The sequence below is a fragment of the Cupressus sempervirens genome, chromosome 3 (genome assembly GCF_028749045.1).
Source record: "Cupressus sempervirens isolate cs-2001-9-10 chromosome 3, ASM2874904v1, whole genome shotgun sequence".
Taxonomy (NCBI): Eukaryota; Viridiplantae; Streptophyta; class Pinopsida; order Cupressales; family Cupressaceae; genus Cupressus; species Cupressus sempervirens.
The window spans coordinates 678,006,626-678,150,804 of record NC_143120.1 but is presented as its reverse complement, the minus strand read 5'-3'; positions in this window follow the sequence as shown (position 1 = coordinate 678,150,804).

Below are 144,179 nucleotides of genomic sequence, written 5' to 3'. Positions count from 1 at the left end.
CAAGCCCAAGTTGAGGCAATAGTTTGTGTAGCATATGATCTACCTTTGCAAGCATTCGGTGGAAGATGATTTGTTGTAGTAGTTTGAAGTTTTAGTGTTTCTTGAATCAATTGAAGAATCAATTAGAGAATCATAAACAACTAGAATCTATTGAGGAGCTATACAATTGTGATTCCAAATATACAAAAATTTGAAGGAAAAAAGGATATCAACTACTAGGGAATTTATGATAGTCATATGATGGGAAGGAATAAACATTAACACAATAGCTACTACAAAGAGAGGAGGCATGAACAAAGTAGGCAACATATCAACATTAGAAGGCAAACATGAAATTAATTGTTCCTAGTTTTAAACCGAAGATTCAATGTGTCTAACATAGTAGAGATATATAAATGTGCAGCTTTGATAATGTAAAAGGAAGTTGTGGCAATACTAATTTGACAGTCATTATGAAATAGGTAAATTTAACTAGCTAGAATTGCTTTGTGGCTATAATTAATCTGAAAAATAAAAATATGGAAGTGTTCTAGTCTTTTTATATGCATAATGATAAAACCATAATAAAAATAAATAATTATGATTTTACATGACAAAATTGCAAAAGAGATGGTACCATAAACCATTCACAACAATGACAAAATGCATACTACAAATCATATTCAACTTTATGTTGAAGATCAATTGCATCAATAGACCATCATTTCTCCAGGAAATATCATGCAAGATACTCTTCATATCTAATGTTGACTCCAAAAAATAGAAGAAACCATTTTTTCATAGCACAATTTGTGGAAGTGTTGTAGACATATATCTAGAGGTTAGTCATTCACCCACTAATTTTTGAATCTATTCTCCCCAAGTGGCTACCCTTTCAATAAATATTTTATTATATTTGAGAAAAATATAAAGTGATAATGAAATCTAAACTTGTGAGAGCAATGATAAATTATTTTTGGCATGACACTATTTTAATGGTAACTCTAATTATTCCTATTTCCCTAAGTGGCTACCCTTTCAATAAATATTTTATTATATTTGAGAAAACTATAAAGAGACAATCAAATATAAACTTGTGAGAGCCATTTTCTACACATATCAATACACATAATTTGATGGAATGGGTTGAAATGAGTCATTTGGTACATTATGATCCCTTTTTACCAATTGGATGACATATTTTATGTACTTAAAGGTCCAAAGGAGTTACAAGGTACCCTATGACCCTTTTCAACCCATTCAAACATATGAGATATATCCATAGGGGTCCTAGGACCCCTAGGGACATATGTTGTCATCGAATGAGCTCGAAGGGGTCATAGGTTATCTTATGACCCCTTTCAACTCATTCAAACATATGCAATATGTCACGAGGGGTACTAGGACCCTTAGGGACATATATTTTTTGTCGAATGGGTTGAAATTGGGCATAGTTTACCCTATGACCCCTTTCAACTCATTCAAAGATATGTGATATGTTTGTAGGAGACCTAGGTCCCCTAGGGACTTATGTTTTCATAGAATGGGTTGCAAGGGGTCATAGGTTTCTCTATGACTCCTTTCAACCTATTTGAACATATGAGATATGTCCCTAGGGATCCTAGGATACCTAGGGACATATGTTATCATTTAATAGGTTGAAAGGGACCATAGGTTTCTCTATGACTCCTCTGGACCCATTTGAACATGTCAGATATGTCCTTAGGGTTCCTTGGGCCCCTATGGACATATATTGTCATTGAATGAGTTGACAAGGGTCATATGTTTCCCTATGACTCTTTTCAAGCCTTTTTAGAATGTGTGATATGTCATTAGGGGTCTTAGGACCCCTAGCCACATATGTTGTCATGAAATGTGTTGAAAGGGATCATAGGTTATTATTTGGCCCCTTTCAACCCATATGAACAAATGAAATATGTCCCAAGGGGTCGTAGGACTCCTAGGCACATATGTTGTCATGAAATGTTTCATAAGGGGTCATAGGTTATCTTATGATCCCTTTTAACCCATATGAACAAATGAAATATTCCCTAAAAATCCTAGGACCCCTAGGGACATATGTTGTCATCAAATGTATCAAAATGGGTCATAGGTTATCCTATGACACTTTGGGATAGATGTTATCATGAAATGTGTTGAAAGGGGTCATAGGTTATCCTATGATCCCTTTTGACCCTTATTAACAAATGAAATATGTTCCTAAGGGTCCTATGACCCCTAGGGACATATGTTGTTATAAAATGTGTTGAAAGAGGTCATAGATTATCCTATAACCCCTTTCGACACATATTAACAAATGAAATATGTGACATATGTTGTCATGAAATATGTCGAAAGGGGTCATAAGTTATCCTATGACCCCTTTCAACCCATATTAACAAATAAAATGTCCCTAGGGGTCTTAGGATCCCTAGGGACATATATCAAGTCATCAAATCTATCGAAAGGGGTCATAGGTTATCCTTTGACCCCTTTCGACCCATAGGGGACATTTGTTGTTATGAAATGTGTTGATAACCTATGACCCTTTTTGACACATATAAACAAATGAAATATGTCCCTAGGGGTCCTAGGATCCCTAACAACATATGTTGTCATAAAATGTGTTGAAAGGGGTCATAGGTTATCGTATGACCACTTTCAACCCATATGAACAAATAAAATATGTACTTAAGCATCCTAGGACCCCTAGGGACATATGTTTTTATCAAATGTGTCCAAAGGGGTGATAGGATATCCTATGACCCCTTTCAACCCATATGAACAAATGAAATATATCCCTAGGGGTCCTATGACTCCTAGGTACATATGTCATCATGAAATGTATCAAAAGGGATCATAGGTTATCTTATGATCCCATTCAAACCATATTAACAAATGAAATATGTCCCTAGGGGTCCTAGGACCCCTAGCACATATGATGTCATACAATGTGTCAAAAGGGGTTATAGGATATCCTATGACCCCTTTTGACCCATATTAACAAATAAAATATGTCCCTAGGGGTATTAGGATTCTTAGGGATATATGTTATCATTAAATGTGTTGAAAGGGGTCATAGGTTGTCTTATGATGTCTTTCAACCCATATAAACAAATAAAATATGTCCCTAGGGGTCTTAGGATCCTTCAAGACATATGTTTTTATCAATTTTTTGAAAGGGGTCATAAGTTATCCTATGACCCCTTTCAACTCATATGAACAAATGAAATATGTCCCTAGGGGCCCTAGGACATATGTTATCATGACATATGTTGGAAGGGGAAATAGGTTATCCTATGGCCCCTTTCGACCCATATGAACACATGAAATATGCCCCTAGGGATCCTAGGACCCCTAGGGACATATGTTGTCATGAAATGTAGCGAAAGGGGCCATATGTTATCCTATGACCCTTTTGAACTCATTCAAACATATGAGATATGTCACCAGGGGTACTAGGACCCCTAGGGACGTATTTTTTGTTGAAAAGTTGAAAAGGGTCATAGGGTTTCAACCATTGAAATATATGATATATGTATGTATGGGACCTAGGACCCCTACAGACATATGTTTTTATTAAATGGGTCGAAAGGAGTCATAGATTTTTGTATGACCCCCGTCAACCTATTCAAACATATGAGATATGTCCCTAGGGATCCTAGGATACCTAGGGACATATGTTGTCATTGAATAGGTTGAAAGGGATTATAGATTTCTCTATGACTCCTTTAAACCCATTTGAACATGTTAGATATGTCTCCAAGAGTCCTTGGACCATTATGGATATATATTATCATTGAATGGATTGAAAGGGGTTATATGTTTCCTTGTGACCCCTTTCAACCCTTTTGAGCTTATGCAATATGTCCTTAGGGGACCTAGGACCCCTAGACACATGCTGTCATGAAATGTGTCAAAAAGGATCATAGGTTATTATTTGACCCCTTTTGACCCATATGAACAGATGAAATATGTCCCTAGGGCTTGTAGTACCCTTAGGCACATATGTTGTCATGAAATGTTTTAAAAAGGCCATAGGTTCTCCTATGACCCCTTTTGACCCATATGAACAAATTTTCATATGTTCCTAGCATCCAAGGACCCCTAGGGACACATGTTATCATCAAATGTGTAAAAAGAGGCGATAAGTTATCCTAAGACCCCTAGGGACACATGTTGTCATGAAATGTGTTGAAAGGAACCTATGACCTCTTTAAATCCATATGAACAGATGAAATATGTTCTTAAGGGTCCTAGAGATATATGTTGTCATGAAATGTGTCGAAAGGGGTCATAGGTTATCCTACGACCCCTTTCAACTCATATTAACAAATGAAACATGTGACATATGTTGTCATGAAATATGTCGAAAGGGGCCATAGGTTATCCTATGACCCTTTTCAACCTATATTAACAAATGCAATATGTCCTTAAGGACATTAATTGTCATGAAATATGTTGAAATGGGTCATAGGTTATCCTTTGACCCCTTTCAACCCATATGAACAAATAAAATATGTCCCTAGGGGTCCTAGGACCCCTCGGGACATATGTTATCATGAAATGTGTTGAAAGGGGTCATAGGTTATCCTATGACCCCTTTCAACCCATATGAACAAATGAAAAAGTCCATAGGGGTCCTAAGAGCCCTAGGGACATATGTTGTCATGAAATGTGTCGAAAGGGGTCATAGGTTATCATTGACCCCTTTCAACCAATACGAACAAATGAAATATGTCTTTAGGGGTACCCCTAGGGACATATGTTGTCATCAAATGTGGCCAAAGGGGTGATATGATATCCAATGACCCCTTTTGACCCTTATGATCAAATGAAATATGTCCTTAGGGGTCCTAGGACCCCTAGGTACATATGTTGTCATGAAATGTCTCGAAAGGGATCATAGGTTATCCTATGACCCCTTTCTACCCATATTAACAAATGAAATATGTCCCTAGGAGTACTAGGACCTGTAGCACATATGTTGTTATGCAATATGTCGAAAGGACCTATGACCCCTTTCAACCCATATTAACAAATAAAATATGTCCCTAGGGGTCTTAGGATCCCTATGGACATATGTTATCATGAAATGTGTTGAAAGGGGTTTTAGATTATCCAAAGAACCTTTTTAACCCATATGAACAATTAAAATATGACCCTAGGATCCTTAGGGACATATGTTGTCATGTAATTTTTTGAAAGCGGTCATAGGTTATCCTATGACTACTTTTGACCCATATGAACAAATGGAATATGTCCCTAGGGGTCTTAGGACCCCTAGGGACATATGTTGTCATGAAATGTGTTGAAAGGGATTATAGGTTATCCTTTGACCCCTTTTGACCCATATGAAAAAATGAATTGTCCCTACAGTTCGTAAGACCCCTTGGGACATATGTTGTTATGAAATATGTCGAAAGGGGTCATAGTTATCCTATGACCCCTTTCAACCCATATGAACAAATGAAACATATCCTTAGGGATTCTAGGGCCCCTAGTGACATATGTTGTCACAAAAATTGTGGAAAAGGGTCCTAGGTTATCCTACGACCCCTTTCAACTCATATAAACACTTAAAACATGTCCCTAGGGGTCCTAAGGCCCTTAGGGACATATGTTGTCACGAAATGTGTCAAAAGGAGTCATAGATTATCTTATGATCCCTTTTGATCCATATGACGAAATGAATTACATCAATAGGGGTCTTAGGTCTCCTAGGGACATACGTTATCATGAAATGCCTGAAAGATTTGATTTAACCCCTTTCAACCCATATGAACAAATGAATTATGTCCTAGGGGTCCTAGGGCCCCTAATGACAGATGTTGTCATGAAATGTATCGAAAGGGGTCGTAGGTTATCCTATGACCCCTTTCAAATTATATGAATAAATGATATGTGTCTCTAGGGTTCTTGGGACCCCTAGGGACATATTTTGTCATGAAATACATTAACTTATGACCCCTTTCGACACATATGGACAAATGAATTATGTCCCTAGGGGTCCTAGCATCTTAGAGACATATATTATCATGAAATATGTCAAACCTATGACCCTTTTCAACCCATATGAACAAATGAAACATGTCTGTAGGGGTCCTAAGACCCCTAAGGACATATGTTGTCATGAATTTTGTCGAAAGTGGTCATAGGTTATTCTTCGACCACTTTTGACCCATATGAACAAATGAAATCTATTCCTAGGTGTCATAGGGGCCCCAGGGACATATATTGCAATGAAATGTGTCAAAAGGTGTCATAAGATATCCTATGAACCCTTAGAACCCATATGAACAAATGAAATATGTCCCTAGGGGTCCTAGGTCTCTTAGGGACATATGTTATCATGAAATATGTGAAAATGGGTCATAGGTTATCATATGACCCCTTTCAACCCATATGAATAAATGAAATATTTTCCTAGGAGTATGTTATCATGAAATATGTTGAAAGGAGTCATAGGTGACCCCTTTCAATCATTTCAACCATATGAGATATGTCTTTAGGGGTCATAGGATCCCTAGGGACATATATTGTCATCTAATGGGCTAAAAAGGGTCATAGGTTGCCCTATGACCCATTTTGTCACTTTTAAACACATGAACTATGTCACTATAGGTCCTAGGGACCCTAGGGAGATATGTTATCATTGAATGGATTAAAAAGGGTCATAGGTTTCCCTATGACCGCTTTCAACCCTATAGAACATGTGGGATATGTATCTATGGGTCTTAGGACCCCTAAGGACATATGTTGTCATTGAATGGGTCAAAAGGGTCATATGTTTCCATATGGACCCTTTCATTCATTTCTAGCATGTGAGATATGTTCCTAGGGATCCTATGACCACTAGGGACATATGTTGCCATCAAATGGGTCGAAAGTGGTCATAGGGTGCCCTATGACCCCTTTTGACCAATTCATTCACATTACATATGTCCTTGGGGTCCTAGGACTCCTAGGAACATATGTTTTCATGGAATGGGTTGAAAGGGGTCATTGGATAACCTATGACCCCTTGTGACCCATTTGAACAAATAAGATATGTTCCTATATAACTATTATAATATATACTATATAATTACTAAGTTTTAATTACTATAATATGTACTATATAATTTAATATATACTATAATACAATACACACACACACACACACACACACACACACACACACACTATAATTAAATATATTTTAACTAAATATACATACTATATAACAATTGTATATAGTATATTAAATTTATACTATACAATTACTATGCATATTAAAATATGTATTATATACAGTAATTATGCTGAAGGCCTACTATTTTAAGGAAAACAAGTTAGCATTGTTGACCAATGGTTCAAAGTCTACTAAATGCCTTGCAAGATGATTGAAATGATTTTGTACATTGATTACTTCTCTATTATTTTTGTCCCACAATGTATTATGGTGGGGTCATTCCAAATCAATTGAGTGACCATGTTTGTTAGCCTCTCTTTTTTAGTGATTAGTTCCTTTTATGATTTCAATGACGATTTTCATTCCTTTTTTCCTATCATTGTGTATGGCGGGATCATTTATGAACTGCTCTACATTTTTGTCACAAATATCTAGTGCAAGCAATAATTTCCCTACAAGAAGCTTCTTTATGGGGACATCTAAAATTGCAAAGCCTCATATTCCATGGTTTATTATGGGTAGATCTATTCCTTCTTTTCCATTGCTCATTGTGCCATTATCATGAGTTATTTTCATTCCTCTTTTCACACGATATGGGATGTTTTTGATAAGTCTTCATTTTTTTCCTATAGCTAGGAATGCTTTCTTAAATTATCCAAATTTTATGCTGCAGTCTTCCTTGCATTTTCATAAGTTTCATTCCTTTAATACAACATTTGAAAGTGCAACATTTATATTTGGTAATGTACTAGATGAATGTTGATTTTTTGTTTTTGGCCCCTTCATCGCTTTTTCTTTTGAGATGTTCATGAAGGTTTCTATTTTAGTGTCTCTTTGAAACTAATAATCTATATAACTATTTTATGAAGTTATGAGATTTTTGGAATTTTTTAGTTTAGTTGTTTTACCGCAATCAATTTTTTCAGTATAAAGTGGAAAATAGAAAGGCTTTCCACTAGAACACTCTAATTGTGGAATAGAAAGTGAAACCATGGTGTTGTCTCCTATTTCATGTCATCTAAATTTTCCTTACTTTTTATAACATTTAAGGGATAAAATTATGATATTTTCATGCCTCTATAGAATCTTACCCATTTACAATAGCCTTCATTGATTCTCTCCACAGAGGAGTTTGTGTTTCATTTTTCTATAGACCTCTATCCCTAGAAGTCCTAATTTTCAATGGACATAGGTAATTATCTGATTATTGTGCACTTGAAATCAAGAACACACAATCCTCTCATGGTGGTAAATAAAATTATCTAGAATGCTTTAAATCTTCTTCTTTTGGCTTGGTGTCCTAGATGATTGCACTAATTGGCAAGTATTTGATTCTAATTTGCAAATTGTTAATTTCCTACAAAATGAAGCAGAGTTCTCTGCTAGAAACCAGTCTAATATGAAAATTTAGTATGGGGATAAGATTGTGAATCCAAACTCCAAAAAGTTTCCTAAACATCTAATCACATTAAATGGCATATTCAACTTTGGTAATCAAGAAAGAAGCAAGGGCTCAAACTTGATTGCAAGGAGAGATGACCGCACACCTATCACCATTGTTAATGGAAAGACTCTTAACTTGGGAAAGGTATGTACTAATGTTGAACAAGAAGTTTTCATTAATTTATGTCAAGAATTTAGTGATGCTATTGCTTGGACATATGAAGACTTAAAGGGTTTTGACCCAAGTTTATCCCAACATACTATAGATTTAAATCATGATACAAAGCTTGTTCGACAAAAGTAAATGCTAGTTAACCCTAAGATTGAACCTTTAATGAGAAAAGAGATATCGAAGCTTATAGAGGCTAATATAATTTTCCATATTAAGCACTCCTCATGGGTAGCTAATCTTGTTCCTATGAGGAAGAAGAATGGAGATATTAGGTTATGTGTAGATTTTAGGGACCTTAATGAGGCTTCTCTTAAAGATCACTATCCTCTTCCTTCTATGGAATAAATTTTGTCCAAGGTTAGTGGTTTATAAATGTTTTCTTTCTTGGATGGTTATTCAGGCTATAATCAAGTGTTAATCCAAGAGTCAGACCAATATAAAACAACCTTCACTAGAAAATGGGGTACCTATGCCTATTGTAAAATGCCATTTGGAATAACCAATGTAGGTGCCACATTTCAAAAGGCAATAGAGATGGCCTTCAAGGGCGTGTTGGAGAATTTTGTACTAGTATGTCTTAATAATATAACTTTCCTTTCAAGACATGCTACAAATTAATTTGATCATTTGAGGTAGGAATTTATCAAGTGCAGAGAGTATGGTGTGTCTCTAAACACAAAGAAGTGTGTGTTTTCCACTGATCAAGGAAAGCTCCTAGGACACATTGTATCAAGAGATGGGCTAGTGATAGATCTAGAGAGAGTGGAAGCAATTCTTTCTCTCACACTCCCCAACCACAAGAAATGATTGAAGAGATTTCTTGGTAGGATAAACTTCATAAGAAGGTTCATTCCTGATCTTGCTTCCATGGTGAAACCTCTCACAACCATGTTGAAGAAGAATATGATGTTCACTTGGACCAAAGAAGGGAAGGCCAATTTTAAGGAGATCAAGAAATCAATTGCATTAGCTCCCACTCTTGTCAACCCCATTTATAATAGAGATTTGATCCTTTACTCTCTTGGAGGACAGTTAAGCATATCAGTTGTTCTAACATAGTTGAATGAAGATAATTTAGAGCAGTTGGTTTCTTTCTTTAGTGAAGTGCTTAAAGATTATGAAAGAAAATATAGCTATGTAGAGAAGAAAGTCCTTGCTATTATAAGGGCTCTCAAAAGGTTTAGACATCTTCTATCTCATAACAAGGTCCAACTCTTGGTCCCACATACAAGTGAGAAGGAGTTCCTGTTGAACAAGGATATCAATGAAAAGAGAGTTAGATGGATTACCAAAGTCATTGAATATGACATTGATATTAAAATCACTAAACTTGTGAGAGACAAGAGATTGTGTGAATAGATGGATTCATCTTTTGAGACACCTAAGGAAGTTGCCCTCTTAATACAAGGTGAGTAACTAGTAGAGAATGAAAATTAGAAAGATTGGTTACAGGACATGACTACCTTTTTGATAGAAGGAAGACATTCCCAAGGCCTAGACAAAGCCAAGAGAAGACAATTCAAGCTACAATCTATTCCTTATGTCTTGGTAGATGGAATATTGTTTAGAAAAGATTCTAATGGAGACCTATTGAGGTGTATCAAAACTAATTAGATCAACAGATTGTTGAAATAGTTTCATGATGGCCCGTTGGTGGTCATTTCTCAGCCAGGATCACAACAATGAAGATAACGAGGGCTGGTTATTATTGGTCAACCCTATTCAATGACTATCATAGGTGGGTGAGAAAATGTGAGAAATGTGCATTCTTCTTAGGAAAACAAAGATTGGCTGCCCTTCCTCTCCATTCTATTCAAGTTGACCAACCCTTTGCTCAATGAGGTTTATATTTTATTGTTCCAATAAATCTACCATCTAGTTTTGGTCACAAAAGGATCTTGGCAGCCACAGATTATTTCACAAGATGGCAGCCACAAATTATTTCACAAGATGGAAAAATGTAGTAGCTTTGAGAGATGCGACAAAAGATTTAGTGGTTGAATTCCTTAATATAATTGTGACTAGATTTGGTATTCCATCAACTATCATATCAGATAATGCCAACTCTTTTGTTGGAACTCATATATGCTCTTGTGCTCTAGAACATGAAATATATTTGAGCACTCCCTCAAATTATTATCCCCAAGGGAATGGCTTGGCTTAATCCTCCAACAAGAACCTCATTAGAATAATAAAAATAACAACTGAAGATAACCAAAGGTGTTGACATGCCAAGTTAAGGACTTCACTTTAGGATGAGAGAATTACACCCAAGAGAGTGGTTGGGAACTGAACTTTTATGCTGGTATATGGACAAGAAGCAAGAATTCCTACTTCAGTTGAATTCCTTTCTCTTGAACTAACTCACCAATTGGAGCTAGCTAAGAATGATGTTATGATAATCAGGCTGAAAGAACTGATTGAATTAGAAGAGAAGAGACAAAAAGCTATGCATATACTTGAGGCATGCCAACAACAATCCAAGAGAATTTTTGACAAAAAGGCTACAACCAAAGTTTTCAAATAAGGAGACCTTGTTCTCAAGTGGGATGTAGATAGAGCTAAACCTAGTAGGTAGTCCAAATTTGATGCTATGTGGAGTGGGCTATATGTTATCAACAGTTGTAAGGAAGCCAATGCTTTTTAGCTTTCCAGGTTTGATGGTGGTATTTTTCCAATTCTAGTTAATGGAATTCTCTTTAAACCTTGCTTCTAAAGAAGGTTAAGGTTTTCTATATCTAGTAGAGTAGTTTCATATTTTCAATAAGTGCACAGGCACATACCATCTCCAAGAGATGTCAAGTTTTTGAAGTTTTGTAGTTGCAGGAGAGGCAGAGTTTTGTGAAGATATAAATGGAATAAAAGGTTGATTTTTTGTGATTCTAGCCTAATGGATTGCTCAAGGCCATTAGTCCATGCTTAGCAAGAAAGCTCCCCTCTAAGTTGCTAGAAATGTTAACTATTTTTGCCCCCCTTCCTAAATTTTGAATATCCAGGGTGACAACCATGTCTATGTTCATTTGATTGGTTCATTAATTATCATGCAAGCTAATAGAGATACATCATACTTTGATTTTTCCTTTTATATCCCTAAAGCCTTATAAATTTTCCTGTAAGTATTTGAGTTGTGATGATGTGAAACCCCTTTCCACTCGATCGCTCCAGTCAAGGCTTAACTGTCAAAGGTGGCCACAAAGGTATGATGCGGTCAATATCACTATCATCATGGCTTTGCAATTCAAAAAGCTAATACTCAAGAACAAGTTGTGATGGAGTGATTAACTTGAATTGCATTATCACATGTAATTTTAACTCAATAAGTTTCAAGCTATGATCATGAGAAGTTAATTGCAGTAGTCAAGTTTTATGTGCTTTTGCATCATCGTAGGTGGTCAAGGATAACCTGAGGTTAGAGTGGAGATGCTGTGAAATACCTCATTCACTTGTTCATAGGCTTAGCATCTCAATTGGCAAAGTTACGAAAAGATCTTGTTCACATTGTCACAAGAGGTTTAGGGAAAATCATGGTTAAGGTTGTGAGGCAACAAAATGCCTTGTGCACACCATGATAGGGTTAACCTTTGGGTTAATGATTTGAATGGTGATAGTGTAATGATAGTCAATGTAATGGCTTCAATCATTCACAATGGTAAATGAAAATGATTAGTTGGTAGTTCTAATGATGTGATCATGGTTGGAAGGTTATTCTCAAAGCTTTGCAGGGTATGATCCACAGTTATGATAGATAGTTGTGAAGCTGTGATGGCACAAAATAGTTGGCTTAAGCAATTGTCATAGTATTGCATGATATTAAGGGACCTCGTGTCTAATAGTTTTGATGGAGTGAAAAAGGTAAGGTGAATGGATTCACATCATCATGCGAACAGAGGGTTACTAAGTCCAAATTGCGATGATGGTGCAAAAGGTTAATTTCACATTAAGCACAAGGTCACAATAGTTAAGGGGATAATGTGAAAACAAGCTATGAATCAATGATAAAGGCATAATATGAAGAGGTCACAATTTCATAGGGTCAAATGGTTAACAAAGAAAATGAGTTGCAAGGCTAGGAACTGTTATGAGCATAGGTCAATAATTTAAAGATGAATGCTGGCAAGGTGGAAAAATGTTTCAAGGGTATAGAGCCACGTGGCAGAAGAAATGATTGGCTTTAGTTGACTTGCTGATTTGGCTAATGTGGCTTGATATAAATGTAAAACATGTAGCAGTTGTAAAGATGAAGGAGAAATGATTTGTCATCTAAACCATTTTTTGGTGTCCTCAACATCGCTACACTCCATGCTTCTTAAATGCATATCATGATTGATCTAGCTTTGATTTGATCTCTTGTGGTTGAGTGTACTCTTTCCCTTTTTCTTCTATCATTTCTTGTGGGTAGTTGTACTTCATGATCAGATTTTCTTTAGATTCTCAATTATTGCTTTGACCTGGAATCCAATCTCATGATCAATAGAGCCAAATTTAAGGTTGTATCTAGGTTATGCCTATACCCTATAAAAGGGAAGTTTTGTTGCTCTTCAAAGATATCTCTTTTTTGGTCTTCTGCATATATTCTCTATAATTTTTCTTGGCTCCTATTTAATAGAAATCACTACTGTTACATCCATTCTCAGTTAGTTAGATTTGTGTCATCTAGCTAATACCTCATCTTTCTAAATGTATTCTAGCAATTTCAATATCATATAATTATGTTCTTTTGCAGTTAACTAATCTATTAAGTGAATCAGTTGTATTCCTTGTTTAGTTTTGTTATCTTCTTGACTTTTCTATGGTGTTAAGATTGAAGGAATATAGATAGTGGTATGTCTTTTGAAGTCTATTGGATTCTAGTGAAATTATTAGGAGGAATTAGATCAAAATACTATTTGGTGTATCACCCCTTCTAGATTAGAATAGGTAGTTTGATTTTCATGCATCTCATTCTCCCCTTTCCTCTCAAGAAGTAGTTAGATGCACCTTGATAGTAAGGAAGACGACCTTCTCCGAAGAATCAATCTCTGATTGCAAAGTCCCACACTTTGTAGATTATTTCCATGTTACACAAGGTTGTCTTTAGGTCAAGAATTTAGGCAAGGGTGCAAAATTTTGTGTCAACAGTTATACTGATTTTGATTGGGCTGGTTGCTCCATAAACTACAATAGTACAACAAGATGTTGTTTTAGTCTTGGTTCAAAAATGATATCATGGTTTAGTAGAAAATAGCCTACAGTTTCCTTGAGTTCCACCAAAGTTGAATATATGACAGCCTCCATGGGAGCTCATGAAGAAGTATGGATGAGAAAGCTATTATTTAGATTGTTTGGAAAGCAACTAGATCCCACAATGATTCATTGTGATAACTAGAGATGCATCAAACTTTCTACTAATCTAGCCTTCCATAATCACTCAAAGCATATCAAAACTCCATACCATTATATCATAGATATGGTTGAAAGAAATGTGATCAAGCTGATTTATATCAGCACTAATGATCAAAACGTTGACATCTTCACCAAGCCTCTTGCAAGAATGAAAATAGATTACTTCAGAGGTAAACTTGGTATGATAAGTTTGTAAATACATTTTCAATTTATATATTCATGAATAATTGAAAAGTAGATTGTTTACAAACTTGTAAAATCAAAGATGACAATCTTTCACATGTTTAAGATCACTATTGTAAGGTGATGATCTTATCAATAGTTGATCTATGCTCTAACACAAAAAGTGTTGAAGTTAAGTGTTATCATTGTTCTTCAGGCCAAATTTTTTTGAACACATTAATAACCATCATGGTTCTTCGGTCCAGATTTTGTTGAACACCATAAAAATTATTGTTATGGTTATTCGGGCTGAATTTTGCCAGACACCAAAATTGATTAACCAAGGATGATGATAGATTGTGTTTGTATCTTTTGTTATGCATCTTTTGATTTCATGCATCATGATGATGGATCATTGAGTGTGATCCAAAATGTTGATGTTAAAAATATACACAAAATCTAATCCATAAGCTATTGATTTTATACTAACTTAATTTATGCTAATGTTTGCTTGTCAATTGTATTTATTTAATTAGTGTGGATAATTTTATTTAGTACATTTTTTTACATTCCATAAATTCATTCACTCAACATACATATCTCTAGAGTTTTACTTTTAAAGACTTATAAATTCAAGATATGTATATTTTGATTATTTTATCATATTTTTCATATTTTCTCATATTTTGATTCCCCTCGATAAGTAGGATATGCTTTCTAGAACAAGTCCAATTGTGATATTGCTATCAAGATTCAACTATGTAGTTTTTGAGTCCAACACATTGACCCATGTTTCATGATTAGTAGTTCATATGAACTCATTTATCATGAGAATGAATGTGACACTCAACACTCATTGGAGCTAGGTGATTCCCCTTTCTCATTTCTAATCCATATCTTAATTCTATAGCATATTTTGTGATTTATTTTATGGCCTTGTTTTTTCCCATTTGACCCAATCTTACATTCACCTTTGGATTTTTATTTTCAAATTCAATCTCTTGTTGATTTTATAAATTTTAAATATAAGAGTGATTTATATTGTTTCATATTTGTATCTCTCATGATCATAGTGCTCTATTTATTACACAATCTCATAATAGTTCCAATCTTCATTTATGAGTAAGTGATTAAATCAACTCTAACATGACTATTCAATCTAATAAAAATAAAGTATTTCTAAAGATAATATCAAAAATTTGAGGGTAATATTAACTAAGGATATTTTGATAATGATGTTCATATTTGACATGTAAGAATTGGTATTTACTTGGAAACTACTTATGGGTGCATATACCTGAGCAACCAATCTCCATAATAATTAGGGTATGTGCAGGATCATGGTGGGCCAAAAAGTGACAATACGAAAAAAAAAAAAGTCTACAAATGTCCAAAAGCACTTTAGAAATCGTGTTGAATTTTCCCCCCAATCCTAATACCAAAGCAAAAAAATCATTACCTAAGAAAATCAAATACCCGATCCTTCACCATCCATACTAGGGAATCTCATGGGAATTGGACGGTTTGGATTCAAACTTAGTGAGAGGTTGAGATTCTCTCCTCCTTAATCCATGTGATTAAAATTCTATTGGTCAACTTTATGTTGTTTTGGTTGTTATAGAATGAGACAAATAAACAAATTTATCTTTTTATTCTCTTTATAGTTATAGGTTGTTGCATATAATTAATGTAATGAGTTTATAACATATACTATATAGGATAGTATTATGTTATATTAAATATTGTATGGGATATAGGATATTATATACTAGCGGCACCTAAGGGTGCAATAAGTACACTGAATAATATTGTTATTGAATTGAAACATCTTTAATTAATAATAAATAAGTGATAGATATTGAATTATAATTGTAATTATTCTATTAGTTTTGTAAAACTAAAATTAATGTAAACTTGTGGGATGATATAGCATTCAATTATCTATTTTTAATTTTGATGAAATTGCTAATCAAGGATTATAAACTGAAAACAAAGGCATTTGAAAGATGTAAATGATAGTCTTGAACATTTATTTATTTTGAGCATCTTCCACTATAATTGAAATAAATCAATTGTATAGATGTAAGATTTGAGGCACATTTGATTGTAAGTTAAATCTATTGGAATAAAATATTTAACTGTAGAGAAAAGTAAAATAAAACTTCCATATGTTTAAAACACATTAGCACATTCAAATAGGTAATTCATCATTTATACTATCATTGTTAATTTAAAAAAAAAAAAGAATTAAACATGTTCTTTACATGCATTGATAAGTGTTCCATACAAGTACAATGAGACACCTTCATCGTGTATATGAAGGTGTTAATTAAGGCCTCAAACACAAGTATTATCTGTGGCAACAAAAGTAAAATTTTTCTTAAATATGAAGACCACAATTAAGGGGTAAGAGGTGTGTTAGTACACAATATGGTCACAGTTTTAAAACTTTTAGTTTCAGGTGTGAAGCCACTTTGAAGTGCTTCGGACTGAGGTTCAAAGTGGTTCAAAATGGTTCAGTGGTTTAGATGATCCATCCTGCAGGTTCAATACAAGCAAAATTAAGACTCATGGATCAAAGTGTAGAATGGTCAACTTAGAAAAGTTCACAATTCATGATTAGTTTTTGCCAATTTAGTAGTTGCAAAGGTTTAGTGAGTTTGATGTCTCAAAGGTTCAATAGTTCAAACTTCAAGTATAGAGTTTTTGAACCACTTCAAACTAAAGTTCGAAGCAGTTCAAAGTGGTTCAAAATAGTTCAATGTGCTCATGCAGGTTCAATGATCTATTCTAAGAGGTTCACATGTATGATTCAGTGGCTTGGTTTTGGTGGTTCAAGTGATTCATCTTAAGAAATGCAGAGTAGAGGTTTAGAAGCCATAATTTGGGGATGCACTTCAATCAAAGAATAAAATACCATCATGGTGAATCTTCAAAGTTCGTTAATTCAGAAGTTCAATGTTCAAACTCAAAGATCTAACTCAAAGAAATTAGAGCTTTTCAAGGTTGGTTAAATTTAGATCAAATATGTCCATATATGTAGACCCAAAGGTTTGAAACTCAAAGATATACAAGGCTGATTTTGTGATCATTATAGTTCAAGCAAAGATAGTGGTCTCCCTATAATGCGGGCTTGATATAAGTGAAGATATAGGCAGTGTTCAATGAATGAAGTGCAAATTTGAGCACTTGAGTAGCATCCTGAATGATCATACCTCTTGACTATCGATACTTTGAATAGGTGCCACCTTGAATGTAGTGCATTCTTATTATCATAAGCAAGGATGGTCAATCTAATGCAGTGGGTGACATGGCTAATAATACTGGTTCTCCAATGCAAGTTACATCTCCATGGGGTTGCTGTAAAAATTGGGGAGACAATTTGAAATGCTCTTTCCTCATAAAACCCAATCATATCATTTTTCACCATGAGGTTTGGACAAGCCCAAAACACCATGCAAGAATACAACCTACAAACATGAATTCTTTGATAAAAAATAAACAGTCATGTTTCAGAGGTCATATCTCACAATTCAACAATTGGATTGGGCTCAATTTTGGATATGTGTTTGCAATCTTAGTTTTCTAGCTTCTGACTAGAGTGATATCCAAAATGTATTTGGAATCATGAGATGTGCATCACTATTTGCACCTCTATCGGCTTAGCAATAAAAATTACAGAATGTAGATCGCAAAATTGGGTCTCAGTGCAGGGGGCATAACTTCCAATTGCATAGTTGGAATTGGTTCAATTTTGGACATGTCTTTAAGAGGCAAGATATGCATGATCTAAATGGAGTGATCTTTAAAATTATTCCTAGTTAATGAGTTATAGCCGGCTGAGTAGAGTGCTGTCACAACTGTCAACGACAATTACAAAATCATGACAGAACCTCATCACCAACAAATGTCACCTATGAGCATGAGTATACCATAGGGGCCAAGAATTTGCAAAGATATAAGACTATTTTTATAATGATATAAAAACCTAAAGAAAGGGGAAAACAATTTTTTTTTCAAGATTCAATTAGGAAAACTAAAAAGCCACGAGAAAAGGGGAGATGATAAATATATGACAAAGCAAAAATAGAGTAGGGAGGATATTCTTCCTTTTCCAAAAGGAGATTTTACGCTACTTTAGGGAGAGGATTCTAATTTTCCAAGGGGGAGATTTTCCAATTTTCTGAGAGAAGAAAGCAGACTTTGTAGCTATAGCAAAATAAAGCTTTGTTTGCTAGATTTTGTGCTAGTGATTAAAGGGGAATTTGATTTTGAAATTCAATGTAGGGGAGATGGTTTCAACTTTATAATGCAATGTGTAATAGGATCTATGTAGTCTTTTAAATCTTAAAGAAGGGAGGTTTGAAAGATATCTGCAAATTAGAACTTTGAGTCTATGTAGTTTTCTTTCCATTGATGGTTATGTTCTTGTAACTTTCAGTTTTCTTTAAGTGCATCAGATGTGCTATTTTCTGAACACATTTTGATATCAAGATCTTCTTGAAGCTTTGATTCTTCTTTTCTCAGGAGAATGGAAATTATTCCTTTGGCCTTTCTCTTTTGTAATGCAATATACAACAAATGAGCTCTATGTAATTTGCTATATTATGTTTTCTTTCTTTCTAGTCATTAAGTTTATGCATCTATGCTGTATTTACAGATAGATGCTTGATATCCTTTTGTACTTTCTAGTTAAAAGAATTCACATTTCATTCATTGAATATCTCATATGAGGAGCTATACCTGATAAAATTTAGAGGAAGGTTATCAATTCCATAATAGCCTATCCAACTATTGGTGTTGATTTGTCCTTTCACTTGGGCATTTAGGGTCAGATTTACACGCATTTTCTCAAAGGACAATCCATTCACTAATAGATTTTTGGCGACTCTACTGGGGAGGAAACAAAGATCATTTCCTAACATTATTTTCCTCGATTTTATGGTTATCTCTACATGCAAGAGATTGGCGACTCTGCGTTACAAACCTATTGAATCTTTGATTTTGGAGTTTCAACCTATATTATGGCAGCAGTTGCAAATCAGCCATGGGGGGCTCAGACCAGATTGTTTGCCCTAGCCTGTTATTTAGCATTACCAAAAAGATCATGGGAATACCTTCCCAAGTTTCATGGAGACAAAATGCAAGATCTAACTGACCACATCAAAGCAGTTACTGTTGCATGTGGGATTCTTGGTGTGTAGGAAGAAGATGTATTCATCAAGAAATTTGTTCAAAGTTTCATGGGAAAAGCTGCGGAATGGTTTTAGAATTTACAATATGGATGTATCACAACTTGGGATTGTCTTAAGGGGAGATTCCTTGAGAGATTTCAACCCACAGTTGATTCCTATCAATTGTTGGTAAATCTTATTCAAATTTAGATGAGAGAATATGAATCTATAAGGGAGTTTATTGATAGATTTAACCAGAATGTTAGTAAAATTCCTCTAGTCCACAAACCTATTGAAAGTAATTAGGTATGCTTCTTTATTGCTGCTATGGATGCTGAAGTCAAGTTTTGGTTACAATGCCTTGGAGTGAAAAATTTGGTGGACGCACAAAGGGAAGCAATCAGGCTGGATGATGCCTTGATTCTTAGTGGTATGAAAGCTATAAAAACTCCACCAATGAAAGAATATATTTGTGGACAACAACTCTACATTGATGAGGAAGCTACAAAGAAGAAGCATGTCCTAGAAGAAACCAAATCCACTCCCAATTTTTCTCTTTTTTAGAATCTAACTATTTTCAATGATGAAGATTTTCAAGAACCTTTTTTAGCTGATAATGCTTTAAAGATGATAGGGTTCTGCTGCCCACATATTGAAAATAATGAGGAGTATGTTGCTCAATTAGACAAACTAATGACCAACTCGAATGTACTAGTTGCAAGTGAAGGACTTGTTGCATATGAGTCAAATGAAGGGTTATTAATGGCTACTCTTTTTTCAAAATGTCAAGGCTTTGCTTCTAAAGTTGCTAATGCCCTCTATATTATTGATTCAAATCAGCATGATATGGTGTATCAGCAAGAGCAAAAATTGACGGATAGCGAAGGTATGACACTTCTCTCTCTGAATCTTTCTCATATGTATAACAACAAGAGGAATGCTTACAATCTAAAGTAGTGATGAAGCAAGGAGATCTTTCAAAGAATGTGGTGTGTCAAACCATGCAGTCTTTGATTTTCTCAGCAAGCACTAATGATAAAAGGCCTTCACAAGTTAAAACATCTATGAGTTTTGATGAAGTGAAATTGCATACTATGGTACAACATTTCATTCCTACCATATTGCAGCAAACACAAGTGGAATCTAACCCTATGAATTTGGAAGATCAATTAGAAGAGTGCTATGATGAGTTATGGCTGTTCAAAAAAGAGAGTTGGATCAACATATGCATGTGTCTTTTCAGTTTGAAAATTGGCATCGAAAGAGTCATCAACAAGTGATGGTATCGAGCTGCTCAATCGAGACATGGTTTGCTGATGCAGAAAGGCTCCTATTTCTCCCAACCGATAAATGGATTCACATAACTTCTTATTTTTTTCGGTTTGTATGGTAGGTTCTTTTCCTACCTTTGTATATATTTTTTAAATATCTTTTTGGTGTGTGTAGTTTAGTTTGAATAATGTGCAAGCTTCATGCTTGCTGATAGTTTAGGTGTTTGGTTAGATTTTTTTGCCCTGCTCATCTCCACCCTCTCTGCAAGCAACTCCCGGTCTTCTTTTTTTTGTTGACTCCATCTACCCAATGGATAAGGCACTTGTCTTTTGCTAGATATTGCTAGGATTCTCTAATTTTGCATCAAAATCAGTCCCATAGTTAGAGCCCCTATTAGTACCCAATATGGTCATAGTTTTAAAATTTTTAGTTTTAGGTGTTGAGCCTCTTTGAAGTGCTTCAACTGAGGTTCAAAGTGGATGAAAATGGTTCAGTGGTTTAGATGATCCATCCTGCAGGTTCAACAAGCAAAATTTAGACTCATGGTTCAAAATGAAGAATGGTCAACTTAGAAAAGTTCACAATTCATGATCAATTTTTGATAGTTCAGTAGTTGCAAAAGTTCAGTGAGTTTGATGTTTCAAAGCTTCAACAATTCAAACTTCAAGTACATAGTTTTTGAACCACTTAAAATTGAAGTTTGTAAGCAGCTCAAAGTGGTTCAAAATAGTTCAATGTGCTCATGTAGATTTGATGATCTATTCTAAGAGGTTCACATGTATGATTTAGTGGCTTGGTTTTGGTGGTTCAAGTGATTCATCTGAAGAAATGCAAAGTAGAGGTTCAGAGGCCATAATTTGGGGATGCGCTTTAGTCAAAGAATAATATACCATCATGGTGAATCTTCAAAGTTCATTAATTCAGAAGTTCAGTGTTCAAACTCAAAGATCTAATTCAAAGAAATCTGAGCTTTTCAAGGTTTGTAAAATTTAGATCAAATATGTCCATATATGTAGACCCAAAGGTTTGAAACTCAAAGATATACAAGACTCATTTTATGATCATTGTAGTTCAAACAAAGATAGTGGTCTCCCTATAATGTGGGCTTAATATAAGTGAAGATATAGGTAGTGTTTGATGATTGAAGTGAAAATTTGAGCACTCCAGTAGCATCCTAAATGATCATACCTCCTGACTATCCATACTTTGAATAGGCGCCACCCTAAATGCAGTGCATTCTTATTATCATAAGCAAGGATGGTCAATCTAATGCAGTGGGTGACATGACTAACAATATTGTTTCTCCAATGCAAGTTACATCTCCATGGGGTTGCTGTAAAAATAGGGGAGACACACAATTTTTTGAAATGCTCTTTCCTCTTAAAACCCAATCATATCATTTGTCACCATGAGGTTTGGACAAGCCCGAAACACCATGCAAGAATACAACTTTCAAACTTGAATTCTCTGATAAAAAATAAACATCCATGTTTCAGAGGTCATATCTCACAATTCAACTGTTGGATCAGGCTCAATTTTGGATATGTGTTTGTAATCCAAGTTTTCTCGCTTGTTACTTGAGTGATATCCAAAATGTATCTGGAATCATGAGATATTCATCACTATTTGCACCTCTATCAGGTCAGTAATAAAAATTACAGAATGTAGATCACAAAATTGGGTTCAAGTGTAGGGGGCATAACTTCCAGTTGCACAGTTGGATTTGGCACAATTTTGGATATGTTTTTAAGAGCCAAGTTATGCATGATCTAACTAGAGCAATCTATGAAATTATTCCTAGTTCACAAGTTACAACCAACTGAGTAGAGCACTGTCAAAATTGTCAATGATAGTTACAAAATCATGACAGAACCTCATCACCAGCCAATGCCACTTGTCAGTATGAGTACACCATAGGGGCCAACAATTTGCAAAGATATAAGACTATTTTTATAATGATATAAAAACCTAAAGAAAGGGGAAAACAAAAAGTTTTTCAAGATTCAGTTAGGAAAATTGGAAAGCCACGGGAAAAGGGAAGGTGATAAATATATGACAATGCAACAATAGAGTTGGGGGGATATTCTTCCTTTTCTAGAAGGATAATTTATGCTGCTTTAGGGAGAGGATTCTGATTTTACAAGGGGGAGATTTTCCTATTTTCTAAGAAAAGAAAGTAGACTTTGTAGCTGTAGTAGAACAGAGCTTTGTTTGCTAGAGTTGTGCTAGTGATTAAAAGGGAATTTGATTTTGAGATGTAATGTAGGAGAGATGGTTTTTATTTTTTGATGTAGTGTGTAATAGGATCTATGTAGTCTTTTAAATCTTAGAGAAGGGAGGTTTGAAAGATATCTGCAAATTAGAACTTTGAGTCTATCTAGTTTTCTTTCCACTGATGGTTATGTTCTTGTAACTTTCAGTTTTATTTAAGTGCATCAGATGAGCTATTTTCTAAATGCATTTTGATATCAAGATCTTCTTGAAGCTTTGATTCTTCTTTTCTCAGGAGAATGGAAATTATTTCTTTGGCCTTTGTCTTTTGTAATGCAATATACAACAAATGAGCTTTGTGTAATATGCTATATTCTATTTTCTCTCTTTCCAGTAATTAAGTTTATGCATCTATGCCATATTTATGGATAGATGCTTGATATCCTTTTGTGCTTTCTGGTTAAAAGAATTCACATTTGATTCATTGAATATCTCATACGGGGAGCTATACTTGATAAAATTCAGAGGAAGGTTATCAATTCCATAATAACCTATCCAACTGTTGGTGTTGATTTGTCCTTTCACTTGGGCATTCAGGGTTAGATTTGCATGCATTTTCTCAAAGGACAATCTGTTCACTAACAAATTTTTGGCAACTCTACTAAGGAGGAAATGAAGATCATTGCCTAACATTAGTTTCCTTGATTTTATGGTTATCATTGCATGCAAGAGATTTGCGACTCTATGTTACAAACCAATTGAAACTTTGATTTTGAAGTTTCACCCTGTATTATGGTAGTAGTTGCAACTCAGCCGTGGGGGGCTCAGATTGGACCATTTGCCCTAGCTTTTTATTCAACCTTACAAAAAAGATCATGGGAATACCTTCCCAAGTTTCATGGAGAGAAAACACAAGATCTGACTAATCACATCAAAGTAGTTACTGTTGCATGTGGGATTCTTGATGTGTAGGAAGAAGATTTATTCATCAGGCTGTTTGTTCAAAGTCTCATGGGAAAAGCTATGAAATGGTTTTAGAATTTACAAGATGGATGCATCACAACTTGGGATGATCTTAAGGGGAGATTCCTTGAGAGATTTCAACCTTCAGTTGATTCCTATCAATTGTTGGTAAATCTTATTCAAATTCAGATGAGAGAAGATGAATCTGTAAGGGAGTTTATTGATAGATTTAACTAGAATGTTAGTAAAATTCCTCTAGTCCACCAACGTATTGAAAGTAATAAGGTATGCTTCTTCATTGCTGCTATGAATGCTAAGGTCAAGTTTTGGTTACAATGCCTTAGAGTGAAAAATTTGGTGGATGCACAAAGGGAAGCAACCAGGTTGGAAGATGCCTTGATTCTTAGTGGTATGAAAGCTATAAAGACTCCACCAATGAAAGAATATATTTGTGGATAGCAACTCTACATTGATGAGGAAGCTACAAAGAAGAAGCATGTTCTAGAAGAAACCAAATCCACTCCCAATTTTTCTCTTTTTCAGAATCTAATATTTTTGAATGATGAAGATTTTCAAGAACCTTTGTTGGCTAAAGATAATGCTTTAAAGATGACAAGGTTCTAGTGCCCGCATATTGAAAATAATGGGGAGTATGTTTCTCAATCAGACAAACTAATGACCAACTCAAATGTACTAGTTGCAAGTGAAGGACTTGTTGCATATGAGTCAAATGAAGGGTTATCATAGGCTTCTCTTTTTCCAGAATGTCAAGGCTTTGCTTCTAAAGTTGCTAATGCCCTCTCTGTTATTGATTCAAATCAGCATGATATGGTTTATCAACAAGAGAAAAAATTGATGGATAGCGAAGAAGGGTATGACACTTCTGTCTTTGAATCTTTCTCATATGTACCATAGCAAGATGAATGCTTACAATCTAAAGTAGTGATGAAGCAAGGAGATCTTTTGAAGAGTGTGGTGGGTCAAACCATTCAGTCTTTGATTTTCTCAACAAGCAATAATGATAAAAGGCCTTCACAAGTTAAAACATCTATGAGTTCTGATGAAGTGGAATTGCATACTATGCTACAACATTTCATTACTACCATATTGCAGCAAACACAAGTGGAATCTAACCCTATGAATTTAAAAGATCAATTAGAAGAGTGCTATGATAAGTTATGGCTGTTTAGAAAAGAGAGCTGGATCAACATATGCATGTGTCTTTTCAGTTTGAAGATCGATATCAAAAGAGTCATCAACAAGCGATGGTATGGAGCTGCTCAATTGGGACATGGTTTGCTGATGCGAAAAGGTTGCTATTTCTCCCAACTGATAAATGGATTCACATAACTTCTTTTTTTTCCAGTTCTCATGGTAGGTTCTTTTCTTACCTTTGTATATATTTTGTAAATATCTTTTTGGTGTGCATAGTGTAGTTTGAATAATGTGTAAGCTTCGTGATTGCTGATAGTTTAGTCGTTTGGTTAGTTTTTTTTGCCCTGCTCACCTCTGGCCTCTCTGCAAGTAGTTCCCAATCTTCTTTTTTTTGTTGACTCCATCTGATCAATGGATAAGGCACTTATCTTTTGCCAAAGATTTCTCAGATTCTCAGATTTGGCATCAAAATTAGTCCCACAGTTAGAGCCCGTGTTAGTACCCAATATGGTCATAGTTCTAAAACATTTAGCTTTAGGTTTTGAGCCTCTTTGAAGTTCTTTCAATTGAGGTTCAAAGTGGTTCAAAATGGTTCAGTGGTTCAGATGATCCATCCTGTAGGTTCAACAAGTAGAATTCAGACTCATGGTTCAAAGTGTAGAATGGTCAACTTAGAAAAGTTCACAATTCATGATCAGTTTTCTTCAGTTTAGTAGTTGCAAAGGTTCAGTGAGTTTGATATTTCAAACTTTCAATATTTCAAACTTCAAGTACATAGTTTTTGAACCACTTCGAATTGAAGTTCGAAGTAGTTCAAATTTGTTCAAAATAGTTCAATGTGCTCATGCAGGTTCGGTGATCTATTCTAAGAGGTTCACATGTATGATTCATTCATCTAAAGAAATGTAGAGAAAAGGTTCAGAGGCCATAATTTGGGGATGCACTTTAGTCAAAGAATAAAATAACATCATGGTGAATCTTCAATGTTCATTAATTTAGAAGTTTAGTATTCAAACTCAAAGAAGTTCGAGCTTTTAGAGGTTGGTTAAATTTAGATAAAATATGTCCATATATGTAGACACAAAGGTTTGAAACTCAAAGATATACAAGACTCATTTTGTGATCATTGTAGTTCAAGCAAAGATAGTGGTCTCCCTATAATGCGGGCTTGATATAAGTGAAGATATAGGTAGTGTTCGATGACTGAAGTGCAAATTTGAGCACTCAAGTAGCATCTTGAATGATCATACCTCCCAACTGTCTATACTTTGAATAGGCACCACCCTTAATGCAATGCATTCTTATTACCATAAGCAAGGATGGTCAATCTAATGTAGTGGGTGACATGGCTAACAATATTGGTTCTCCAATGCAAGTTACATCTCCATGGGGTTGCTATAAAAATAGGGGAGACACACAAATTTTTGAAATGCTCTTTCCTCATAAAACCTAATGATATCATTTGTCACCATGAGGTTTGGACAAGGCCAAAACACCATGCAAGAATACAACCTACAAACACGAATTCTTTGATAAAAAATAAACAGTCATGTTTCAGAGGTCATATCTCACAATTCAACCGTTGGATTGGGCTCAATTTTGGATATGTGTTTCCAATCCTAGCTTTCCAGCTTTTGACTGGAGTGATATCCAAAATGTATTCAAAATAATGAGGTATGCATCACTGTTTGCACCTCTATTAGCTTAGCAATAAAAATTACAAAATGCAAATCACAAAATTGGGTCTCAATGTGGGGGGCATAACTTCCAATTGCACAATTGGATTTGGATCAATTTTGGATATGTTTTTAATAGGTAAGTTATGCACAATCTCACTAGAGAAATCTTTGAAATTATTCCTGGTTCACGAGTTACAACCGACTGAGTAGAGCACTATCAAAACTATCAATAATAGTTACAAAATCATGAGAGAACCTTATCACAAGCAAATGCCACCTATCAGCATGAGTATACCATAGGGGCCACGAATTTGCAAAGATATAAGACTATTTTTATAATGATATAAAAACCTAAAGAAAGGGGAAAACAAATTTTTTTTCAAGATTCAGTTAGGAAAACTAAATAGCCACAGGAAAAGGGGAGGTGATAAATATATGATAATGCAACAATAGAGTAGTGGGGATATTCTTCCTTTTCTAGAAGGAGATTTTACACTACTTTAAAGAGAGGATTCTAATTTTCCAAAGGAGAGATTTTCCAATTTTTTGAGAGAAGAAAGTAGACTTTGTAGCTATAGCAAAATGGAGCTTTGTTTGCTAGATTTTGTGCTAGTGATTAAAGGGGAATTTGATTTTGACATGTAATGTAGGGGAGATGGTTTTCATTTTCTGATGTAGTGTGTAATAGGATCTGTGTAGTCTTTTACATCTTAAAGAAGGGAAGTTTGAAAGATATCTACAAATTAGAACTTTGAGTCTATCTAGTTTTCTTTCCAATGATGGTTATGTTCTTGTAACTTTTGGTTTTTTTTAAGTGCATTAGATGTGCTATTTTCTGAATGCATTTTGATATCAAGATCTTCTAGAAGTTTTGATTCTTCTTTTCTTAGGAGAATGGAAATTATTCCTTGGCCTTTATCTTTTGTAATGCAATATACAACAAATGAGCTTTGTCTAATCTTCTATATTCTATTTTCTTTCTTTCCACTCATTAAGTTTATGCATCTACGCTATATTTATGGATAGATGCTTGATATCCTTTTGTGCTTTCTGGTTAAAAGAATTCACATTTGATTCATTGAATATCTCATATGGGGAGCTGTACCCACTAAAATTTAGAGGAAGGATATCAATTCCATAATAATCTATCCAACTGTTGGTGTTGATTTGTCCTTTCACTTGGGCATTCAGGGTTAGATTTGCACACATTTTCTCAAAGTACAATCTATTCACTATCAAATTTTTGGCGACCCTACTGGGGAGGAAATGAAGATCATTGCCTAATATTAGTTTCCTCAATTTTATAGTTATCTATGCATGCTTGAGTTTGGTGACTCTACGTTACAAACCTATTAAATCTTTGATTTTGGAGTTTTAGCCTGTATTATGGCAGCAGTTGCAACTTAGCCATGGGGGGCTCAGATTGGACACTTTGCCCTTGCCCATTATTTAGCCTTACCAAAAAGATCATGGGAATACCTTCCCAAGTTTCATGGAGAGAAAATGCAAGATCTACCAGATCACATCAAAGCAATCATTGTTGCATGTGGGATTCTTGGTGTACAGAAAGAAGATGTATTCATCAAGCTATTTGTTCAAAGTCTCATGGGAAAATTTGTGGAATGGTTTTTGAATTTACAAGATGGATGTATCACAACTTGGGATGATCTTAAGGGGAGATTCCTTGAGAGATTTCAACCTATAGTTGATTCCTATCAATTGTTGGTAAATCTTATTCAAATTCAGATGAGAGAAGATGAATCTATAAGGGAGTTTATTGATAGATTTAACCAGAATGTTAGTGAAATTCCTCTAATCTACTAACCTATTGAAAGTAATTAGATATGCTTCTTTGTTGCTGCTATGGATGCTGAAGTCAAGTTTTGGTTAAAATTCCTTAGAGTGAAAAATTTGGTGGACGGACAAAGGGAAGCAATCAGGTTGGATGATGCCTTGATTCTCAGTGGTATGAAAGCTATAAAGACTCCACCAATGAAAGAATATATTTGCGGACAAAAACTCTACATTGATGAGGAAGCTACAAAGAAGAAGCATGTTCTAGAAGAAACCAAATCCACTCCCAATTTTTCTCTTTTTTAGAATCTAACTATTTTAAATGATGAAGATCTACAAGAACCTTTGTTGTACTTCCTGCATATTGAAAATAATGAGGAGTATGTTGTGTAATCAGAAAAACTAATGACCAAATCGAATGTACTAGTTGCAAGTGAAGGACTTGTTGCATATGAGTCAAATGAAGGGTTATCAATGCCTACTCTTTTTCCAAAATGTCAAGAAAGTTGCTAATGCCCTCTCTATTATTGATTCAAATTAGCATGATACAATGTATTAGCAAGAGAAAAAATTGATGGATAGTGAAGAAGGGTATGACACTTCTCTCTCTGAATCTTTCTCATATGTACCACAGCAAGAGGAATGCTTACAATCTAAAGTAGTGATGAAGCAAGGAGATCTTTTGAAGAATGTGGTGGGTTAAGCCATGCAATATTTGATTTTCTCAACAAGCACTAATGATAAAAGGCCTTCACAAGTTAAAACATCTATGAGTTTTGATGAAGCAAAATTGCATACTATGGTACAACAGTTCATTCCTACCATATTGCAGCAAACACAAGTGGAATCTAGCCTTATGAATTTTAAAGATCAATTAGAAGAGTGCTATGGTAAGTTATGGCTGTTCAGAAATGAGAGTTGGATCAAAATATGCATGTGTCCTTTTTCTTTGAAGATTGGCATTGAAAGAGTCGACAACAAGCGATGGTATTGAGTTGCTCAATTGGGACATGGTTTGCTGATGCGAAAAGGCTCCTATTTTTCCCAACCGGTAAATAGATTTACATAACTTCTTCTTTTTTCCGATTCTCATGGTAGGTTCTTTTCCCACCTTTGTATATATTTTGTAAATATCTTTTTGGTGTGCATAGTGTAGTTTGAATAATGTGCAAGCTTTGTGCTTGCTGATAGTTTAGTTGTTTGGTTTGTTTGTTTTTCCCTGCTCACCTCTGCCCTCTCTGCAAGCAGCTCCCGATCTATTTTTTTTGTTGACTCCATCCACCCAATGGATAAGGCACTTGTCTTTTGCTAAATTTTTTTGAGATTCTCTAATTTTGCATCAAAATTAGTCCCAAAGTTAGATCCCCTGTTAGTACCCAATATGGTCATAGTTTTAGAAATTTTAGTTTTAGGTGTTGAGCCTCTTTGAAGTGCTTTGACTGAGGTTCAAAGTGGATCAAAATGGTTTAGTGATTCAGTTGATTCATCTTGTAGGTTCAATAAAAATAAAATTCAGACTCATGGTTTAAAGTGTAGAATGGTCGACTTAGAAAATTTCACAATTCATGATCAGTTTTTGTCAGTTTAGTAGTTGCAAAGGTTCAATGAGTTTTATTTTTCAAAGCTTCAACAGTTCCAACTTCAAGTATAGAGTTTTTGAACCACTTCAAACTGAAGTTCATAGCAGTTCAAAATGGTTCAAAATAGTTCAATGTGCTCATGTAGGTTTGATGATCTATTCTAAGAGGTTCACATGTATGATTCAGTGGTTTGGTTTCGGTTGTTCAAGTGATTCATCTTAAGAAATGTAGAGCAAAGGTTTAGAGGCCATAATTTGGGGATACACTTTAGTCAAAGAATAAAATACCATCATGGTGAATCTTCAAAGTTTGTTAATTCAAAAGTTCAGTGTTCAAAATCAAAGATCTAACTCAAGGAAATTCGAGCTTTTCAAGGTTGGTTAAATTTAGATCAAATATGTCCATATATGTAGACCCAAAGGTTTGAAACTCAAAGATATAAAAGACTCATTTTGTGATCATTGTAGTTCAAGCAAAGATAGTGGTCTCCCTATAATGTAGGCTTGATATAAGTGAAGATATAAGTAGTGTTCGATGACTGAAGTACAAATTTGAGCACTCAAGTAGCATCCTAAATGATCATACCTCCCAACTATCCATACTTTGAATAGGCACCACCCTGAATGCAGTGCATTCTTATTATCATAAGCAAGGATGGTCAATCTAATGCAGTGAGTGACATGGCTAATAATATTGTTTCTCCAATGCAAGTTACATCTCCATGGGGTTGCTGTAAAAATTGGGGAGACACACAAATTTTTGAAATGCTCTTTCCTCTTAAAACCCAATCATATCATTTTTCACCATGAGGTTTGGACAAGCCCAAAACACCATGCAAGAATACAACCTGCAAACACAAATTCTCTATTTAAAAATAAACAATCATGTTTCAGAGGTGATATCTCACAATTCAACTATTGGATCGGGCTCAATTTTGGATATGTTTTTGCAATCTTAGTTTTCTAGCTTTTGACTAGAGCGATATCCAAAATGTATCTAGAATCATGAGATATGCATCACTGTTTGCACTTCTATTGGCTCAACAATAAAAATTACAAAATGCAAATCACAAAATTGGGTCTCACTGTGGGGGGCATAACTTGCAATTGCCTAGTTGGATTTGGCTCAATTTTGGATACGTTTTTAAAACAAAAGATATGCACAATTTGACTAGAGTGATCTTTGAAATTATTCATGGTTCATGAGTTATAGCTGATTGAGTGGAGTGCTGTCAAAACTGTCAAGAACAGTTACAAAATCATGACAAAACCTCATCACGGGAAAATGCCACCTGTTAACATGAGTATACCATAGGGGCCATGAATTTTCAAAGATATAAGACCATTTTTATAATGATATAAAATCCTAAAGAAAGGGGAAAACAAAAAGTTTTTCAAGATTCAATTAGGAAAACTAAAAAGCCACAAGAAAAGGGGAGGTGATAAATATACAACAATGCAACAATAGAGTAGGGGGGATATTCTTCCTTTTCTAGAAGGAGATTTTATGCTACTTTAGGGTGAGGATTCTGATTTTCCAAGGGGAAGATTTTCCAGTTTTTTGATAGAAGAAATTAGACTTTGTACTGTTAGCAGAACGAAGCTTTGTTTGCTAGATTTTGTGTTAGTGATTAAAGGGGAATTTGATTTTGAAATGTAATCTAAGGGAGATGGTTTTTATTTTTTGATGCAGTGTGTAATAGGATCTATGTAGAATTTTACATCTTAAAGAAGGGAGGTTTGAAAGATATCTACAAATTAGAACTTTGAGTCTATGTAGTTTTCTTTCCACTGACGGTTATGTTCTTGTAACTTTCAATTTTCTTTAAGTGCATCAGATGTGCTATTTTCTGAACACATTTTGATATCAAGATCTTCTTGAAGCTTTGATTCTTCTTTTCTTAGGAGAATGAAAATTATTCCTTTGGCCTTTGTCTTTTGTAATGCAGTATACAACAAATGAGCTTTGTGTAATTTGCTATATTCTATTTTCTTTCTTTCCAGTCATTAAGTTTATGCTTCTACGCTGTAGTTATAGATAGATGCTTGATATCCTTTTGTGCTTTATGGTTAAAAGCATTCACATTTGATTCATTGAATATCTCATACGGGGAGCTATACTGGATAAAATTCAGAGGAAGGTTATCAATTCCATAATAACCTATCCAACTGTTGGTGTTGATTTGTCCTTTCACTTGGGCATTCAGGGTCTGATTTTCATGCATTTTCTCAAAGGACAATTTGTTCACTAACAAGGTGTTAAATAAAAAATGGGCCTTTATGCATATCCTCAAGCCCATGTTGAGGCAATAGTTCATGTAACATATGATCTATATTCATGAGCATGTGGTGGAAGATGATTTGTTGCATTAGTTTGAATTTTTAGTGTTTCTTGAATAAATTGAAGAAACAATTAGAGAATCATAAAAAAACTAAAATCTATTGAGGAGCTATATAATGTGATTCCAAATATAAAAAAATTTGAAGGAGAAAATAATATCAACCACTAGGGAATTTATGATAGTCATATTATGGGAAGGAATAAACATTAAATCAATAATTGTTGTAGTTGATGAAATCCTTATAAAAGGAGATAAAAACCCTAACAAGGTAAAACCCAAGTTGTATGAAAATAATTAATAAGATAATTAATTATTATATGCCTAAAGTTTAACTTAAGTAAAATAGAGATAAAAATTGACTTAATAATTAAATCAAAATGATTTAATTAATAAGGCAATATCTTTTTACTCTAACACCCCCCCTTAAGATAAACTTAGGGAGTAGCTAAAAACCTAAAAACTACTATTGAAATCAAATTTGGGTCCTAGAAACAAAGCCTGATGAGGTATCCAAGCACAATCAAATCTCTATAAAGAGGAGAAATAGAGAAAACCACATGGGAAAAAACCTTCTCCAAAAAGAGATGGAAATAATGTTCCAAAAGATAGGAACAAAATATGATCATGAAGAACACCACTGAAGCATGAAGTTGCAAACACTGCCAAACTACTGATCTGAAGAACCTCCACTATATAGAAAATGACCAGGTAGAGAAGACTAAGTCTAAAGAGTTGATCAATTGAATATGGAATATATCTTCATGGCCTTCAAAAATAGGAATGAAAGAATATTTATATGGTAAATGATCCATCTTACCGAAATGCATAGGTATCCAGCCACTGCAATTGCCTAGTACATAGGATCAAATACTGAATACATAGCTCACTCCATCAAACCAAGAAAAAAATAGAATGAATATAACCCCCCTGTAATGCTAAGAGGTAATAAATGAACACTAAAAATAAATGCAATAGCTCATACAGAAAGAAGAACTAGGAACATTGAGAGTGCAAAAGAAGTATAAAGCTCTATACTAGCATGTGTCATCAACACATCATGAGGCTAATGTTGTGGAAGGAACACTCACTTGACAAAGGAAGATGGTGAATATGGCCAACATAATACCCCCTAAGACACTTTATAATATAGTGTGAGTATAACAAAACACAAAGATGTCCAAGATCCCAAAATGCAATAGAGTGACACTTTATCTTAGCATGTTTGCAAAAATAGTACAAAAGGATGTCAACAAAGATCAAAAGAGATATAAGGTTGATATAATAGATAGTAAAACCCATAAAAAATCATTTGAAATAAAAAAATTGATCCTCAGACTCGAAATAACCAAGATATCCATCAGAATGTAGAAAAGCAAAAAACTGAATGGGATGTGCCTCGAGCAGAATCTGGAAAATAAAATGTCTCAAGATATGTCTCTCGAAGTGCAAAATAGAAATTTTGACTTTGATAGCCAAAATAGGCCACCAAATATGATAAAAAACCAAATAAATTGCATCATCATGATGGGCTCAGAATCAACTTTCTGATGCTTCTTTTAGATAAAAAATGGAGTTTGAATGAGCAAGTTTGTTGGCATTAAGTTATTATTTCCATTAGTGACAACACTTATCTATATCAGTATAGATACCGAGCTCAACACTTAGTTTCCTACACTCATCGAGCTTAGAAGTGTTCATCAGTTTACACCAAGCTTCACAGTATCTACCGAGCATCTTAGTGTCTACCAAGCAGTCAGACTGTGTCATGGAAATTTAGTGTAAATCAAGCATGGAAGTTATAATGTTTATCAAGTAAAGCAATGTAAACTTAGCGTATAGTATCTACCGAGTAACACTACATCTACCGAGTCACAAGTGGTCACCGAGTTCAGAACTACATCGAGTGATTAGTATGGACTGAGCCTTCACTTCTATGGAGTGCATGATGATGCTAAGTAATGCAGTGGATGCCGAGTATCAGAATGTCATCAAGTCAGTTCAGTGAACCCAAGTTATTTACTATTCGGCTGACTCAGTAATGTTTTGTTCACTTGTGTTTTAGCCAGCCTTGCAATTATAATTATTGGAATGATATATATGTAATGTATTATATCATTTACAATGTATGGATGAGAGTATCAAGGAATAGACATGTAATGTTTTGAGAAGAGTGAATGCGAATCAACAACAGAGCAAAATACCCAGCAAGGTCAACAAGGAATAGTAAAGATTCATCAATCACAAGAGGTGGTCTGTACTTCAAGGATCTAATCAATAATCAAGTTGTAAGTCAAATCTACTATTTCATTCTAATAGGTGAACCAGTCTCTAAATCCTTAACAAGGTAGACTTAACAATCTTTTGTAAATCTCTGAACTGAGTGCATACTTCATTGTATGTTTGTAAATCCTCTAACAAGGTGGACCTAGCAGTCCTTTTTGCTCCTAACAGGGCAAATCACTAGAAGTGGTCAATGTAAGCCTTAACAGGCCAACTTTATATTGCAGTATTGAAGTTTTGTGGGTATCATCCCCACCCCAGTTTTACTTTCTATTTGGAAGGTTTTTGGGTCACCAAATCATTGTGTACATGTGTTATGAATGTTTGATCTCTCATACATGCAGTAGATTTGATGAATGAATGGTGAATAGTATATATGGTAAAAGTGCTGAATTGTTTTAAAGTTTTTGAAGTTACTGATTCATCCCTCCCCTCTCAGTAACCTGTCATTTCTTGAATATTTCCAACACAAGTTATGGCCAAAAAACCACATATAGGTCAAAGAAGTGCTGGAAAAACAAAAAAAAAATTACCACCTCAAGATCTGTGCCAAAATGTCTCAAAAATGTGCTCACCAATACTATAAATTGCCTCAAGAAGTGTGTTAGTTCTATACCAAAATTATCTCAATTTGTGTGTCCCAAAATCTTGATTTTCATAAAAAAATCTCGATTTTTGTGCAAAAATCACAAAATTTCTGCCTCGAGAAATGTGCCAAAATATCAATTTGTGTGCTAAAAAATTTGAAAATCATTGCCTCAAGAAATGTGCCAAAAAGTTAGAAAATCATCACCTCGAGAAATGTGTCTAATCTTGGAGCAAAATGTTTAACCTCAAATTCCAACTGTGCCCAAATTGGACAAATTTTATTTGAAAATAGGGGTTTTGGGTGCTCTGAGCTCAATAGTGATGTCTGTTTGGGCTCAAAGTGCACTAAAAAAGGGTGACCCCCTATATTCAATACAAAAGAACTCTAAAAAATGAAACCCTCTGAACAAAAAGCACAAATATGAAAGCTAAGATAAATTTCTCATAAACAAAACCTAGGCATGAAGATTTGGAGCTCTGATATCATGTTGAAGTTGATGAAATATCAACCCCATAGCTCCCAAGAATCACCTGCATGCAAACACCTGTCATAGAGAAAGAGAGAAGAAAAAAGCTATGAAGGCTGGAATTGCCAAATCCATTGATGAGACATTCTTGATGAGAAAAAAGAGAGATTGATATTATCAAAAGTGAATGAATAAACTTACAAAGAGATCAATCCTTATAAAATCAGATCAAAACCCTAACAGGGTAAAACCTAGGTTGCATGATAATAATTAATAAAAGAATTAATTATTATATGCCTAAAATTTTGCTTAAGTAAACTAGAGATAATAAGTGACTTAATAATTAAATCAAAATGATTTAATTAATAAGGCAATATCTTATTACTCTAACAATAGCTATTGCGAAGAGAGGAGGCAATAACAAAGTAGGCAATGTATGAGTATTAGAAGGCAAACATGAAATTAATTGTTCCTATTTTTTAACCGAAGATTTAATGTGTCTAACATAGCAGAGATTTATAAATGTGCAACTTTGATGATGTAAAAGGAAGTTGTGGCAATACTAATTGACAATCATTGTTAAAGAGGTAAATTTAACTGGCTAGAATTGCTTTGTGGCTATAATTAATCTAAAAAATAAAAATATGGAAGTGTTCTAGTCTTTTTATATGCATAATGATAAAATCATAAGAAAAATAGATAATTATGATTTTACATGACAAAATTGCAAAAGAGATGGTACCATAAACCATTCACAACAATGACAAAATGCATATTGCAAATCATATTCAACTTTCTGTTGAAGATCAATTGCATCAATAGACCATCCTATCTCCAGGAAATATAATGCAAGATACTCTTCATATCTAATGTTGACTCCAAAAGATAGAAGAAACCATTTTTTAAGAGCACAGTTTGTGGAAGTGTTGTAGACATATATCTAGAGGTTAGTTATTCACCCACTAATTTTTGAATCTATTTTCCCCAAGTGGCTACCCTTTCAATAAATATTTTATTATATCCAAGAAAACTATAAAGAGACAATCAAATCTAAACTTGTGAGAGAAATGATAAATTATTTTTGGCATGACACTATTTTAATGATAACTCTATAAAATTATTCCTATTTTCCCCAAGTGGCCACCCTTTCAATAAATATTGTATTATATCTAAGAAAACTATAAAGCAACAATCAAATCTAAACTTGTGAGAGCTATTTGGTACTCATAATTTGATGGAATGGGTCAAATTGAGTCATTTGGTACACTATGACCCCTTTTTACCAATTGGATGACATTACCTATGTACTTAAAGGTCCAAAGGAGTTATAGGGTACCCTATGACCCCTTTCAACCCACTCAAACATATGAGATATATCCATATGGGTCCTAAGACCGCTAGGGACATATGTTGTGATCGAATGAGATGAAAGGGGTCATAGGTTACCTTATGACCTCTTTCAACTCATTCAAACATATGAGATATGTCACTAGGGGTACTAGGACCCCTAGGGACATATATTCAAATATATATATATATATATATATATATATATATATATATATATATATATATATATATATATATATATATATATATATATATATATATATATATATATATATATATATATATATATATATATATATATATATATATATATATATATATATATATATATATATATATATATATATATATATATATATATATATATATATATATATATATATATATATATATATATATATATATATACATATATATATATACTTCATTTTAAATATTATCTAGTTTTATTTTAAATAAAATACAAATATGATGGAAGAAGGTCGTTTGTTTTATTTACTTATTTCTTTATTTAATAATATAATTAATCTCTATAAGGGATTGTCTAAAATTGTGTTTGCATATTTTATTAGACATTTTTGAGATTTACTCTTTCAAACCTACCATTTGATTAGTATTATTTTGAAAAGTGATATTTCCCCATAATTTGTTCTTATCTAGGATATTAAAATTGTAATTAGGAATCATTTTAAATAAATCCAAAAATCCTAAAGTATTTTTGACTCCACACACACACACACATGCACGCACGCGCGCGCACACACACACACACACACATGCAAGCACACATGCGCGTGCGCACACACACACACACACACACAGAGGGAGAGAGAGAGAGAGAGAGAGAGAGAGAGAGAGAGAGAGAGAGAGAGAGAGAGAGAGAGAGAGAGAGAGAGAGAGAGAGAGAGAGAGAGAGAGAGAGAGAGAGAGAGAGAGAGAGAGAGAGATCAAAGTTAAAAGTCAATGTATTAAAAAATGGGAATAAAAGATATTTGAAAAGGAATTTGAAGAGTTATACAACCATAATATAGGGAAAAGAATCATTCTAGGATACAAGGTGGAGTGAGCAACTCAAAGGATTTGGCTAAAAAATTAAAGGATTTTGCATGAGTAGGAGGAATTGGGGCTAGAATTCAAAATTTCAGTATCATTTAGGGGTAATAATGTTTTTTTAAGGGATTCTTTCCTTTTCTTACATTGTTCAAATTATAAGTTAGAAAAATTTCAGAATGACTTAGAATTAGTTTTTGAGTTTCCTAGAAGTTGTTGTCTATAGCTTTCCTTCAAAGCTCTTTTTAGTACTTGTTGTAAGGCAATACTATTGTATCAACTAGTAGTCAATTAATTAATGAATCTCCACCAATCATAATATTTTATTATTATTATATATTTTTGTTAGGATTAACCATAGACATAAATAATAATTACATGCAAACATAACCGATATCAAAAAATAATAAATCACATAGAACAAAGTACAAGAAACAAAGAGTTAATGTGGTTCACTCAACCCCTGGGCTACATCCAGAAATATCAAGTCCAATATTATTATTATCCAATGATTACAATCCATAATCCCTCACAACTCAATATCACTGCAAGAAGCTACAATCTCATCATAGATCATAAAATCCCTAACCCTAACCCATTTTAAATAAGCTACAAAATTAGGGCTAGAATAAATCGTCCAATAGAAAAATAATAGCCGAAACCTTTTACAATAGAAATTCATTTTGGTTTGGGGGGCACTACCCCTAAAAATCCCCATGGGGGCATTGCCCCTCCACCCCACCTTGTGCACCTCACTTCATTTTTACTATATATTTCTATCCAAAATTTTAGTTTTAAAAATAAACTTTTAATTTTTTAGTTTTCTTTTTAATAGGAAATTCTAATTCGGTGTCTCTCATTTGAAATCATGATTTGCTATGTTTTTTAGTTCTAATTCCTTGTCTTCTATTTCTATAGATTATAAGAAGAGTGCTTTATTGCTTATGAACTACACATATTTTTCTCTATTCTTGCAATAAATTGCACACAAGTTAGGATATGTAGCTTTTCACTCAATTTTTTCAGTCCCAAATTTGTTTACAGGTTTGTTTGTAAATATATCAGTACAAATATTTATATTCAATTCTTGTAACATTTTTGGTGAATAATATAGACATCATTCTTGTGAATTATTTTCCCTTGGCATAGCTTAGCAAGAGTGTGGTCTACATTATACATTTACTATTTGGCATAATTTGGCAACATTGTAACTTGTATTGTTATTTTTCAATGTTTGACACAATTGACAAGAGTATGTTGTATATTATTGTGCTTCCAATTGTCATAAAATGGCAAAACTATTGTTAATTTTTTGTTATACATCATCTGGTGGAAATATAGCCTTTGTTTCCATAATTCCATTAGGCATAATTTAGCAAAAGTGTCACCTATATTATTGTTTTCTATTTGGCATGATTGAGCAAAGGAGTCACCTACATTACTATGTTTTTATTTGGCATAGTCTAGCAGAAGTGTCATCTGCATTATGTTAGTACATGGGTCATGTTCCTTGAGCCTAAATCCTAGTTGATCATTATGACAATAGGTTATGTCACTACACTAGTGAGATTTGAACAATCACAGATAATTTACATGCACCTCTTGTTTCATTTTTTTTGGGACTATAATTAAGATATAGATTATCATAATGCATTATGTCCATATACTTTTTAATTTTTTGTCTTGTAGTGGTACCTTTGCAATCTGCAGAGGAATTATTTTGGGTTGAGCTAGGACTTGTTACTTTGTTAATGTAAAGGATTTATTTCAGATTTTTGTGAGAAAAATAGGCATTGTTGGGTAATACCTACCCTAAAGAAGAATTTGACATCATAGAAAATCTAAATTTTGAGTATGAGTTTTTACTAGTGGACATTAGCCAAATTCGTCATATGTGACTAATTGCAGTTTCATCATTTCCATTCTTAAGATTTGTAGCCTTGTTAGTTTAAGTTCGCAACTCACTCAATTCAAAGAAAGTTTTAAATTTATTATTGTAATTTTGAAAGTGTTAGTGAAACAACTAATTTTTAAATAAATGTGTAAATGGATTTGTTGTTTAATATAATTTTTTTTTTGTTGGGGGTTGAATCCCCCCACCAAAAAAAAAATACTGCAAGGAATAATCTCTCTCCATGGCTATTCATTCCACTCTAGCATTCTGTGTTGATTTTTATATTATTTTTTATTGTTCTAGATTAAATTATTTAATTTTCATTCTCTCACATTTCATGAGTGGTCATTATTTCTACAGTGTGAATATTAAGTATATCTTTATAATATAATCTACCATTCGATTGCTTAAAGTAGTAAAGAAGATTCTTACTTGCAATGTTCTGTGCAAATAAGCTAAGTCACTAGAAACTAAAGGTACATGTTGCATGTTCAATTATTTTAGCACAAGATATATAAGCTAAGCATGAGGTGATAGTTTTAGAAATTTTATTATTATCTACATATTTCTTATTCAATTTGATTTATAGTGCAACCTTTATTAATTTTTCAGGCACATATTATTTTGAGCTTTATAGTTGATTACATTGGGATACCTTAGGAATTTTTTTCTATTGGGTTTCGGTCTAGGTATTGGGACTTTAGAAGTTAGTATATTTAGGGCCCATTTGGTTCCTAGAATAGGAATAGAAAATTTGGAACAAGTTTTCTCTTTTCTATTTGGTTCGTCAATTGGAAAAGGGAATAGAAATAGATATTCTCATTTTGCCTCTAAAATGAGCTTATACCCATTCCAAAAAAAGTTGTTATTGGAATAGCCATTCCTATTCCCAATATGCATTCCTACGCTTGCGACCAAACAAGCCCTTATTAAAGTTGGTAGGGAAACTAAATGGGCTATCATGTACCATATCAGGTAGGTTACATGAATAATACCAAAATAAAGCACCATTGTTGAATTGGTGACCCTATTTTAAAATGGAGCTAAGATATTGGAGTTCTAGCAGCAAGGAATATATTTACTTATTTATACTTCTCTCCATTTTCTTACACCTATTCTTTGTCTTTAAATAAACTACTTATGGCTATTATTATTATTTGTCTAATATGTCTAACACATTTATAAGTAGATTATTTAAACTAACAAGTTTTTTATTATTAATTTACAAAGCTTGCTACTAGTATAGTCTTAGTTGTTGAAGAGTTAGTCTTAGTTGCTCTCAACTTAATCCAAAAGAATTATATTTCAACACGATTACTTCTTCAAACATAGCTTCAACTACTGTTATTCATTTCTTAAATTAAATTGAGAAATTGTATAGCTTATTTAATTTTACTTAGATAATTTATTCCTAGTTAAATATGTGATTTAAATGCTTATTGTTTGTCTTGAGATTAATTACTTATGGCTATTATTATTGTTTCTATGTGGCATAGCTATTCTTTTGAGTTAGAATTTATCTACAATCTAATTGAACACTTTTAATTAACGATGAATACTAGCCATTATGTGGCACATGTTTTTTAATTTCTTCTTGGTTGTATATTTGTGTGTTGGAGCTTCCAGATAATTGGTGTTCCATTTGATGTTTTCCTATCATACTGAAGATTCTAAATCTTTAAAGCTAGCTAAAAGGAAACCTAGGATAACTTTTCTTTCGTAGATTTAAATTATAAATTGCTTTATAATTTGTAGATTATGAACTTGAGAAGATCCAATGGCTTTCTATTCATAAGTGTCTTGTACTTAATTTTTATTTTTTAGAATCAAGGAAAAGATACATAATGCTAGACCATTATTTCTCCATTGATCAAGTCATTGGAAGCCCGATTTATGTCTTGAACGCTTCACAGTGAAGTAACTTTGTCTTGATTATTGCTATTTGATCATGATTAGGCGAGAAAACTTAAAATAGAAACTTCAATATTCATTTATTGGAAGGTTTTATATATGTCTATATATATATGTATCTACATTTGTATATAAAGATGTATGTACACACACATGTGTGTATACATACATACATGCATACATACATACATACATACATACATATATATATATATATATATATATATATATATATATATATATATATATATATATATATATATATATATATATATTGTAATGCCTTGCCAAGGGATCCAAAAGAATTAGCCTAAAGTTTTACTAAGTTTGCCAAGCATTTTTTTCTTGAATCAAGAAAGTATAACATGCACCTAAAACACATAGTAGCAGAAGCAACAACATACAATCAACTAGAAGCATACATAAGAGGTTACATTTCTTAAGGATCCCATGATGTTGAAATTGCATTTAAATTTAATCTAATACTAATTCTAACAACCATCACATCCACATGAAAGAATAATTATAAAATCCAATGTCCATATTATACATTTGTTCAGAATGTCTCTTGGCAAATGAAATCCAAAATGCTCAATCATCCACTGTACATGTCACAGGGTATGAAAGGCTAAAAGAATATACATATGTAAAAATAGAAATACATCCTCCTCCTCAGATCCATTATATGAGTACAATAAAATGAATGAAACCATCAACCATACATGATACATCCATCCATCATAAAACAAAACTAACTAAGTACGCAATTCCTCCCAACCATCAATAGCATCATAAGACCATCGTGGGCCCTAGCCATCCCCCGTGCGTAACATCCCAAGCCACTAACCAGATCATCAGTACTATAGTAATAGGGATGTCACTACTAAACATACTACAACATAAGCATAAGGAAATCTTACATGCTAGAATAAAGCATAAGATGATCCTACAAAGTAGATAACATCACCTATCACATGCTAATCATCAATATAAGGAAATGCATTAGTAAATAACATCCATCATAAGATATGAACAACCATTAATGATACAAGATAGAATGAAAGGATATGAAGAAAAGAAAGCTCCAGCCACGATAACTACAAACAGATCTCAATGGTAAGAGTGAAAAAGGACTACCACCCGACAACGAGGAACCTAAATGGCCCAATCCCACCGCGCTGAGGAGATAGTCTCAAGTCCCAAATAGGATATCAAATCACATAGCACAACTACTATCTAAGTCCAATAAATCCTAAAAGTAATCTAACTCAAAGGGTTCCAAGATAGGTCGACATCTATACCCAAAGGCACACAAGACTCTTAGGAAACCTACTATGTAAGCGGGCAAGTGTCATCACATGAATCACACTTGGAGTTACTTGAGTAGTCCCTTAGGACTCCCGGATCCCTAGTGATCCCACTGTGGCCACTAGTATCCTCTTGTACTGTCAAGACACACTACAAAATTCAAGGTCACAATCAAGTGTTCTCTCTACTCCCATCCTAGTTTGTACTAGCACTCAAGGCATGGGCGAGAACATACAAGACTCTTATTAGGTTCATTTTAATCCCCATTTAGTTAAATTTTTTCACTTATTAAAAAACTTACAATGAGTTACCTTGCTAGCCACTTAGGGCCTGGGCTCCCATTGCAAGCCACTTCTTGACACTACAGGTAGATAACCTACCCTAAGCTCATAAAAACACAAATCAAATAATCATATAAAAATCATCTCAACCCTATACAAGTGACTATAAAGCATCAAAAGATAATCCACAATATTCACATCAGTTCTCCACGAGCAACTAGAAAGCACCACAAGATAATCATAATAATCACAACGATTCTCTACGAGCAATTGAAAGGCATCAAACGATAATTCATAATATCCATCGGTTCTCAATGAGCAACCAAAAAGTATCCCAATAACACTGATCAAAGACTCAAATGGTTAAGTCCAACATGTCACAACATGACATCGTCAAGAACATAGTAAACACTTCAATCCTATCAAAGTGACTGCAAGGCAACCAAAATATAATTGATCGAGGACTCAAAAATGGTTAAGTCAAATATCTCATATACATACACTTCAGTGTCACACAAAACACTGCAAAACAATAACAAACAATAAATACAAACATATCATAGAACATGCCATCACATTATCATAGTTGGGTATAAAAGATCAAGACCAAATCAACACGACATCACAATACATAGCCCCCGAGCCTTTGGTAACAACCTAACACTGGTCAACACTAGGAGAACCAACAAATAAAATAGTACAATTTCATAGTTTGGTTGAATTATAAAACACATTGTTGAGTTAATAGTAAGGTTTCAGTTTTCATTTCAAAGTTTGTTATCAAGTGAGAAGACTCTCTTTTACTCTATAGTTATCCTGTATATATATTTGAATAAATTAAGGTTTAACCCCTGTAATATTTGAAGTCAACCTTTCTAAAATTTACTAAGGGTAAGTTATATGCTCGTTTAAATTTGCTAAGTTAAAATCATATTACTTTAAGATTTATATTTCTACTAAGTTGAAATTTGGATAATCTTCAACAAATTTACAAAAGTCTTCTCTTTATCTAACACTCATAATAAATTAATTAAAATTTATTTTAAAATAAAATAATATGTATTTATATAAAATTTAATTATTAAATTATTATTATTTTTTAAAATGATTTAATAACTATTTAAATATTATTGATTAATTATTAAAATTTTTAATAAATTTTATTTAATTAAAATAATATTAAATGCTTTACATTAATTAATATTTGAAAAATTTAAAAATTTAAATTTTAATAACATATAAAATAACTTTTTAAAAAAATGTCAAAGTGCATTTAGAAAAAAACACATGGCGCTGTAAACAGTTGCCTACCCTTATATAAGGGTGGTTGCGGCGGCATTGCCATGGCAGTGGGCTGCCGTGTGGCCTTTAAGGCTGCCGGTAGTCCACTGTTGTGGATAGTGTTGCTGGCTAGGGGGTGGAATGTGACTGCCCACTCTCCAAGCAATTTTTATTTTTTTTAAAAATATATTTTATAAAATTTTTTTAATAACATTTTTTTTATTTAATATAAATTTCTTTTAAAAGACAATATAATTTATGAAATGCAGAATTGTAATGAACTCTTCTAATTTTTTTAAAAAAAATTCCCAGCATTATTCCGATGGGCAATTTTTTTACGGACCCCCGATTAATGTATATAATTCCTTTCTTTTAATAAGAAGAATTCTCATATTCATTCAAACCCCTCCCGATTAATTTCTTATTTCTTTAATCTACTGAAGAGGGTTATACAAATCTTTTGATTTTCCAATAAACAAAAGATTTAACACATGCTCTATAAAATCATAATATGATAAATTTCATCACAAGAATTATCCAGGCATCCATTAAACAGACATGATGAAGATAGGAAAGAAAGAGTGTATTAAAAAATGCGAAAATCACAAGCATCTACTTGAACACAGATGCTAATTGCTACTCCCTAGAAAACTGTAGGAAAAATTCCTCCTCCCAGAACCTTCTCCTTTCTGAAATTTCTTCCTCCTCCAAAATTTGCGGTCCCTTGAAAATGAACCCCCAAGTTGTGATATGGAGTTCTCTCCTAAAAATTGGGGCACTAATTAAGCGTTCACCCCAAAGAACTCCTTGCTCACAACTCTCAACTCGTTATTAACTTTTATTTATCTTTATTTTATCTTTCCCATGCACAATCATTAATTAATTAATTTAATATATTTAATTTTCACTTGACTCTTTTTAAATTAATTTATTAAATTTAATCTCATGCACGTATCATGCAATCATGAAACTTGAATTAATTAATTTCTTTTCCCACTTCTCAATTTATTTTTGAACATTAAATTTGATAACTATTTATTAACTTAAATAATAATATTATTTAGCATTTATTTAAAAATGAACTCTAAATATATTATTATTAAATTAAATAAATATTATCATGTTCCAAATTTATACTTATGACTTTTTTTAATCTTCAAATTAATTCTTTTTATTCAATTAATTTCTCAATTAATTAAATATAATTAAATATTAAAATATCATAATTTTTTTCCATTAAATTAAATCATTAATTAAATCTTTTAATTAGACTTAATTAATAGAAAATTTACCAAAGACTCATAAAACAACATATGAAAACCCATCAAAGAAAAACACATACAAAATCAAACTAAAGGGTTATAATCACGAATTAACATCATTTGATGCATTCGGAGGGTACACAACTCAAATACTTGTCCTAATTATCAATTAAGACAAATGACTTAAGGGTTTAGGATTTGGACTTAAGAATTTATCTCCCCTCTCTTACCTTTGAGATAATGCAATAGGGTACGCTCATCCTGGCAATTCAAAAAAGTCGATACTCGATACTTGCAACTTGCATAAAATCCACACATGTACAAACACAATATTCTAAACTAAATAAGCAATGGTAGGAAGTGGTGCATCGTGTAGATCTTGACTAGTAGGTGACTACAAATCCCTTCCTTAACCACATCAGAAGCATCATACATAAAGAAAACAAACATGCACACCATACACATGCAGTATGGGGTAAGTATCCATAATAAAACACATATAATAATAAACCATCTAACTAATCATCACCAATGGTTGAAAATACTATAATAATCATCATTCATACATGAAATATAGAATGCCGAGTAATCTCATCATAAATCAACTAAAAGTAAAACAATATCTAATAATCTCAAGATAATGCTACTAATCATCAAACATAAAACTGGCCTAAAAGAGTTTGACAATGATAATAGAAATGTGAACTAGGGGCAGACACTACACCTACCTCCCCAAACTTAGGCTTACTCCTGGAAGTCTACAAGAATGGTAAAAGTAAAGAACTCACTATGCGGTTCCCATTGGACCCTTTCCCCCTATAGAAGGATATGACTCTACTGCTAACACTGCAACAATAATATTTGAGATAACAAGGTGCTATAATAACCACAAAACATACTATTCTTAGTAACTAAGAGCAATATGATTCTAGTTTAATAGTAAACTGAAAACCATATTGATCCAACATTCATCCTTGTTAACAAATATTGAAATAGATCTCCTAAACACTCTCTAACAAAGGATCAACATCCCTAATCCATTGGAAAACATTCAAGATGCTATAGTAACCATAAACCATACTACTGTAAAGCATAGGTAAAGACACATGTTTTTGAAAACAGAATAGTTTCAATTTTCACTTTTGCCTATTTTTAGGTTTATGTATAATTTCAGTTTTGAAATCTACGTGTTGAAGTATGAAAAATATACAACTAAAAGTTTAAGTTCTGTTTTAGTTCAACTAGTTCAAGTTTTCGGTTTGAAGTGATGTACATAATAGTTTAAAGTTTTTAGTTTTGTTCAACTAGTTAACACTAGTGGCATTCCAATATACCTAGAACTCCCAATGTAGAAACTCTGGCTCTGATACCAAATGTAACACCCTGCCAAGGGATCCAAAAGAATTAACCTAAAGTTTAACTAACATTTCCAAACATTTTTATTTGGATCAAGAAAGTATAACATGCACATCAAAAACATAGTAGCAGAAGCAACAACATACAATCAACTAGAAACATACATAACATTTTACATTTCTTAAGGATCCCATGACATTGAAATTACATTTAAATTTAATCTAATACTAAGTCTAACAAGTATCACATCCACATGAAAGAATAATTCTAAAGTCCAATGTCCATATTATACATTTGTTCTGAATGACTCTTGGCAAATGAAATCCGAAATGCTCAATCATCCACTGTACATGTCACAGGGTATGAAAGGCTAAAAGAATATGCATATGTAAAAATAGAAATACATCATCCTCCTCAAATCCATGATACAATTACAATAAAATAAATGAAACCATCCACCATACATGATACATCCATCCATCATAAAACACAACTAAGTACGTGGTTCCTCCCAACCATCAATAGCATCATAAGACCATCGTGGGCCCTAGCCAGCCCTTGCACGTAACATTCTAGGCCACTGACCAGATCATCGATACTATAGTAATAGGGATGTCACTACTAAACATACTACAACATAAGCATAAGAAAATCTAACATGTTAGAATAAAGCATAAGATGATCCTACAAAGTAGATAACATCACCTATCACATGCTAATCATCAATATAAGGAAATGCATTAGTAAATAACATCCATAATTAGATATGACCCACCATCAATGATACAAGATAGAATGAAAGGATATGCGGACAAGAAAGCTTTAGCCATGATGACTACGGACAAATCTCAATGGTAAGAGTGAAAAAGCATTACCACCCGATGATGTGGAACCTAAATGGCCCACTCCCACCATGCTAAGGAGATAGTCTCAAGTCCCAAACTGAATATCAAATCATATAACACAAGTACTCTCTAAGTCCAAGAGATCCTAAAAGTAATCTAACTCAAAGGGTTCCAAGATAGGTTGACATCTATACCCAGAGACACACAAGACTTATAGGAAACCTACTATGTAAGTGGGCAAATGTCATCGCATGAATCATGCTTGGAGTTACCCGAGCAGTCCCTTAGGACTCTTGTGTCCCTAGTGATCCCATTGAGGCCACTAGTATCCTCTCATATTGACAAGGCACACTACAGAATGTAAGGTCGCAACCAAGCATTCTCTCGGCTCCCATCCTAATCTGTACTAGCACTTGACGCATGGGCGAGAACATACAAGACTCTTATTAGGTTCATTTTAATCCCCATTTAGTGTAATGTTTTCACTTATTAAACAACTTACAATGAGTTACCATGGCAGCCACTTAGGGCCCTAGCCCCCATTGTAAGCCACTTCCTGACACTACACGTAGATAACCTACCCTAGGCTCATAAAAAAAATTCAAATAATCATATAAATATCACCTCAACCCTATACAAGTGAATGGAAAGCATCAAAAGATAATCCACAATATTTAGAACAATTCTCCACGAGCAACTAGAAAGCACCAAAAGATAATCATAATAATTACAATAGTTCTCTATGAGCAACTAAAAGGCATCAAATGATAAATCACAATATCCATCGGTTCTCAATGAGCAACCAGAAATTATCCCAATTACACTGATTAAAGACTCAAATGATTAAGTCAAACATGTCACAACATGACATCATGAAGAACATAGTAAACACTTTAGTCCTATCAAAGTGACTGCAAGACAACCCAAATATAACTGATCGAGAACTCAAAAATGGTTAAGTCAGATATCTCATATAGATACACCTCAGTGTCACACAAAACACTAGAAAACCATAATGAATAGTAAATACAAACATATCATAGAGCATGCCATCACATTATCACGGTTGGGTATAAAAGATTGAGATCGAATCAGCATGAAATCACAATCACATAGGCGCTGAGCCTTTGGTAACAACCTAAGATTGGTCAACACTAGGACAACCCCGAAACCCAAAAGCACAAACAACAAATAAAATAGTACAGTTTCATAGTTTGGTTGAATTATAAAACACATTGTTGAGTCAATAGTAAGATTTTCGTTTTCATTTCAGAGTTTGTTATCAAGTGAGAAGACTCTCTTTTACCCTATAGTTATCCCGTATATATATATATATATATATATATATATATATATATATATATATATATATATATATATATGAAGGTTTAACCCCTGTAATATTTGACATCAACCTTTCTAAGATTTACTAAGGGTAAGTTATATGCTCGTTTAAATTTGCTAAGTTAAAATCATATTACTTTAAGATTTATATTTCTACTGAGTCAAAATTTGGATAATCTTCAACAAATTTACAAGAGTCTTCTTTTTATCTAACACTCATAATAAATTAATTAAAATTGATTTTAAAATAAACAAATATATAATTATATAACATTTAATTATTAAATTATTATTATTTTTAAAAATGATTTGATAACTATTTAACTATTATTAATTAATTATTAAATAAATTTTATCTAATTAAAATAGTATTAAATACTTTATATTAATTAATATTTAAATTTTATTTAATTAAAATAATATTAAATACTTTATATTAATTAATATTTAAAAACTTTAATAAATTAAATTTAAATAATGTATAAAATAACTTTTAAAAAAATGTCAAAATGTGTTTTTCAAAAACGCATGGCACTATAAATAGTCGCCTACCCTTATATAAGGGTGGTCATGGCAGCTCTGCTGTGGCAATGGCCTGCTGTACAACCTTTAAGGCTACCGACAGTCCACTGTTGTGGATAGTGCTGCCCGCTGGGGGGTGGGATGTGACTGCCCACCCTCCAAGCATTTAAATTTTTTTTTAAAAAACATATTTTATAAAACATTTTTAATAACATTTAAAAGAAAAAATTAATATAAATTTCTTTTAAAAGACAATTTAATTTATTAAATGCAGAATTATAATGAACTCTTCTAATTTTTTTAAAACAAATTCCTAGCATTATTCTGATGGACAATTTTTTTACAGACCCTTGATTAATGTATACAATTCCTTTCTTTTAATAAGAAGAATTCTCATATTCATTCAAACCCCTCCCAATTAATTTCTTATTTTTTTAATCTATTGAAGAGGGTTATACAGATCTTTTGGTTTTCCAATAAATAGAAGGTTTAACACATGCTCTAGGAAATCACAATATGATAAATTTCATCACAAGAATTATCCAGGCATCCATTAAACAAACACGATGAAGACAGGAAAGCAAGAGCATTTTAAAATATGTGAAAATCACAAATGTCTACCTTGAGACTGATGCTAATCGCTACACCCCAAAAAATTGCAGGAAAAATTCCTTCTCCTAGAACCTGCTCCTTTCCAAAATTTCTTCCTCCTCCAAAATTTGCGGTCCCTTGAAAATGAACCCCCAAGTTGTGATATGGAGTCCTCTCCCAAAATCGAGGCACTAATTGAGCATTCACCCCAAAGAACTCCTTGCTCACAACTCTTAACTCGTTATTAACTTTTATTTATCTTTATTTTATCTTTCCCATGCACAATCATTAATTAATTAATTTACTTTATTTAATTTTCACTTGACACTTTTAAAATTAATTTATTAAATTTAATCTCATGCACATATCATGCAATCATGAAACTTTAATTAATTTATTTCTTTTCCCACTTCTCAATTTATTTTCAAACATTGAATTTGATAACTATATATTAACTTAAATAATAATATTATTTAGCATTTATTTAAAAATGAACTCTAAATATATTATTATTAAATTAAATAAATATTAACACATTCCAAATTTATACTTATGACTTTTTTTAAATCTTCAAAGTAATTCTTTTTATTCAATTAATTAAATATAATTAAATATTAAAATATCATAAATTTTTTCCATTAAATTAAATCATTAATTTAATCTTTTAATTAGACTTAATTAATAGAAAATTTACCAAAGACTCATAAAACAACATATGAAAACCCATCAAAGAAAAACACATACAAAATCAAACTAAAGGGTTATAGTCACGAATTAACGTCATTCAATGCATTTGGAGGGTGCACGACTTAGATACTTGTCCTAATTATTAACTAGGACAAATAGCTTAAGGGTTTAGGATTTAGACTTAAGAATTTATCTCTCCTTTCTTACCATTGAGATAATGCTATAGGGTATGCTCATCCTGGCAATCAAGGAAGTTGATACCCGGTACCTACAACCTACATAAAATCCATGCATGTAGAAATACAATATTCTAAACTAAACAGGAAATGGTAGGAAGTGGTGCATCATGTAGATCTCGACTAGCAAGTGACTATGACTCCCCTCCTTAAACACATCAGAAATGCCATACATAAAGAAAATAAACACGCACACCATACACATGCAGTATAGGGTAAGTATCCATAAGAAAACACATATGATAATAAACCATCTAATTAATCATCATCAATAGTTGAAAACACTGTAATAATCATCATGCATACATGAAATATAGAGTACCAAGTAATCTCATCATAAATCAACTGAAAGTAAAACAATATCTAATAATATCAAGATAATGCTACTAATCATCAAACATAAAACTAAACTAAAAGTGTTTGGCAATGATAACAGATTTGCGAACTAGGGATAGGAAATACACACACACACACACACACACACACTCATATACATATATAAACACATATACATATATACATATACATATATACACACATACATGGACACATATATACATACATGCACAAAAATATATATGTATATGTATGTATGTATGTTGTTGAAAATATAAGAGAACTAAGAGGGGAGGGGTGAATCAGTTACCACAAAAACAAATCCAAGATCCCTTAAGATTTCAGTATAATACAAAATTGAGCTCTGCAAAAATTGAAATACTTTTGTAACTTGGTTAACATAGGAATACTCAGTTAACATTGTTGGCCTGGTTTTTCACCTTGCATAATTTTGTTATACTCCATAATAAAAGAACCAATGGTCCTATGTTTAAAATGTGAGATGTGTTATAAAACCCTAGATGAGATTATTAAAATTTCATAAAACCCTTGTTGTTGTGCCCTAGTCTTCAATTTTTTTGGAAAGTAGTATTTTATTTGCAAATAGCGCAGGAAGCTTTTTTGGTTTAAGGTTTTATCTTTACCTTTTCCCATATTTATTTTGAAATTACTTTCCCATAATATAAATATTCTTTATTGTAAACCTTTATCTTAACCATGGTTTTACCCTTTGTTAATTCCTTAATATTTTTTGAAGTGTTTTAACCACTATAGGGTTTACATTTGCTAACCGTTGATCTCAGAAAGATCAACGATGAATGCTTGCTTGCATTATGAATTTGCTTAACCTTTAGCAAATGTGGGTAAGTGCCTGATTCCCACATAGCCCTTTGTGATGTTAGCTCCTAAATGCAATGGAAAAGCTAGAGGTGTCAAAATGATTTCAGAACTGTCAGATGGTCATCAGAGCACATTGAGAATTTTGAGCCATCTCATTGGTCAAATTGAGCAGTGGAGTTACCTTTTGGTAATATAATATGGTACCATTGATCTTGGGAAGATCTACAGTGAGCACTTCCCCACAATGCAAAGATGTGCGATGTTTATGAAATGTAGGAAAACACCCTAGAGATACATGTACTCGGTGAAGTCATGCACCTCCATTTTTAAAAAGGTGTTGGAATAGTTGGCATATGTTAGTACACATTGGAAAAGGTAATGTGTTCTATTCATTGCTCATGTTGACTGGATTATAAAAGGGATGAGATATATGAGACTATCAATCATTTGGAAGATCAATGGAAGGTGCATTACTGTATTATAAAAGTGACCAAAGTTTAACTAAAGCGGGGAAGCACTTGGTTGTCATGTGGACAAGTGGGGCCAGTCATGTAAAGGGTCACCTAGTCACACCAAGGTGGAAATCATGTCGACATGGTTCATAATGATTGGTGGAGCGGCTTATGTGTTCATTGAGTTGGAAGGTGATCGTATCAGTGGGCCCAAAATGTTGAAACTAGACTTATAAAGTTATAAGGATTTTCATGATCATCAATCTTTGCAAGATTGATGATCAATGCTTTCCCACAACATTAAAGTGCCCAAACTTTAAGAAATGCGAGGAAGCACCTTGTTGACATGTGGCCATTTCCAAAAAGGGGTTAATGCAATCTTTTTCATTTCAAACTAAGTCATCTGATTCTTAAAGATTGACAATGGAATTTCAAACTTCATAGTACAACACATATTGTGATTGTTGAAGCATTAAATTTGATCAATATTATTTCATGCAAGCTTAATGTTGTAATAAAATTTCTAGTTTTCTATTAGTGAGCAATTAGGTTGCAAAATTCTTACAGTGCAAAGATTCCCAAAGCAAAGGGTGAAATTTTCCAAGGGTTTCAACATATTGCTAAGCAATTTATAGAGAAGAAAAAGCAAGAAAAATGGATAAGTCATCTGAGCTTTTGAAAAATTGAGAAGTTGTATTTTCATTAGGGTAAATTTTAAACATGCCTCTACGAAGGGACTTTTTGAGGAAAGTAGATTATCTAAAGAGAGTAGTACATGATGACTTCCCAGAAAAAATGCCACAGTCTATTAATGAATTAGCTAAGGGAAAAGAGCTAATTCTAAAAAGCCCTAGATTATTGGTCAGTGAGGGTTTTTATGATAAAGAAAATTGGTTAAGGGATGGAAAAGTGTCTATTGGAGGATTAGGGCTTTTCTGAAAATGGTTTGCAAAGAGAAAATTAGATACCCCCTTAAACAATGTATGAGAATTAGATATAGGTAAATTAATCATTCCAAGAGTTTTATTCGATGATAATCTACTAGCAATAATGGAAAAGAAATATGATTCAATTACCCAAATTATGAAGAACCATGCTAGTGATAATCTCTTTAGGGTTTCACCAAAATTGATCAGAGAAGTTTTTAAGATAAACCCTAACCATGTAGTTCATGAAAGAATAGACATGGAAGAACTCCAAGCTAGGTATGATGCACAAAGTGTATATCTAAGGAGAGGACCATTGCAAGAGCATTTTATAAAAATTAGATCATTACCTTTGGTTACAAAAAACACTCCTGAGCTTCTATTGAAAAAATACTTCAACCCTAGAGCACAGGCCTTGTATTTTTCTCTCTACAAGATCTTTGGTATGGATGAGCAATACCACATCCTAGGCTCCATTGTTTTCATTTTTGCTCAAACTTTTCAATATGGTATGAGCTCAATTTTTGACTTTTCTACTCACTTGGCAACATAAATTCATAATGGCTTAATAGGAATCACAAAGGATAAGGTTGATAAGCCCTTCTGCTAGTACTCCATGCTGATGTATAAATTCTTATACAAGGGAGTTACCTTTTTCTCTAAGGAGGTGAAATTTGAATTGGAGGCAGATGGAGAAAAGCTTCCTGTCCAACTATGGAGTGTAGATATGACATGGGAGGTGACTAATGCCAATTTTGTCAGTTTTGATAGATATTTTTCTTCTAGGCTCTTAACGTTGTTAGTAGGGGATAGCCCTAGAATACCAAAACCTCTATTAGAATTTATTAGACCTAAAGACCATGCTAAAGGGTTGATGATGAGTCATAATTGAGGAGATATCATCCCTTATGTAGTTTCTACTATTTTTAGAGTTTATGGTTTTTTTAGAAAACCACATGTGCTACCTTACCAAGTGTCTTTAAAATTAGGGATTGCTGAAATTTTGTGGCAAATTGGATATTTGAAAGAGAGAGAGAACTAGTGGGTAAATCTAAAGGTACATTCTTTCCACAACTTGCTATTGTTCATAACTTTATTTTTGTCAAGAAGGGATGGAGAAATTTGGAGAATTTTTTAGACAAATATTAGATGGCTTAGTCCCATGCCTGTTTTATAGACTCACAGGGATTTTATGACCTCTTCAGAGAAAGAACAAGGGCTAAAGCTCATAAGAAAATGATATAGTTTCCTTAGGAAATAGTTAGAAATAAGTTCTCATTACAAGAACAAGAGCTTAGGAAGGAGAAGAGGAAAGTATATAGTAAAGTCCTAAACTTTATAAATTCTTTTGAGGAAGATTATGATCCCCTAGTAGATAGAAAATATTTGGGTATGAAAGTAGATATGATGATGGATAATTTTGCTGGGATTATGCAAAAAATGAATGAAAAGAAAGAAATTATGACATAAGCATACTTAGACAAAGCCATTAAGCTAGAAAGGAAGTTGGCAAGCAAAATGATTTTGAACCCAAGGTAGTATACAATGCATAAAACAACTAGGTATATAATGGCTAAGAGTGTATAATATATGCCTTCATACAAAAGACCAAGGTCTAAGAGCCCACGTGATACACATGCTCCTAACAAACAAAAATTAGAGCAAGGATCATCTTCTAATGTTGAAGAGTACTCACCCACCTAGACCTCACTCAGAATAGATGATGAAGTATCCTTGAGAGAATAACTGAGACAAATTGGAGGGGAAAGGGATGTTGTGGTCACAACTTCAAATAATTAAAGAGTGTCTGAAGAACCTCCTATGCCAACACCAGATCTCACTATGGAAGATTATAGAGGTAAGGAAATAGATCCTATGATAGTACATGCTACCAAAAAAATTATTGATGATGAGATTTTTGTAAAATCTAGAGCTTTTGCTCAATTATTGTGGAGGAGAAAAATTGATAATTTTGAGGCTAAGTGCAAGCTAATCAAAGTAGAGCAACCTAATAAAAAGGGCTCTGAAATTGAAGAGGAAGTCTAAGCTAATTTTATGGAAAAGTTTGCATAGATAACCCCTAAAGGGGGAAGAAAATTGTTGAGAGATTCAAAATTTTTGATTCTACCTAAATGGGACATAGCCAATGCTATGATCTTTGATGTTGTAAGCAAAGGACACTTCATTTAAAATTGAGGAGGAGGTCTTATAGGAATATAAAGGATTTAAATATAGTGATGATCATCAAGCATTTGTGATATGGTCTATTGAGAAAAGGGACAAGACTAGAATGCAAGAAGTTTTAGATGCTGAGCATACAAGCAACCTCATGGTATACAGAGAAAAGGAAATGGACAGTGAAAAAGTAACTAAAATGATGAAAGAAATGGTGGATTTTGGTGTTGTTGTTGTAGCAAAGGAAAAAAACAAATTTCTTGAGCTAAATGCTAAGTTTGAATAAATGTTGAAAGCATATGAGGAGAGGGGGAATATGATTCACTAGTTAGAAGCTCAGGTGGCCCAAATGGATAAGCAACTTGGAAAGAGAAAAGTAGGAGGATCCAGCTAGCCTAGAATTGCTTATACTCATCCTCTAGTTGAGCCCTTTAAATCAATTCCCATTGTAGAGCTACCAAATACCTTGTAAAGGCCAGAATTTACACTGTTGAGGAATTGGAAGAGGAGAAGAATAAACTCTGGGCACTACATGTGGAGTTAAATGACTTATATGAGGACAAAATCAAGAAAAAAATCTTGTATCTGGTAGATAAGATTGAATGGCCAACATTTTATGAACAATTGGTAAAAATAATAGATATGTGGAATGAAATAAAATTTGGTGAGGATGCTTTAAAGGCCATTAAAAATAAATGTGGTAGTAGGAATAAGGATGTCACCCTTTTGTGTGTTTCAATTATTAGCCTATCTTGTGTACTGTAAGAAATGACAAGATAGAGCAAGGAACGAGAAACAATCCAAGTAAGTTAAGTGTGAAACAATGTTACATTGAGATAAGAAAAATCCAAGAGCATACACCAAGATGGTTCAGCAATGGAGACAAGGATTTATAAGGGGAAAGTACAGAAAACCCCTTGTGAGTATTATGAATGAAGGCAAATGCCTAGAGAAGAAAGAGAGAGAGAGTGTTGGAGCAAAATAGCTCAATACAATAACATCAAAATGATGTGTAGAGAAGAAAGAAAGAAGAGAATCTCTTTTAAAGAGATGAGAAAGGAGTTGCATATGTTCGCATGTGTAACTCCCATTTCTATGAATGCCACATTCATAATAGGTGTGTGCAAAGTGTCACAATCCTCTTAAGGAGGATAAATTAAATTTCTTAATAAAGGAATTATAAAAATGAGTTGTCCTCACATGTGGAATAAAGGAAAAATAATGACATGTCCTCCACATGTGTACAATAGGACAAACTACATTTAGGGATCCTTGGAATATCCCAATTAAATACATCCAAGGGAAGATTAATGTTTCTAACACCCCTCCTTAATCTTTACTTGGGGAGTTTACATCAAAGGGTCATAAACCCATATTTTTACAATGAAATTAAAATCTCTCTTTAGAAAGTGGTTTTTTCAAGATATCAGCCACTTGATGTTCACCTTTACAATAAAGAAGAGTAACTTGCTTGTCTTCAACTTGTTCTCGAATGAAGTGATGTTGAAGTGAAATATGTTTGGTCCTTGCATGAAAAACTAGATTCTTTGCCAAGGCAATAGCACTTTGATTGTCACAATGTAGAGGGGTAGGTGCTTGTTGAGGTAGACCCAAATCTTCAAGAAGTCTTCTAAGCCATAAAGCTTCCTTAGCTGCATTGGTACAACCTTTATATTCAACTTCAATTGAGCAAAGGGAAATAGAGTGTTCTTTTTTACTTTTCCAACAAATTGCACCTGAACCAACAAAGAAACAATAGCCACAAGTGGATTTCCCATCATTGGGATCTCCACCTAGATCAAAATCAGTATAGCCATGTAAAATAAATTTAGAATTGGCATCATAAAATAATCCCATATTAATAGTTCCTTTAATGTACCTTAAGATTCTTTTAGCAACTTTAAAATGAGTTTGTTGAGGTTTGGACATAAATCTGGAAACTAAACCAACACTATAAGAAATATCAGGTCTAGTAAGAGCTAAATAATTTAAACTTCCTACCAATTGCCTATACAAAGTTTCATGAAAAAAAGCAGTATTCATGTCAACCATTAATTTAGTTCCTAATTCACATGGAATTGAAACATGGTTAGAATCATTCATCTTAAATTTTTCTAAAAGATCATGAGCATACTAGCTTTGAGAAAGAAAGATACCCTTAGGAGTTTACCAAATTTGCATACCTAAGAAGTAATGTAAAATACCTAAATCGGTCATCTGAAATTTCTATTTAAGTTGAAACTTAATATCAGAAATCAATGCATCTGAACTAGAAGTGAGAATTAGATCATCCACATAAACAATAACAATGATAATATCATCTTCAGTATGTTTAATTTACAAATTAGGATCATTCTTAGTTCTAGAAAAGCCTTGAGAAATAAAGAAAGAATTAATTTTAGAATACCATTCTCCAGGAGATTGTTTAAGACCATAAATAGATTTTTTCAATTTGAAAACCAGATTTTCACTGCCTTTCTTAATAAATCCAGGGGGTTGAGCCATATAGATTTCTTTGTGTAAATCACCATTTAAGAAGGCACTTTTAACGTCCATTTGGTGAATAGGCCAATTCATTTTAGATGCTAAAGCAAGAACTAATTTAATAGTAGGCATTTTAGCAATAGGAGCAAAAGTTTCATTATAATCTAATCCTTCTATTTGTGAAAAACCTCTAGCAACTAATCTAGCCTTAAATTTACTAATTTCATTATTAGCATTCAATTTTGTTTTGTATAACCATTTACATGAAACTATATTCTTGCCATGAGGTAAATTGACTAAGTCCCAAGTTTGATTAGCAATTAAAGAGTCATATTCCTCTTGCATGGCCTTTTGCCAATGAGGTTGAGAGTTAGCTTGATCAAAAGACTTAGGATCATTAGAATTCATAATAGTAGTCATCAAAGCATAATTACAATGATTAATCCTTCTATGTTTAATGCCACCAAATTTAGAAATGTAATCATCACTTTCATTGATTAAGTTTTGAGCCCATTTAGGTTTACGTTTAGTTGTAATAGAATCATCATTAGAAGAAGAATCATTATCAATAAAAGCATCATTAGTAGCTACTTGAATATCATTATTAGTAGAAGTAGAAATAATAGGTGGTGCTTGAGTTATAGCGTTAAGAGGAGGAGTAGGGTTAAGAGGAGGAGGTTGGTCTTCCACTAGCACAATTTTAGTGCCACTGAATTTTGCATCATGTGTAGTAGAACAGTCATGAACACCATTTTTTGCAATGCAAACATCTCTAGCAACTTGAACTTTGTTAGTAGTAGAATCATAAACACGATAACCCTTAGTGTTTTCATCATAACCAACAAAAATATAAGGAGAAGACTTAGCATCTAATTCATGGCTTTTCTATTTAGGAATATGAACATAAGCAATAGGTCCAAAAATGCGTAAATGATGTAAATCAGGTTTCCTACCAAACCAAGCCTCTTCTGGAGTAATATCCTTGAGAGCTTTGGTAGGAGTCCTATTAAGAATATAAGTTGCAGAAAACATGGCTTCAGCCCAAAATTTATAATGTAGGTTCTTAACATGCAACATGCATCTAGCCATTTCTACAATGGTTTGATGCTTTCTTTTCGCCACACCATTTTGTTGTGATGTATAAGGAATAGTAAGCTCATGTTTAATTCCACATGATTTCAAATAAGAATGAAAAACATTATTCACATATTCCTTTCCATTATCAGTTTTGAGAATTTTAATTTTAAAACTAGATTGCCTTTCAACATATAACTGAAATTCAATGAATATATCAAGAACTTGATCTTTGCTATGCAAAAAATAGATCCAAGTTCCTCTCGAAAAATCATCAACAAAGGTAAGTGCATACCGAGAACCTTGGATGGAATTATTCTCCATGGGGCCCAAAAGGTCACTATGGACAAGGTGCAACTTATGAGTTGCCCTCCATGATTTACCACTTGGAAAGGGCTCCCTATGCATCTTGCCACTCATACAACCAATACAAGTAATCTTAGAAGGAATAATGTGGGGCAAGCCATCAACCATATTGCTTTTTTGCATTAAAGTAATATAATTTGAATTTAAATGGCCAAGTCTTTCATGTCACATATTGAAATCAATGGAAGTATGTAAAGAATATCGTGAACTAGCAAGTTCATGGAATTTAAATAAGTTATCATTATCCATTTTAGCATTAGCAATCACTTGTTTAGTTTGAGGATCTATTCCATAACATGTATCTTTATAGAATTCAACTTTATAGTACTAACATAACTTTGAAATAGAAAGAAGATTAGTTTTTAGATCAGGTACATAGAATACATCGTGTAATTTGCCATTAGAAATAGTGACATCACCTAAACCTTCAACTTTACAAGTCTGATTATTAGCTAATTGAATAGGAATGTTAGCAATATCAGGTTGCAAGGAATCAAAAATTTCTTTATGAGAAATTACATGTTGTGAGGCACCACTATCAACAATCCACTCTAAAGGTCTACAAATATTAAAGCTACAAGTAAAAGCATGACGAGAATTGGAACCATTAGAGTTACCTTTTTTATGATTTGATTTTTGATTATGGTTACTGTTGTTCATAGGTTTTTTATCACTTAAAAAAAAAACAGTTATTGACAACATGACCATCTTTGCCACAATAAGAACAATGGGGTTTGGAATTTGAATGATTCCTTTGATTATTACCATTACGATTGTTATTATGATGATTGTTATGGTTATTGTTAGTATTGTTATATTTGGCATGAGATTTACTATTGAAATTATTAGAATTATTATTATAGTGTTTGTTATTATGATTATTATTATTATTATTTGAACAAAAATTATTATTATTTGAATTTCGAGACATAAATGCATGTTCAGTTGATTTAAGAGTACCAAACTGAATTAGCTTAGCGTCTTCCTGTCTTAATAAATTTTGAAAAATAACATAAGTTAACTGAGTAGTTAATGTAGGAATAGCAAGCTGTGCATGAACATTAGTTATAAACTGTTGAAATTGTCTAGGAAGACACTTTTTAAGAATAATATGAATTAGGCGAATGTCATCTAACTGAACACCTAAAGCAACAAGTTGACTTGTAATAGAATCAAATTTAAAAAAAAATTTAGCCATGGTCTTAAAATCTGTATACTTGAGATCTTCAAGTTGATCCTGTAACTGCATTTTGCGAGATTCATCTGCACTATGATATTTGGTTTGTAAAATTGACCAAGCATCATGGGCTTTAGAACAATGTGCAATTAAAACATATAAATATGGAATAATGGAAATGCCAATTAACCCTAAAGATTCTTCATTTTTAAGTTTCCAAGTATCTTTTTCATATTGGGTAGCCGCTGAACCAGGTTTAACAGAAGGAACAGTGGCTATCTCGAAGAGGTGTTTAAAACGAAAAATGAACGAAATGTGAGTTTTCTAGGAATGATAATTAGTATGATTAAGTTTTATATATGGAATTAAGGTTGACATTTTTATGGAAAAAAAAATGTCCCCCTTATAGAAATATTACTTATACGTTAACTTGAATTAAAAACAAAACGTGTTGATGGAACTAAGAATAAGATTCTGAAAAAAAATGATACAACCCTTCAAAGAAACATTAGCACAATGATTAATCTGAAACAAAAAAGAATCATGCAGAGGCATTTTTAGAATAATTAAAAGAATAAAGCAGAGGCGATGAGAATACTTAAATGATTATTAGATAAACTGAATAGCAGACAAACGAAACCAACTTGCCATATTTAGGATTCCTAATAATTTGAAATGATTAAAAAACAACTTATAAGAGTCAAGATTTAAAGTTATAAATTAATTTTATAACTTCATTATAGAAGCACTTAATGAATTATAAATAATGAAAGATAAACTAACAAATTCCTTAATGAAGGAATTATAATAATAAAAAATTTAAAGTATAAAATCTTGCTAATAAAAATGATTTAATAATAATAAGCCTTAATAATGTTTAATACTTTAAAAAAAACTTAAGACTTAAGAACTAAAAAGACTTATTAAAGCTTTAAAAAACTTAATAATTTTTAAAACTTTAAAACTCAAAAAAAGAAATGTAATACTTCTTTTCAAAAAACTTAATAATCTTTTTAAAGGAAAACATCTCTCTTTTTAAAAAAGTCTAAATAAGCCTTCAAATGTTTTTATGAAAAACGTAATACAATTTTTTGAATAAAAAATGACTTAAGAAACGTAATACAATACGTTTTTAATTGTATTAAGAAACATTTTTATAAAAAAAGGGTTAGTAATCCAATACGTTAAAAGAAAAACTATACCCAACTTTTTAATTATAATCAACTTCAGATGCAGTTACTAAAAACGTAAAACAATTATAGCAAAACATCCCAAAAAAATGAGAAAAGCATTTTAAAAAAAAATGTGTTCACAGAATTTAATACACGCGACTGCTGTAGAATGAAGAGTTTGAGCGTTAAAACAAAAGGGAATTATGGAAGAAACTCCTTGGCACGTGTCACTATTGAGTGTTAAAAAAATATCCCACAGCTGTCAAAGCAATCAATCGTGATGTAGGAGGTCACGGATTTGAATAAGAGTCAGGCCAAAATAATAATGGATCTGCCAACGAAAGGAATGAAATCAGCTAAAAAACCATCCAAGGCAGCAAAAAAAAGAAAACGAGAATGAGGGAGGAGCAGATTAAAGGCTCATGCAACAAATTACGATTCAAGCAAAAATAAAAAATGCAAGTTAGCAGAGGAAGCTCTTCACAATTCCTCAACTACTGCAGAAATTAAAGATGAAACACAATGGAAAGCAATGAAACGAATGCCGATGAAGAGATATAGAAGATAAATTAAAAACTGATTTGGAAAAAAAAAGGAGATAAAAGAGGCGATTCAAAGGAAAGATGCTAAAAAGAACTCAAAAGGAAATCAATAAGGCAAGTTCAGATTTGGAAAATAAAGAGATACTAAATATTTAAAAAATTAAATATCTAATAAATCTCATAGATTAAAAAATATATTTTAAATTTCAAAAAATATAGATTAGAATGAATTTAAAATTTCAAAAAAAAAAAGAATAGATTTTAAACTAATCTAGTGTATGAAGGATTAAAAATTATCAAACTTAGAATTATAAATTGTTCCCTGCAATGAAAATATTAGGAAAATATATGTTTTTTAATTTTAATATTTAATTTAAAAAAAAGCTATTGAAATAAGTGATAATAAATGCTACTTGTTTTGGCGGCATGCCTTCCAAAACAAGAGCAAAAAAAAATTGTAATATTTGATAGGAAATCCCTTTGGTGGCAAGCCTTCCAAAGAGGGTTAGTAAAAGAAATGATAGAAGATGATAAAAATAAATATAAAATTAAAATCTACACGTACAAGATGTTAGGATGAACTAAAAACCACAATACAAAACTTCTTCTCTCAATAACGTCTCCAAATAAGGTGTGCTCCAATGAATGACAACCTTCAACACAAAAACTTAAAACAAGGATTAGTAACCAAGCTCTGATACCATGTAAGAAACGACAAGATAGAGCAAGGAATGAGAAACAATCCAAGTAAGTTAAGTGTGGAACAATGTTACCATGAGATAAGAAAAATCCAAGAGCATACACCAAGATGGTTCAACAATGGAGACAAGGATTTATAAGGGGAAAGCAAACAAAACCTCTTGTGAGTATTATGAATGAAGGAAAATGCCTAGAGAAGAGAGAGAGAGTGTGTTGGAGCAAAATAGCTCAATACAATAACATCAAAATGATGTGTAGAGAAGAAAGAAAGAGGAGCATCTCTTTTAAAGAGATGAGAAAGGAGTTGCATGTGTTCACATGTGTAACTCCCATTTCTATGAATGCCACATTCATAATAGGTGTGTGCAAAGTGTCACAATCCTCTTAAGGAGGATAAACTAAATTCCTTAATAAAGGAATTATAAAAATGAGTTGTCCTCACATGTGGATAAAGGACAAATAATGACATGTCCTCCACATGTGTACAATAGGACAAACTACATTTAGGGATCCTTGGAATATCCCAATTAAATACATCCAAGGGAAGATTAATGTTTCTAACATGAACAGATAGAATTTTTTTTTGATATGACTAATAATCTATCTAATTTTGATGATAAGAGGGTTGTAGTGTAGAAGAGGATAATAATTTCTTTTCAAAGTGTCTTGCTAACAAATTTGAACTTTTTCCCCATGCACTTAGAAAAATATATAAATTAAAAGAAAAGGAGGAATGGGCTAAAGAATTAAATGATTTATTGTGCCTTAGAATAAATGGGATTATAAGTGAAAAATAATATGTATTGTGGGCAACAACGACTAAAGAAATTGTTAAAGTGCAGTTATTCTATAATTCTATTAGAGAAGAACTTGCTGACATAAATAAATTAGGATATTTTTTCTTGAAGAAGAAGCATGATGTTTTGATTTTTGATTGGCCGGATGACACAATTTTCAACAAGTGGATGGAAGATTTTATGAATTTTAAGCAGTTAGAAACTAGAGTAACTAATGAACAAGAGGTGGACCAAGATGATATGAAAACAAATGATATACCAGTTAAAGCAGATGAAGAAAAAGATGAAAAATCAACTGTAGTAACAAGCACAAAGGTCCAAACTGATAACATGGCAGCAAGAGAATCAATTGTAACTATTAGTTTGTCAGTACATGGTAACACAGATGGAGTATGTCGAGTTAAAGTAAGTGTATAAACATCAGTACCAGGTCCATCACAAGCCATTTCATTTGTCACACCCTCCAAGGAGTGCCAACAACCTCAAAGCCAATCATGAACCCCTCAGAAACAAAAAGTGTAGTAGAAGTGGTCCTCATAAAAGAATATTCATGATGTAAAAACATTTTTTTGCACTAATGTTTTTCTTTTGTGATAGTAACCTTGTAAATATCTTTCTTTCTTAAAGACAAATGTCATTACTCTCTAAGCCTGAATCTTATTGCATCTCACACTATATAAGTGAGATTCCAAGGCTAGAGAAGGGGTCTAAACTATTGTATAACTTTTAGTTTTGCTAGTTTCATTTAGTCTAGTTTCCTTAATGCAATTTTGTGATGTATTTTCTCTACAAATATGAGAATACATTAATTTTATAGGACCATGGTGTCTTCTCTTGAATTATTTTAAGCACTATTCCAATGTTACATAATTTTCAAGGAGAAATACTACAAAGATGAACTATCACCATATCATTTCTCTCTAAATCTTGTCTCCATTTTTATTTACTAGTTATTTTGAGATTGTATGGGCAAATCGTTTCTCAATTAAATGCAACTAGGATGGGTTTTATATTAGTTCACTATTGCTTTTAATTCAATTGATTAATTAATTGCTTTAGTGAATGTGATAGGATTTCAGGGTAGTAGGAAGGATATGCATAAGAATGGGTTTTAGGGAGAATTGCTAATGATATTGATTATAATGTGGTCAATTAGGTTGAAAGGTTGGGTAGGCACTGAATCCCAATGAATGAGGCATTGATCAATTATTACAAATTACACATGAAGAGATCATAGATAGACATCAAGCACAATCTTAAAATCAATATCAATGTTACTTTAAATGTATGATGAGTATCATAGCTGGTCAATAATTGTTTACATTTAATCTTTGAGTTTTAGTTAGCTATTGTTTCCCATAATTATTTGTAAATCTGAGAAGAATTGTGACCAATCTACTATAGGGGATGAATATTGTTGTCATTGAATGAATGAAATGTGAAGATAGTATCAAGTCTTAAACCTTTTTATCCCTCAAGGGCACTCGCCTTGGTTTTGCAGAGCAAAAAGATTAGAAAATCCTTTTATGATTTTGTTGAAGTTGGGTCCAAATTTGAAGACCATCTAGTTTTTTATGGGAAGTGGCTAATACTTAGGTTATTTTGATCTTCACCATCTTGGTATTAGGTATTCTTATTACTTGGTAGTGTAAAAACACCAACAAAAACTAGGAATTATCATCACTCAAAAAATACTGAAATAATTAACTCTTAGGTTTTTTAGTGTGTTTAACCTTAATTAACTTAGTTGCAAAATCATAAAGAACATAACATGAACACAAGAGACACCAAGATTAAATGAGGAAACACAATTTGGAAAAACCACCAATTGCAACTAGTTACTATTTTTCACTCTTTTGAAGTGAGCCTTGTTAGGAGCCAACCCTATTAAAGGTTACAAAACACACTATTAGGTGTGACCTTATTAAAGGATTTATTTCACCCTTTTAGGAGTGACCTTGTTAGAGGTCTTTAGACACTTCAATCTAGAAATGCCACTTTACTATCTAAGATTTGGCAAATAGTAGTTAGGCTAGCTCTATTAGAAGATTTGATTCACTGCTACAATTATTAGAGAGTAATAATGACTTGACCTAATTACTGATGCAACTATCTTTATTGATTTCAAATCTCTATTTTGGCTTGAATACTTGATCCTCCTTGATCATAATGTTCTTTGTAGCTTGGTCAACTTGGTTACTTTGATATCCTTCCAATTTGATTCCTTGATTTATCTTTTCAATCCCATGCTTCTTCATAATTCAATCCTCAACTTGACCTTATATTTTTATGTTTTACCTTGTCAAGTTAGCTTGAATACATTTTCAAACAAATGAAATTCATCTCATGAGTTGGCTAGAACTAACCAATAATTTTTTTAGATAAAATGTACAGATACAGGAAATCCTTGATAAGCTGACCCAACTCGGTCAACACTAACTTAAAAACAAATTTCCTTCAAACTTCCTTTGGTAATCGAGTGAACTTGGTTAATAATGGTTTTATGTTGTCTTTCCTAGAATGCTTAGCATACATAGGAAACATCCTTCAATGCCCATGTGAGCTTAGCTAACACTGATTTCTCGGTAAAGACTTGAAATTTGTGTAACATCAAAGACGATATACAATTAAATTATTGTATCCAACAATGTACCTCTTTGGCATTGATGGCAACACAACATGTCGTGATACAAATAATTTTTTAGAGAAAAATAGAAGTAAGGATAATATTCTTAGTTTCATTCTGATTCTCATCAATGAGAACTCCCTCTACCAGTGTGAACTCCCTTTGACATCAATCTCTCTAATTTATTTGATTGCTTTGACTACAATTTCTCCCTTTGAAAACAAACTCTCCTCTTTGACATCTGACTCAAAATTTCTTATTTTTGATATGGAAAACTCTCCATTTTTAGTGATACAAAAATTTCTCTTAATATGAAAAGCTCTTCCTCTTTGACATCTCATGCCAAAGAAAATAATCAATGTATTTTCCATGTACCTTATGTACTAATTCATATGCAATCTTCTTTTTTAGTACTGCATCAACTTCTCTGATCTTCAAAGTGCTCATTTGATGCATCACTAAAATCTGATCAGTGAGCTTTAGATAGGGGAATGACCCCTAACTTACCTCTTAGATACATGAATGCATCTTTAGGTAATGGCTTGGTGAATATGTCTATAGTCTGTTCTTTGGTATTCACATATTCCAACCTTACCTCCTTGTCTTGCACCAATTCTCTTTAGAAATGACATTTTATTGCAATGTGCTTGGTCTTGGTATGAATCACTAGATTTTTCAATATGTTGATTTCATTGGTTTTATCACATAAGATAACAACTAGGTCCTTGATCTCTTCCTTAATACCTTACAACAATTGTTTGAACCACACAATATTGGAACAATTGACTGCTACAACAACATATTTTACTTCTACTATAGACTAAGAGATATAGTTCCACTTCTTGCTTGTCCAAGATACTAGCCTCTTTCTGAGAAAGAGTGCTCCACCACTAATTCTCTTCCTGGCATCAACGCTTCCTTCTTAATCAACATAAGTGAATTCTTTCAATTCAAAGTTACCTCCTTTCTTATACCACAAACCATAATCTTCAGTACTTCTTAGATACCTCATGATTCTTTTTATTACCATCATATGATTTTCTTTAGGATTAGTAGATAATCTAGCCACTATACCAATTGCTAATGCAATATCAGGTCTTGTGTGCACTACATACATATGTTCCAATAAAAGTCTGGTATTGAAATGTTTAGGCCTATGATTTGGAAACACATGTTTGTCTAAATGTATTGGTTAAATGTTCTTTTTCTCTACAATGTATGTGTTTGTTCTACTTAGACTTATGAGGAAATTAAATAGTTCACAATTAGCACTAGATTCCTTTTAATCCTTCAGAGCTGAGTTTTTAGGTTTCTCATGCAGATTTAGTGCACTCTCACTTTAGGATGAGTCCTCAAGGAGCTAACCACTTTGTGGTTGGGAAACCAAATTTCTTGGACCACACTCGCATCAGGGATAACTTTAAAAAACTCCTCCTGAGAATTATTTTCTATTGGTGAAATTTTCCTTTCCATAACAAAATTTAATAATAATTGTGGCAAATTAATTTTTTTTTTTTGGTATCCAAATAAATGTGGGCAATTTTTTTTGTTGGTCATAAACATTTTTGTAATGTAAGAGGTGAATTAATTATTTCATATAACACAAAATATTAATATAGTTGGCTAATATGTTGGTTTCCAAAGAGAGATTACTTAATTTTTTGGTGAATTTATAGAGTCACAAGTGGTTCATGGTCCACATGCCAAGTGTGCACTGTATAGTGTACTTGTAGTATGCCAATCCATTAAGATTCAATTAATAATGTGTCCTTTTTTATTTCCACCTTGGTCATCATCACTTTTAATGTTGTCATTTTTATGGTGAAAGGAATTAATTTGGATGGGTTGAAGTAATATAGATCAATGGCTTCAACTCTATTTCGGGCCTAATTTTAAATTATAGACCATAAAGTCTAAATCTTTCTAAAATTAGGACACGTGTCCCAAAGACCAAAACATAAAAATAGTTGGTTGAATAGGGGTAGTTGGAGACATGTCAATAAAATGGTAGGTGATACTCAACCCGAGGGAAAATATTATTTTATTTTATGGGAGAAATATCATTGTCCAATAAGAAAATATTAGGGAAATGCTGGTGAAAATTTTAAAATAATTGTGTTCTAAATGTAGATTACATTGGCAATTATACTAGGATTTGGGACCAATTATGTAAACTAATGAGTGATTAGCCTAGGATTTGGACCCAAATTATTTAATATCTCGGTGATGTGGTTGACCTCATATGTAGGTTTTATTTGCCAAATTGTGATTTCCCAAAGAGATGGAATAGCCAATTGGTGAAGATTCACCACTTAAAAAATCACTGACTCCCATCTTGATATTTGTAGATGGATAGATGTTCAATGGCTTAGGAAACTAGAGAATACAAATGGATGATATACATTTTGATGTCATATTGATCTCTTGTTTTGTTACAACCTTTTGGTCATGTATTTGATGTATCTTGTAATTCATGATATATGATGCATAAAAATATGGTCAACATCCTTGATGTATTCATTTTAATTCTTTTGAAAATGGTTAAACATGTAAATTCATTATTACGGTCGACTTGTTTATATTGTACCTTTTGCATACTTTTCATGATATTCAACAATTTGACTTGAATTACTATAATTATCTTATTTATGAAATGGAACATTTCTAATTTGACTAGTCTTAGTGATTGACCGACAATGAATAGGTTTTGACTTGTCTTACTTTTGAAGTGTTTAACTTATGTGACCTTTTGTAATAAATTAAATATTCAAAAATGTAATCATGCTTGACTAGGGGCTTGGGCGTATGTTATTGATATTCTTTAGCAATGTATATTTTTAGGGATAGTAGCTAATTTTTCTCACTCCTAGGAGTTTCATCTATATTAAGACACATTTAGCTCTCATATAATATTTTAGGCTTTAGTAAATTCACCAAAAATAAAGTACTTACCAATTTTATAAGTTGTTTCAACTATGAGGACACCAATGTTAATATTGACATCATTGTGAATATCATTCTTCTAGTGTTGAATGTGACAACTATGTTTTAATCTTTCTCTTTCAATAATATGACACACCTTACATAGAGTTGTATAGCATTGAAAAACCATAAAAATTTGAAAAAAAACATATTAATTTTTTGTGATAAAATTGTCAATATATACAAATTTATGATTGACATTTCAAAATAAGAATCTTGGGGTCTTAAAGACATAATGGTGAGACTTGGTTGAACTAAAAATATCTTGTTTGAAAGAGCCAAATGCAATCTCTAAAGCCTTTTTAGTTACAAAGCTTCATAATCCCTTGTATTAGTGTAGTGAATGATATTCAATTTATTCTTTGACGAGTCTTTTGAACATTATGGTGAGTTTAGATTCAATCCATGAAACCCCAAAGTTCAATTACAACACAAATTAAAAAGATAAATCCTTAATAAAGTAATAGTTTTAACTCTTGGAAAGGGTTTATGAAGCCTTTATTTCTAAAAAACAAAACCAAATAAATGCACAAAAATGCTTTAATATCATCTAGGATTTAATGAATAGTAATATCATAATTTAGAAATATTGTTAAAGAAAATCAATGATTTTTTTTGAACTTTTTTTGTTCTTTTTTATCCTCATTAGGTTTAGAAACTAAAGATATAAAAAATCATTATTCTATATAATTGAGTCAATCTATCTATTTCAATATTAACTTCTCTAGTTTTCTCAGTGTTAGATTTTTATTTACAATTACATTATGCATAATATAGGTTGCATGTAATCATGTGTGTGTGTGTGTGTGTGTGTGAGAGAGAGAGAGAGAGAGAGAGAGAGAGAGAGAGAGAGAGAGAGAGAGAGTCATTGACCTATGTTTCACATGCAAAGAAATTTATGAGAATGAATAGTACATTTAGGACTCATTGCATCGAGGCAATATTCAGAGAGATGAAACATTGTGCCTTCCTAAGTGGTTACCCATCTCAATACCACTCCATCAAACACACTTAACTATGGAATTTCCTTCAAGATTAAATTTGCTTGATTTGCTAGCTCATTTACAAAACCTTCATCAAATGTTTTTCCTTAAGAAGTATTTATTATAGAATCTCTTTAGCACACCAATATTTACAAAGCTAAGAAGATAAGATGAATAAATGATATCTTAAATAGATTGCAACTTTTGTAGAAGAAAAGAGTGTGTGTGAATCAAAACTTGCAATGTATTCAATATTGCAGACTACACTCAACAACTATGGGAGAAAGGGTGCAAGCTTTAGGGAAATAAAGTCTCACATAGCAAGGGAGAGAGGTGAGGGGCTGGAAAGATTTGTACTTAAGTTGAATGAAGATTTTCCACTTGTAAAGCTGGCAAAGGACTATTTTCCTGCATTGAATGAGTGCTGGTCGAAGATGGTAGTAGTATTGTTGCTCATAATCATCATCAAACAACTAGAAGGAGATGATCAGAAGAAAGAGGCTATAAAACCTTACAAGAAAGCTTGGGACTTAATAATCTTTGTGGAGAGTTAAAGTACATAGCAACCCAACAGTATTGATGTGACTCAAGTTTTCAACTTTGAAGCCGATATGGTGAGTATGGTTGCCAACAATGAATTTAAAAAAACTTGAAAGAGTGCACGAGGCATCCAAAACTAACAATGCTAGAAATGTCTTTGAAGCCGATATGGTGAGTATGGTTGCCAACAATGAATTTAAAAAAACTTGAAAGAGTGCACGAGGCATCCAAAACTAACAATGCTAGAAATGTCTCTCAAGAATTACTAAAAAAAGTTGAGAAGCAACTGAAAGACCACAAGCTACTAGAAGTTGATGAAACTGGTCAAGATGTTGAAAGAGTAGATGGGCTCATTTATGAGGAACCACAGGATTCAAATGATAGGAATGAAATTGTACCAAGTTATAGCATGCATAGAGTATGCAAATGACTTGAAAGACACAATCCCATCAATATCAAAGAATTACAGATCTACTTGAAAAATGTTATTGCTAATTTCTTAGAGCAATTGCCTAACATTCTGTAAGGAGCTTTAAAGAATGGATGTTAGAACACTAGGAAGATATGATATGGGAGGTGATTCACATAGTTGGTAAGTGCAAGCAAGTCATGCAGTAGTGTGGATTGAAGCCCAAATGGAAGACATTGGAGCAAAAGGTGCCCAAATCCACCGACGTATAAAACATCTAAAAATTTGAAGTCTATTTTTTTTGAAAATGGCGTTTGGCTATGTTTTTCTTTGTGTGATCTATAACTGATCTATGTAGATAAGTCCAACATGGCCATATCTATATATGCCCTATTGTCTCTTTACTATGTCAAACTTCATTTTTTGGGCTTCAAATTTATTGCATCTCTATAATGTACAGAGGTTTGAGTTAGATTTATAGACATTCTCCTGTGTTATAATATTTGTAATGGTGTATATTTGATTGTCGCCAGAGATCTCTTATTGGAATAAAAATTGGTAACCTATGCTTAGAAATATGTAATGGAGTTTCTATCAATAGACTACACATTATTCTAATCTTTGTCCATTGTTTACATATTTATGTTGATTAGTGTTGGGATCTTTCTTCATTGTTTACATATAGGTATTATGGAAAAAACATCATATTTCATTTGTTTTATTTAATTAATAAAGAATTAATAAGGTCAGAGTTGTGATTTTAAGATTTTTTTCATAATTTTTAAAAATTTAACTCAAAGGAAATCATAATTCTTTCACAAATTTAAATTGTTAAATTTCCAAACCATTGTAAAGCCTAATCTTTGATCATCTTGTTTAGTCAACAACTATCATTTTCCATAATCATTTGACACTTACCTTGACATCCTAATAAGTAAAGTTCTTAGTAAAGTTTTTTTTTTTGTGATGATGAAGTAGTAGTGATTGGTCGATCAATGCCCATCTCTCCAGTAAACAAGCCCTCTCTCCTCTAAGTTTGTAATCCAAATATTCCTAATAGGAAGGCTGCTATAACATTCCACCTTAGATGAGTTAAGAGTATCCCCATGATAGAGAATATGTACAAGGACCAACCTTTTTTCTTAGGAGCATAGATCAATTTCTTGGGGGTGGGTTTATTCCTCATGCAATTCTAAAAATTTCCTTGTCATTGAAATTATTTGCCTTTGGAGATCTGTGTATTCCATGGTAGAAAAGTTCAGATAGAAATTTGTAGTGTATTTCTTGCTCGGATTGCAATAGTCCCAATAGGTTGGGGATTTTAAGAAAAGGCCTACTTTCAAATAATCTTCATCAATTTGTCTTTGATCTTAATTATAATGCATGGTACTCAAATAAAAATAAGTAGGGACTCGTAAGTTTTACCCATACAAAAAAATAGTATTATCAAATTTGGCACACTTACTTTTACTTACAATACTTCTATCAAACATTATGGATGCTTCTAATGGAAGTTTACAATTATATTGATAAACTACTATTCACCTTCACGAATACATTTGTTGTTAAGCACTTTTGGCCAATCCTAACTATTATTGTTTCGTGACCAAAATTATGTTGAACCTTTTAGTGATCTATGCAATTTCATACAATGATAATATTCATAAAACACTCTATCGGCTTATCCCTTGAACCTCTTACAAGTACAAGTGCTAGTATTAGATTATTATTACTGAGTAAACTTGTTGTCTTGACTCGACAATCTTTCGGTTATGTGTCCATTTATCCTGATTATTACAGAGCAATCTTCTTCTTATGATCGGGTAATCTATTTGTGATGATCGGGTAATCTTCTAGCTTTCATGGAAAATGGTATTAAAAAACACAACAATTTGGCCAGGATGCGAAACAGACTCGTCCAATTTTATTTGACTCGGGATACTTTTCTCCCTAATTACTATTTGTTTACTTTTTTAATAGAATATATGCATTGGTAAAGCAGTACGACATTTATATAGCTATCAATGTAAAGACAAGAAAACATGTTTCCCTCTTCTTTTGAATAAATATTGTGGATATCAATGTCACCAGTAGTCCTTTTTTCTCTTGAGATGCTTGTTTTCTCATTTGAGTGACAAGAGCATGTAAGACATGTTTATGTATTCATCAAAGACTTAGCTAGAGATGCTAATGTATGGTTTTTCACAACATATGAGAGACCATCTTACTTTTAAAAGTTCATTATCATTTTTGTTGATAGTGAGATGGTCCAATTAGTATTTTTATATTATTATGTTTTATTTATTTATTTTTCATTTGGATGTTTTAAGACAAATGGCATATGCTTTTGTTATGTTTATTTATAACTTAATTTTTAAATATATTTTCCTAGTTTTGTTTATAATTATATCCACACGTTTATTTGTTTACATTTGTAGTTTCTTCAACATAGTTGCTCCTTGCCTTGAAATAATTTTTTTTTATCAAGGTTCATTTCTACATGTAATAGAGTTGACTATATTAACTCGTGGACTTTGTCATATTAAACATAGATTTTTTTCTTTTTGATGAATAGACCTTTTCCATTAATTAAAATTTAAAGATACATATTCACAAAAAAGGGGTTTGGTCATACAAGATCACCCCGCGATTTTAAACAGTTCAAACTTCCCTCCTTTCTACTAGTTGATGTGAGCTAACATTAAAGATTTATGAGACATATTCCCATGCTTTTTCATTTGAAGATATTTAGTGTGTTGTTTAAAAAGATGCCATGATGGTAAAAAAGTAATGTGGCAATTACAACAAGGATCATTAAAACACATCTTAATTTTCTAAAGGGCAAAAGAACCAAATTGACAGCATCTAAATATAAGACATATGCATGTTGGTTAATGATATCTTTGACATCAATCATTATTAATCTAGCATATCAAGGAGATTGACCTAGGATAACTCGTTTACATACCAATTCAACTTGATATACCCAAAGGAGTCACTAAACAAAACCTAGACAATTTAGATATCAAGAAAGTGAAGGTAGGTAAATATATTAAATTATATCTTGATAAATTAATTATATGACAGATTAGTATTGACTATGTGGTACTCAAAATCTAAATCCCATAGATTTTTGAGTCATTTCAAATTTTGAGATAGTTGATATATCAAGGGCATATATATATGTACAATGATTGAACTATACATGACATCAACATTATTTTCACACCATCAATTCTAGAGGTGAGTACTCTTGTTTGATGCATTTAATTCTTGAATATTTATTATAATTTATTAACTATACTAACTTAATATTGTCTGTTTTCCACAATCCATTCAATTTTGAAATCAGTAGCTTTTTGATTAGATTGTGTGTATATTTTTATCATCAACATTTCAGATCACACTCAGTGATCCATCATCAGGATGTATGAAAGTAAGATATGCATAACAAAAGATGATGTTGGATCATGTGTGTATCTTTTGTTATGCATCTCTTATTTTCATGCATCAGGTAAAAGAACAAACCAATGTCACCTTTTATAAAGGAAAAGTGGCATTTGTGCTTAGAATTTGAAGATGATGTAAACTAATGAAATGTGTAAAATTAGATAAAGTTTATGTCTATAATTTTATTTTTAAAAATTGAGTGAAATTTTTATTTATTTTGGAATTTTTAAAGTCTATTTTTTAATTTTTAAAAAATGCTCAAAATACAGAGTTTTTTTCTCGTCAAACAAATATATGCAAATGATCATATTTTGGTTTGATTTTGGAATATTTTAGATTTGACATGTATACCTAGTGCGCCAAGAAAGAAAAATTGAAATTCGGGTAATATTTTTTATGTTATAACTGGTCAAAATCAACGTTATCAGAAATTGACAATTTTTTTTCTCCCGTTAAACTTTTTCTATCAAATCTACATATTTTTTAAAACAAATTACATATTTTTGAAGAAGACTCTCTCATCTAGTGCAACATTAAAAAATAATAATTTTTGAACATGATTTACTATTTTTTTCCTATTTTTGAATAGACGTCTTTCTGAATCTTAAAATACCTACTTGAAATATTTTCAAATTATAACATATTATCCATAATAAAAGATAAATAAATTTATATGATCATAATCTTGACTCCGAGACCTATAAAAGTATATTTTTAGTTTTAAGAAAAGCTTCAATTTAGTAAGTCAAATTGACCTTCAAAGTGAGAAGTTTGCAGAAGTTCTTATTTTTGCTTGTGTGGCTGCCACCTAGGATGCCACATAGGTAGTTATAGTCGAATTTTTTTTGACCATAACCGTTCCAGCTGAAAGCATTTCAGCCAAAACCCCTGTCAGCCCAAAAAATTGCAAGCAGTTAGTTTGGCATTTTCATGTATAAAATAAGTTAGTTTCCAAGTAGTTTCATGTAACAAATAAGTTTTGTGTTTTCTTTATTTTAATAAATATAGAAAACAACAAAAAGTAGAAGAGCATTTTTGGAAGACAACGATTATTGAAGCCATTTTCAGCAACCATTTCATGGAAATCCTTAGAATCGTAAAGGAATGAATATTTTAAAGAACTTTTTTCCCATCTACTTTTTTTTAAATTTTTATGTATTTTAAATTGAAGCATTAGCTAGTATTTAGTGTTCAAAATCTTTTTTTTTTGTCTTGTTTTTGTTTCTATAGATTGAAATATTCAATGGGCAATAAAAGGAAAAGGTTAAGGAAATATGATAAGAAAAGAGATGACAAAATAAAAGGTCATACAAAACGTAACCAAAACCAATCTACTAAAATTCTTGAACAGGATGAGATTCGTGAAGAGAATAAAAGTAATGAAGTGGAAGAAATTGGCAGTTCTACTGATAGAAACAAATTAGAAGGCATAACAAATTTGATGGATTTGGATGAGGAACTACTTTTAAACCAAATTCCATCTAAAGATATGATAAATGATAACACTTTTAGAGAGCATTGTCAGAACATGTGGGATGAATATTACCTATTTTAGAGTTGTTGGGTGTTGATAACAGGAAAAACCATGCACATAATATTAATAAAACAATAGTTGAAAATTTGCAAAATGCTTATAACAAAATTGACAACACAACTCAGGGAGGTGATTTGAGTAATGCACGTAGAGCATTGATGACTACTATATCTAGTAGAAAATTGACATAGAAAATAGGTATGTGCAATTTCTAATGTACCACATATATCTAGAAGAAATGTTCAAAGATACATCAGGAGGAGAAATATGCTAGATGATAACATTGAGAATAACTGGGTGAATATTTGTAGAGTTCCTTTAAAAGACAAAATTTTTGAAGATGTGAAAAGACAAGTTATTGAATTTTGGACCACACATTCTCGTGTTTCTTCCAATAGGCATGATACTATACAAATTAAAGATAAAGAGATAGTAGCCAAAATTGAACATCCAAAACATTTCATAGATATAACTCAAAGTGAACTATTTCAAACATTCAAGCAAGAATTTTCAAATGTCAAAATATGCCAGAGAATTTTTGAGAGTTTTCATCCTTCCTTTGTACACATAAATAAGATACGCGAAACTTGTTGTTTTCGAAATCATGTTGAATTTGGTCTACACTTGCAATCATATAAAAAAGTTATAGCAGTACTTGATCCTAATTTGGTCATCCCTAGTAGTACAATACAATTTGTGAAGTCGATATTATGTGATAAATTAGAAGATTCAGATGAGTTCAAAGTGCAATGCATCAAAAATCATTGTGAAGATTGTGGAGATTTATGCAATTGTTTTGAAATTCAAATTGAGAATATTAATGAATCTACACTAGTTTCATGGATGAGATATGAATATGAGACATACCAAAATAAGACAAGAGATGAATCCGGAAAAATTGTATTGAAGGAGGGTGAATTGCATTATGATGAGTTTATGACCAAGTTTTGTCCATTGATATATCCACATATCCAACATTGTCATTGTGCACAATGGCAAGCTAAACAATTTCGTGATTCCAAGAATTGTTTTCCACTTGGTTGTATACTTTCAATTGTAGATTTTTTGAGAATTATACATTTGCACCTCAAATAGAGCTTCAAAGGCAATATTATCATTCTAAACAAGTTTCAGTATTTGTGCAAGTGACCTATATATATGCACAATTTGAGATGGATTAGATAGAAAGGTTGGATGAAAATGAATGCATCATCATCGAAGAGGTTCATTTCTATATTAGTGATGATAGAGTTCATGATAGGAGTTATGTGGCTCATTGTTTTGCAATGTTCTCTAAAGATCTCAAAAATCATGGAATAAATGTTTTAGAGCACTGGATTTGGTCTAATGGATGTGCAGGTTAGTATATACGAACTTACACATTTATTTAACTTTATTTTTACTTATATTTATTTGCACATGCCTATTTCGATTTGATACATGTACACAAATAATTGTAGATACTTATCATGTTTCATGTTCACAAGACAATTCAAACCTACAAAAGCATTTAATTGGTTAGCAATGCAACATGTTAGAATCAATGTTAGGTTTTTATGGAATTTCTTTGAAAGTGGACATGGAAAAGGGGAGCATGATGGAGTAGGAGCATGTATAAAGCATGCGTTTCGACAACATGAACTTGTAGGTAAATATATGCATTTAATGTGCATGTTTAATACTAGTAGCATATATACTTTTAAATTTTATATATATGCATATTGTATGTACATACAGGGAACAAGATAGAGAGTGCAAATCAAATTGTTGGATGGTGCAAAGTTCATTTTGCTACTTGAGATATTGAATACAATAAGGATTACTTTTGGGAAGTGAAAGTTGAACTAAGTTATATTTATTTTTGATGTATTTTTCAAATTGTTGAGTTTTTTTATTAAATATAAATATTTTGAAATATGACAATTATTTTTTGTATTTGTAATAGATATACTTTGATCTAATCCTTACAATTGTCAAACGATCCCTAGCATTAGAAGTTTATATCAAGTGATGACTACAAGAAACCATAAACCTCTAGTAATTAAAGTAAGAGAGAAAACATGTTTTTGTGATGACTTCATTAAGGACAATCTAGTGAGTGCATGTGAAAATATTGTGAATGAATATGTTTTACATTGGGATTTGAAGGAGATAGTTAGAAAGCCTCCTTTTGAAGATGCTAACCTTGACATTCATGATCCTGTATATTTCGCTGATTTTTTGATTTAGTTATGGCAAGTTTGTGTGCATATATACATATATATAAATTAATATACATGTATATTCATTTTAAAATTAATTTATATTTACCTATATTTTTATATGCATGCAGGAGATATTTTTGTTGTTCAAGCCTTACCAGATAATGCGAAAAATGTGGACTATTATCTTTTAAGATGCACAAAAGCAAAACACAAGTTGCTGGAAGGAACTATAGATGCTGATCAATAGTCATATCCAATTGGATAAGTTTTTATTGAAGGAACATATTATCAATAAACAAGGGTAATTGATAGTGGTATTGAATTTATTGAATACAAGCTTGGAGGAAAGGTTTTACATTACAGTAACCATGTTATAGCAACCAAGTTACAATTTGAAGCAATACAAAGAAAAGGATGACATGGAAATCAAAAGTGGAAAATTTCTATTGTAGAACATGAAAAACTTCTAGAGATAATAAAAACTAGAGAGGATCCTAACAATCCATTGTTTTTAGAGCTCTAGTTTACCTATGTACTTATTATGGAGCTCTAGTTTAGCTATATCTATATGGTTCTTATACTTTCACATTTAATGTTGACATGATATTTGTTTTATAAATTTGTATACATTGGATCATTTATCTTGGATATGTGAAATTAGACATGTTTTGTTATGTTTATTTAACTTAGACATGGATATCTCATTTATGACAACCTCTTAGGACTTCCCCTTAAGACAACCTCTTAGGACCTCTCCTTAAGACCACCTATTAGGACATCCCCTTAGTACCACATTTTATGACCTCTCCTTAAGACAACCCCTTTAGTATTTGTATGTATTTATATACATTGTTTATGTTTTCTTACATATGATTGTTAATGCTGTTATGTATTTATGTACATATAATCTTTATGTTCTTATATGTATTAACTTTTATTAATTAAATGTTGTGACATGCATTCTTTAGGTCATATTGTTTACATGTTCCTACATGTATATGTTATATTCTATGGTACATGTTACATGTTATATTTTATTAATTTAATGTTGTAGCATACATTCTTTCTAGGTCATACTCTTTATATGTTCTTACATGTAAATGTTATATTATATGTTACATGTACATGTATATGTTACCCTTAAGACATGTCATTAAATATAGTTAATTATACTTAGATTAAGGTATTAAAAATTATAACATATACATATTTACATAAATATTGAAAACGTACATGTCTACATTTAACACATGAGCATAGTTACATACATTTATGAAATAAAATATACATGAATATATTGAATTTATGTATTAAATTTATTGAAATATATATTGAATTTATGTATTAAATTTATTGAATTTATGTATGAATATTGAATATTGAATTTTGTACTCAAGTTATGTTCTTAAATATGTATTAAATTGATTGATTAAATATTTAAAACATGAATAAGGTATTAAAATGAATAACATATTAAGACATTAAAAGATCAATTTAACATGTGTGTGCATAAGACATTAAGTTCTAGTACTCAAGTTATGTTCTTAAATATGTATTAAATTTATTGGTTAAATATTGAAAACATACATACATTCAACATGAACATAAGACATTAACATAATATGTACATCTATGTAAAATAACACATCTATGAAATATGTATACATACCCATGTAATATGTATCCAAAATACCATATAAAATGTCTCCAAAATACCACATAAAATATCTCTACAATACTACATGAATCAAATATATCTGAAATAATATGTAAATCCATATAAAAGTATCTGAAATAAGACATGTATTTGAAATAACATACATATCCATATAAAAGTATCTATAAGATAACACATGTATCTGAGATAACATACATCTCTGGATATAAAAGTATATGAAATGACATGTATATATAAAAAAGATCCTAGCAACATCAATTAAATAGACACGTGTAAACTGACATCAATCACATCCCCCTCCTGATCCTTGACCCCAAAAGGCTTTACAATTTGGATCTGCGTACTATGTCAAATGAAAGAAATTTGTAAAATTATAAAATTATGTATATTCATGTGTATACGTGCATGTAGTAAATATCATATGTGTATAATATATATATCCATCAAATATATAATAAAAAATACATAACATACTTGTGACTTATGTCATGGAGGATCTGTTGGGGTTTGAAGATCTCCAAAATGCAACAGACTATCACTAAGACCCTATAGAACACACATGTACATGTGCGCAAGTTAAATTGAATCACTCAAGAATATGTATGTGTAAATTATAGTAACAAATAAATGTAAACATATATAAATTTACAATATTTATCGTAGCATCATGTAATGCTCTACCAATCTACCTGATATCTGAGTCATGTAGTGATAGAGTGATCTTTGAATCATAGAATGTAGGTGCTCTAAGGCCAAGCTGTGCAAGAGTAGGAGCAAGAGCAAGAGCAGGTGCTATAGGATCCTAGGTAGGTGTAGGGACAGGTGCTATGGGGATAGGAGCTATATGGCCCTCTATAGGAGTAGGGTCTGTAGAATGTGTAGTGATATCCTCCTATCTCTGCGAGGGCTATGGTCCTATTGTGCATGACAAAATATGGCTGATGTGTCCACCAATGTCATAAAGAGGAATCTTCGTGACCATCGACAATGCCTGATATGATCCAAGAAGATTAGATGCTAAATAAGATGCCACATGGCACAATACATCCACATTTGATATGGCCAAAACCTCTAGTGGCGATGGTATATCTGCCATCTCATATAGATCATTAGCTCTTGTGCTAGAGGATGCACCTATCAAAATGGGACCATGAGATTGTAACATGTATTTGCCACATCTATCTAAAGATATTTCCTGTAACTGTTTGACAACTGTGGCAATGCTAGAATATATCTAAGTCCTGATTGTATCATCAAGAACACTCAAACTTGTAGTAATCATCTATGGACCTCTTGGCATGACCAAAAGGTTTGGACCCATCATTGCCTATTTATTAATAGGCGCAGGGGTGTCGACAGGTCTAAATATCTCTGACAATCACCCTCAGCCCTATCCAACATGACCTGGAAAATCTATATAGTCGACATCCTAATGTAAATGAAATTTTGCAAATTATTGTTTATAAAAATAAAGGGGAAACTCATCCTTTTGTGACCACCTATGATGCATGGCTAACCACCAAGGATATATAAATAGAGTGATGAGGTGATCTATACTCTTCATCACTAAATAACCTCTAACCCTAGCACTATCTTTATAAAAGGGAAACATGGTCTTCACCATAGCGGTGGAGACCTGACCATCAATCTGTGAATACTTCACATTCCTAGTGACACTGTGAGAAAGGGAAGAGTAAAATGTCTCAATACTAATATCATCAAATAGGTTGTACTTAGAGATGATCTTGATCATCTAGCACAACTCATCTCTAATAGAAACAACCTTCTCCCTATTAGGGAGAGTGGTAGAAGCTAACAATGTAGAATCAAGATACTCAAGAGCACAAGATAATCTAGCAATAGTATCTGTAAATAAACACTATCTCTCCTCAGTAGATGATGTTAGTCTATGTGTTGTGCCTGACTTAGCACTAGGACCCCCTCCATGAACACTAGCCTCCCCTGAGGACATAGATGCTCCACTAGTACTGGATGCCATAATGATATATGCAAAGATTTAGATATCTATAAAAGCAAAGTTAAGATATACATACATAAACTAAAAGTTAAATTTAGTTTAAAACATGTACATGTATATAAATAAGTATAAAGTTGAATGTAACTAAAAATATGCACATGTTATTTAGTACATCTGGCTCAAATATGCATGTATGTTATTTAGTACATCTAGGTTTACTATGTTAATGTTTTCTAAAATATAACTAATAGGTTTGTAAAATGTAATGTTATTTAGGACATAAACTAAAAGTTAAATTTAGTTTAAAACATGTACATGTATATAAATAAGTATAAAGTTGAATGTAACTAAAAATATGCACATGTTATTTAGTACATCTGGCTCAAATATGCATGTATGTTATTTAGTACATCTAGGTTTACTATGTTAATGTTTTCTAAAATATAACTAATAGGTTTGTAAAATGTAATGTTATTTAGGACATATAGGTTTACTATGTTAATGTTTTGTAAAATGTAACTAATAGGTTTGTTGTTAATGTTTACTATGTTAATGTTTTGTAAAATGTAACCAATAGGTTTGCTGTTAATCTTTACTATGTTAATGTTTTCTAAAATGTAACTAATAGGTTTGTTGAACATTAATGTTTACTATGCTAATGTTTTCTAAAATATAACTAATAGGTTTGTTGAACATTAATGTTTACTATGTTAATATTTTGTAAAATGTAACTAATGTTTTATTATCAACTACTAAACTCTATGCTAATGTTTTGAAAAATGTTTACTATGTTAATGTTTTGTAAAATATAACTAATAGGTTTGTTGAACATTAATGTTTACTATGTTAATATTTTGTAAAATGTAACTAATGTTTTATTATCAATTACTAAACTCTATGCTAATGTTTTGGAAAATGTTTACTATGTTAATGTTTTGTAAAATGTAACTAATGTTTTATTATCAACTACTAAAAAAACCACATAAAATATATCATGTAATAACTAAAAAACATTAAAAAAAACAAAAAAATCACATACCTCTTCTGACCGAAACACTCTAGCTGCCTGGTAGCCTCTGTAGTGAAATGAACAGTGAAAATGATCGCCAAGAGAAAATTTTTGTTATTTATAAAACCAAAAGGGTTACGGTCAAAATGCTTCTAGCTGAGAGGGTTTTGGCTAGAAACCTCAGTACCATGTTGATGCCAGAAAGTGCCACATCTGTACGGCTGAAAACATTATGGCTGGAATTGTTTCGACCGAAATTGTTTCAGTTGCAACCCCTACAGATATCACCAAAGGTGACATAGGTTTGTGCTTCCACCCCATCATGATGATGGATCATTGAGTATGATCTGAAATATTGATGTTAAAAATATACAGACAATCTAATCCATAAGCTATTAATTTTTTACTAACTTAATTTACGCTATTGTTTACTTGTCAATCGTATCCATTTAACTAGTGTGGATTATTTTATGTAGTACACTTTTTTACATTCCTTAAACTCATTAAGTCAACATATCTCTCTTTAGAGTTTTACTTTAAAGACTTAAAAATTTAAGATATGTATACTTTGATTATTTTATCATATTTTCATATTTTCTCATGTTTTGATTCCCCTTGATAAGTAGGATATGCTTTCTAGAACAAGTCCAATTGTGATATTGCTATCAAGTTTCAACTGTGCAGTTTTTGAGTCAAACACATTGACCCATGTTTCATGAGTAGTAGTTCACATGAACTCATTTATCATGAGAATGAATGTGACACTTAACACTCATTGGATATAGGTGATTCCCCTTTCTCATTTGTAATCCACATATTACTTCTATTGTATATTTTATGATTTATTTTATGACCTTGTTTTTGCCCATTTGACCCAACCTTACATTCACGTTTAGATTTTTGTTTTCAAATTCAATCTCTTGTTGATTTTATAATTTTTAAATATAAGAGTGTTTTATATTGCTTCATCTTTGTATCTCTCATGATCATAGTGCTTTGTTTATTACAAAAACTCATAATAGTTCTAATTTTCATTTATGAGTAAGTGATTATCTCAACTCTAACATGGCCACTCAATCTAATAAAAATAAAGTATTTCTAGAGATAATATCAACAATTTGAGGGTAACATTAACCAAGGATATTTTGATAACGATGTTCATATTTGACATGTAAGAATTGGTATTACTTGGAAAGTAATTATGGGTGCATATACCTGAGCACCCAATCTCCATAATAATTAGGATATGTGTAGGATCATGGTGGGCCAAAAAGTGGCAATGTGAAAAAAACCAAGGATATTTTGATAACGATGTTCATATTTGACATGTAAGAATTGGTATTAGTTGGAAAGTAATTATGGGTGCATATACCTGAGCACCCAATCTCCATAATAATTAGGGTATCTGTAGGATCATGGTGGGCCAAACAGTGGCAATGTGAAAAAAACAAGTCTACAAATGTCCAAAAGTACTTTAGAAGCTGTGTTTACTTTTCTCCCCCAATCCTAATACCAAAGAAAAAAATCCATTACCTAAGAAAATTAGATACCTATCATATCGGGTATCCGATATATCAGATACCCAATCCTTCATCGCCCATACTAGGGAATCTCATGGGAATTGGAGGGTTTGGATTCAAACTTGGTGAGAAGTTGAGATTCTCTCTTGTTGATCCATGTGATTACAATTCTATTGGTCAACTTTATGCCCTTTTGGTTGTTATAGAATGAGACAAATAAACAAATTTGTCTTCTAATTCTCTTTATAATTACAAGTTGTTGCATATAATTAATATAAAAAGTTTATAACATATACTATATAGGATAGTATTGTGTCATATTAAATATTATATAGGATATAGGATATTATATACTAGAAATTGCACCTAAGGGTGCAATAAGTACGCTGAATAATATTGTTGTTGAATTGAAACATTTTTAATTAATAATAATAAGTGATAGATATTGAATTATAACTAGATGTCCATCATTTTTTTTTAGCTATACCATCATCATTTTTTTTAACGATCCTATCTAGGAAGGTCTCACGGTTGAGTGGGAGTGATGGAAAGTGAGGGTATGCTAAGGGTTGACAAGTTTAATGGGAAAAACTTTTAGTTATGGAAAGTGAAAATGGAGAATTATCTTAATCAGAAGGATTTATGGAAGTTGTTGGAAAGAAAATCCAAGAATCGGGGATCTATTACTATAGACAATCAAAAATGGTTTGCATCTATGATTTCATCAAAATGAAGCACCATTTGACATATAACACAGTTTTTGAAAGAAAAAGTCTTCACCTCATTCCAATTGGTCCTCATCTCATCTCTTTGGTCTTCTTTCACTCATATCTCCATTCATCACCATGATCATGTGTTTTGATACATCAAATCATCTTCGTCTTGCATTCCTACATTTCTACGTCATCCTACATTGTCTTTCAAGCTTCTAGGGCTTTCCACCTATTCCAACCTTAGTCTAACCTATCTTTGACCAATTTTGACCAAATGTGATCATGTTTGACTAATTTTATCCATGTTATGACCTCATTCTATCATTTTGGACACTCACACAAAGTTTTAGGTCATTTTGAGCCTATTTTTGGCCCCCGAAGTCTTCTAGGGCACAATCTGCACTTTTAGAGTGTACTTGGGCTTCCCAAGTGCACCATGGGCACACTTGGTATTGTCATAGCACACTTGGGCTTTCCAAGTGCACACTAGGTGCACTTGTGTGTATTTTGGGCACACATGGGGTAGTAAGATGCCCATAATTGCTCCCAGAGCCCCTATGTTGCACTTTGGAGGCCATAACTTTTGCGTTTCAACTTTGATTTGCAATCCATCAGTTGCATTGGAATTTTATCTTTTTGTGAAAAAAATGAGCTATAATTTTCATTATTTGGTCACTATATTGAGTGGTAATCCAAGAAATTACTCTTGGGCTCCTGATTGACCCCCATTAGGCTGATTTTTGCCCCTAGAGACTTCTAGGGCATACTTGGGTTTTCAAAGTGCACCATGGGTGCATTGGAACTATCATAGTGCACTTGGGCTTGCCACATGCACACTGGGCTTACTTGGGTGCATTTTGGGCACACTTGGGGCAGTAGGATGCCCATAACTGCTCCTAGAGCCCCTATGTTGCACTCCGAAGGCCATAACTTTTGCATTTCGACTTCGATTTATGAACTGTCAGTTGCGTTGGATTCATATATTCATTGTGAAAAAATTGAGCTATCATTTTAATTATTTGGTCACTATATTGAGTGGTAATCCTTGAAAATGCTCTTGGGCCCTTGAATCAACATCACTTTTCATACTAATTCATCCCATTTTCTCATTCTACTAACTCTGATATTTTTGGCTAACTTTTTTGTGTCTCAACAGTGTCTATCATCATTTATATCCTCTTTCACATCAATTTCACATCATTTTGGAACCATTTTAGCATCATCAAAAACCATTTCAAATCAACTCAAAACCATTTGAGATCAACTCAGAATCATATCATATCAACTTGAAATCATTCCAAATCAACTTGGAATCACTCCAAATAAACTCATAATCACCTAAAATCAGTCCTAACCAACTCAAAACATGTAAAACATCCCAAATCTATCATCATTTATCCAATCCTAGGCATTGTTGTGGCTTTCAGTGCCTTAGAAGCCTATCAATCTATCAAATCTTATCAATTTGACCTTAGTACTGTCATGGTTCTCAATGCTAGGTCAAACTATCATTCACGTCATCTGATCTTTGACATTTTTGAGTCTCTCCATATCATATCATGGCATTTTTAACCATTTAATAACATTGATAGTGTCCATCAATATTATTATGATCAACCATATCAATCAATCTTGATCTTGTAGCATTTATGATATCGGTTAAATGTTACGTATCTTTAATTCATGTCATGTGTCCTTTTCATGTTATCAATTTTGATCAATCAATCAATTTGACAATGACTTTGGTCTATCCATCATCATTCTAGTCAATCTCCATTATCATCACATTTCATCAAAGGATACTGTTGCATTTATCAAATCAAACTGGCTAATCATCTACTAATTTTCTCTATAGGATTACATAACCCATAATTTAATCCTATGTCATTTCACTAATTATTCTTCATAATTAACCTTCTTAATTAATTGATATTTTATTAATTAATTGGTTCATCATCCACAAACCATGGAAATTCTTTATTTCCTAAGTCATATTTTCCTCCATTAATTCCATTTTCACTAATTTCTATTTGTGTGGAATAAGAGATTTTTAATTCAAATATTTTGCACAATATTGACATCATTATGACACATGGATGTGAAACCTTATGGATTCTCCTTTGACACTTGGCTAATATATTTCATAATCCAATATTCTTATTCTCTTACACACATCCATATTTTGCTTCCATTGTCATAGATTCTTGTCTTTAAGCGGGCTTTAGGTTTCATATGATGCGTCATAGATTCTCTTCCCTCTTTAGCCAAGCTTGACTTCCAAGCATCATACAATCCTACACTTGGCATCTTGTGTCATATGTATCATGGATTCTCCAAGGAATCTCTTGCCATGTCACAGATCCAAGGTGAAAATTCCAATGCTCTCATCTTCATTATTTTTTATAAAATGAGCATTCTTCCTCTCATTTTGGGTCCTAATGTTAGGTCTTTTCAAGTCCTTGGGTCTTTAGTATTTTCACTCCATCTCTCACACTAAAGTCACAACTTCAAGTATTCTCATAGAACCATCATTATCATAGAATTTTGCTTCAATATTGTGTGCACTATAGGCAATTTGGAGGTACATCACATGGAGAAGAAAGAAGGACATGGGAGCTAGAAATGAAAGAGGGAGTTTTAGATTTTATTTCTTGTTTTGATTCATTTGGCTTTCATGGTAGACTAGAGGGTGTCAATGTATGATTGTTGATTTTGTGATTTTCTCATACTATGTTAGACATTAGCCCATTTTCTAGGTCCTACAATGACAAATGATGACTGAGATATTTTAGATAGAAAGGAATGTGGAAACGTTCAGTTATGCTTGGTACCATTAGTGGAATTTAACGTTAAAAAAGCAAAGATGACAAAAGAGTTGAAGGAAACCCTAGTGAAATTGTATGAAAAACCCTATGTTTCAAATAAGATATTTCTCATGAAGCATTTATTTAATATGAAAATAGTAGAAGGTGGATTTTTTAGGATCACTTAAATGAGTTTAGTACTATTACTAGCTAGTTATCTTCTGTGGGTATTAATTTTGATGAAAAAATTAGGGCTCTCTTGATTTTGTGTTATTTGCTTGTAAGATGGAATGGCTTGGTAGTGGTTGCGAGTAAATATTTTTCTAGATCTGATACCCTAAAATATGATGATGTGATCGTTGTTATTTTGAGTGAGGAAACTCATAGGAAATCCTCTAGTGGATCTATATTAGGAAGTGCTTTGAACACACAAAGTAGATGTAGAATGATTGGGAGAGGAAATAATTCTAGAAATTGTGAGAAATCAAGAGGAAAGTCAAAGGGGAAGAGGTCTAAATCCAAACAACCGAGAGATTTTTGGTACTATGGGAGATCAAGGCATAAGAATAAAGATTGCTAGATTTAAAAGAACAATGAAGGAGATAAACCAGCAGGGAACAAGGAGATAAATGTGGTAAGTAACAAATCCGAAGAGGATGCTTTGCTTCTCTCTTTAGAAAGTGTTGATGATTGATGGGGTTTAGATTTTGGTGCTTCATTTCATGCTACACCTCATAGAGATTATTTCATTAATTATGTCTAAGGGGATTTTGGGCTTGTTTATTTGAAGGATAATGACCTTGTCAGATTTTTGGAAAGGGAAAAGTTAAGATTAAGTTGTAGAATTGGAATCATTGGCTACTACATGAGGTACTACAAGTTCCAAGGCTAAGTAGGAATTTAATTTCAGTAAGGCAACTCAGTGATGAGGTTTGTGTAGTTACCTTTAATGATAATAATTGGAAGGTTTCAAAAGGTTCCCTTGTATTAGAAAAAGGTGTGAAAGTAGGCACCTTATATCTTTGTATAGATCATATTGTTCCTTTTACTTTAACTATTTCAAATAAAAATGAATGTTCAAGAACAATTGCTGCAACTGAGCAGGGAGAAAAATAGCTATCGTAGATTCTAATACAACGCTATGGCAAAAAAGACTTGGGCACATGAGTGAACAAGGTATGAAAATATTTAATTCAAAGAAAGTTTTATCAGGTTTGAAATGTGTTAATATGGATTTCTATGAAAGTTGTGTATATGAAAAAAAAAAGAGAGTGAGTTTTGTGAAGAGCAGGAAGAAAAATAAAAGATAAAAATCAGATCTTGTGCATATAGATGTATGGGGACCAACTCAAGTATCTTCCCTTGGTGGCTCAAATTATTATGTTACATTTACTAATGATGCAACTAGAAAAGTATGGGTTTATTTCCTTAGACAAAAATATAATGTATTTCAAACTTTCAAAAAATGAAAATGCTTTGTTGAAAGTGAGATTGGAAAGAAATTAAAATGTCTCAGATCTGATAATGGTGGTGAGTATTGCAGTCATGAATTTGAAGATTATTTCTCCATGAATGGCATTCATGGATAGAAAACTATTCCAAGGACTCCACAGGAAAATGGAGTGGTTGAATGCATGAACATAACAATAATGGAGCATGCAAGAAGCATAACATTGCATGCAGGGTTTCTTGTAAACATGTGGGTAGAGGTTGTTAATACTGTTGTGTATTTGATTAATAGAGGTCCCTCTACTCCTTTGGGTTGTGATATTCTAGAGGAAACATGGATTGGTAAGAAGGTGAGTTATTCTTTTCTCAAGACCTTTGGTTGTGAAGCATTTTCTCATATAAATTCTGAAAATAGAATCATGTTGGAAGCTAGGTCAAAGAAATGTGAATTTTTTGGATATGGCATTTATGAATTTGGTTATAGCCTTTGGGATTTTGAAAATTATAAAATTCTAAGAAGTAGAGATTTCATATTCAATGAGAAAGTGTTGTACAAAGATTTGGTTACAACAACATGAGAAGAAAGAAGATGATTGCGTATTGTTGGATGATACTTCAAAAGTTGATGTTCCCATAATTCCTCATGATTTGCATCAATTGCAACAACAAATACCACACACCCTAGTGAATGTTAGATGGTCAACGATGCTAAGTAGACCTCCAAAAAGATTTTCTCCTTCCTTGTATTCTATTTTGCTTACTGATGTTGGTGAACCTAAATGTTATGATAAAGCTATGTAGGTGGATACAAAGATTAAATGGGAGTCTACAATGAAAGAAGAAATGAACTCTTTGGTGAAAAATAAGACATGGGATTTATGCAAGTTTCCTGTAGGTAAAAGGGCTTTACAGAATAAATGGGTTTATAGGTTAAAAGAAGAGGATTGAGGTAAAAAATAAAATAATGCCAGGTTAGTTTTAAAAGGATTTGCACAAAAAAAAGATATTGATTTTGATAAGATATTCTCTCCTATTGTTAAGATGACTTCTATTTGCATTGTTTTAAGTATTGTGGCTACTAAAGATTTGCATTTGGAGTAGCTTGATGTTAAAACAATATTCCTTCATGATGAATTGAATGAAGAGATATATATGGCTCAACCACAGGGATTTGAGGTCAAAGGTAAGGAGAACTTAGTTTGTAGATTGAAGAAAAGTTTATTTGGCTTGAACCAAGCACACCGACAGTGGTATCTAAAATTTGATAGGTTTATACATGAGCATGGATATAATAGGTGTCATTGAGTTCATTGTGTTTATTTTAAGAGTTTGGATGATGCAAGCTACATTATTTCATGTTTTTATGTTGATGATATTCTTGTAGCTAGGTCTAACATGGATCATATTGAGGGGTTGAAATGCCAGTTAGCACATGCATTCTCTATGAAGGATTTGGGGCCAAAAAAATGAATCCTTGGTATGTAGAATTGTAGAGATAGGAAGAATAGGAAATTGACTACATCTTAGGTTTATTATATTGAGAAGGTGTTACAATGTTTCTTTATGGAGAATGCTAAAGTTGTAAGCACACCTTTACCTAGTCATTTGAAGTTGACTAAAGATATGTGTCCCAAGACACAAGAAGATGAGGATAAGATGTCTAAGGTACCTTATGCTTTAGTTGTAGGAAGCTTGATGTATGCTATGGTATGTACAAGGCTAGATATTGCACATGTAGTGGGAGTTGTTAGCAAGTATATGAGTCATCTAGGAATTGAGCGTTGGAATGCAGTTAAATGGATTCTCAGATATTTGAGGGGAACATCCAATAAGTGTTTAAATTTTGGGGGCGCTACTAATAATTTACAAGGCCACATTCACTTAGATTTGGTAGGGGATATTGATACTAGGTAGAGTACTACAAGTTATGTATTTACTATTGGTGGGGCAACATTGACTTGGGTTTCTAGGTTATATAAGGTTAATGCTTTATTCACTACAGAGATAGAGTATGTTGCTACTATAGAGGCAACAAAGGAGATGATATGGCTTTAGTTCTTCTTAGAAGAATTGGGACACCCTCAGAAGGATATTTATTTTTTCAGCAATAGTCATAGTATCATTCATCTTGTAAAAAATTTAGCTCTACATTCAAAGACAAAAAACATACAGTTACAAAACCATTTCTTTCAATCACTTTTGGATGATGGATAGTTAAAGCTGGAGAAGATACATACACATGATAATCCAATAGATATTTTTACCAAGTAGTAACAAGGGAGAAGCTAAATTCTTCTTTAGCTTTGGACATATGTTGTCATGAAATATGTTGAAAGGGATCATAGGTTATACTATGACCCCTAGAGACATATGTTGTCATGAAATGTGTCAAAAGGGGTCATAGGATAACCTATGACCCTTGTTGACCCATATTAACAAATGTAATATGTTCCTAATGGTCCTAGGACCCCTAGGGACATATGTTATCATAAAATATGTAAAAAGAGGTCATAGGTTATCCTACAACCCCTTTCAACCCATATTGACAATTGAAATATGTGACATTTGTTGTCATAACATATGTCAAAAGGGGTCATAGGCTATCCTAGGACCCCTTTCCACCCATATTAACAAATAAAATATGTCTCTAGGGGTCTTAAGTGTTGGAAATGATTGAAATAATCATAAGAAAAGCTGTTGGAATAATATATGGAACTAGTAAAGAATGTCCTCAATCATTGTTTTGTCATTGATGTCAAACTTGCTACTTGCAGGAATGACAATTGCTTTAGTGATCCAAATACTATCAATTAGTTGATTGTCAAGGAGGAGGCAATCAATAAGATGTAACTAGAACACCTAGTGAAAGGTTGAAGTTATGATGTTATAATGAAGTACAAGGATCAGCTAGGCCATTGATGAAAAAGTGTATTTGATGACATACTATAAGATACAAAGAATGGGCACATTGAAACATATCAAAGATTTAAGGTTTTAGCTAAGTCTTTTGTAAAACTCAAACTAAGTTCATTAGAGAGGAGTCGAACAAGCTAGTAAGAGCCGAGCAAATTTCTAGTTGACGCCAAGTAAACTATAGATGCCGAGTAAACTTTAGATGTCGAGTAAACTCCAGATGGCGAGTAAACTCCAGATGCCGAATAAACTCTAGATGCCGAGTAAACTTCAGATGCCGAGTAAACTCCAGATGCTGAGTAAACTTTAGATGCTGAGTGACACAAAGCAGAACCAAGTGTCGAGCAGGTATAGGTGCCGAGTAACATAGAGGTGCCGAGCACCAGTAACTCAATAATGCTGAGTTGCTGCATTATTTTGAAAATTGAAGATTCATCAGATCTAAGCCAACAAGGTTGTTATCTAGAAATTTGTGAATTGAAAGGAGGATAAGAATGATGAGCTGGTGGCATAGAACACCATGTAGAACATTTTTAAGGATATAACTGGCGAAGTTTCTAGAAGAGAACAAGATATGGGGTAGATACATTGTATCCTACCTAATCCATTTTGAAACCCTAAAATTGGAGAGGGAGAATTTAGCGGCAAAGGAAAATCAGATTTCTATTTAAGAAGACATAAGTTAATGAAGGAGAGAGAGAGAGGTGGTCAAGCATAAAAGTATGAAGTACTGAAGAAGGTGCTAAGGAGAAGAAAGCACAGGAACTTTGTTTGGATAGATGACCACAAGGATGATTGCGTTGGAAGAATGAGTAAGTAGACTCAAGGAGACAAAGCTTGAGAGGAAGACAAGCAGTCAAAGCTGAAGCAATTGAAGCCAAGCATAAGGATTGAACTGAAAGTGTGATATGAAATCTGCAAAGTATGTTGTAAGTTATATCAAATCAAAAGACCATTATCGTTACTTTTTAGCAATTGTAACAATAAGTTTAAATCCTATGGACTTAGGTTGGTTTAATAGCCATAAGATAAATCCTTTAATAGGGTGACATTCCAAGTGAATGTTCTAAAGACTTTTAACCAGGCCCATTCCTAACAGTTTGGTGAAATCCTCTAACAAGGTCACATTTAATAGTGTGTTGTAAGCCTTTAACAGGGTAGTCTTTTAACAGGGCATCACTTCAGAAGAGTGAGAAACAAGTAGCATGTTACTGGTGGTTTTTTCCAAACTGGGTTTCCATGTAAATCATTGTGTCATGTGTTGATCTTGGATGTTTTATCTTTGCATATTGATAACTGTAACTTGCTTATATGATTGATTTAAGTTTGGATGGATGAAAAGTGTATGGATTCGTTAAAAGTAGTAAAAAGTTATTAAAAGGGAATTTTGGACCTTGAATAACTGATTCACCCCCCCTCTCATTTATTCTAAAGAATTCTAACAATAGGTATCAGAGCTTGATTGCTGATTCGGTTTAAAGGGACTACAAGCAGAAAAGATCAAAATGTCAAAAAGAGAAGTTCCCAAGCTCAACAAAGACAACTTTGTTGTATGGAAAAGTTTGATGAAGCTACATCTTGGATCCATAGGAGATTATGCCCAAAATTCAATTATCACTGAACATGTAGATCCAACAGGTGCTCCTACTGCAGAAGACATGAAAAACAAGCAAGAACACAATCAGACAATGCTGGAAATTGCCTCTGCACTCAGCTATGCTGAATTTGATGATATCAAAGGATGTGACACTGCATTCAAAATGTGGAAAGCCCTATCAGATATCTATGGAGGAGATCAGAATGTATAAAGAGCAAAAAGAGAAAGTATCAGAGGAAAGTTTGATGACATGAAAAGGGAAGAAAATGAGAATGTTGCTCAATATGGTGCAAGGATAAAGGAAGTGGTAAGTGCAATAAGATGCTTGAGTGGTCAACTGGATGAAGATACTGTTAATAGTAAGTTCTTAAGAACCTTGCTCCCTATCTATGCTATTAGAGTATCAGCAATATAAGAGCTAAGATGTATACCAGGAAATAATGCATTTGAGTTATCTAACTTTGACAACTACAGACCTAAAAATGTTGAATCTACTTTTAAGGCCAAGTTATCACTGAAATATGTTGAACAGGTGAAATCAAAGAAAGGAAGAAAAATGAAGTATGTATCCAGTGATAGTAGCACTAATGAGGAAGATGTGGAACAATTGGAAGCATTACTTGCTAGATGATTTCATAGGGGTAAAGGAAAATTCAAAGGTAAGATGCCTATCATTTGTTTCAATTGCAATGAAGTAGGTCATATTGCTGCAAGGTGTCCACAGAAAAAGGATTCGAAGGAAGGCAACAAATACAAGAATAGAAGAGATGATGACGAGAGACATTACAAAGAAAAAGGTAAGAAGTGTTATATTGTTGAAGAAAATTCTGATGACAATGATGATGAAGTTGTTTATGTAGCCATGAAGGACCAATCTGATGAAGAAGAGACCACAGCACTGGTAACATGTATAAACAAGAATGACAGATGGATCATAGACAATGGATGCTCACATCACATGATTGGAGACAAAAGTAAGTTTGTTAACTTTACTCAGTATGATGGAAATAGTGTTAGATTTGGTAATGATGCTCCATGTCAAATCAAAGGAAAAGGTTCCATTAAGCTCACAAAACAAATTTCATGTGACAATGCATACTATGTTGAAGGATTAAACTACAATTTACTGAGTGTCTCACAGTTAGGCAATATAGGTTGCAAAGTGGAATTTGGAAACAAAACTACAAAAATCTATGATACTGATGGTAAACTGATAGGAAAAGGAGATCAAACAAAGAGTAATTTGTTTTACCTTGATATGGATGATGTTTCTTGCCTATTTGCAAAATTTGATGATGAATGGTTATGGCATAGAAGATTATGTCATGTCAACTTTGACAATCTAGTCAACATACATAAAATGAAGAAAGTCAGAGGTTTACCAAAATTGAAGAAGCCTGATAATATCATGTGCAAATAATGTCAGCTAGGAAGGATGACAAAGTCAAGTTTCAAAAGCAAAAACTATACATTTAAAGAGATACTTGAGTTAGTTCACACGGACTTATGTGGTCCAATGGAAATACAAAGCTATAGAGGAGATAAATACATAATGCTATTTGTTGATGACTATTCCAAGATGATGACTGTTATGTTCTTAAAACAAAAATCTGATGCTTTTCAAATGTTTAAATAGTATGTGGCTAGAGTTGAAAAGGAAACTGAAAAAAGCTTGAAATGCCTAAGATCAGATAGAGGTGGTGAATTTACATCAAATGAATTTGAGATATTCTATAATGATAAAGGAATCAAAAGACAAACGTCAGCTCCTAGAACTCCCCCACAGAATGGAATTGCTAAAAGAAGAAACTGATCTGTGATTGATTGTGCCAAAACACTAATGATGGAAAAGAATGTTGCCCTAAAATACTAGAGAGAAGCGGTAAGTGTAGCTGTTCATACACTGAACCGAGTACATGTCAAGAAAGGTACAAATACAAAACATTTTGAATTATGGTATGATTACTCACCCAATGTAAAACATTTCAAAGTATTTGGTTGTAAATGCTTTGTCCTTAAAGATGTTAGAAATGGAAAATTTGATGCAAAAAGTGATGGAAGCATATTCCTTGGTTATTCCACTAAAAGTAAGCCATATAAGAGCTTGAATATTGACACTAACAAAATTGTGAAAAGTGCAAATGTAAATTTTGATGAGCACAAAAAATTTCAAGTTGAAGTACCAAAAAAAATGGAAGAGTACAGAACCTTTGTGTATTCTTATGAAGGAATGACTGATGATAAGGATGATGTTAATCAAATTGAAACTCAACAACAAATTTCAGAATCAGCCGAGTCTCAACTAGTGAATGTCGAGTTGCATTCAGAAGTCGAGTTGCAGAATGAAGGAAATGGACAATCTGATTCTGAAAATAGTACACATGATGAAGAACAACCTCACAACGAAATGCATAGTGATCCTGAATCTGAAAGATCAAACATGGAAACAAGGACAGAGCCAAGGTTATCCAAATATGTAAAAAGACATCACCCTGCTGAATAGATAATTGGTGAAAAAGATGCAAGACCAATGACAAGGAATAGACTAAGACAAGAATCATGTCTAATCAACAAAACTAAACCCAAGACAGTATATGGTGCATTACAAGATGATGACTGCTATAAAGCTATGGAAGAAGAAATTGATCAAATAAGAAAAAACAAAACCTGGAGTTTGGTTCCTAGACCAACTGACAAGAATGTGATTGGCACCAAATGGGTATTCAGAAACAAACTAGATGGTAATGGTGAGATTACCAAAAACAAAGCTAGACTAGTATGCAAGGGTTATGCTCAAGAAGAAGGAATAGACTATGGAGAAACATTTGCTCCTGTTGCTAGAATGGAAGGAGTAAGAACTTTACTTGCATATGCTATCTACAAAGATTTTAAAGTCTATCAAATGGATGTAAAATCTGCTTTCTTAAATGGTATACTAGAAGAAGAAGTCTAAATTGGACAACCAGAAGGATTTGTTGATGAAAACAACAGGGATATGGTGTGTAAGCTATATAAAGCACTCTATGGGTTGAAACAAGCACCTAGAGCATGGTATGAGAGACTTCACAAGTATCTAGTGCAAATTGGATTTGAAAGAATTGATGATAACAACAACATGTACATCAAAGCTGAAGAAGGTAAAGACGTTATTGTATCTAAAATTTTTGTGGATGACATAATATTTGGTGGTAAGGAAGTACTTTGCAAAGGCTTTGCTAAAAAAATGAAACATGAATTTGAGTTGTCAATGTTTGGAGAAATCAAATTTTTTGTTGGATTGCAAGTACATCAACTCAAACATGGAATATTTGTTACAAAATCAAAATACATCAAAGAAATTCTTAAAATGTTTGGATTGGAGGAATCCAAACCAGTTAGCACACCAATGGCAACAGGAAATAAGCTGTCCAAAAATGATGAGTTAGCTGAAGTCAATTAAACAATGTACAGATCTATGATTGGAAAACTACAATATGTTGTAAATAGTAGACCAGACATAGCATTAGAAGTTGGAATAGTGGCTAGGTTCTCTGCTAATCCTAAAGAAAATCATCTCATAGCAGTAAAAAAAAAAAGAGACATCTTAAAGGAACTGATGAATTTTTTGTATACTACAAAAAGAATGAAAAATTTGAGCTCAATACATATACAGATGTAGACTAGGGAGGAAACATTGATGATAGAAAAATCACAAGTGGAGGTGCATTATTTCTAGGCAAAAGGCTGGTCACCTGGACTAGCAAGAAACAAACATGTACATCCTAGTCCACTGCAGAGTCAAAATATGTGGCAGCTGCAGTCAATTGCACAAACATTGTGTGGCTCACACATCTATTGGAAGGAATGAAAGAAGAGGTAACAAAACTTGTGATATTGTATTGTAATAATACAAGTGCTATAAACATATCCAAAAATTCAGTGATGCATGCAAAAATCAAGCATATTGCAATCAAGTATCATTATGTCAGAGAATTGGTAGAAGAAAAACAAGTAAAGTTGGAATACATTCACACAAAAGAACAAACTGCAGATATCTTCACCAAACCATTGCCCAAGGATGCCTATGAATATCTTAGAGGCAAGTTGGGGGTAATACCCCTAACTCAAGAAGTTTAAAGCAACAAGGAAGTTGTCCTGCATCAACATGAATAAATCATTGAAATATTAACAGGTTGATGCAAAGGATGATAGTAGGAGCAAAAACTCCAAATCAGTCACAAGCATGGTGACAGAGGGAGAAAATCAACAAGAAGCCAAAGCTTATATTTTGCATGATAAAGATGCATCATCTTTGGCATTTATGTCAAAGAGGGAGAAATATGCAGAAATATGATCAATACAAATAAAGAGGGAGATATACAAATAAAGAGGGAAATATATATGAAAGAGGGAGATATATGAGATCAGTAGTAAAAATACAGCAATACAACATTTACAATCTTGGTGGTAACTAAGTTGATTAATTGATCAGTTTGGTTTGCCATCAATGCCAAAGAGGGAGATTGTTGGAAATGATTGAAATAATCATAAGAAAAGCTGTTTGAATAATATATGGAACTGGTAAAGAATGTCCTCAATCATTATTTTGTCATTGATGTCAAACTTGCTACTTGCAAGAATGACAATTGCTTTAGTGATCCAAATACTATCAATTAGTTGATTGTCAAGGAGGAGGCAATCAATAAGATGTAGCTAGAACACCTAGAGAAAGGTTGAAGTTATGATGTTATAATGAAGTACATGGATCAGCTAGGCCATTGATGAAAAAGTGTATTTGATGACATACTATAAGATACAAAGAATGGGCACACTAAAACATATCAAAGATTTAAGGTTTTAGCTAAGTCTTTTGTAAAGCTCAAACTAAGTTCATTAGAGAGGAGCCGAGCAAGCTAGTAAGAGCCGAGCAAATTCCTAGTTGATGCCGAGTAAACTATAGATGTTGAGTAAACTTCAGATGCTGAGTAAACTCCAGATGCCGAGTAAACTTCAGATGTCGAGTGACACAGAACAGAACCAAGTGCCGAGCAGAACCAAGTGCCGAGAAGGTATAGGTGTCGAGTAACATAGAGGTGCCGAGCACCAATAACTCAATAATGCTGAGTTGCTGCATTATTTTGAAAATCAAAGATTCGTCAGATCTAAGCAGATAAGGTTGTTATCTAGAAATTTGCAAATTGAAAGGAAGATAAGAATGATGAGCTGGTAGCACAGAACACCATGTAGAACATTTTTAAGGATATAACTGGCGAAGTTTCTAGAAGAGAACAAGATATGGGGTAGATACATTGTATCCTACATAATCCATTTTGAAACCCTAAAATTGGAGAGGGAGAATTAAGTGGCAAAGGCAAATCAGATTTATATTTAAGAAGACATAAGTTAATGAAGGAGAGAGAGAGAGGTGGTCAACCATAAAAGTATGAAGTACTGAAGAAGGTGCTAAGGAGAAGAAAACACAGGAACTCCGTTTGGATAGATGACCACAAGGATGATTGCGTTGGTAGAATGAGTAAGTGGACTCAAGGAGACGAAGCTTGAGAGGAAGATGAGCAGTCAGAGTTGAAGTGATTAAAGCCAAGCATAAGGATTGAACTGAAAGTGTGATTTGAAATTTGCAAAGTATGTTGTAAGTTATATCAGATCAAAAGACCATTATCGTTACTTTCTAGCAATTGTAATAGTAAGTTTAAATCCTATGGACCTAGGTTGGTTTAATAGCCATAAGATAAATCCTTTAACAGGGTGACATTCCAAGTGAATGTTCTAAAGACCTTTAACCAGGCCCATTCCTAATAGTTTGGTGAAATCCTCTAACAAGGTCACATTCAACAATGTGTTGTAAGCCTTTAACAGGGCAGGCTTTTAACAGGGCATCACTTTAGAAGAGTGAGAAACAAGTAGCATGTTTCTAGTGGTTTTTCCCAAATTGGATTTTCACGTAAATCATTGTGTCATGTGTTGATCTTGGATGTTTTATCTTTGCATATTGATTTACTGTAACTTGCTTATATGATTGATTTAAGTTTGGATGGATGAAAAGTGTATGGATTCATTAAAAGTAGTAAAAAGTTATTAAAAGGGAATTTTGGACCTTGAATAACTGATTCAGCCCCCCTTTCAGTTATTCTAAAGAATTCTAACATTAAGATCACTACCGACATATATTATCATCAATTGTGTAGGGGTCATAGATTATCCTTTGACCCCTTTGACCCATATAAAGAAGTGAAATATGTCTTTGGGACCCCTAGGGACATTTATTGTAATGAAATGTGTCGAAAGGGGTCATAGGTTATCCTATGACCCCTTTGGACACATGAACAAATGAAATATGTTCCTAGGGGTCTTAGTACCCCTAACGACATATGTTGTCATGAAATGTGTTGAAAGGGACCTATGACCACTTTCAACCCATATGAACAAATGGACTATGTACCTAGGGATCCTAGTACCCCTAGGGACATATGTTTTCAGCAAATGTGTCCAAAGGGGTGATAGGATATCCTATGACCCCTTTTAACCCATATGAACAAATGAAACATGTCCTTAGGATTGCTAGGACACCTAGGCACATATGTTGTCATGAAATGTGTCAAAATAGATTATAAGTTATCCTATAACTCCTTTCAAAACATATTGACAAATAAAATATGTCCATGGGGTCCTACCACCCACAGCACATATGTTGTCATACAATGTGTCATAACCTATGACCCCTTTTGACCCATATTAACGAATAAAATATGTCCCTAGGGGTCTTAGGACTCCTAGAGACATATGTTATCATGATATGTGACAAAAGGGGTCATAGGTTATCCAATGATTCCTTCCAACCCATATAAACAAAAAAAATGTCCCTAGGGGTCCTAGGATCCTTTGAGACATATGTTGTCATGAAATTTGTTGAAAGGGGTCATGGGTTATCTGATGACCTCTTTCGACTTATATTAATAAATGAAATATGTCTTTAGGGGTCTTAGGACCCCTAGGGACATATGTTGTCATAAAATATATCGAAATGAGAAATAGGCTATGCTATGACCCCTTTCAATCCATATGAACAAATGAAATATGTCCCTAGGGGTCCTAGGACCCTTAGGGACATATGTTGTCATGAAATGTATCAAAAGGGGTTATAGGATAACCTATGACCCTTTTCAACTTGTTCAAACATATGATATATGTCACTAGGGGTACTAGGACCCCTAGGGACATATTTTTTGTCAAATGGATTGGAAGGGGTCATAGGTTACCCTATGACCCCTTTTGGCCCATTCAAAGATACAAGATATGTATGTATAAGACCTAGGACCCCTAGGGACATATGTTTTCATTTAATGGGTTAAAAGGGGTTATAGATTTCTCTATGACCCCTATCAACTTATTCGAACATAAGACACATGTCCCTAGGGAACCTAGGATACTTAGGGACATATGTTGTCATTGAATAGGTCGAAAGGTATTATAAGTTTCTCTATGACTTCTTTAGACCCATTTGAAAATGTCAGATATGTCCCTTGGAGTGCTTGGACCCCTATGAACATATATTATCATTAAATGGATTAAAAGGGGTCATATGTTTTTGTATGACCCCTTTCAACCTTTTGAGCATGTGTGATATGTCACTAGGGGACTTAGGATCCCTAGGCACATATGTTGTCATGAAATGTGTCAAAAAGGATCATAGGTTATTATTTGACCCCTTTTGACCCATATGAACAAATAAAATATATCCCTAGGTTCGTAGCACCATTAGGCATATATGTTTTCATGAAATGTTTTGAAAGGGGCCATAGGTAATCTTATGACCCCTTTTGACACATATGAACAAATAAAATATGTCCCTAGCAATTTGAGGACCCCTAGGGACATATTTTGTCATCAAATGTGTCATAATGGGCCATAGGTTACCCTATGACCCCAAAGGACATATGTTATCATGAAATGTGTTGAAAGGGGTCATAGGTTATCCTATGAACCCTTTCAACCCATATGAACAGATGAAATATGTCACTAAGGGTCTTAGGAACAAATGTTGTCATGAAATGTGTCAAAATGGGTCATAGATTATTCTATGACTTCTTTGGGCCCATATTAACCAATAAAACAAGTAATATATGTTGTCATAAAATATGTTGAAAGGGGTCATAGGATAACCTATGACCCTTTTCAACCCATATTAACAAATGAAATATGTCCTTAGGGGTCTAGGACCCCTAGGGACATATATTATCATGAAATATGTTGAAATGGGTCATAGGTTATCCTTTGACCCCTTTCAACCCATATGAACAAATATAATATGTCCCTTGGGGTCTTAGGACCCTTAGGGACGTGCTATCATGAAATTCATCGAAAGGGGTCATAGGTTATCCTATGGCCTCTTTTGACCCATATGAACAAATGAAAAAGTAGTAGCCCTAGGGACATATGTTGTCATGAAATGTGTTGAAAGGGTTCATAGGTTATCATATGACCCCTTTTAACCAATATGAGCAAATAAAAAATGTCCGTAGGGGTCTTAGGACCCCTAGGGACATATGTTATCACCAAATGTGTCCAAAGGGTGATATGATACCATGAGACCCTTTTGGCCCCTTATGATCAAATGAAATATGTTCCTAAGGGTCATAGGATCCCTAAGAATGTATGTTGTCATGAGATGTGTTGAAAGGGATCATAAGTTATGCTATGACCCCTTTTGACCCATATTAGCAAATGAAATATGTCCCAAGTGGTACTAGGACACCTAACACATATGTTGTCATGCAATGTGTTGAAAGGGGTCATAGGTTATCCTATGATCCCTTTCAACCCATATTAAAAAATAAAATATGTCCCTAGGTGTCTTAGGAACCCTATGGACATATGTTAAATTTGGGTCATAGGTTATTTTATGAGTACTTTTGACCCATATGAACAAATCTAATATGTCCCTAGTGGTCCTAGGACCCCTAGGGAAATATGTTGTCATGAAATGTGTCGAAGGGGGTCATATGTTATCCTATGACCTCTTTCAACTAATATGAAAAAATTAATTGTCCCTATGGTTCGTAGGACCACTTTGGGACATATATTGTTATGAAATATGTCAAAAAGGGTCATAGTTATCCTATGACCTCTTTCAGCCCCTATGAACACATGAAACATGTCCCTAGGGGTCCTAGGTCCTCTAGTGACATATTTTGTCATGAACATTGTTAAAAGGGGACATTGATTTTTCTATGAACCCTTTTAACCCATATGAACACATAAACATGTCCCTAGGGGTCCTAGGGCCCTTAGGGATATATGTTATCATGAAATGTGTTGAAAAGGGTTATAGTTTATCTTGTGATCCTTTCTAACCCATATGAACAAATAAAATATGTCCCTAGGGGTCTTAAGGCCCCTATGAACATATATTTTCACAAAATTTGTTGGCCCCTTTTAACCCAAATGGAAAAATGAATTATGTCCCTAAGGGTCCTAGGGCCCACAGGGACATATATTGTCATGAAATGTAACCTATGACCCCTTTCAAACTATACGAATAGATGATATATATCTCTAGGGTTCCTAGGACCCCTAGGGACATATGTTTTCATGAAATGTGTTAAAAGGGGTCATAGGATAACCTATGACCCCTTTCAACCCATATGAACAAATGAATTATGTCCCTAGGGGTCTTAGCACCTTAGAGATATATACTATCATGAAATATGTCAAAAGGGGTCATATGTTATCCTATGACCCTTTTTGACCCATATGAACAAAAGAAATATGTTTGTAGGGGTCCTAAGACCCCTAGGGACATATGTTGTCATGAATTGTGTTGAAAGGGGTCATAGGTTATCCTTCGACCCCTTTCAATCCATGGGAACAAATGAAATATGTCCCTAGGGGTCATACGACCCCTAGGGACATATGTTGTCATGAAATGTGTCAGAAGGGGTCATAGGATATCCTATGACCCCTTAGGATGCATAAGAACAAATGAAATATGTCCCCAAGGGTCATAGGGCCCCCAAGGGCATGTTGTCATGAAATGTGTTGAAAGGGGTCATATGATATTCTATGACGTCTTAGAATGCATATGAACAAATGAAATATGTCCCTAGGGGTCCTAGGTCCCCTAGGGACATATGTTATCACGAAATGTGTGAAAATGGGTCATAGATTATCATATGACCCCTTTCAACCGATATGAACAAATGAAATATGTTCCTAGGAGTATGTTGTCATGAAATATTTTGAAAGAGGTCATAGGGTACTTTGTAACCCCTTTCGATCTATTCAAACATATGAGATATGTCCCTAGGGGTCCTAAGATCCCTAGGGACATATATTATCATCAAATGGGCTAAAAAGAGTCATATGTTACCCTATGACCCCTTTCAATGTTTTTAAACATAAGAAATATACCCCTACATGTCCTAAGGCCCCTAGGGACATATGCTATCATTAAATGTGTTTAAAAGGGTCATAGGTTTTCCTAGGACCCGTTTCAACTCTTTAGAGTGTGTGAGATATGTCCCTATGGGTCTTAGGATCCCTAGGGACATATGTGTCATTAAATGAGTCAAAAGGTGTCATATGTTTCCCTATGATCTCTTCCATTCATTTTTAACATGTGAGATATGTTCCTAGGGTACTACAACAACTAGGGACATATGTTGGAATTAAATGGGTCGACCATTCAGTCACATTATATATGTTCCTGGGGTCCTAAGGCTCCTAGGAATGTATGTTTTCATGGAATGGATACCTTATGACCCCTTTTGACCCATTTAGACAAATTAGATATGTTCCCATATAATTATTATAATATATATTATATAATTACTAAGTTCTAATTACTATAATATATACTATAATCAAACATATATACTATAATATATACACTATAATTAAATATATATTATAACTAAATATACATACTATATAACAACTATATATAATACATTAAATTTATATTATATAATTACTATATATATTAAAATATGTATGATGTATAATAATTATGCTAAAGACATACTATACTAAGGAAAATAAGTTAGCATTGTTGATCAATGGTTCAAAGTATACTAAACACCTTGCAAGATGATTGAAATGATTTTGTACGTTGGCTAGTTCTCTATAATTTTTGTTGCACAATGTATTATGGTGGGGTCATTCCAAATCAATTGAGTGACTAAGTTCATTAGCCTCTATTTTTAGTGACCAATTTCTTTTATGCATTCAATGACAGTTTTCGTTCCTTTTTTCCCGTTGTTGTGTATCGTGTGATCATTTATGAACTTCTGTAAATTTTTATCATAGATATCTAGTGCAAGTGATAATTTCTCTATAGGAAGCTTCTTTATGGGGATATCTAAAATCATAAAGCCCCATATTCTATGATTTATTATGGGTGGATCTATTCCTTCTTTTCCATTGCTCATTGTGCCATTATCATGAGTTATTTCCATCTCTCTTTTCTCACCATATGGGATGTGTTTGATAAGTTCTCCATTTTTCCTATAGCTAGGAAAGCTTTCTTAAATTGTCCAAGTTTAATGTTGCAGTCTTCCTTGCATTTTCATAAGTTTCATTCCTTCAATATGACATTTGCAAGTGCAACATATATATTTGGTAATGTACTAGATGAATGTTGATTTTTTGTTTTTGACCCCTTCACCACTTTTTCTTTTGAGATGTTCATAAAGGTTTCTATTTCAATGTGTCTCTTAAATTAATAATCTATGTTCTATTTAATGAAGTTATGAGATTTTTAAATTTTTTTAGTTTAGTTATTTTATTGCAGCCATGTTTTTTAGTGTATAGTGGAAAATAGAAAGGCTTTCCACTAGAATGCTCTTATTGTGGAATAGAAAGTGAAAATGTAATGTTGTCTCCTATTTGATGTTGTCTAACTTTTCCTTACATTTTATAACATTTGAGGGACAAAAATTTAGATATTTGCATTCTTCTATAGAATCTTACCCATTTACAAAATCCTTCGTTGATTCTCTCCATAAAGGAGTTTGTGTTTCATTTTTCTATAGACCTCTATCCATGTTGTTCTTATAATACCAACCCCTAGAAGTCTCTAATTTTCAATGGACACGGGTAATTATTTGATTGTTGTGCACTTGAAACCAAGAACACATAATCCTCTCATGGTAGTAAATAAAATTATGTGAAATTCTTTGAATCTTCTTCTTCTTCTTCTTCAAATTATCTAGAATGCTTTAAATCTTCTTCTTTTGGCCTGCTATGCTAGACAATTGCACTAATTGGCAAGTATTTGATTCTGATTTACAAATTGTTAATTTCCTGCAAAATGAAGTAGAGTTCTCTACTAGAAATTAGTCTAAGATTTAAAGTTAGTATGGGGATCAGAATTTGAATCTCAACTCCAACAAGTTTCCTTAAGGTCTAATCACTTTAGAGGGCATATTGAACTCTGATGATCAAGAAAGAATAAAGGGCTCAAACTTGACTGCAAGGAGAAATGACTACACACCTATCACCATTGCAGATGGAAAGACTCTTAAATTTGGAAAGGTAAGCATTGGTGCTAAATAAGAGGTTTTAATTAATTTATGTCATGAATTTAGTGATGTTATTGCTTGTACATATGAAGACTTAAAGGGTTTTGACCCAAGTTTATTCTAGCATACTATAGATTTAGATCATGATGCAAAGCCTATTAGACAAAAGAAAAGGCTAGTTAACCCTAGGATTGAACCTTTAATGAGAAAAGAGCTATCCAAGCTCATAGAGGCTAATACCAGTTTCCCTTTTAAGCACTCCTCGTGGTTAGCTAATCTTGTTCCTGTTAGGAAGTAAAATAGAGAGATTAGGTTATGTGTAGATTTTAGGTCACCATCCTCTTTCTTCTACTTCCTTCTATGGAACAAATTCTATCCAAGGTTAGTGGTTCATAAAGGTTTTCCTTGTTGGATAGTTTTTTCAGGCTATAATCAGGTCTCAATCCAAGAGTTAGACCAATATAAAACAATCTTCACTACCAAATGGGGTACCTATTTGTATTTTAAAATGCCATTTGGACTAACCAATGTCGGTGCCACATTTCAAAAGGAAATGGAGATGGCCTTCAAGGGTGTGCTAGAGAATTTTGTACTGGTATATCTTGATGATATAACTATCTTTTCAAGACATGCTACATATTACTTTGATCATTTGAGGTAGGTATTTAACAAATGCAAAAACTATGGTGTGTCTCTAAACCCAAAGAAGTGTGTGTTTTCAATTTATCAAGGAAAGCTCCTAGGACACATTGTATCAAGAGATGGACTAGTGATAGATCCAGAGAGAGTGGAAGAAATTCTCTCTCTTCCACTTCCTATCCATAAGAAAGTATTGTAGAGCTTTCTTGGTAGGATCAACTTTGTAAGAAGATTCATTCCTAATCTTGCTTCCATGGTAAAAACCTCTCACAACCATGTTGAAGAAGAATATGATGTTCACTTGAACCAAAGAAGGGAAGGCTAGTTTTAAGGAGATCAAGAAATCAATTGCATCAGCTCCCACTCTTGCCAACCCCTATTTTGATAGAGATTTCATCCTTTACTCTCTTGGAGGAGAGTCAAGTATATCAACTATTCTAGCACAGTTGAATGAAGAGAATTTAGAGCAACCCATTTCCTTCTTTAGTGAAGGGCTTAAAGATTATGAGAGAAGATATAGCTATGTAGAGAAGAAAGTCCTTGATATTGTAAGGACTCTCAAAAGGTTTAGACATCTTCTATCTCATAACAAGGTCCAACTCTTGGTCCCACATTAAAGTGTGAAGGAGTTCTCAATAAACAAAGATATTGATGAAAAGAGAGCTAGATGGATTACGAAAGTCATGGAAAATGACATTGATATCAAGATCACCAAACTTGTGAGAGGCAAGAGATTGTGTGAACATATGGCTTCATATTTTGAGACACTCAAGGAAGTTGCACTCTTAATACAAGGTATCCAACAAGTAGAGAATGAAAATCAGAATGATTGGTTATAGGACATGACTACCTTTTTGATAGAAGGGCGATATTCCCAAGGCCTAGATAGAGCCAAGAGAAGACAATTCAGGCTGCAATCTATTCCTTATGTCTTGGTAGATGGAATATTATTTAGAAAGATTCTAATGGAGTCCTATTGAGGTGTATTCAAACTGATCAAATTAGAAAATTGTTGAAAGAGTTCCATGATGGCCACGCTAGTGGTCATTTCTCAACTAGGATCACAACAATGAAGATAATGAGGGCTGGTTATTATTGACCAAAACTATTCAATGACTATCATATGTGGGTGAGAAAATGTGAGAAATGTGCATTCTTCTTAGGAAAACAAAAATTGGCTACCCTTCCTCTCCATCCTATTCAAGTTGACCAACCATTTTCTCAATGGGGTTTAGATTTTATTGGTCCAATAAATCCACCCTCTAGTTCTAGTCAAATGTGGATCTTAGAAGCCATAGATTATTTCACAAGATGGATAGAAGCACATGCTTTTGGAGATGTAGTAGAAGCTTCATTGGTTGAATTTCTTAATACAACTGTGACCAAATTTAGTGTTCCATCAACTATCATATTTGATAATCCCAAATCTTTTGTTGGAACTCACATATGCTCTTGGGCTCTGGAACATGAAATATATTTGAGCACTTCTTGAAACTATTATCCCCAAGGTAATAGCTTGGTTGAATCCTGCAACAAGAAACTCATCGAAATAATAAAGAGAACAATTGAAGATAATCAAAGGTATTGGCATGCCAAGTTAAGGACTACCCTTTGGGATGACAAAATTACACCCAAGAGAGTGATTGGGAACTCACCATTTATGCTAATATATGGATGTGAAGTAAGAGTTCCTATTTCACTTGAATTCCCCTCTCTTGAACTGATTCATCAATTGGAGCTAGCTAAGAATGATGCTATGATAGTCAAGTTGGTAGAACTAATTGAATTAGAAGAGAAGGGACAACAAGCTATGCGTACACTTGAGGCATGCTAGCAACAAGTCAATAAAATTTTTTAAAAAAAAGGCTACAACTAAAGTTTTCAAAGAAGGAGACCTTGTTCTCAAGTTAGATGCAGATAGAGATAAACCTAGTAGGCAGTCCAAATTTGATGCTATGTGGGGTGGGCCATATGTTATCACCAGTTATAAGGAGGCCAACACTTTTTAGCTATCTAGTCCTGATAGTGATATTTTGCTAATTCCAATTAACGGAATTCACTTTAAACCTTTCTTTTGAAGAAGGTTAAGGTTTTCTGTATATAGTAGAGTAGTTTCCTATTTTCAACAAGTGTATGGGCACATACCATCTCTGAGAGATGTCAAGTTTTTGAAGTTGTAGGAGAGGTAGAGTTTTGTGAGGATACAGATAGAATATAAGGTTTATTTTGTGACTGTAGCCTAATGGATTGGTCAAGGCCATTGGTCCATGCTTAGTAGGCAAGCATCCCCTCTAAGTCAACAAAAATGTTAGCCATTTCCCCCCCTTCCTAAAGTTTGAATATCCAAGGTGAAAACCATATCTATGTTTATTTGATTGGTTCATTAATTGTCATGCAAGCTAATAGAGATACATCATACTTTGACCTTTCCTTTTTCATTTTTTAAAGAGGTGTAAATGATTTGACCTAGAGTGATGAACCAGTGAGGCCACAAATGGGGGACTTCATCCCCATTATATTTGAACCTTGATGGCAATAATAACAACTCAACAACTTAACCATCACAACATGCCACTATTGGCCACTTTGACTTTTCCTTTTATATTCATAAAGCCTTATAAATTTTCATGTTGAGGAAGCATTTGAGTTGCGATGATGTGAAACCCCTTTTCATTTGATCACTCTTGTTAAGGCTTAATTGTCAAAGGTGGTCGTGAAGGTGAGATGCAATCAATATCACTATCAACATGACTTCATAGATTAGAAAGCTAACACTTAGGAACAAGTTGCAATGGAGAAATTAACTTCAATTGTATGATTGCAGGTAGTTTCAACTCAAGTAGTTTAAAGCTGTAACCATGCAATGTTAATTGCAACAGTCAAGTTTCATGTGTTTCACATCATCGTAGGTGGCCAAGGCTAACCTAAGATCAGAGTGGTGATGCTGTAAAATACCTTGTGTTCTCATTCACAGGGTTAGTAGTTGGGTTAGCATTTTAGGTGGTGAAGTTGTCAAAAGGTCTTATTCACACTATCCTAGGAGGTTAAGGGAAAATCATGGTTAAGGTTACGAAGCAATGAAATACCTTGTGTGCACCATCGCACGATTAACCTTTGGGTTAATGATTTGAGTTGCAATAGTGTAATTTTAGTTAGTTGAATGGTTTCACTTGTTTGCAAAGGTTAGTGAAAAGGATCGTTTGGTGGTTCTAAGGATGCAATCACAGTTAGAAGGTCATTCTTGCAGCTTCGTTGGGTATGATCTACAATTATTATAGACAGTTGAAAAGTTGTGATGGCACAAAATAGTTGGCTTGAGAAATTATCACAACATCACATGATATTAAGGGACCTTGCGTCTAATAAATTTGATGGAGCAAAAAAGGTAAGGTGAATGGCTTTGCATCATTGTGTGGATAGAGGGTCACTAAGTCCAAACCATGATGATGGTGTGAAAGGTCAATTTCATGTTGAGTGCAAGGTTAGAATAGTTAAGAGGATAAAGTGAAAACGAGTTGTGAAACAATAATAAAGGAATAATATGAAGAGGTCCTAGCTTCATAGGGTCAAATAGTTAATAGAAAAAATGAGTTGCCAGGCTACAAATAGTTATGAGCATAGGTCAACGATTTAAAGATGAATGCTAGCAAGGTGGAAATTTTTTTCAAGGGTATAGAGTCATGTGGTAGAAGAAATGATTGACTTTAGTTGAAAAGATGAAGGAGAAATGATTTGTCATCTACAACCATTTTTTGGTGTCCCCAACATCACTGCACTCGATGCTTCTTAAATACATATCATGGCCAATCTAGCTTTGATTTGATCTCTTGCAGCTAAGTGCACTCTTTCCCTTGTTCTTCTATCATTTCTTGTGGGAAGTTGTACTTCATGATCATATTTTCTTCTGATTCTCAGTTATTTCTTTGAGCTGGAACCCAATCTCATGATCGATAACTCATCAAATTTAAGTTTGTATATTGGCTTATGCCTGCACCCTATAAAAGACAAGTTTTGTTTCTCTTCAAAGATATTTCTCTTTTCTAGGCTTGTATAGATATTCTTTGTAAATGTTCTTGCCTCTTATTCAATACAAATCACTACTGTTACATCCACTCTCAGTCAGTTAGATTTGTGTCATCTAGCTAATACCTCATCTTTTTTAATGTATTATGACAGTTTCAATATCATTTGATTATGTTCTTTTGCGGCTAACTAATCTATTAAGTGAACTGGTTGTATTCCTTATCTGGTTATGTTATCTTCTTCACTTTTCTATGGTGTTAAGATTGAAGGAATATAGATAGTGGTATGTATCATGAATTCTATTGGATTCTAGTGTAGTTATCAGGAGGAAGTGGATCAATATACTATTTGGTGTATCACCCCCTCTAGATTAGAATAGGTAGTTTGATTTTCATGCATCTCCTTCTCCCTTTTCCTCTCAAAAAGTAGTTAGATGCACCTTGATAATAAGGAAGTCGACCTTCTCTGGAGACTCAATCTTTGATTTCAAAGTCCCACACTTTGGAGCTTGTTTCCATGTTACACGAGGTTTCCTTTAGGTAAAAAATTTAGGCATGGGTGCAAAATTTTGTGTCAATAGTTATACTGATTCTAATTGGTCTAGTTGCTCCATAAACTAAAAAATTACAACAGGATGTTTTTTAATTCTTGGGTGAACAATGATATCATGGTTTAGTAGAAAATAACCTTCAGTTTCCTTAAGTTCCACCAAAGTTGAATATATGGCAGCCTCCATGGGAGCTCACAAAGAAGTATGGATGAGAAAGCTAGTATCTGGATTGTTTTGAAAGCAACTAGATCCCATTGTGATTCATTATGATAATTAGAGATGCATCAAACTTTCTACTAATCTAGCCTTCCATAATCACTCAAAGCATATCAAAAATCTATACCATTATATCATAGATATGGATGACATAAATGTGATCAAGCTCATTTATATCAGCACTAATGATCAAAATGTTGATATCTTCACCAAGCCTCTTGCAAGGATGAAAATAGAATACTTTAGAGGTAAACTTGGTATGATAAATTTTTAAATACATTTCCAATTTATATATTCATAAATAATTAAAAATTAGATTGTTTGCAAACTTGTAAAACGAAAGGTGGAAATCTTTCATATGTGTTTAAGATCACTATTGTAAGGTGACGATCTTATCAATAGTTGATCTATCTTCTAACACCAAAAGTGTCAAAGTAAAGTGTTATGATTTCTCTTCAAGCTGGATTTTTCCAGACACCATGAAAATTATTGTTATAGTTCTTCGGGCGGATTTTTTCACACACAAAAATTGATTAACCAAAATTAAGTGGTGTTTAAATCTTGTACATATATCTATTTCAAATCCCTCATTGCTAAAGAGGGAGTGTTAAGAATGTTATCTTTTAGTGAACTGAAATATCTAATGAAATATTGATTATTCATATGTATCTATACATTACACACACACACACACACACACACACACACACACACACACACACACACACACACACACACACACACACACACACACACACACACACACACACACACACACACACACACACACACATGCACGCGAGCGCACACACACACACAAATATAATTTATCATAACCTTATACTACAAATACCAATTCTCGATAAGAGTCTATTCTTCCTTCTTTGTCATTAATAGAATTAGGGATCATATCATCCACATCTGTTCTTACTCACCGATTATTATCAGGAGTCTTGCTTTATCTTACACCCTAATTATTATTAGGTGTTTGATTTGCATTCACATCAATTGGTATAGGGTGTTTGCACACTGATTAATATTTGTCACCTTCTCTTGCCTATCATACTGATTTAGTACCGGGTTGTTATATTTTGTTATGATATGGTGCAGTTAAACTTATGTTGAGATATGATCACATAGGGTCATGCCCCTATGTGATGATGCTTTAATATATATAAGTTCTATTCAATCTGCAAATCATGCATATTTAATCTCAAGTTATATCAGAATACTACTATATATATATATATATTGAAGATATCTTGAATTTATATAAATCATTAAACTTTCACATAATAAACTTCAAGTTCTTCAAATTTGATTCATCTCAAGTCGAAAAATATAATTTTTTAGTCTCCACCAATAAAGATCTAATAAACATTACAGACCCCACATATTCTTTATTAAATCAAATAGACTTATTTTCATGTGCACTCAATAAGGCCTCGCAACATATTTTATTGACCATGCATGAGGACTTGCAAAAAATGCATTCCAAGTGGAACCTTCTTATTGGTTAATTAGATTTCCATGTCAACATCCTTGTCGTCATGTGTATGTTTATTCAAAATATATATAAGGTTGGTCAGATGGTCCTAGGCCCACCACATGGACTACCTCCTTGTCAAGGACACCAAGTACTTAAGATGCTATGCTATTTTTTGTAATCAAAATAGCTTGAATGACATTCCCATCAAAAATGTGGGATATATCCTTTTAATTACCATTTATACTCTCATAGGTTCAATTATATTTTATGGCAAACTTTTCATGACCCAAATGACATATCAGAAAGGAAAGACACAAATGAACTCCACATCAATGATCAACAATCCTTACCTCCATTTTAAAACATCACTAATGGCCAAAATTTCCCAAGTACTTGTAAAAACTTGGTGGTTGCCTCATGCCAAAATGGCAATAACAATCTAGAATCTTATGCATACATTGAGAAAATTTTATATCATATACTTACTAATTTATTGGTATTTCTTATTTTTTTTCAAAAATAAATACATCTTCTCACGTTGCCCATGGTTACATTTGGCATTTTTCTCTTGTTCACAGCTTGCCTCTGATCAATTATGCCTCTATTTGACTTCTACAATCACCTAGCAAATTGAAATTGCTTTTTTGACATGGTGGTAGAAAGATGAAACTATCTATTTTTCTTTTATTGGTTTTGTGAGCATACACAAGAAAAGGATTCGATATCCAGATATTAGAAACTTTGGACTGTTATCATGATAGGGTGATGCACAAATGTTGGATTAGGGTAATACCCACCAATGAAGGGCACACAATGCATTATCTCATGAGACATGTTTCATACAGTAGTTTTACATAACTTTGAGAACACATCTCTGCCTAAGATTTATTTCATTTCATATTTGCACTTATTTTGATTGACCTCTAGGGCAAGAATCAAGATTTAAGAAATTTTCTTATCCCGTGTTGGCAAGTTGGCTGGGCCACCTCATCGTATATAGTTGTGGACAGTTGAAAAATTCCATTTGCATTCTTATAATCTCGTGAGAAATTTGGAAGAATCCAATGATAAAGGCGATTAAACTTTAATTAAAAGCACCATGTGTTAATGCGCTTCATACCCATGTACATGTCCAAACATATTTGCTTTAAACAAATTGTGTTTACTTGATTAAAGAATAATACATCCTTTCGATTCTTTTATTACTCGTTTAGAAAAGATTACCATCTCTTGATATTGCTTGTTTTAATGTTTGTCCTGATATTATGAGCAATAGCCATCAAGTGAAATACATGAATACCCCCAAATGAAGCAATCATACTATTAAATTTTTAGTTAGATCATTCTTCGACATGCTCTAATGGTCTTAAATTTATCTACTCATATATGATTTTAATAAATTTCATAAGATGCCACTCTCTCCACTTGGCGGAGCACACAAGCAACTTCATTTAGAGATTTGATCACTTTTAAATAGCATTTGGTCATCTTTGAACTAATTGCATCAAAGAATTTGGGATTGTCACTTAATGAATATATATTCTCTAGTTTAGAGATACCAACCTTGATCAAACTAAAGAAAGCAAGAAACTAGTTGGGTCCCAAGTGGACTTGACTTAAAAAGGAAGAAGAAAAATTCAAACAAATGGTCTGGAAAATTGACTTGGGAAAGTTTGGATAGTCTCCATAGTTAATTTGATCACATTTAGCCATCAATTTATCACCGAAGATAGCAAAATATCTAAGCTAATGATTTGGCTAGCCTTAAAAACTGACAAATTCAACTAACTAGGCCCGTGGACTAAAAAAGTATATTCTTTAATCCACACTCTTTTAGTCTACAAATTTTCATCTCGTGACAATTACCTAGTCAAAAGATATTAACTGTCAAAGTTGCCTACTTCAAACTATCCTGCAAGTGAACATGTTAGAAACATATAATATCATTTGGATTTGACTTCAAAAACTAGACAAATAGTCAATTGGGGAGATGAAACTTGACACATTTTCTCACTTTGATATAGAGAGTATAGAGCTACATTTTAGGCTCATGACAATAATTTGTGCGCATTTGATGAATGTGCAAACTTGGCTTCCAAAACTTGTAGAATTGGGTATATTGATAAAATTGAGAGTTTTGCATATGGAATTGCTTCTTAAAAGTACTCAAAAGGATTTGTGAAAACTTCCAACTGGAATTCTTGAAGTATTTTTAGTATAGAATAGTGGTTTGATTTGTTTAAGATCATCTATCATGGATTACAAGTTATAACATCCCAAACAATGCTGCCAATCATTTTGCAACTATGATTATTGGTAAAACTTTAGAAATTGCATTTGGAATCGCATTTGAAAACTTGTCAAATGGGTTCATCAAGAACTCAAACTTGGAACATGGAATTTCTTTGACCTCGGGAATGCAATGGAGATATAATATCTTCAATCGGGTCAAATAGGTCAAAGTTACAATTGGTCAAACACTGCTACTGGATAACTATCATTGTTGACAAGTGGGGAGATTAAATTTTTTGCAAATGGAATTGGCCCAATAAACTTATCAAATTGATTCATCAGGGCTTCAAATTACACATGGTGGATGTCATCTATGAATACAACATAGTGCCATAACCATTTCTTCAAAACACTAGATCGGTCATAAAATATGTGTTGGCAAATAGGGCTTCATAGATTAATGCAAAATGTGGAAATATATGACAACAGTAAACAATGAACTTTGGGTAACTAAAAATGCTATTTGAATGACTCAAAATCTAAAACTTAAGCTCTCTAGTAAGATATTAAATATTCCCAAAGTGGTCGGTGCAAGATATTCAAATGCAAACTAGCCCTTTGAACACTATTTGACACTCGCACAAAAATACAAATTTCACAAATGCTCCAAATGACATCTCATGAAATGATTTAGAATCACAACTTAAGTACCTAAGATGCATGTATATACTAAATGCAATATATGGAACACTTGAAACACGTCATGGGACTCAAAATGAGAATCAAGTACATAGGCATGGAAAACATTTATAGGGGTTACTTTTGCACAAAATTTCAAATGTGGTAATCAAAATCCTTGCATATTTTTGAGTCCCAACACTATGAACCACCAAAAGACCTACTGAAAAAGATGATGTTGAATGGTCTAATGGGGTGGACTAGTCAACCCACCAAAGTTCCATTCGTAGATCAACATCTGTTGTATCTTCATGGCATGGTCTTGTATAAAAATGTGTTACCCATGTATGGACTTAGCATGTTGTATTTGAATGAATTACCTATATTGGGACTTAGCAAGTTTTTATGCATTACCCAAATATAAGATTTAGCATATCTATGTCTAGATATGTTACCCATGAATGAGATTTAGCAAGTTTATCTATGTTACTCATTATGAGATTTAGCATATGCATTTTTGTGTCAAAAGAGAGAGATGAAGTAACAATGGATAGATTTGAGAATTAATTAGATAGAATACCTAGTATCTAGGGATAAATTACTCTAAGCCATCCTTAGAATTTGGATTTTCTACCCCATGAGAGGAAGAATATATACAAGGAGTGTGTGTATATACCCCCCTCCTTATCATGTCTAGATACTAGACATGAGAAGGAACAAAAAGAGGATACCTACTTTATGCAATAAAGAGATATCTTTAAAGAAACAATGTGAACTATATTCAAAGTGAAGAGCCATAACTCTTACAATCTAACAAAATAGACAATCATAAAATGAATATATCGCTTATAAAAAAAGGATCCTTAAAAGGGAGAAATCTTAATAACAAGATGTCCACATAAGAGGAGTTTTTGATTAAGATATCAACTCTAGGAAGAACGGAATAATAACAATAATACACCTATTCAAACCCCTATGTATAGGTTAAATAAGGATCCTTGAAGGTAATAATCTCCAAACAAAGGAAAGTGTATATAATTGAGATAGATTTCTTGATAAAGAAAAGGTGATGACCTAGGACATGCACCTCTTGCAAATGAGAGAATCCATAGTCAAGGCACAATTATTCATAAATAAAGAAAAATGTCACATAATAAAAAAGTTCCATGTAAGCTTGAAGAAAGTAGATCCCTAGAAAAAAGAATGTAAAAATCCCCTTGCCCCCTAGACGGGAGACAAAAAAAGAGATCTATAGTGGATTATATAACTAGATCTTGAAGAACATGAGTCCTAAGAAAAAACTGATAGCCATGCACAAAATGAAAACACTTGATACTTAACAAGAGAAATATAATGCTACATTGGAGAGGAGTAATCAATTCTAAGCAATATAAGAGTTCTAGAAAAGAGTACCATAGATGAAAGGAAGCTATATAAGATCATTATATGAGAAGCTTTTAGATCAAAGATATGAATGATACTTTGCTAGGCAAAAAAACATAGTTATGCATGTAAAAAAGGAAAAGATATCCACAGGTGAAAATATCCCATAGAATAATACTAATCTATAAGAAGATAAAGAAAAGATGTCATTATAACATCTAGAGAACATCTTATGACAAAAACATGAGAAATAAAGAAATATACACCCATGTCACATAAAGAGATGTATCAGATAGAAATGATGGATTATGCAAAAAGAAAGAACAAGTTTTAATAAAAAATAAATATCAAACTCCTCTTCAAACATGAGATTTCAAAAAAAATGCCCATGTATAGAAAGAAGGGATCTGTAATGCCCTGCCAAAGGATCCAAAGAATTAACCTAAAGTTTCACTAAGTTTGGTAGCATTTTTTTTAAAAAAATTTAAAATGAAAGTAAAACCATTCATAACTTAGTAGCAAAAGCAATAACAAACATTCAACAAAAAGTAAACATAATATACATAACAGGTTTCATTCTTTATGGATCCCTCAATGTTGAATTACATCTTAATCAACTAGTATTAATGATTCCATCTAATACTACATCCACATAAAAGAATAAATAGAAAGTCCAATGTCCATATTACACATTTGTTTCAAAATGCCTCTTGGCAATTAAATTCGAAATGCTCAATCATCCACTGTACATGACTTAGGGTATGAAAGGCTTAAAAGAATATACATCCATGTAAATAAACTACATCATCATGCTAACTCTAATCCATGATGCAATAACATACATGAAACCTCAAACCATACATGATACATCATCATAACCATAAATCATCAAACATAATTAACTAAGTGCACGGTTCCTCCCAACCATAAATAGCATCATTAGACCATCGTGGATCCTAACCATCCCTCCATGTGTAACATTCCAAATCACTAAAGAGATCATCGGTATTAACATAGTAGGAATGTCACTCCTAAAAACATACTACATCATATACAGAAAGTAATCTAACATGCAAAATAAAGCATAAGATGATCCTACAAAGTAGATAACATCATCTATCACATGTTAATCATCACTATAAAGAAACATTTCCGTCATCATAATCCAAGAATAGAATGAAGATAGATGCTAGCAAAGAATGCATCAGCCATGGTGTCTCAGACGGATCTCAAATGGTAAGAGTGAATAAGCAGTGCCACCCGATCACATGGAACCTAAATGGTCCACTCCCACCGCGCTAAGGAGATATTCTCAAGTCCCAAACAGGTTATCAAAATCACATAGCATAAATACTCTCTAAGTCCAGGAATCCTAAAAGTATACTAACTCAAAGGTTCCAATCACAAAATGAAATCTAATCCTAGAGGCACACAAAGACATGTAGGAAACCTACTATGCAAGTGAGAAAGTTTCATCGCATGGATCATGCTAGAGTTACCCTAGCACTCTCTCAATAGACCCTGGCCGCCTAGTGATCCTTGTGCGGCCACTAGTATCCTCTCATAAAGACGAGGCATACTACGGAATGCAAAGTCGCAACCAAGCGTTCTCTCTACTCCCATCCTAGTCTGTACTAGCACTCGAGGCATGAGCGAGAACATACAATTATCTTATTAGGTTCATTTAATCCCCATTTAGTGTAAATGTTATCACTTATTAAAACAACTTACAATGAGTTACCTGGCAGCCACTTAGGGCCCTGACCCCCATTGCAAGCCACTTCCCGACACTGCAAGTAGATAACCTACCCTAGGCTCATGGAATTATAAATCAAAAAATCACCACAGTCCTGTACAAGCGACTGGAAAAATACCAAAAGATAATCCACAATAAGAACATCAAATCTCCATGAGCAAAAGAAAAACATCCATAGATAATCATGACCACAACAGTTCTCTATTGGCAATTGAAGGTATCACTGATAATCACAATATCTATTGGATCTCAACAAGCAACCAAAAACTATCTCAAAGTCATACTGATCGAAGACTCCAAAATGGTCAAGTCAAAACATGTCACAACATGACATCATCAAGAAATAAATCAACACTTCAGTCCCATCATGGCGACTGGATTGATGACTCAAAAATGGTTAAGTCAAGTGTCTCAAATACATATAACTTAGCTTCACTAAAGAAGACTGATGAACAACAACAATCAGTAAATAAAAACATCTCATAGAGCATACCATCACATTACCATGGTTGGGTTTAGAAAGATCGAGATCAACATCAGCATGACATCGCAAACACATAACCCTCGAGCCTCTGGTAGACATCCTAAGACTGGTCAACACTAGTCAACCCAAAAAACTCAAATCAAGAAGCATAGAGAAAACACAATGCAAGCACATGTTTTTGGTTTGCTAAAATTACATAGTTGAATTGAGTATGGAGGTTTCAGTTTCTGTCTGCAAGTATATTTCAAGTATATAAGATTTATCATTTGACCTACAAGTCAACCTGTTTGTTCCCTCGATAACATTATCCTTCCATTATTTAAAATTACATTCTAAGAATAACTGAAGGATAAATATCTACTCATTTAAGTCATTGAACTGATTTCCTTTGACTTTCAATAATATCCCTCAAAATAGTTTACAATAACTAGTGTCACTAATAATTAAACAAAACCCCGTTGATTCCAAGAACAACTTCCATTATTCAAATCGTTAGAATAAAACTTATCAATTTCCAATTAATTAATTTACAATTTCCCCAACACCAGTATTATCGATAATCATTCAATTAAACCCCATTTGATTAAACTAATTAACAATCAACTATATTCCATTTCATTAACATTTGAATTAATAATAATTTAATAACTAATAACAAGTTATATTAAAATAAATCTACAATAGTAGATTCTCCATTATTTTGCTAACAACAATGTCACTAGTAATTAAATATAACTTCCTTAAGAAACGTTCCCCATTATACGAGTCATTAGGATAAGACTTATCAATAATCAAATAAATAATTTATAATCTCCTTTAAGCACCTCAAGGACAATCATTTGTCTAAAATAGTCTTTGATGATTCTAAATATAATAATCACCAACTTTATTAATCACAATTTCATTCATGATTCAAATATTATATAACTCTATTAGCTAATTAATCATGATTGAAATTGTATTAAGTTAATTAAACAATATCTGATTAATTATTAAATCTTCAAACCAAATCCTTCATTAATTGATCTTAATTAAACCATATTAATTAACTTAATTAATAATATTCCTAACCTCGCCGTCCATGACTCCTTATCATTTTAATAATACTTAATTAAAAATTAATTAAATATTATTAAAGTTTTAAGCCGCCTAATTTTTAATCATTATAATAAATGTTTAATCAAATCTTTGCTAAACAACTATTATAATATCTAAAGTTGTTATTGACATTTTATATATTACTACTTAAAATATTTAATATATATTAAACAATAACTAATATATATTAAATAATATAAACTCAACATTAAATTTTATAAATTTTATACAATATATAACTCAAACTTTATAATAATAACATTATAACATTTTAAAACATACATATAAGTGATTAAATTGCTGCGATTCACTATAGCCGTCGGCTTAATAAGCCGTGTGACCCATTCAATACGAATCCCATGTCGCAGGTACTTTGCCATGCTGACTTGCGGGAATTTAATGCCCCTAATAATATTAATTTATTGATTTTTTTATTAATTTATATTAATACAAATATGTATTAGTTATTCAAAAAAAATCCTTAAAAATATTATACATTGAAACTTTATTACTAATATCATTGTTCATATTAAAAACAATATTAAAACATTTGTAAAATGTAAAAGTTGACACCAAATACTGTGGGTACACTGCTTATGCAGGTACCCTGCGACCATCATAATGAACTGACGTCAAAGTTAGTGGGGAAATAACCAAATTAAATGACTCCATTCGCATACCCTTAATCAAAATTGCTGACAGCGCTAATTCCTTATCACACAGTATATGGGTGTGCGGCTATTTTAAAAGGAACCACCCCATTCGTAGGTACTCTGCGATGTGTAGGTACCCGCCGGTACCATGCACTTGAATATTGCCAAAGTCGTGGGGGTACAGGGTGGGTAATCTCGCCCCGCCCAATTAAATCGTTTTGTTTTTATTTAATGTTTTCAAATACATTATTGCAATTTTTTTTAATAAATAAATATAAATATAAATATATGTGTGTGTGTGTGTGTGTGTGCAAATTTTATAAATTTAAAAAGAGAACACATATATGACCTTTAAACAAAAAGGGCTTTCTGATTCTTTAAATTAAGAATTTTTCTTAAAAATAATGGTTCTCTAAATTTACCCATTAATTCCTTAAAATAGGTTTGTCCAAATACATTTGAAAACCCTAGCCTCATAGTTTCCTCAGATCTATGCATATAAGGTTCTCTCAAATAGAATTTAACTACCCATGAAAAAATGCATACAACCAAGACATTCAACACATAAAATCCTTAGAAAGCATTCAGAAGACACGAAGAAGACAGGAAGTGCAAGAAGAGAAAATAACATAGGCCAAAATCACAAGTGTCTACCTAGACACTGATGCTAAGTCACTTCTCCTCAGAATCTGCAGAGCAAGCTCCTTCCTTCTCCAACGTTCCTAGGTCCTCCAAACACGCTCCAAACGCTCTCTCTAAGCTTCTAGGGGTGCTCAAATATAAAGAACTCTCAGGAAGCACCTAGAATGTCTCTAGAAACAACTAGAAGGTGTTGACAACTAAGCATGAGTTTTTTCCAACCTTCAAGATGAGTCATCAGGTTGTAGACACCATGTGCTTAATTTGTGCACTAACTCCCGTGTTGTTAACAACACGTGCATAATTAGAGTGCAAACTCCTATGTTGTCAACATGACAACTCCCAAGAGCTTGCATAATCCTATGTGAATAAATATTAAAATAATGCACATTAATTTATTTAATATTCACTTTATTTATTTTTATTTATTTTATATCTCATGCACTCACTTTAATAAATCCACTTGTTTTATCTTAATATATTTTAATCACATGCATGCATCATGCAATCTTGAATCTTTTAATAATTTTAATATCTTTTTCACTTTTAAATTTATTTTTGAAACTTAATTGATAAAACATTTACTAACTTAAATAATAATAATATTATTTAACATTTATTTAAAAATGAACTCTAAATATATTATTATTAAAATAAATATTGTCAGGTTCCAAATTTAAACTTATAACTTTCATCTCCAAATTAATTCTTTTTATTTAATTAATTCCTCAATTAATTAAATAAAATAAATATTAAAATATCATATTAATTTTCCATTAAATTAAACCATTAATTAAATCTTTTAACTTAGGCTTAATTAATAGAAAATACACCAAAGACTCATAAAATAAAATACGAAAAACCCACTATAGCAAAACACATACAAAATCAAACCAAAAAGGGTTAATATCACGAATTACATCATCTGACGCATTTAGAGGGTACTCAACTCAGATACTTGTCCTAATTTCCAATTAGGAAAAATGGCTTAAAGGGTTGGGATTTGGACTTGAGAATTTATCTCCCCTCTCTTACCATTGAGATAATGTGATAGGGTATGCTCATCTTGGCAATTCAGGGAAGTCGATACTCGGTACCTGCAACCTGCATAAAACCATGCATGTACATACAATATATATACATGCTAAGCTAAACAAGCAATGGTAGGAAGTGGTGCATCGTGTAGATCCTAACTAGTAGGTGACTATGACTCCCTTCCTTAACCACATTAGAAACGCCATCCAAGAACAAACACACACACCATACACATGCAAGTATGGGGTAAGTATCCATAAGAAAACACATGTGATAATAAACCATCTAACTAATCAATAACTAAAATAATGTAATAATCATCATGCATACATGAAATGTAGAGTCTAAGTAATCTCATCATATATCAACTAAATCCATAGCACAATATCTAATAGTCTCAAAATGATGCTACTAATTATCATCAACGTAAAACTAGCCCTAAAAGAGTTTGACAATGATAACAAAAATGTGACCTAGGGGCAGGCACTACAGGATCTCTAGGAAAGAAAAGAAGGAATCCTTGCTCCCTAGTGAAAAGGAACAAGAAAAAGATATCTGTTGGGAGATTCAAAATACACATTATAAAAGATAGTGGGGAATCTACTCCAATAGGTGAGAAACAAGGCTGAGTGAAATTATGAAGAAATTGTAAGACCTCACGTGTATAAAAGATAATATCTAGTGAAGCCTTATGCTTAACATATAGATGAAAATGAATACAATCGACAATCATATGAGAACAATTATAGTGAAAAGGACATGGAAATACAAAAACAGAGTCTTCAAGAGGGATGCTAAAAAATTTTGGTTCAACAACAACTACTTGAATGTACACCTTTAGATCCAAATCTTAATGAGCATTGCAATAATCAAGATTAGTCGAAGTAGGTATGAGGAGATCAAGAGGACGTTATCCAAAATACTCTTTCACTATGTCAGAAGTAAAATATCCAATACCATGTTTTTCCATTTTAGGAGATACATGAATATAATTTTTTAAGAACCTGATCCTTAATATCAAGTTCTAAGCCATGTAACCTTGTTTAACAATCATGTAATAACCTTTAGGTTAATTATTTGTCAAGTCTTCAATAGGAGGATATTTTTCATTGTGATTGTGTGCAAAGGTAGTATGAGTAATGAGAATAGGAGGAGGAACAAATAAAATTTACATTTCCCCTTATTATGAGTAATAGGAGGAGAAGGTTCATCAATAAATGTGGAAACACCCTCATCATGAACTAAAGTTTGAGCTTAAAGATATATTTGAGAAGTGCTATTAGACAAAGAAGAAGGAGTGTTATTAGGGTTAGGAGGATGATTATGAGTGTCCTCAACTAAGGTTCTCACATAATCCAAAGAAGAAATATGCCAACCACATAAAGATATAATCATAATCTTAAAAGAAGGAAAATATGTATTTGTTAACTTCATAATAGTATAAGAAATAAGAGCATAAAGTTTCATAAACATAATGAAATGCATAAAACTATCATAAAAATTATAAGTGCTATAAAGAGATGCAAGAAGAAGAATGTTGAAAAAGATGACCATACACCAAAAGATCTTCATAATGCAAGATGTAGGCTAGCCAAGAGAAGAATCTGTAAAACTTTGTTCACCAACAATGCAGGAAGGAAAACAAGAAAAAAAATGAAATTATCTAACTTTAAGATCAAAGAAGAGAGTGTGTTGGGTTCACCAAGAAATGGTGAACACCTAATGAAAAGAATCTAATGGTGATAAGAAAAATACATATATTCGATTCACCAATAAATGTATGGTTGGAAAATGGAAGAAAACCAATCATACATATAAATGAAGGGTTAAGACCAAGATTCATCCCTTTTGATTAAATTTTATTGATACAAGAGAGAGTACCAATCTAAACCTAATACAAAGAGGAATGAATAGCTTAGATTTATTTTCCTCTCAACCCCACCTTAAGAAGATTTCTGAAAAAAGATAAATAGAGTAAAGTTGTAATGGAAATGGAAAGGAGAAGATGATATACCTTATAGAACATAAACCTAAAAATGTTTTCCCAAATGATGTTAGAAGATTCTATAGCCCAAGATCTAGGATGAAATCTATAAGGAAAATAGAACCTAGAAAACATTTGGAGATTTGTCAAGGGTGTACTAGATAATCAAGAGAAAAATGGATCATCATGGGTGTACTATGCCCCTAATTGACTATGTAAGACACTGATCCTGATTTTATAGTTCTCTAAATAGCCAAAAAGGGTATCTAAATTTGTAACATATTCATCAATCCAAGATTTGAATCTTACAAAATAAAGAGTTTTTCTATTTTTTTTTGGCAGGAGAGGGGTGGTGGGGGGGTGTGGGTGTTGCCTTGGTCAAACCCTAGGTTAGGAATTAACCTTGAATTAAAATAGAGATGGAATGCTAGCAAGTAGTAGTGATATATATAATATAAAACAATGTAAATCTATGAATATACTCTTGAATTTGGAATGTTATCAAGTATGTAGATGTAAGAGTTTTGACTCAACTTCAAAACCCTAGTAAGGACATCAAAGTGAAACCAAAACCTTAATAAATGTATGTGCTTAAAATATGCCTTATGAATGTATGTAGATCTTAAAAGTATGGATGTAGTAGATGCAAGAAAGGATCTTGAATGCATGAAGGGCTAAGATCTTGAATGTTGAAAATGCAATAGAAGATCTAGTATAAACTCCTTTAATGGCTTGAATACATAAATCCTTGATCATTAAAGGAAAAATAACTTAAATTCCTCAAATGTTTGAAGAATGATTGTGAACTTGTTAGCTTAAGTTCTTATATTCTTGATGATGATATTGTATGAGAAATGCAGCAAATGGAAGGGTTTATATAGAGCTTAGAATTAACTAACTTACACAAGGTGATCTCCCTAGGAATTTACACCTTGAAGGTATTTAGACATGACACCCAAAGAGGAGACCCAAAATAGGTCCTAATTAGGGGCGCACTCTAGCCCTAATTGACCCATTAGGGGTGGACTATGCTCTTGATTAGTTAGGGGTGCACTAGACCCCTAAAAACTAGGTCTCAAAAGCTCTAAGATTCCTTTGGGATCCTAAATAGATCATGGATCTCCATAATTAGGTATAGAATTTGAGATATAGTCAATATAGTGTGAAAAGAAGATTCCAAGTGCATAGATCAAGGAAAGTGAGGGCCTTTTACAATGGATCCTACCTTGATCCTAACACAATGAAAATAGGAGATTTAAAGAGTATCTATTAGGTTTTACCCCAATTCCAACTAGGAAAAAGGATAAAAAAGTGAAGGAAGGATATGTGTAAGGAGATTGATGATCATGCATTAAATAGGTGCTAAGCCTTGATTAAATTGGAGTGTTTCTAATCTAAAATGGTACAATGGGATACTTTCACTTAGTTAATCACCAATGAGCATCACCATTATGTCATCCCTCTTTAGGATAGATCAAGGTCCTTCATGACTCATACACTTGCAAATTCATCACTTAATAATTCCATGCCCCTTTCTTTAGTTAATTTTCATGACTCAACCTAAGAAGTCCTACAGGGTGTTGTGATGTGGAGCCTAATTAGACTCAGAGATTTATTTGGTGTATTTTTCTCCCCATATTATTTCTATGGGGGTTTGGGGGCAACGCCCCCAAGATAGGGTTAAGAGGTAGCACCCCTACAAGGTCCTAGGGTAGTGCCTGAGGTGTGCTTCTTGTCATAGTACAAGGTGGGGTCAAAAGGCAATGCCCCCATGGGGGTTTTCAGGGGTAGCACCCCTGAAGCCAAAAATGACCTTATATTGTAAAAGATGTTAGCTACTATTTTTTTTATCGAACAACTTATTCTAGCCCTAATTTTGTAAGTGATAAAAGCTTGTAAAAAAGGCTTAGGGTTAGGGATTTCATAATGTAATTGTGATATTATAGTTTCTTGTAGCATTATTGAGCTATAAGGGATTTTGGATTATAATCACTAGATAATAATAATATAGGACTTGTTGATGGTGGATGTAGCCTAGGGATTGGGTAAACCACATTAAATCTTGGTGTCTTGTGTTCTCTTATGTGTGATCTATTATTTTCTAATATTGGTTATATTTGCATGTAACTTTTATTTATATCTTAGGTTAATCCTAACACATGAGGGATAAAAAATAAATGCCTATTTTGAACCTATTAATGTTGTACACATGAATAGGATTTTAAAATGGTAGATAATTTAATAACAAATTCATCATATTTTCATAGCCTAGGGATATGTGACCCTGTATATAAGGGAAACGACTCAATTTGAGGTCACAAGCACACAAAAAACTCCTATCTAGATAGGATTAGTCTAAAATCAAGAGGAAAATCCCCCTCTACAAATATACATCCCAAATTACATGACTTGTCTCTGTAAGGATTGAACGAAAACAATATTCATTTGTCTATTGGCATCCTTGAATTTAGGGCATGCATTTCTTTGAAATTTGTTTAGTTAAGATGCACCCTTACTACAAGATTGATGTTCTCTATATAACACACACACACACACACATATTCACTTTTTTTACTCTATTAATTCAATATACTTTAATTCTTGGTCTTAAGAATAATATTTGAATGAATGTTATCCATGTAGAATATATAATTAAACTCTCTAAATATATATTTAGGTATTTTTTGAAACATACAATTGGAAAAAAAATTGTTTTGTCATTGATGTCAAATATATTGAAGAGACTTATTGCTACCTAATCAAAATGTCATATCTATTTTATTGATGTAGAGGATTTGAGAAATTGCCCATAACAAAAGCACCTAGAGGAAATGTTGAGTTATGGAAAGGATACTACAATGGACATTTGATTAAATAAACTTTGATAAAAAAAAGTGATTATTTATATCAAGAAAGTCAAGCGAAGCTAAGCAATAGAGTAAAAGGCTAAGGAATGTTGAGTGATGCTTGTGTCAACCGAGCCATAGTATGTGCTGATAAAATCTAGTTTTGATCGAGCTCCAATATTGACTAAGAAAAATAGTTGATGTCAAGCTTGAAGATTTACAATGATTGAGTAATTTAGTGATCACCGAGTGTCAAAATTTAGAGATTGTTGAGTAACAATGTTGAGAATGAATTTGAGGAAATCATGAGATGTAGTCGACTCATTTGATTTCCTAGGAGATTTAAAACATGTTGAAGATAAAATTGATGAGTTGGATCATTAAATTCAATGTGAGTATTAGTTAAAGACCTAACAAACATATTTTAGAGAATTTTCTAGAGAAAAATCAAGAAGATGGGCATATACAATGAATCATGTTGATCTTATTGTAAACCCTAAGACCTATGGTGATTGTAGAAAATGGTAAAGTAAGAATTTCCTATGTAAAGAGGTATAGAGATGAAAAATTTAAGAGCGTGGTGTGAGTGTATGTGAGAGATGCATATAGAAGAAGGTTGATCAGACACACACAAGTGTGTGAGTGAATGCAAAGCCAAAGGAGATTTCTTACGTAGATGTTGTTGATATTGATAAGTGAATTTAAGAGGATGGATTAAGTGTTGATGAAGAGAGAAGGTTGGTTTCTTGACGGGTTTCCAAGAAAATAAAGAATAGAGATGACGATGTGGAGCTTATCAGTAAGTCAGCACAAGGACTGAACATAGATCTTAACTTACAAAGTGAGTTGTAATCATACATATCAAAACCTATTGTTTTCTTTCTAATAATTGTAAAAATTTTGTATTGAAATTGTTTTAATAGAGGTTGACCTAACAATCATTTGAAAGAGTTAACAATCTATGTAAATCCTTTGACAAGGTGACATTATAAGTGGAATGATCAAAGTCCTCTAACAAGGCCACTCCTAATAGGGTGATTAAATCCTTTAATAGGGTCACATTTAATAGTGTGTATTGTAACCTTTAATAGGGTCGATTCCTAACATGGTTCACTTCGAAAGAGTGAAAAAGTGGTGACATGTTGTTCATGGTTTTTCCCGAATTGAGTTTCCACATAAAATCGTAGTGTCAAAATTGTGTTCAATGTTTTATACGTTTTACATAATTTGATTATGTTTTCATTAAGAAAAGCATGTTATGTTTAAGACAATATTTTTTACAGTAGCGACCAAGCAACAACAAGATGAGCAGAATAGTGAATGTTTTTGTTTAATTGTTCAAATGGTACTTATGGACCTTGAGTAACTGATTCACCCCCTTCCCTCCCCCAGTTATACTAAACATTTCTAACAGGTATATGTTTAATGATTTCAAACAAATCTTGAAGTATGTAAGGAAATTCATAACTATGATAGAAGTTTTTAAAAGCTTTTAAAAATACATTTAATTAATTTTTGACTAATTATATAATTAAATATAGATATGTGTTTTAATATACAATTATACATTCATATATCACAAATTTAAAAAGGAAAATCCAAAAACTTAAGTCTATACAAATTTGGGTGGATATAATGCAATTTCTTACTTTTAGAAACTTTGGAAACACACATTCATGAAAACATTTTCTCTAATTACAACAATAGCTTTCAGAACTTTTAAATTTACAAAATAGTATTACAAATAAGAAGATCAAAATATTTTGTAAATAATTAATTTTTTTATAAAATATTAATCAATTTCCTAAATTTTTTTTTGAATTCTTTTGCTCTAATAAATTAATTTTGTGAACTTATGAAGAGAATATATCAATGTAAATAATTTACTATCTAGCCAACTATTATGACATCAAGAGATATAGGATTATTGTCATCCCTCAAGAAAATAGATGAAAAAGGAATCTAGTATCTAATTTGAAAGCACATATTTAAAGGTTGAATTAAGAGTTAAAATAATAATTTGTAAGGCATCATGATGCACTGAAGAAAGATCGAGTCAAAATCACAAGACATAGAGAAGTCCTTAGTAAAATTTTATTCTAAATCAACACAATTTACCCCTCTTTTCTCATATATGAATGCAATAAGTAGTTGAAATATTAAAATTAAACCAAGATAGTGTTTTCCTCAAGGTGGTTTGGAGTATATTGAAGAGCTCACTTCCTTGAATGAATTCCCTTTCCAAGAATGCCCACATTGATCCAAATCTAAGTTTCTTACCCATAACTCCCCAAAAAGTATTGCATAAGGAAGCAAGAAAATGAAAATATTTTTTTCACAAAATTTTGTTTCTTTTCCTTCTCCCCTCCTCAAGTTGAAATTAAGATTAAGCTAAATATTAGAATTTACAAGACAATGAACAAGACTTATATGAGGATTCCATGTTACCTATCTTTGTTTGATAGACAAGGACAAATAATTTTATCAAATTTTCCCATGGTCACACTTGCACCCCATAAATATCCATTATAGTCTCATTCATCAAGATAGAAGATTCAAATGCACTGCAAGAGATAATAAAAATAAGATAATGAAAGGATCAACTACATATTTTACATACAAACTCATCATATCGTATAGGTACATGATGTTTCTAAGGTCATAAATGGATACATAGGCCCTCAACCCATAATTATCTAAAAGAGTACAACATCCTAAACATCCTAGGGTACCCACTTCAAAAGGGTCATTTTCGCCTTAAGAAACTTCAAAACATTTTTACAACATTTTAATTTTTTAGTCAAGATTCCATCCAAAATTTATTAGTTATTCAATAATATAAAATAGTTGAAATCATTGAACATTAATCACAAATTGCATATGATTAATTAAACATGTACATTTTAGAGATTTTATATCTTAGAAAAGAACACAAGTTAACAATGAAGGGTCTTGATGATTTAATGATTGCTATCAATCATTCCAAAGGCTTGTAAATCATTTTTCTTCTTTTTAGTTAGGAAAAATCGTTGCATGTTAACGAGGACTGTCATATGTGATGCTATTATAACTATGCTAGTCCTTTGAGCTGACAGTGCATCTAAATCACATGTACCTTAGAATTATTTGTTTACTAGGAACCAAGTTTTTGTAATCTTACAGTCTTGGTTTTGACTAGTATGACTATATACTCTTTACAATACATATCCTGATAATGTTAACAAGTATTGATACTCATGGGATCTTATGCCATTGTTACTATTTGAATAGTATTAATAAAGTTTTAAATAAAATATATAGTAGAATAGGATTTTTTTTTTAAAATATGGATGTTTAGAGCTCACAATCTCTATTAATAAGTTGATGCAGAGGCATCTTGGGTCTTTAAGAAATCTTGCACCAAACAAAGATATTTCTTATTTTTTTTTCTAGTTTGTTGTTCATGAAGTAGTCATTGCTACTTTTGGTTTCATGTTGTGCATAGTTCATATCATGTCAAGGAACTATCCTAGATCCTTGTCCTAGGTTCTCGAGTTCTAATTTTTTGTATTTGTCAAGTTCTGTGTTGTTCTTTGTGTACACTCGAAAGTGTCCCACTCTAAACCCTTCTATCCAAACAATTCCATGAGTTGGAATGCTTAGATGCCGGCTTAGAGCTCCCTATCCATGGAGTGCAAGAGAGTGTATTTCAAGTTCAAGGGCTCTCAGATGAGCTTTAGAGATACTCTTCTTGCTAGTAAACCATGCAATGGGAGGTTCCAAAGACAAGATGCAAGAATGCAAATGTCCCAAGGAGTTCCTCAAGAATGCAATGCAAATGAAGATTAAGCTAGAATGAATATGAAAAATGCAGCTATTCTAAGCATGGATGAGAGTGTTACAATCCAACTATTAGACTATATGATTTAAGCTAAATGTAAAAATGAAGCTAAGCTAAGCTAAAATGCCATGGATGCCATGGATGAGAGAATGTAGACAAGAAATAGAAGTTCTCCACAAAGCTCCAAAGAAACCTGTTAGAAAATTTGCAGCATAACAATGTTCAAAAGATGGATCGATGCTTTGAGGGGGAAAGCTCTCTCCCTTTTAAAGATGTACAGACGGTGGAGATCAAGATGAAGATGGTGGATGATCAACGGTGGAATTCAAAAAGAGGAGTGATCCATGTGCACACACAAGTCAACCAATAGAATATAAGTTGACTTGTCATATAAGACAAAAGTCTCACAAACCTTTTCTTTTAATTGTAAAATAGAAAAAGGACTTTATGTGTGCACTTTAAGTGGGTTAGAAGAATGGGGTCTTTTATTTAATTAAAAGGGGACATGTTCTTTTAATCAAATAATGAACTTAGGATAGCATAGTCAAACTATAGGTTATAATCAAATAAATTGATTATTAGCAATTTGGTCTAGGTAAATGATTAAATTAATTTAGCCAAAATGCTAAGAAGGGGGCTAATAGTCTAGATGACCATTTTTAGGTGATTACATTTGCCCCTCTTTGACTAATGTGTGATCGATCTGGGAACACATTATGTCAAAGAAAATAGAAAGCCAAGTAGGTGGTGATAGATATAGATATTTGATTTTGAAGAACGAAATGCAGAAATAGATAGCAAGTCTTGAATGCACAGCCTGATAGCAGTAGTACTGAACATTAGAAAGATGATGTTAGGATCCGAAAAGAATTCTAACATCTAGCAAAGTGAATAGATCAAGAGCAAGTGATAAGGTCAAACAAATGCTCCTAAGAAATAGGTAGTTGATCTAGTATTTCTGCCCCCTCGGGATTGAAATTGAAATGAGGTAAGAGGAAGCAAAAAACTTAGCTAGACATGAAAAAATTAGAATATAGCAATGTCCAAGATGACAGATAGATAATTAGAACCCAAGAATGACTATAAGAAACTGATAAAATGCCCCAGTTTGACCAAAGTTGACTGCGAAAGATATAAAAATTAGGTCAAATTGAGTAGAAAGAGGATTTAGATGTGAAAAGGTGAATAGAAGGAGATACGAAGCATAGAAATGAAGATGCCCCAACGATGATTGAAAGATTAGACCTCAAACAGTCAGCTAACTGCTCAAAAGAAGGTAGAATTTTAAAAGACAATTTTGACCATCAAGATGAACTCGAATTTGGATTTCGATCCCGAAAATGAATCTAGGACGTTGAAATTATTTAAGAGGTCAAAACTTTATATAATGTGATGATAAGATAGAAAAGAGATGAAGTGAAAGATTAAGAAGGTGAAAAGACATGAACAAGAAGAAAATAAAGAAATATATGAAAGGAGTTAGCTGATATGTCCACAAAAAGATGAAGAGAGAGCTCTCCCCATATGCAAGAATGCAAGACTAAGCTATAAAATGAACCTAAAATGCAAGCTAATATGCAAAGTGGTTTTCCAGCAAGAAGCGCATAACATTTAGACTCTTAATTTCATCATTGAGCATTTATTAGGGACATCATGAGATCATACAACCATCACTAGTATAACTATGAGGATATGAATATGATCGATATTAGATAGGTATGTGGAAATCCAATCTAAGCATCAGAGACATGTAAGTCAAGATAACTACACGATTAGATTCCCTAAGTTTAATTTAGCAAGATTACACCTGTATCAAGGCATAAGCGCCAGGATAAACCCTGAGTGCGGTCTTGCAAAACAATCAAGGATGATACATTTATAAGTCAAAGTGTTGAATAGGACAAGCATGAATGCTTACAACACTATAGACAAACAAAAGTATACCCACAAGCAGAAATCAAGAAAATATGTCCCATGCCCCTAGTCTTCTAGTCAATGACATCCTTGAAAGACTATTAGGGAGGGAATACATGGCAAAGAAATCATCATAGACAGCACACAAAGTAGATAAAGATCAACATAGCTCAGTCGTTTAAGTGTTAAAGTGCGTGTGTGTAAGTCACTTGGCCATTTCTTCTAGACTTGATTCTGATAGTGAGATATCGCGACATCGGAGACCGTAGGTAAACTATCTGAAAAGTGTTAAAAAACACTTGATGTCAAAGTGGGGGAAGTGTTGAGAAACACTATTTTGTGAGTTGTCAAAGAAACCCTAATCCACAAGAATACCTCAATAGGCTAAGTAGCTATGCCCCCAAGATGAGGACAAGAAACAATTCCAAGCTAGGAAATGTGTAGCAAAGTGGATGATTGAGATTGATAGACATAGGTGCAAGGGTTTCAAGTAGCACCTGTTTCCAGGTTTTCACCACTTTGACAGATTTTATTTTATTTTATTTTTTTTGGTGATACATCAAAGTGAGGTTTTCACTAAGATGATCATTTTTTCAGGACATTTTTTGATTTTTAGGATTTTTTCAGCATCATATATGATTTTTTTTGGAATTTTTTAGAAGGTTTAGAGATCACTAGTTCTCAAGCAAGATCACATCATTTTCTCCCAATGTCTAGCAAGGTATAGGCTATGATGGAGCAACGAGCCAGTGGATAAGCAAAGATGGATGAAAAAAGAGTATGAAGCAAGTGAAAGTGATCCTCAAGGACTGACTCCTCAAGAGTACCCAAGCTAGGGAAAGAGGTGAAATAGTCATATGAAGCATGTTTTGGATAAGCAATGGAAGTAATGAGAAAGATAGCATGTAGAATAAGAAGTGAAGCCAACAAGTGTGATAGCATATAAGATAAGCGATGGAAGCTAATGAGTAAGATAGCATGAAAGCATGTAGTCCAAAAGAGTAGCCATGTCAAGAGACCTATGAGAACCATGTTTCATTTATTATGATCAAGACCAAGGGGTCAACTAGATAGGATAGTGATGGGATAGAGCAATAAAAATAAAGCTCAAGATGGAGGCTATGAGGGAATGGGAGAGCACAATAGAAAATCTCATGGATAAGATAGCCAATATGCAAAGATAGCTCAACACTGTCAAGATCAAAGAGAGAAGAGGGGATAGATGGATGGTGAAAGAACTACGCATGACGCCTGTTTGCCAGGTTTTCATCATGGTACTTATCCAAGGTGTCACAAGAAGTAGTTTTCACCATAGGATGGATTTATTTCTCTTTACTTTTGCTACCAAGGTGCCACAAGAAGTGGTTTTCACCAAGGCACATTTTTAATTTTTTTCATTTTTTTTTTCTTTTTTTTTTTTTGAATTTTAAGAAAGAGCTCAAGCTTTTTGAATTTAGATAGTGCTCTTATAGGAAAGATAAGCCATGATAAGCCAAGACCATAGAAAGGTATGCTCAAAGATGTTGATAGGGTGATGAAAGAGAAATGGTAGTAGGAAGAATATATTGAGGATAAGAGTTCATGTATAGAAAGTAAGTGTAAGCTTTAGAGGATTTCATGAGGGTAGCTGAAATATTGGACAAGATCAAAATTGACACACACCTTGAAGGGTATTGGAACAATGGAGGAATCATGGATGAAATAGCTTGAGATTTAGATGTATGAGGTGGTAGAAGAGATTTGGAAAAAAGTGGAGTGGAAGGCTTTGAAATATTTTTAGAAAGATTTTTGGAAGAAGATGGAATGGAAGCCTTTGGAAGCTTGAATGTCAACTTTGAAGTATTTTCAATATTCAAGTCTTTTAAAAGAGACTTGGGAATCCACATAGCTTTAGATTTTCCTTGTTCTTTGGGTGCTTGAGAGTGCATTTGTATAATGATGGATTTAGGAACCCATATTTTCTTTGGTTTAGCTCTTTGAGTAGTGGACCTTTGCGGTCTCCTTTGTGCATTCTCCTCCTTAGCATTCACATGTCGATTAGATGGGACATAGTGATCTTTCTTTTTCAATGGATTCTTATGTTTATTCTCACTTCCAAAGGACTTGGGATTTGTGGATGAATAAGGATGATATGACTGGTTTAGGTGGATAGATGGGTGAAAAGTCATCAAGGATGAGTGTCTTTGTTGATCTTGAGGTATGACGAGAGAGCTAGGAGTGGATGTAGGAGATGGAGGAACATAAGGCCCCAATATGGATGGAAGGTTTGAATGCTTTAGCTTTGATGGATAAGGACCAAGGATAGACTTAGGAGATGCAAATGGATAGCGAAAAGGGATATCAACATCTTTAGATTGAGCAACATAGTCAAAGCATTCAATAGACTCATAAGTACCCTTGATAGGAACAACATTTTTAATAGAAGCACTTGAAGCTTGAGCACAATTTTGAAGTGGATATGGAGAAGTAGAACATGAGGGGATGCTTTGATCTTGACAAGTAGCTTTGGATAGCATATGAAGAGAACTTTTCTCATAATTTTCAGTAAGCTCAAGGGAGATAATGGAAGTGTTATCTTCATCATACTTAGGAGGTGGACAAGATATAGGATATGGAGGGGAAAAATCTTGAAAGAGATGAAAGGGTGCTTGATCTTGATCTTTCTTGACATTTATAGATTTTTCTTTTTTAGAGTCCTCTTGACATGGAACCACTTCTAAGGACAAGGGAGAATGAAGAGTGAATGGAGTAATGCTTGGATTAGGCATAGTAGTGCATGAAGGTTGAGGATGTTTAGGATTAGTAGCATGGAAAAGGTTTGCAGCCAAGTGAAGGTTAGCTTGAGTTTCTTTTAGAGGTAGCCCTTTAGGATACATGTAGTCAATGTGGAAAGCATTAGGTTCTTTGTTTGATGGACGCATGTTGGAAAGATTTGAAGTGTTGGGAGATGCACGAGTGTTGGAAGAAGTGGAAGATGTAATGGAGCCACTACTAGACATAGGTTCATCAATGTAATCTTGCTCAAGAGAAGTATCTTCACCACATGAGTCACTAGAGGTTCCAAGATCAGCAATCTCATCATCAATGAGATCTTGGATTTTATGTTTCAGCTCTATACAATCAAAAGTAGCATGGCCATTAGATTGATGATAGGCACAATAGGTATCCAAGAATGGATTTCCATATGAGCTAGACTTAGGTAACATGATGATCTTATTGCCAAGAAGTTTTTGCAATGTGTCATCATAAGAATCTTCCAAGGGAGAAAAAGTTCTATTAGAAGTATGTCTAGAGTCCTTTTGTTGTTTCTCAAGTGAATGGTATGCATGCATATCTTCATCATTAGCTTGGTCAAAGATAGGTCCATCATGAAATTTTAACATAGGCTCAAAGGACATATCAATTTTTTTCTCTCTAAGGAGGTCTTTAGATCTAGAAGATGAAGACATTTGATGTCTTGAAGTAGAGCATGTAGACCTAGAAGAAGAGGATGACCTCAAAGAAGGTGACTCACATGCATGTAAAGACCTTAAGGAAGATTCATGTAATGATGCAATCTTCTCATCTAACCTTTTCTCAAGTTTAGACTTCATTTCTATCATGCGCTTAGAAAGATGAAGGTAAGAAAGATCATTTGTCTCTTCTAGTTCTTTGTATTGTGCATATAGAACTTGAAACTCTTTAGTGACATGGAGGATATCATGATCATCTAGATTTGGTTTAAGTTTGGTAGCACAAGTTTTAGATCCCATAGTTTTAGATGCAAAGCCAAGCATAAAATAGTCTAGAAAATAACTTGATGTTGAAACTATAGGAGGTAGAGTGTTCACTTGCCAAGATATTAGAGAGAGATTAAAGTGACTTGTCAAACAATATGTCCAAGAAACTTACGACATGAATGACTCAAGTCAATAGCTAGGAAAGATGTCCAAATAGCCAAATAGATAGAGCAAGCGGGGTGACAAGTGAACAACTCTCCAACCCAAGAGTGTAGTCAAGAAATCAAGGTAACCATTTTAGCAAAAGGATAACTAGCAAGAAAACATAGACCATGAAGATAGGAAGACCATGAGCACTAAGACCAAAGATTCACTTTAAGCATGTTCAAGCACTAGAGACATATAAAAGAAAAGTCAAATGATGAGACTCCTCTTAGCAAGCAACACAAGAAAATGTTTGCATTTGATGTTTTGACTTGGTTGATAAAGTTTGACAATAGTTGATAGCATAGCAAATTTGATGTTCAAAAACAATTTCTTTCCAAGCAAGATAGTGACACATGGAGTAGTCTTCAAACAATCAAGCAAGGGACAAAGCAACCTTGCATGATACAAGCATATGTGAGGTCTTAAAAGAAAGCCGTATAACTATCATCATGTGTATGTTCCAAAGATTTCCACAGGTATACCACATTCAAGAACACATCAAGCAATATCTACCTAAAGGACATGGTTCATTACTCAACAACTTGGCCCACGCTTGATGCTCCTTTGCCTCACACCAAGTGGTTTCCCACAAGGGATATTGGCTTTGTCATGGAAATGCCATAAGCATAACCAAGGGAACACATATGGTGAGTGTAAAATCTTGGGGTGATCCGGGTAATCCACTAGGATCAATCCTTGCACCAAGAAGTTGAGCGGCTAAAAAGGGTAGTTACTAACTTAGGATGTTTAGATAGGGCATCCGTTCATAGTGTTCCTCTTGCTCCCAATTACGGGACACCTCACCTTGCGATGAGTAACCAATCTCGCGATCACAAGAGTACCTTAAGCATTCTTGCCTAGTGATCTCCTTATGGTCGAAATCCCATAAGCGATCACACTAGACGAAGATAAACACTACGTCTACCAAGGTTTTGTGTCCTTGATAGCCTTGAGTTTATAGTGGGTTGGAAGAGCCAGGTAATCGGCTTGTTCCCACTTGGGTCGTTCCTCTCAGGTTGTCCGAGAGCAGGCCCTCTAAAGGATTCTAACTACACAAAGTGGATCAAATTTTGGAAGTCAAGATTTCTGGTTCACCACAAGGGTGAAGAGCATACTCTCCTATTCCAATCATTTTCTCCCAAACACGCCAAGAAGATTCAGTTACCCCTTGCTTTTGAAACCAAATGGCAAGTCAAGATTTCTGATTCACCACAAGGGTGAAGAGCATACTCTCCTATTACCAAAAGACTCCAATCACAAGTTTTATGTGCCTATGAAAAATGAACAATTATTCAATGCCACACATGAAAATAAAAAAGCAAGAAATTTGGGTTTTTATGCTTTGGGCAGCCCTGCAAACAATCGTTAGTAGCCCTTGTGCATTTGAAGCTTTGACATGCGTTCTTTTTATGCAATGTTTCAATTTTTTTCACAAGGATGGCAACCTGAAATCACAACTTATTAGCAACAAAAGTTAGTGTGAAACAACATAAAAATTTGCAATAAAAAGTGGTGAGTTGCTTCAAAAATCTAATTTATCCTCCAACCAAGTACATGCAAAGAAAGTGCAAGTTAATCACAAATGCTTTCATTTTTACTCTTTGGTTTTGACCTAGTCAACAAGATTGGACTTTTTTGCTATGATTTCGTATCCAAAAATGAAAATGAAAAAAAAAGACCCCTGTTAAAAATCAGAGAGCTTTCCAAAAATGTAAGAAATTTTAAAAAATCTTTTCATTTGCTCCCTAGAGATTGATTTTGTCAAAACAGGCCAAATATATCAAATCGAATTTTTTATCCTTAATACGATCTCAAAATTCAAAACACAAAGAAAGAACCCCCATTAGAATTCAAAAATCTTTCTGAAAATGTAAGTTTTTCTAAAAAATGCGCTGATTTGCGATCAAAAACGGCTTTTTATGAAAAATAAAGAAAAAATCATAACTTCCGAAAATCACGTCAAAATGATCTGAAAATTGGAATGAGACATTTTGAGCATATACCAAACCTGCAAACAAAATTTCAGAACCAAAATCTAAGCGGTTTAAAAGATATGATCAAATCTTTAAACCAACTAAGTTTTTGGCCTTCAAACCAATTTACTTATGGGTTGACCTTAAAACCAAAGTGATAATTCTACAAAAGCATTTGATTAGATCCAATATGCTGCTGTAAAAAATCAAAGATAAAAAATGAAAGCAAATGGAGCTAGAACTTGATTCAAGCCCCACGGTGGGCGCCAAAAATGTACACTCGAAAGTGTCCCACTCTAAACCCTTCTATCCAAACAATTCCATGAGTTGGAATGCTTAGATGCCGGCTTAGAGCTCCCTATCCATGGAGTGCAAGAGAGTGTATTTCAAGTTCAAGGGCTCTCAGATGAGCTTTAGAGATACTCTTCTTGCTAGTAAACCATGCAATGGGAGGTTCCAAAGACAAGATGCAAGAATGCAAATGTCCCAAGGAGTTCCTCAAGAATGCAATGCAAATGAAGATTAAGCTAGAATGAATATGAAAAATGCAGCTATTCTAAGCATGGATGAGAGTGTTACAATCCAACTATTAGACTATATGATTTAAGCTAAATGTAAAAATGAAGCTAAGCTAAGCTAAAATGCCATGGATGCCATGGATGAGAGAATGTAGACAAGAAATAGAAGTTCTCCACAAAGCTCCAAAGAAACCTGTTAGAAAATTTGCAGCATAACAATGTTCAAAAGATGGATCGATGCTTTGAGGGGGAAAGCTCTCTCCCTTTTAAAGATGTACAGACGGTGGAGATCAAGATGAAGATGGTGGATGATCAACGGTGGAATTCAAAAAGAGGAGTGATCCATGTGCACACACAAGTCAACCAATAGAATATAAGTTGACTTGTCATATAAGACAAAAGTCTCACAAACCTTTTCTTTTAATTGTAAAATAGAAAAAGGACTTTATGTGTGCACTTTAAGTGGGTTAGAAGAATGGGGTCTTTTATTTAATTAAAAGGGGACATGTTCTTTTAATCAAATAATGAACTTAGGATAGCATAGTCAAACTATAGGTTATAATCAAATAAATTGATTATTAGCAATTTGGTCTAGGTAAATGATTAAATTAATTTAGCCAAAATGCTAAGAAGGGGGCTAATAGTCTAGATGACCATTTTTAGGTGATTACACTTTGCAGTCTCTATTTCTTACTGTTTCCTTCCATTGAGGCATGTTCTATAGATTGGTGCAGTTTCATATGCTTATGTGGCATCTTGTGTAGTTGGCAACTGACTTGTAACTCCCATGCAAACCTATCCTTAAGTGTGTGTGATATTATGTTGTCCTTTTCTTGGGTTCGATTTACTCTTCCAAGATTGGACTTATTGTGGCTTAGCTAGCTATATAAGAAACTTTCTTAGATGTAGGAAGAGAAAGATGATTAGAAGAGGTAGAAGAATAATGTAGGATTGAGAGATGTGAGCTTGAGTTTGGATTTATAGTTTCCTTTATTATATGGTCGCATTCCATAAGGCCTTACAACTAAGCATGTCGTTTCTTTATATGCGAAGTAAAATAACTACACCTTTAAATTTGTTGCATTTGTCCTTGTGCTCTATTTTTTTTTTGGATTTTGTATAATTCTTTTGTGTGACTTTGAGTAGGGAAGTATTGGAAGGTTAAAGTTAATTTTGTTCCACATGTTTCCTTCTCTTTCATTATTCTTGTGCTAGGTGGTATCAAAGTGAGTTCTTTCTTGAGGCTTGGATCATGGAGAACCTTGTTGAGTTTGGTTGTAGGGTGGAAGATTTGAAATATGATCTATATCTTGTAGAAGGTTATGATCTTATAGGAACTATTTTCAAGATGGTTTGTGGTAGAGGAAATTTTGATAATGCTATTATGGACATGGTGAGGAAGATTGCAATGAGACTTGAAGTTGTTGAGACAATGTAAAGAAGAGGTATATATCTTCAATATGTTAGGCATGATGAAGAGGAAACACCTAACCCTAACCTTGAATTTGAGGTTGAACAAGATGAGGAAAGGCTTTTGAGATTTATGTCTAGGGTGAATGCTAGACCTGTTATTAAATTTTCTTTATATGATGGAAGACTTGAGATAAATGTTGTATTGGTTTGGATCTTTGAGATGGATACACATTTTGAGAATGAAGGTACTCCTAATAACATGAAGGTTAAGATGGAAGTCACAAAGATAAAGGGTCATGCTTCACTTTGGTGGGATCATTTACAAATTGAAAGACAAAAAAGGGGAAAATAAAAGATAAAGACATGGGAGAACATGATTGCAAAGATGAAGAATAAGTTTCCTAGTGCTGATTACTAAATGAATTTATTGAGGAAAATATAAAATTTGAGGCAAAATTATATGAGTGTAAAGGAATATACTAAGGAATTCTATAGATTGGATATTAGATCTAGACATGTGGATGATGAATTTGAGAAAGTGGCTAGATATCTATATGGCTTGTAGAGATCAATTCAAGATGAGATCAGTTATGTGAAGATTGGCAACATAAAAGAAGCATATCAGTATGCTTTGAAGGCTAAAGTAAGATTGGAAAAGAAACGTGATCAAAGATAGAGAGGAAGAGGTGGCATATTGATCATAAGTGCAAGAGAAGGGAAAATGATGTAGGGTAAGGAAGGAGAATCCCCAAAGGAGATGTCCTAGCCCCCAACAAATAAACACACATTGAAAAAACAACAATAATGCAAGATATAAAATATGATACCAAATACAACTCTTTATTCATAAAAAATGATATTACATGCAATCTATCAAGTTGCAAGGCCTTCTTGATTATGGTCAAATATAGAACAAGTAATAGTTATGTAAGATACTCAAGATCCAATCCAAAATGAGCTAGTCCAGATCCACACTTTGGTAGAAACCTCCAAGGAAGATCTAAACTTGTTCTTGTAAGCCCACTAAGCAATCTCCTTGTTTCCTAAGCCTTGGCTACTAGCTCTTCTCAAAATTTACCCAAGATCTAGGTGTAAACTGCCTCATATTCAGTGCTCTATCCATGCACTTAGGAAAAATTTGCTCACTCAATTACTACATTTTCTTCATGCTGGATCCCACACTGAATAATGACTCAAGACTCCACAAGAACCCATACTTATACCCAACT